Source organism: Stegostoma tigrinum, chromosome 22 (genome assembly GCF_030684315.1).
Source record: "Stegostoma tigrinum isolate sSteTig4 chromosome 22, sSteTig4.hap1, whole genome shotgun sequence".
In the NCBI taxonomy this organism is placed as follows: domain Eukaryota; kingdom Metazoa; phylum Chordata; class Chondrichthyes; order Orectolobiformes; family Stegostomatidae; genus Stegostoma; species Stegostoma tigrinum.
Genome location: NC_081375.1, coordinates 13,017,647 through 13,126,085, shown reverse-complemented (window position 1 = coordinate 13,126,085; position 108,439 = coordinate 13,017,647). Strand labels below are relative to the sequence as shown.

The following is a 108,439-nucleotide window of genomic DNA, read 5'->3' as shown; positions in this document are numbered from 1 at the left end:
TGATGCCAAGGAACGCAATCACAAGAAGCTTTGGTGCCCATTGAAAATCTAAAATAGTCTCTAAACGTCAGTGTCATTTTGAACTGCTTTACAAGCAACTTTACCAAAGATAGAGCAGGAAAAGTCAGCGCTCGAGCCCATATTTAGTCAATTTTGCAAAGGGGCTCTGTTGCCAGTATAGTACAATTAATCCTGCTAAAGCTCTCTCTGTTCAACTACAGTTTCAAGTTTGTTATGATTTGATCACTAACTGTTCGCCAACAATATTTCCTCCCAGTTCCCTGAATTGCAGCAGCTGGGTTCAGTTATTGCTAATGTTCCAGCACTTACTGACAAATGGAGAGATGGTGTTGCTGTGCTGTCAATAATTCTCCTGTCATTGGTGAGCTAGAGTTTGGAGTTATCAACTGTGCTAGCCACTGCATTTTGTGGACAGCTTTCTCTTGAGATCTGATATTTCTCTTGGCACAAGGATTTTCCCTTTCCCCAATCACAGTTTAAATAAAAAAGGATCTGCTAGCGTCTCATAGCAATGATGTCAGCATGCTGATTGACATTCTTACAGACAAGCAAGCAGTAAGTTAAAAGAACTAGATTCCTTCCCTGATTTAAATTTACTGACAGCAAATTAATTGATTTCAACTTCTATCTCAATCCAAACTTCAGAAAGAATATGCAAACTCATTAACTGTTTAACAGTGGAATATTTTGTGAATTCACTGTCTGATTATAAGGTTTCTGAGCAGGAGTCAAAAGCAAACTCTCCCAATATAAGATCACCAACTGTGTTTTCTGGATTGCTGCATAATTCTGCACATGCATAGACAAAGTTTCTGTCAGTTTCAAGGGACCGAAAAAAAAAGGCAAACATTGGCAGATTCACCATCATTATCACAACAAAATCCAGACAATGGACTTCAGTGTCCCTAGGTAACAACTGTTTCCCTAAAACAGCTATAAAAGGAATTTCCCTCCAAACTAGGTCCACATGATCTTATATAGATTATGTACATAAATATCCAAGAGACAGAAGTCTCATCGTGAAATTTACTGGAGGAACAGATGTACTTGTGAACATGCCTTAATACTTATGAAGCACATTTTTACTTGCAACTTGACAAGATCCAAAATTAGAAATGTACGTACACACACAAACAAAACAGCAGCTCAATGGTTAACACTGCTGCCTCACACAGTGGGACTGGGATTTGATTCCAGACTCGGGTGACTGTCTGTGCAGAGTTTGCACATTCTCCCTATGTCTACGTGGGTTTCCTCCGGGTGCTCGGTTTCTTCCTGCAGTCCAAAGACATTCCGGTTACGCAGATTGGCCATGCTAAATTGCCCGGTAGTGTCAAGGGAATGTGATGAAGGTGGGGTGGATTAGCCATGGGAAATGCAGAGTTACAAGGATAGGGTAGGGGTTGGATCTGGGTGTGATGCTCTTTTGATGGTCAGTGCGGCCTCAATGGGCTGAATGGCCTGCTTCCATAGTGTAGGGATTCTATTAAACAGGCCATTCACCCCATTGACCTATGCTCCAGTGAGCTTCCTCTCACTCCTTTTAATCTTACCCTATCAACATAAATTATTCCCTTAATCTCTCATGTCTATTCAACATTCCCTTGCACTAATGGAGCGGTGTACATCTTCAGTCACTGGATTCCTAGAATCATACCACACAGGAGGCCTTTCAATCCATCATATTCAAGGATGAAACATACGCAGCAATCTTCAGCCAGAAGTGCCAAGTGAGAGCCTAGCGAAACTGGAATCAGGTGAGAGACACTCTGTTAGTTGGAATCTTAATGGACACAGAAGGAAGACTGACTGTTGGAGGCCAGTCAGCTCAACTCCAGGGATTGGAGGAATTCCCCTGAATAGATGCCTTCTAAACTATGGTCACAGAAATTTGAGGGTGCATACATGAGGATCAATGGTCGGCACAACATTGTGGGCTGAAGGGCCTGTTCTGTGCTGTACTGTTCTATGTTCTATGTTCTAAACCAACCTGTTCAGAGACATTACGACACATCTCTAGAGCAGGTAGACCTTGAATCTGAGCCTCCAGGCTCAGAGGCAGGGACAATATCCAGGTTTGGGCAGAGAAGTCACAAGTAACATTCTTGTCAGGCAATGAACTCATCAACAAGACAGAATATAACCACCACATCCTTTTTTTGGGGGCGGGGGAGTTTGGGAAGAATAGGGAAGGTGTACCTTTTTATGGAGGTGGGGTTTGGGAAGAAGAGATCAGGTGTACCTTTGGCACCTGGGACGGCCAATAAAATGTTAGTCCAACTGGTGAAGTCCACACCAATTAAGTGAATTTAAAAAAAAAATGCAACCAAGGATATCTCGCAAGTTGGGAAGACTTCACATGAAAAAGCTAAAGAATAAGAAGTCACAAATTTCAGAATCTTCAAATTTATTGATCGGAGTATTCATATCAAAACAAAATAAATCTCTGTACATTCAATGTAGTTCTGCAATATAACATTGTGAGAACACCTGTTTACATGTATACAAGGTACTTTGGAGATATGTAGATTTTTAAAAATTGGTTATTGATGTGTATTGTGTAAAATGTATCCAACAGACATCATTGCTTTAATTGGCCTTAATAGTCAAGGACAACCTCGCTTCTAGTGGTCTCTGCCAAACAAATTCCTGTGCTTTAATTAAAACAGAAATCCTGTGAATAATCCAGTATTAAGTACTTAACTTGTGGCAAATTTTCAGAGACTGTATTTTAAACCAGGTACTTAAATAACAAATTTGGTCCATTTGTGCATTTTAGGTCATGACTTCTGGTGCAGACAGCTGCTCTTCACAGCTCAGACTGGCTAATCCAAATGTGTAACAATTTACACTTGTAACTACATTTGCAGAAATCATTGATGAAACAATAGGCAAACGGTAGACGGGTTACTTAACGCAACACAGTTCAATTTCATTTTCTACATCACGTGAAAAAGGATATTTATCTGTGTGAATAAAGCTGCTGGAGGCTGTCAAATGATGGGAAAATGCAGAAATAAAAAAGGTGAGAATTACTCCTCCCATTTGCTGATGCACACAGGCACGTCAATTCGAAAGAAAGCTTACAGTCATTTTAATCCCAAACTGTTTACTCCAATTTTACATTAGTGTTAATATCGCCGTGTCTAATACAACAGCTTGTGCCAGTAAATGTCCTCACAACACCTTCATTTCCTCCTTAGGAGAAAATTGTCAAATCTTGAGAATATATAGCAATCCCAACTGGGGTATGGATCTTAGCCGAGAAACTGAATTTTTCTCTCTGCTTTGAGGGGCTGCTAACATTTCCTTCTCTTTCACCTCCAACTCCGTTGAACTTGGAATTAACTGGAGGCTGTGACATTTTGGGTAATAAGAATTGACCCTCCCCAATGGAATCCGTGCTGTCAGCAGCAAAATTCAACAGAAACAAAAATAATGATTTGCAAGACCCAGGTTCTGTTGACCAATTTGGCAAATTAATCACGGACAAAATTACCAGCATCATTGAAGAAGGCCAGCATTTGTATCAATAACTGGTGTGTGTTGTGCACTAACAGAGCCCTTCTAAAAAGTAAATTAAGGCACATTAAGGCAAGCTAGTTACAGATTTAAATTTTCACTCATACATGGTACGAGTTGGAAGTGCTGATTGTTGACAACATTCAAAAACGGGAAGCAGCAACGAATACTAATTCATACATCTAATCTGAATGCAAAACATTTTCAAATTGTGACACAGAAATAAAATCCAAAAATAGATTTGTAAAGGAAACGTTCATAACAGACTAGGGTATGATGTAGTGAATTGTTAGTAATCGAGGCTTCTGAAAGGCACCAGAAGCCACTAAAGATGGAACAAAAAAGTTAGGAAACAGTGGGAATAATAACCAATTGTGACTCCATCAACTCAATGGAAATGAGACGGTAGCAGATTTGACACTTTTGCTATGTGAATGCTCCGTCAACATATTTACTGAGGGCTTCCACTAGATGTCCCAGGCATCTGCCTGAATCAGAAGTTACCTTCTGCAAATGGAGGTCTCACAACACAGATACAACAAAGGGATAATTGGACCAAGGTTTGCTTGGTTGCAGTCCAGACAAGCCAGGCTGTGAAGAAGAGAAGAGGAAGAAGTGCATCCTTAAAAGTGCATATAAATAATTATTGCGCAGCCAGAACAAACAGGAGTGTTTGTGGACTCCACAGGAATAGATTTGGCCACAGTCACTCTGGGCTCTCTCTCTGCCCACTGACCACAGCCTGCAACCCCCAAGCCTCCAACTAGTCAATATTGTGCTGGACTGCAATTGAAATCTTGCTTGTCACAGCAAGCTAGCTACCAACTTGTCGTTTCCACACCTGAAGTTAAATCTGAGCTATGAAGCCATTAACAGAATGGCTTTTTTTGGTTCTGATGTTTTGTCAGACAATCACTTAAAATGAGATACATAATTTATGATTTCAACATTAATGTCCATAACCACAATGCTACAACATAATAATCTAAATTACAGCATACGATTCCTCCATGGGTCAAAAGTACTGTAGAACGAGTTGTTTAAATACAGTTATCAGATCCTTTTTTGGCACATTCCAGCAAACATTCAGAACAAGTTTACACTTGAGTAGGTTCCAGGCACTTAAATCATCAATTGGCTTATAAAGTCCCAACGATAAACAGCAAAAAACAGTCTGATGCAGTGGCAAAATTATAGGTATGTAAATCTAAATCTCTAATCCACCATGAAAAAAGGTACAATTCTCCTTAATTTGAGAATGCAGCTCCAAATATACGTCCACCTCCATCGTTCATCGACCACCTTCCACCCTCATCCCTCTCTCCAATGCTTTCCACCCCCAAGCAGAGTGGAACCACAACCTGACAGAGAGAGAAATCAGCACAATTTTGCTTCAGAAAAGAAAATCAGTCAGGGATGATGCTTTCAACCTTGCAATTTCAGGTCAGATTCAACTCCCAAGAGACAGAGGCATAAGGACACCAAATAACCCACTGTAATGTCCCAAGCCTAAGACAGTAATAAGGCCAGATATATAGTCTTGAAAAATCAGATATTCATATCTCAGATTCAAGTTCATCTCTGCGTCTTGCTTGGATCCTCTTCTCTGGTGTAGAGTTTAATTATCCCATAATCGTGCAATTTCTTCCATAACTTCATTTCCAATTTCATGTCATGATTGGAATAAAAGACCAATTTATGGTAGTCTCTATCAAAATAATGATCTGAATATTTTGCATAGTCTTCGGTGATAAATCCGTAAGCACTAACCTGGATGAGAAGACAATAGGAAGCATTTTAAACAAACAAATGAAAGCTGCAAAATGGAAATACACACATTTCAAGCCTAAAACACGAAGTGCAAACTGATTTCACAGCAAAAAGGTAGATCCTAATTGGCCACCTTTGCTCATTTTGTGACGAACGGCTCTATTTACGAGATGAGCAACAACTCATTGAGGATCTTATGGCAGAACCTTCCAATATCTGGCCTTTTGCAGGCCAAGGGCAGTAGCTACATGGGAACACCACTATTATCCGCAGATTAGGCTCCAAGCCACATCCTGACTTGGAAATTAATCACTGTTACTTCATGGCCACTGGATTAAAATCCTGGAAAACTCATTCCATAGAACAGCAGTCAGCCAACACAAAACCGGAACTTCCTGGGGGAGGTGAAGGATCGACCTGTGCCTGGCTAAACTGGCTTATCCACCAGAAATTATTCAGTGGGTTCAATTAAACTATACAAGAGGGACAAATTATTTTTTTGCCAACCATGAAAGAGTTGGCATATTCAAAAGCGAACAAGAAGTTTGGAAAATGCTTGTACGTGGCAGGGTGTTTGTGGGGTTGGAAGTGGCTTGAGACGACTGTAATTATGTTACAACTTTTATATTCAAGGATTAAATGTTGACAATCTTGAAAGTGGAGTTGCAGGTAGACAGGACAGTAATGAAGAGGTTTCATACACTTGCCTTTATTGGTCAGTGCAATGAGTATAGGAGTTGGGAGGTTGTACAGGACATTGGTCAGGCCATTTTTGGAACACCGCATGCAATTCTGGTCTCTCAGCCATAAGAAAGATGTTGTGAAACTTTAAAAGGTTCAGGAGAGATGTTGAAGGATGTTGCCAGGGTTGGAGGGTTTGAGTTATGGGGAGAGGCTGAATAATTTATTTTTCCCAGAGTGTCAGAGGCTGAGAGGTGTCCTTAGATATTTGTAAAATTATGAGGAGCATAGATAGGGTAAATAGGCAAGGTCTTTTTCCTAGGGCTGGGAAGTCTAAAACTAAGGGCGTAGGTTTTGGATGAGAGGGCAAAGATTTAAAAGAGACTTGGGGGCAACTTGTTCACACTGAGGGTAGTGTGTGTACAGAACAAACTGCCAGAGGAAGTGGTTGAAGTAGGTACTACAACAATATTTAAAAGGCATCTAGATGGCTACATGAATAGGAAGGGTTTAGAGGGATATGGGCCAAATACTGGCAAATGAGACTAGATTAATTTAGGATATCTGGTCAGCATGGATGATTTGGACTGAAGGGTCTGTTTCCATGATGTACATTTCTACGTCCCTAACTAAACTGCTACATATTTTTTGATCTATTCAATACGATCTATTGTAAGCTCTCAAGGGCACATCTACTGGAGCCCTTTAGGCGAGAAACGCTCTTCATTGATAATATCACATTCCCATCCCATTAAAAAAGCTTAGAAGTGTCCTCCATCATTTCAACTGCTAACTGTCTTGGAACCAAGCTCCATAAAGGCCTCCAGCCCAACTGGGCAGCTGAAATGCAAGGGCAGGTGGCAACTGTGAATAAAGAAAAAGAAACCTCTCACCTCATCGCAGGAATGTATAGCTGCGAGGAGCATCGTTGCACCCGTGGAAGGGCGATAAATATTACGGTGTGAAGTCTTCAATATATGTGCCCACAAAAACCTGCAGAGATAATATTACATTAAAAGAATGAGCCAATCCTTTAAAATAAAAAGTTTCAAATGAGACAGAGAATAATTATTGTTCCTGCTGATGAGAAGAAGTAGGTTTAATATCATAAAGCTTATTTCAGCCACAATTGAAATAAAGAATATTAAGGCTGTACAGAGATTAACAGCTGCATACTGTTATGAAAATTTTTTTTTACGACTCAGCAGTGTTTGGTCTACAACAATTTACAGTTCTATCAATTATTCGGTGGCTTAATGGAGCTAATTAATGCAAACATTTCTGTTCTTCATATCAGAGAAAAGACACATTAGGGAACTGTACATCTAACAATCTACAAGAATGAAAGCAGATCAGAAGTTTTGGCTATCAGGAAACACCAAACTGAACAGGCTGGGACTCTTCTCTAGCAAAGAGAGAGGGTTGAATAATTCACTAAATTTATGTAATAAAATTAAGAAGTGAAACGGAGGCTCATGGAACATACTCCAATCTGTTCTGCCAATGAAATAGCTCCTGGCTGATCCACATTAGTCCATTTTTAAAGTCATTGAGACATTCAGCACAGAAACAGACCCTCTGGTCCAACTCAATGCCAACCAGCTATCCTAAATTAATCTAGTCCTGTTTGACAGTATTTGCTCCATTTTCCTTTAAACCCTTCCTATTCATGTAGCCATCCAGGTGCCTTTTAAATGTTATTAGACCAGCCTCTGTCGTCTCCTCTGGCAGCTCATTCCATATGCACCACCTTCTACATGAAGAAATTGCCCGTTAGGTCGCTTTTAAATCTTTCCCCTCTCACCTTAAACTTATACCCTCTTGTTATGGGCTCCCTTACTCTGAGAAAAAGATCTTGTCTATTCAACCTATCCATGACCCTCAAGATTTTATAAACCTCTATAAAGGTCACCCCCTCAGCCTCCGACGCTCCAGAGAAAATAGCCCCAGCCCATTCAGCCTCTCCTAATGGCTCAAACCCTTCAACCCTGGCAACATCCTTGTCAATCTTTTCATCCTTTCAAGTTTCATAACAGCCTTCCTTCAGCAGGGAGACCAGAATTGAACACAATATTCCAAAAGTGGCATCAATGTCCTGTTCAGCTGTAACACAACCTCCTAACTCCTATACTCAATGCACTGACCAATAAAAGGCAAGCATGCCAAACACTGCCTTCACTTCACGTCTACTTGCAAATCCACTTGCAACTCTGACTTCCTCAGCCTAACACAACCATGTCCAAGATATACTGGAAATTGATAAAGATTTGAGCCGTGAGCAATCTGTTTTGAACATATTCAACAATGTGAACAGTCACGTTTGCCTGGGAGGGGTAGAGTGCCTCAATCATTTCTCCTCATCCCAGACTGACATCCCAATTCCTTATTCTGATTCTATGATGTATACTTCAAAATAGGAAGGTGGTAGCATGATGGTAATGTTAGCAGATTACTAACCTAGAACTCCAGGCTAATGTTCTGGGGCCGTGGGGTTAAGATTGGAATTTGTTCCATGAGTCTTGCTTCACTTCTTAAAATTTCATTAAATTAATTTAGTGAAATTTGAATATAATGAAAATAAGTCGGCCTAATGGCAACCGAGATAATCACAATTAATTGTTGCAAAACTCCATCTGGTTCACTAGTGTCCTTTAGTGTAGGGAAACTTCATTCTTACATGTGACTCCAGACCTACAATGTAACAGACTCTTACCTGCCCTCTGAAATTGTCTTGCAAGACTCAGGTCAAAAGAATTTCAGGCAGGGCAACAAATGCTGGCCTTGCCAATGATACCCACATCACATTGACAATCAAAATGTAAAAACAAGACTAAAAAAGGGGAGACAGACTCAACATTTGCACTGTCTAATCCTCCACTAGTTTCGTAAGCTTCCATGAGGACAAAGAAAATTACAACACAGGAATAGGCACTTCAGCCCTCCAAGCCTGCACCAACATTCGGCCCATCACAACTAAAACCCCCTACCCTTGCAGGGACCATATCATTCTATTTCCATCCTGTTCAAGTATTGGTCAAGATGCCCTTTAAAAGTCACTCTCGTATCTGCTTCCACTACCTTCCCTAGCAACAGGTTCCAGGCACCCACCACCCTGTTTTTAAAAAAAAACTTGCCTCATTCATCACCTTTAAACCTTGCCTTAACCTTAAACCTATGTCCCCCAATGGGAAAAAGTTTCTGACTGTCCACGCCATTCATAATCTTGTAGGCCTCTATCACCCCTCAACCTCCATCATTCGAGTGAGAACATCCCAGGTTTCTCCACCTGTCCTCATAGCTAATGCCCTCCATACCAGGCAACATCCTGGTAAATCTTCTGTACCCGCTCCAAAGCCACCCCATCCTCTGGGTAGTGTGGTAACCTGATTGAACACAATATTCCAAATGTGGCCTAACTAAGGTCCTGCAACTTTACCGACCAAGTTTTAAACTCAGTGCCCCAGCCTATGCAGGCAAGCATGCCGTATGCCTTATTGACTACCTTCTCCAACTGCGTTGCCACTTTCAGTGACCTGTGTACCTGTACACCCAGATCCCTCTGCCTATCAGTATTCTTAAGGGTTCTGCCATTTACTGTATATTTTCTATCTGGATTAGACATTCTGAAATGCATTACCTCATTTTTCCTAGATTAAACTCCATCTGCCATCTCTCTGCCCAAGTCACCAAGCGATCTATATCTTGCTGTATCCTCATCGCTATCTGCAATTCCACCAACCTTTGTGTCATCCGCAAACTTACTAATCAAACCAGTTACATTTCCCACCAAATCAGTTACATATATTGCAAATAGCAAAAGGTCCCCCCAACACCCATCCCTGAGGAACGCCACTAGTCACAGCCCCCCATTCAGAAACACACCCTTCCACTGCGACCCTCGGTGTTCCATGTCCGAGCCAGTTTTTTTTTAAAATCCATCTTACAAGCTCAACTGTGACCCTGTGTGACTTTACCTTCTGTATCAGCCTGCCATGAGGGACCTTGTCAAAGGCCTTACTAAAATCTATGTAGACAACATCCACTGCCTTACCCTCATTGATCATCTTCATCGGTTCCTAAAAAGACTCAATCAAGTTAGTGAGGCACGACCTCCCCTTCACAAAACCATGTTGCCTCTCACTAATATGCCCCCTCATTTTCAAGTGGGAGTAAATCCTGTCTTGAAGAATCCTCTCCAATAATTTCCCTTCCACTGATGTAAGGCCCACTGGCCCGTAATTAGCTGGATTATCCTGGTCAACACTGGTTATTCTCCAGACCTCTGGGACCTCCCTTGTACTCAGTGAGGATACAAAGCTTCCTCCCTTGCCTCTCTCATTATTCTGAGGTATATGACATCAGGCCCTGGGGACTTGTCTACTTTAATGTTTTTCAAGACCTCCAATACCTCCTCCCTTTTGATTGCAACATAACCCAAACTATCTACACCCCCTTCCCCGGCTCATCACCCACCAAGTCCTTCTCAACGGTGAATACTGACACAAAGTACACATTTAATACCCCACCCATTTCCTCTGGCTCCACACAAATTCCCTTCCCTGTCCTTGAGTGAGCCCAACCCTGTCCCTGGCTACCCTCTCGTTCCTTATGTACGTATAAAAAGCTTTGGGATTCTCCTTAATCTTGCCGACCAATGACTTTACATGACCTCTTTTATCCCTCCAGGCTCCTTGCTTAAGTTTTTGACTTTCCTTGTATTCCACCCTTGCTTCAGGTGTCCTCAGCTTCCTAGCCATGACAAATAATTCCTTGTCCTTTTTGATTAAGCTCACAATGTCTCTCGTTACCCAAGGTCCCTATATTTGCCATTCTTATCCTTCATCCTTACACAAACACTCCGGTCCTGAATTTCTATCAACTTAAACTCAAAAGCCTCCCACATACCACATGTTGATTTAACATCAAAACATTTGCCTTCAATCTACATTCTTCAGTTCCTGCCTAATATTCTTGTAATTAGCCTTACCGCAATTTAGCACCTTCACCTGACAACTACAACTATCATTATCCATCAATATCTTAAAGCTTACTGAATTGTGATCACTGTTCCCAAGCTGCTCCCCTGCTGAGATGTCAACCGTCTGGCCAGGATCATTCTCCAGTACCAGGTCAAGTGCGATCCCTTTCCTACTTGGACTATCTACATACTGTTTCAAGAAGCCCTCCTCGTGCTCCTTACAAACTCTGCCCCTCTGTGCCCCAATCACTATATGGGAGGGTAAAACCCTCCACAACAACAACTGTTACTTTTACATCTTGCCAAAATCTGCCTACATTCTATTCTTCTATCTCCCACTGGCTGTTGGGAGGCCTACAGTAAACTAAGCATTGATCTCATCCTTCCTGTTCCTGAGCTCGACCCATATTGTCTCGCTGGATGAGCCATCCGTGGTGTCCTTCCGCAGTACAGCTGTGATATTCTCCTCAAGGAGTGCAACTCCCCCACCCCTTTTACATCCCCCTCTCTCATCTGAAACATCTGCATTGTGGAACATTAAACTGCCAAACCTGTCCCTCCCTTGACTAAGTCTTGGTAATAGCAAAGATATAGAACATAGAACATTACAGCACAGTACAGGCCCTTCGGCCGTCGATGTTGTGCCGACCTGTCATACCGATCTCAAGCCCATCTTACCTACACTATTCCATGTACGTCCATATGCTTGTCCAATGACGACTTAAATGTACCTAAAGTTGTCGAATCTACTACTGTTGCAGGCAAAGCGTTCCATTCCCTTACTACTCCGAGTAAAGAAACTACCTTTGACATCTGTCCTATATCTTTCAACCCTCAATTTAAAGCTATGCTCCCTCATGCTCGCCGTCACCATCCTAGGAAAAAGGCTCTCCCTATCCACCCTAACCCTCTGATTATTTTATATGTCTCAATTAAGTCACCTCTCAACCTTCTTTTCTCTAATGAAAAAGGCCTCAAGTGTCTCAGCCTTTCCTCGTAAGACCTTCCCTCCATACCAGGCAACATCCTAGTAAATCTCCTCTGCACCCTTTCCAAAGCTTCCACATCCTTCTTATAATGCAGATACCAGAACTGTACGCAATACTCCAATTGCGGCCGCACCAGAGTTTTGTACAGCTTCACCACAGCCTCTTGGTTCCGGAACTCGATCCCTCTGTTAATAAAAGCTAAAACACTGTATGCCTTATTGACAGCCCTGTCAACCTGGGTGGCAACTTTCAAGGATCTGTGTACATGGACACCGAGATCTCTCTGCTCATCTACACTACTAAGAATCTTACCATTAGCCCTGTACTTTGCCTTCTGGTTACTCCTACCAAAGTGCATCACCTCACACTTGTCTGCATTAAACTCCATTTGCCACCTCTCAGCCCAGCTCTGCAGCTTATCTATGTCTCTCTGTGACCTACAGCATCCTTCGTCACTATCCACAACTCCACCGACCTTAGTGTTGTCTGCAAATGTACTAACCCATCCTTCTACGCCCTCATCCAGGTCATTTATAAAAATAACAAACAGCAGTGGACCCAACACCGACCCTTGCGGTACACCACTAGTAACTGGTCTCCAGGATGAACATTTCCCATCAACTACCACCCTCTGTCTTCTTTCAGCAAGCCAATTTCCAATCCAACTGCTATATCTCCCACAATTCCATCCCTCCGCATTTTGTACAACAGTTGTACGCAGTTGTTCCAAGAACTAATACAAGCTCTAAGTTCTTCTGCCTTATCTGTTACACTTCCTGCGTTGAAACAGATGCACTTCAGTCCACCACACCCACTTTGATCAGTGTCCACACCCTGCCTGCTCTTCCTGAGTCTTACTGGCCTATTCTCTAGTTCCCTTTCAGTTCATTCACCTTTGCTTTGGTTCCCACCCCCCCACTAAGCTAGTTTAAATCCTCCCGAGTGACACCAGCAAACCTCCTGGCCAGAATATTTGTGCCCCTCCTGTTTAGATGCAACTTGTCCTTCTTGTATGGGTCCCACCTGCCCCCTAAGAGATCCCAATAGTCCCGATATCAGAAACCCTCCCTCCGATACCATCTGTTTAGCCATGTGTTGAGCTGTACCATCTTTCTATTTCTAGCCTCAGTGGCACGTGGTACAGGGAGTAATCCTGAGATATCAACCTTGGAGGTCATGCTCTTTAATTTTCTACCTAACTCCCTGAACTGCTGTTGCAGAACCTCGTCACTCATCCTACCTATGCTGTTCGTACCAATATGTACCATGACCTCTGGCTGTTCACCCTCTCCCTTCATAATGTTTTCTGCCCGTTCAGAGACATCCTGGAGTCTTTTTTACCATAGAAGCACCTATCTGTACCCCTGACCATAGAGTCCCCTATAACTACTGCTCTTTGTCCTTCCCTTCTCAAGGAGGGAGCCAGCCACGGTGCCACCAGCCTGGCTGCTAATGCCGTTATCCCCCGATAAGTATACTGTTTGGGGGATGACCTATTACAGTGGGGGTCAACTACAGGGGATTCCTGCACTGGCTGCACGCCCCTTCTAGCAGTCACCCATTTCTCTGCCTGCACCTTGGGTGCCACCACATCTCAAACGATTGTCTATGATGCTTTCTGCCATCCTCGTGCTTCTAAGTGCATCCAGTGTCACTCCAACCTATCCATGCAGTCTGTGAGGAGCTGCAATTGGATGCACTTCCTGCAGATGTAGTCATCCAAGAGGGTTTCCGATATCGGGACTATTGGGATCTCTTAGGGGGCAGGTGGGACCCATACAAGAAGGGCAAGTTGCATCTAAACAGGAGGGGCACAAATATTCTGCCAGGAGGTTTGCTGGTGTCACTCGGGAGGATTTAAACTAGCTTAGTGGGGGGCTGGGAACCAAAGCAAGGGTGAATGGACTGAAAGGGAACTAGAGAATAGGCCAGTAAGACTCAGGAAGAGCAGGCGGGGTGTGGACACTGATCAAAGTGGGTGTGGTGGACTGAAGTGCATCTGTTTCAACGCAGGAAGTGTAACAGATAAGGCAGAAGAACTTAGAGCTTGTATTAGTTCTTGGAACTATGATGTCTTTGCTATTACCAAGACTTAGTCAAGGGAGGGACAGGTTTGGCAGTTTAATGTTCCACAATGCAGATGTTTCAGATGAGAGAGGGGGATGTAAAAGGGGTGGGGGAGTTGCACTCCTTGAGGAGAATATCACAGCTGTACTGTGGAAGGACACCACGGATGGCTCATCCAGCGAGACAATATGGGTAGAGCTCAGGAACAGGAAGGATGAGATCAATGCTTAGTTTACTGTAGGCCTCCCAACAGCCAGTGGGAGATAGAAGAATAGAATGTAGGCAGATTTTGGCAAGATGTAAAAGTAACAGTTGTTGTTGTGGAGGGTTTTACCCTCCCATATAGTGATTGGGGCACAGAGGGGCAGAGTTTGTAAGGAGCACGAGGAGGGCTTCTTGAAACAGTATGTAGATAGTCCAAGAAGGAAAGGGACCGCACTTGACCTGGTACTGGGGAATGAGCCTGGCCAGACGGTTGACGTCTCAGTTGGGGAGCAGCTTGGGAACAGTGATCACAATTCAGTAAGCTTTAAGATATTGATGGATAATGATAGTTGTAGTTGTCAGGTGAAGGTGCTAAATTGCGGTAAGGCTAATTACACAATATTAGGCAGGAACTGAAGAATGTAGATTGAAGGCAAATGTTTTGATGTTAAATCAACATGTGGTATGTGGGAGGCTTTTGAGTTTAAGTTGATAGGAATTCAGGACCGGAGTGTTTGTGTAAGGATGAAGGATAAGAATGGCAAATATAGGGACCGTGGGTAACGAGAGATATTGTGAGCTTAATCAAAAAGGACAAGGAAGCATTTGTTGACATTGGTTAGGCCACTTTTGGAACACTGCATGCAATTCTGGTCTCTCTGCTACAGGAAGGATGTTGTGAAACTTGAAAGGGTTTAGAAAAGATTAACAAGGATATTGCCAGGGTTGGAGGGTTTGAGCTACAGGGAGAGGCTGAATAGGCTGGGGCTATGTTCCATAGAGCAGAGACTGAGGTGTGACCTTATCGAGGTTTATAAGGGTCATGAGCGGCATGGATAGGGTAAATAGACAAGCTCCTGAGATGCTGCTTGGCCTGCTGTGTTCATCCAGCCTCACATTTTATTATCTTGGAATCTCCAGCATCTGCAGTTCCCATTATCTCTAAGGTCTTTTCTGCAGGGTGGAGGGCTCCAAAACTAGAGGGGCATAGGTTTAAGGTGAGAGGGGAACGATTTAAAAGGGACCCAAGGGGCCACTTTTTCCACGCAGAGGATGGTGTATCTATGGAACGAGCTGCCAGAGGAAGTGGAGGTTGGTACAATTACAACTTTTAAAAAGGCATCTGGATGGGTATATGAATAGGAAGGGATTTTAAAGAGGGATATGAACTAAATGCTGGCAAATGGCAGTAGATTAATTTAGGATATGTGGTCAGCATGGACAAGTTGGACTTAAAAGGTCTGTTTCCACATTGTATATCTCTTTAACTCCATACAGCTTAAGGAGAGGCCATCAATCCTCAGCCAGCTCATCATTAACAATGCCTGCACCACCAACCCTTCTCCAACGCCTCACCGCCATCTACACCTGACCCAACTGACGCTAAAGTTGCCAGTCTTCAGGCATATCTTTCGCCACTGGGCCAATTCTCCTCTGCCATCGTCTCACCTCTGCCCAGGCCAGATTCGCCATTGTCAGAGGTGTATCTCTTGACATTGGGCCCACCTTGACATTGCCAAGATGTCCTTCCACCACCGCCTCATCATTATGAGCACCAGACCCAACCACTGCTTAAATTATGGTCATTCCAGAGAGTGGGGATTATCCAATCATGCTGTGTCTAACAAAGATGACATGTTTTGAACCAGACATCTGACTCACCAGGCGGTTTTTGTTATCCAAGTCCCTTTAAGCTTGGTTGGTTGGACAGCTGGTTTGTGGTAAAGTGTGACAACAACAGCGTGGGTTGAATTCCTGCTCCAGCCAAGGTTACCATTAAGGTCCTACCTTCTTGACATTGCCCCACACCTGATACATAGTGGCCTTTAGATCATACTAGTCACCATGTGCTAATGAGTCAACAGGACTATGGCAGCTTTTGCTTTACAAATCCAATCAGTACATTCTCTAGCATTTGACTCATTCTCCCCTTTAATAGTACAATATCAAACCTTCTCTTCTTTTACCTATTTCGAAGGTATCGAATAAAGTCAGGGTGGTACATTTTGAACTTTACAGGTCCAACGTTTTCTCCAAAATATCTCGGTGGCCTAAGACATAAAGAATCAGAAATATTATAGTCAATATTATAGTCAAAATATTATAGTCAGTCATTCTCTTTAGATCTCCTTCCATTACTACAAATGCATCCGGCTTTCAACTCCCTGAAACCTCCAAAAGGCACATGCAATTCTCATCCACCACATCTGAAGGCAGTGAATTGTGGCTCCACAGGGACTGTCATTAATACCTTCCTAAATAGTTATTCCTCACATGTGACCAGAGACAAGGAATGTAGTGGGCTGTTCAACTGTCAAAGGATGGGAAACACTTACAGACTGCACTACCAAACACAAAATGATAAAAACCATCAGCAACTGAAGTTCCAGTTTGGCTTTTCTCCCCATCCTTCTTCCAAGCATGGCCAATTGGACTCAATTGTCCAGACATTGTATAAGGTTATACCATACAGTTTGGCATCAGCCGAGCATTTTGAAGCAAAGTAAGGTGCCCGAAGGGAAATAACCGGTCGCCTCGGTCATTGCAGTATCCATGTTAAAGACCTACTTTCTCACAGGTCTGTACAGGGATTAGACTGTGGTTAGGCAAATCCATATCTTGTGTGACATTTCCCATTCACCACCTTTGTCGGGTGGCGCAATGCTGAATACATCCAGCACGGCAGACAAGTCACTTTGTTTTGCACAGTGTGTGCACTTGAAGCTAGGAAAGCAATCTTTCCTCTGCTGCAGAGTGAGCAGATGGTTTAATTTGTAAAAATGTAAGGTAGTGCATTTTGGCCAAACAAAGGCAAGATTTATAAAATTAAGAAGTAGGGCCTTGGGCAGTTTGCGACCTAAGCATTCAAATACATAATTCTTTGATGTTTGCATCACAGACTGGGTGGTTAAGAAGGTGTTTAGCATGCTTGTCTTGATTGCTCAGATCTTTGTATATAGGATATGGGACATCATGTGGAGGTTGTACAGGATGTTGGTGAAGCCTCTTGTGGAATACTATGGGAATGATTTAAAAGGGACCCAAGGGGCCACTTTTTCCACGCAGAGGACGGAACGAGCTGCCAGAGGAAGTGGAGGTTGGTACAATTACAACATTTAAAAAGGCATCTGGATGGGTACATGAATAGGAAGGGTTTTTAAAGAGGGATATGAACTAAATGCTGGCATATGGTCGCCCTGTCATAGGAAGGATTTTATTAAGCTGGAGAGGGCTCAAAAGGGATTTATCAGGAATTTGCCAGGAATGGAGGGTGAGGGTTATAAGGAGAAGATGGGGCTTTTCTCATTGGAGCACAGGGAGTAGAGAGGGGGCCTCAGAGTTTTATAAAATCATGAGGGTATAGGTATGGTGAATGGCAAGTGAATAGAAATCCCTAGAGTAGGGGACTTCGAGTCTAGGGGGCATATTTTTAAAGGTGAGAGGAGAAAGATTATAGAAAAAAAAGAGACATGAGGGGGAAGTCTTTTTTTTTAAAACCAGAGTGGTTCGTCTGTGGAATGAATTTCCAGGGGAAGTGGTGGATGCAAGATTACAGAGTTTGAGACATTTAGATAAGCACATGAATAAGAAATATTTGGAGGGATATTGGCCAAGCACAGGCAGGTGGAGCTAGTTCAGTTTGGGATTGTAGTCGGACCAAAGGGTCTGTTTCCATGCTGTATAACTCTACTAATCACACAGTGTGACTGGCTCTCCTCATTAGAGAATGATGCATCAGCATGCAAATGAAAATAAGCCATAGCAACCTACTTTTGGGATTTGTCATGTCCTTTGTCTATGGGTGCATTCAGTATGGCAGCTTTTACCAGGTAGTAATCTCGGTTGTGGTCTGGAAGAAAAATGTATCTTGTCTCCTTCAAACAGAAGAAAAAAAAGGAATCACACGGAGAATGAAACAAGTGGCTCAATTACAAAGGGATATGAAGTTGTACAGACTAATAATGACATTTCTCATCTACAAGTAGTGAGTAGTGTTACCAAGGACAGAAATCATAACCAAATTTTAAACTAGCTGTAACAAGGTTTATTTTCCTGCATTATTTACCACAACAATATAAAGTGTTTACTCAAATCTTTTCCCCACATTAATACAAGTATCCTGGGATACTGTTCAAATTAGCCTCAAGAACAAACTACTTTGCTGACTCAACTAATTCTCATTTCCCTCTAATATTACCATGCATTACATCATAGCTATTACAGAGGCAAAGTAATTCAGATGTTGTAAAGTCTTCTCCTTTGAGCAATCTGATAATGCCAGTGCCATCTATTTTAAAAAGAGAAAGTATTCAAACTATTTGGTTCTCCATTTTCTCCTCCCCACCTCAGTTCCAGTTACATTACATCCAGAATCCAGATCATAGAGTGCCGTCTCTCTCCACCACTCCAGTTATTATGTTGTTTGTTTTACTCCAGAAGACTGATCTATTACTAGTCCATACATAATGAGGATGAAAGCTTCCTTAATTAACCCAACCTACAGCTCACTTCTCAACTTTTTAAATAATGTCCTGATGCTTAATTATTTCTACGGACTGACTATACTATGGTGTCAGCCATGCCTCTGTCACATGTTTGCTTTCTAGTCAGAAAATTTGCATTCAAGCTCCACTTTGGAACTAGAGGATAAAAACCTAACACCACTTCAGTATAGTATAGAGAGAAAAGACAAAGATCGATCCTTGAATGACCGAACATTTCTGAATGCAACCTTGTCCCTCACAATTCCAACATCTACCCAGACTCATGTGGTACACCATTCCCAGGTGAGCTGTAGTGATAGAACATAGAACATAGAACATAGAACATAGAACAGTACAGCACAGAACAGGCCCTTCAGCCCACAATGTTGTGCCGACAAATGTCTGAACATTAACTGGTACACTGTGCATTGCTGGGGGAGCTGCCTTTCAGATGGACAATCACACCAAAGGCCTTTTCTGTTCTTCATGTCACCACTTCATACAGCACAGAAACAGGCCCTTCGGCCCACCAGGTCTAGGCAAGCCAACAAACACCAAACTACACTAATCCCATTTACCTGTACTCGGCTGCCCACTATGCCCTGGCATTTTATGTTCTCATCCTGATGCTTCTTCAACGTTGAGAGAGCACCGGCCTTCATCACCTTCACAGGCAGTACATTTCACATATCTATCATCTTCTAGGTAAAAAACATTTTTTCTCAAGTCTCTAAACCATTTACTCCTCACCTTAAACTTGTGCCCTCAGGGTTTTAGATATTTCCTCCATGGGGAAAAACGATTCTTGCAATTTAGCTTGTCTATACCTGTCAGTTTTGCATGCTTCAATACCACCTCAGCCTTCTGCTTCCAGGAATATAAACCCAGCCCATCCAGTCTCTCCTCTTAACAGAGCTTCATCCCAGGCAACATCCTAATGAATCTTCTCTTGCAGGTAGATGTAAAACATTCTATGGTACAATTCTGAACAGGAGGCAGGAGTTTGCCTGGTGTCCTGGCCAATTCATTTTCAACCTGCTTTTACTAAAACAGATCATTTGGGAGTTCACGTTTCCTTTTTGTGGACAATTGGGAGTCAGTCACAAACAGCATTGAAACAGATGCTTCGGTCCAATTTGTCCACGGTAACCAGATACATTAATCTAGTCCCATTTGTCTGTATTTGGCCCATATTCCTCAAGACATTTGTTATTCATATACCCACCCAGATGACTTTTAAATGTTGTACTTGTACCAGCATTCATCACCTCCTCTGGCAGCTCTTTCCAACCACACCACCCTGTGTGAAAAAGTTGCCTCTTACGTCCCTTTCAAATCCTTCATCTCTCACCTTAAACCTATGTCCTCTACTTTTGGACTCCCCTACCCCAGGGAAAAGACCTTGGTTATTCACCCTATGCATGCCTCTCATGATTTTATAAACCTCTACAAGGCCACCCTTTAGCCTCTAACACTCCAGGGAAAATAGCCCCAGCTTATTCAGACTCTACCCACAGCTCAAGCCCTATAAACTTGCTGGGCACAAATTTGCTTCCTTTATTACAAGGGCATCTAAACTGCAAAAGAAAACACCTCTGATTCAGAAACTGAGACATGCCACAATCATGAAACATGTACTATAAATGTAGGGTTTTTTCCTACGTCATATGGACATGATATTTATCAGGATATGAAAGGTATGGTTTTGCTAAGTCTCTTTTAAAGCCATGGTGGTGAATAGTAAAACCAAAACCTTTAATTTTCATTGATATATTGCAAAAAGACAAAAGATCGATCCTGGAGTGACCGAATATTTCTGAATGCAACCTCGTCCCTCACAATTCCAGCATCTACCCAAATCCATGCTGCATATCATTCCCAGGCGAGCTGTAGCGATGTCGGAACATTACTTGTTACACTGTCCAGCTCACATAATAGCTAGGTAGAAGTAATTTCTTCTAACCAAACCGGATGAGATGTTTCTCTTGCTGTTACACAATGTATCAGACGTGGGATCTCAGCGTTTCAGTATTGAGCACCTGATAAAAGCTGAAAGTGAGGGATTTCCAAGCTACCAAAGACAAGGGATAGCTGGAACTAGGGAAGGGAGAGACGACTGCAGGAGAATTTGAAAGCAGGGATGAGAATTTTAAAACCCCAGACTTTGTTTTGCCAGCAGCTAGTATAAAAGTCAGCTTTGCACATGGACAATGGGTGAACAGGACTTGGCACAAAGCAACAAAGGTTTGAATAAGCTTAAGTGCAGAGGGAAACAGGAGATGAAACAGTGCAATTGTCAAGTAAGTAGTAACTAAGGCACAGAGGAGTGGCTGACGGAGTGTGGAATAAGCCTGAAAATATAAACTGTTGAAGTGGATGTGTGGTCACAGCTTATCTCAGAGTCAAAAGATTTGCGAACTGTGCAGTTCGGCCTCAGCCAGCTGATGTGGGAAAACACTTTACCTCCGATTGTGGCAGGGCAGTATATCCCAAACGGTGATACGCATACAGAGAATTTTTCATTGTATTTGTGGAAAATGTATAAAATGATGTTCTGGTCCCTACATCTTTCTCAAATCCTTCAATGATGGCACCATTTGCTCTACACAAGAAAAACAGCAGAAACAAATAAATCAGACCAAACAGAAAACTGGACATTTTAACTCTAATGTTTCTCCCAGCCGCCTTTACAGTTTACAATCTACAGATTTTTAAAAATTTGCTCCTCTTAATTACTACTTCTGCATTTATCTAATCTTCCTTTTACTCTTCTAGTGAGCAGCATTCCACTATGTAGACCTCTAAATTAATACAGAAATATGCACGCTACATGTTGACAAGACTTTATGAATTTTAATTATTCTATTTCCAAGAATCATCAAGTTGGAATGGAGTTATAAATGAGAGCAATAAACAAAATGCTAAGCCCCTTTTACAAAGCCAAATATTCATGTGAATCTCTGGGACCAAAATACAAAGTTTTGACAGGAATATTGATTCCAAAACAATTAAAAACTAGTTGTTTCAGTGGAAACAGCACTAAAATCTGAAGGTTGTAAACAACACAAATTTCTTACTGCACCACAATAAAAATAGCATGTGCTGAATATTCGTGGAGGCTGCCAATATATGCCACAATTGTTAGGTATTTTCTGCTCATGTTCAGAGATGTTGTTCCACACCTCTGGAGCAGATGGGACTTGAACCCAGGCCTCCTGGCTCAGAGATATGGACATTACAACAGAACCCTGTAGAATTGGAATAGTGTTGGAAGCAGAAGCTGAAGCTGGATTCCATGCCCAGGCTCATTTTATTTAAAATCCCTCAATTCAGAAACAAGATTTTTCTTGACCTGGTTTGGATTGGCCTTCTACAGCCAAGAGATAGAATGGATAGGATTTTTGCTTTTCCTTTCATCTTGGTACACAGGGATTCCAGGCTCATTTGTCAATATCCCACATTGAGGTACAAATAGAAACATACCGGAATACATAGTCATGTTGATCAATTTCTTCGCCCTTCCGAGAGCCATTCAGAATTCCACCGTTTCCAACGACCGCGCAACGAATGCAGGAAGATTTATTTGGTCTTTTCTCCCAGTCGTCAAACATGAAAGTGTTTGCGGAAGTGTTAAGATAGCTTAAGGCATCTTTCAGGTCTGAAACAAAGCATTAAGGTCATCTTACTAATAAAGTTTACTGCTTAATTTCAAAAAAAATAGTTGAAATAAAAGGAGGATATTTAAAATATTGGATTTGCAATTTGGCATTTTGCCAAAACAGTTTCTCTAACACTGCTTCAAGTATAGGAACAACACAAATGCATTTAGACTAACATTTTCAAATTTATTATCTCCATTTGCCCTGACGTGACTAAGAATTCCAATACTGAGCCAGACGACAGAAATTAAATAACTTACCCCTGGCTGATTATGCACTTTATAAGCTTCAAGATGTAACGCCACTTGCAAACAGCTTTTTGTGATATCAGCCCATGTTTTATTTAACTTCTTGAGTAATAGTGCTGATCCTTTGTAAACACAGTCTCACTCAGACTTTTTGAAAGCGTATTAATAATGAGTTCTGATTAGGATACGAAGTATGGTATAAAACACATTCATCTACATAACCTATCAAATGGGTTTACAAGTTTTGGATCATATAGGGCCCGATCATTACATTTTGCAATTTGATTATCAATTTGAACCATTAAGGCTTCCATTTTATTAAATCATTGTATTGATTTTCTTGAAAGAAAAGAGGCTTGACAAAACCATTCTTAACATGTGGATGCACTGGCATATGTCAAACCAAATGAACTTAGCGAGGTGGATACAGCTTGCATTAATAGAAACATTTCATGATCTTGGGATGCCCTGCAATATTAAAGCAAAAGCCAAAACCCTGTCATTGAATCAAAGACTCACTAAGCATGAAAACAGACTACTCCATGCTGACCATGTTCCTGCTTTTGGCCCATATCCCACCAAACCATTCCTATTCATGTACTTATCCAAATGTGTTTTGAACATTGTAAATATACCTGCATCCACCACTTCCTCAGGCAGTTCATTCCACACACAAGCCAGTGTAAAAATGTTGCTCATGTCTTTTTTAAAAAAAGACCCTTTCTCCACTCACCTTAAAAATATGCCCTCTAGTTTTGGACTCCCCCCACCCAGGGAAAAGAACCCCTTGCTATTCATCTTATCTATGCACCTCATGATTTTATAAATTCTATAAAAGGTCACCCTCAACCTCCTCTGAAAAAAGCCTCAGCCTATCCAGCCTTTCCTTAGAAGTTAAACCCTCCATTCCCAGCAACATCCTGGTAAAACTTCCCTGAACTCTCTCCAATTTAATAATATCCTTCTTATGGCAGGGCAATCAGAACTGGACACTTCTCTAGAAGAGATCTCACCGTTGTCCTGATCAATCATAACATGACTTTCCAATTCCAATACTCAAGTCTCAGCAATGAAGGCAAGCATGCTAAATGCCTTCCTAACCACCCTGTCCACCTGTGTTGCAAATTTCAGAGAATCGTGTGTCTGAACCCCTCTGTTTTACAACGCTTCCCAGGACCCTACTGTTAATTGTGTAAATCCTGCTTGTTTGTTTTACCAAAATGCAATGCCTCACATGTATCCAAATGAAACTCCATCTGCCACTCCTCAGTCCACTGACCCAATTGACCAAGATCTCTTTGTAATCTTAGATAACTTTCTTCATATCGTCTATAGCACCAATTTTGGTGTCATCTGCAAACTTACTGACCATGCCTCCTATATCCTCATCCAAACTGTTTTATATAAAACAACAAACGTGGACCTGGTAGCAATCCCTGTGGAACACCGCTGGTCGTAGGCCTCCAGTCTAAAAGACAATCTATTCAATCTCTTGGTTCAAAAGATCCTAATCAGCAAAGATTAATTAAGAAACTGTCCTCTTGTCACTGAATTTAAAAAAATTACCTCGGATTCCATGCCCTGAATGGGGCCAATGAGTACCAGTGAAGCACTATTTTCCAAAGGGTTTTCATCCACAGGATGTTGGAAATTAGAATCCTTAATAAGTTAGTTATTTTCTGTGTAGTAGTATAGAACCCAAGAAACTGCAGCAATGTCACTGAATTTCTCTCTCTCACTCTGCAAAGACTAATTCTAAACCGCCAGGAACCAAGACAAGATAGAGATAAAGTTTGTACTCAGTGCCAAGGCTGCTAAATTGATATCAGTGGGTTGTGGGGTATCCTGTGCACCCATTATGTATGAACACGTTTAGAAAGAATGCCAGCTGGAGGGTGGACAGGAAGGCAGCCAGTCATCCTGACATCTTGGGTGACTGTTGTTCAAACTGTGCTTGACAGATGGTAAACTACCCCCTGCTGGGAATGAAATTCATGGTCATCATTTGGGAGTAGCTGCCTTCGTTAGAAGGCAGAGGGATTAGGGATGCTGGGACCTTGCGTGCTTTGTTGTGCCATTGCTGGGTCAATATCATGGCACTCCCTGATAACACTGTGGGACTCCTACACTGCACGGCAGCTCAAGAGGGCAGCTTACCATCACCATCTCAAGGGCAACAAATGCTGGCCCAGCCAATGACATCCACGTGTCCTGTTAAACTAAAATTAGCTAAATAGACAGGAAGCGCACATACAGTTGAAGGTCATTCACTGCTAACCAGAGGACAAAAAGAGGAAGGAGTCACAAGTGGTGCTAACATTACTGCTTGCGCAAACATCCCCATTTTTGACTTTATGGTGAGGAGTAGGTAAACTGATGAAACAGCTTAAGATGGTTAGGCCTAGGACTCAACCCTGAGGAATGAGGGCTCTGGTGGTGTAGTGGGAGCAGCGCTATCAGGCCCAGATACAATACCCACCTATTCCAGAGGTGTGTAATAACATGTCTGAACAGGTTGATGATGAACATCTGCCGGGGAACTCTTGCAGGTTTGTGATTCCACACTATGTCCAATGAGGTCATGATGTTAAGCATAGTCACTCACATTACCTTTGGAATTTGTCTCATTTGTTTTAAGCCAAGGCCATAATGAGCTGGAGGACACCAAATGGAGTGTCTGAGAGCAAGTTATTGTATAACAAATGCTGTTTGATAGCACTGTTGACAAGCTCTTCCATCTTTTCACTCATGATCCAGAACAGACTGACTGATCAATGTTATAAGTGTATTGGAGCAGTTTAATAGGGGTGCAGCAAACTGAGAAGCACAAGTGTACAGTACTATTGCTGGAATATTGGCAGGGCCTATAGCCCTTGCAGCATTCAGTGCCTTCAGCCCATTCCCAACATCACGTGGGGTGAATTGAATTGGCAGAAGATTAGCTTCTGTGATGATGGAGACCCTTGGAGGAGGCAGAGATGGATCATTCATTTGGCATGTCTGTCTAGATGATAAGATTGTTGGAAACGCTCCAGACTTAGAGGTGGCACGGTGGCTCAGTGGTTAGCACTGCTGCCTCACAGCATCACAAACCCAATTTTCGATTCCACCCTTGGGCGACAGTCTGTGTAGAGTTTGCTTGTTCTCCCAGTGTCTATATGGGTTACCTCCCACAGTCCAAGATGTGCAGGTTAGATGGATTGGCAATGCTACAATGCCTGTAGTGTTCAGGGATGTGTAGATTAGGTGGGTTTTAGGGGGATGGTTCTGGGTGGGATGCTCTGAGGGTCAGCAGGTATTTGTTGGGCCAAAGGGCCTGTTTCCACACTGTGGAGATTCTATGACTTGTAATCCGCATCGAAGTGTTGGATTCCCCCATTATTCCAGATCGGGGAATTTGTGGAACCTGATCCTCCTCCTCCAGTGATAGCAAGATCTGCAGATGCTGAAAATAACAAGTTGCAGAGCTGGATGAACACAGCAGGCCAAGCAGCATCAGAGGAGGAGGAAAGCTGATGTTGTGAGCCTAGACCTTCTTCAGAAACGGCAGCTTTCCTGCTCGGCCTGGTGTATTCATCCAGCTCTACAGCTTGTAATCCCTTCCCCCTCCAGTCTGTTGTTTAATGTATCTGAACTGCTGCTTCTTAATAAACTACATTAAAATTACTTCCAAATAGCCAACTGCTTTTCTTGGGTGCCTATAGACCTCAAATCCAAAATCTTCATTCATAAGGACAATGAACAAACAGAAAAATGTATCAGAACCTGTGTTTGTGAAGCAGAGGGTGATACAACTACTGCTTCATTAACTATTTGGCAATTTCACGGTTCTGTAATTGGTAACAAAAACACAAAGACGGCATTTACCTTCGTAGCTGATTACTTCCCAACCATGGGCTCCATTATATCTGCTCAGTCTTTGATATTCCTCTTCAGTAGCATGTTTATCCCATTGCAGGAGTGGGACTGTTCCCAAAAACACATCTTTAAACTCGGGTATTTTTGTGATTCGTGCCCTCAAGTTTTCAGGGCATTCCTAAGATTGGAAAGGCAATTCAGTGTTAAGGCAAAGCAAGCAATTTCATACTTCAATGTAGAACATCTATAGAGTCATAGAGCACTGAAAGAGATCCTTTGGTCCAACTTCTGTGCCGACCAGATGTCCCAAACTGATTTAGTCCAATTTGCCAGCATTTGGCCCATATCCCTCTAAGTCCTTCCTATTCACGTACCCATCTAGATGCCTGTTAAATGTTATTGTACCAGCCTCCACCACTTCCTCTGGCAGCTTGTTCGATCAAAATAATTCTCTCAATTCCACCAGCCAAAGGCTGAGACGCAGTGGGTAAATTTTGCTTTTCCTGGGGCTATCTTTTGGTTTTCAGTGGTTCTTCAAAATTTTCATCAATTCCTTTGTTCAGCTATTTAGTCCTATTATCATCTGCATTTACGTTAATGCATGGGGCATGTTTATTCTCAAACCGTAATGAAAGAATTCAACAAGATCCTCAATTATCATCACTTCTCTCAAATTTAAAGCTGTAACAAAGGTTTTACTTTCAAGGCATTACAATATTTAAATTGGAGGAGATAACCAGCATAACAAATTCTGCTTTAAAAATTAACTGAGGCACATGCACACTCAAACACTTTCCACACAGACTGGGGCAGACACAGCAAAATAGTTGCATGTTTATTTTTAACAAGAGTCACTGCACCTCAACTAATTCACACCATGAGACACTTTGAGATGTAATAACTCAAGTCGCTTTATTCATTCGAGGGACAAGGGCGTTGCTGGCCAGGCAGCATTTATTGCCCGTCCCTCGAACCACAGAATTCCTACAGTGCGGAAAACAGACCCTTCGGCCCAACAAGTCCACACCGACCCTTGGAGCATCCCACCCAGTCCCACTCCCACCACACCCCATAACCCACCTAAATCTACAGACCCCTGAACACTATGGTTAATTCAGCACAGTCAATCCACCTAACCTGCACATCTTCAGACTGTGGGAGGAAACTGGAACACCCGGAGGAAGCCCACGCAGACACGGGGAGAATGTGCAAACTCCACACAGACAGTTGCCAGAGGGTCGAATTGAACCCAGGCCCCTGGCGCTGAGAGACAGGAGTGCTAACCACTGAGCCACCGTGCCACCCTGTAGCTGTTTATGAAATAAAACTGATCAAAAATTTAATCTAATTGAATGTGTTCATTGCAATGGCGATGGCACATGTTATTCTGGATAACCCAGGATAGAGATCAGGAAAATGTGGCTGTAAGAGCTGGTCCTTTCAGGTATTTTCAGTATTGGAGCGGATTTCCTTGAATTGTAGAAGCAGTAATTACTGTTTTAAGCTGTTGCATTGTTTCGGAACTTTGGAAAGAAAGAGATCTAAACAACAGCACTTCAAAACAAAAGGAGCAAGAGAGGCAACATTTAAAAGGCATCTGGACAGGTACATGAATAGGATAGGCTTAGAGGGATATGGGCCAAATGGGACTGGTCGGCATGGACGAGTTGGACCTAAGGGTCTGTTTTTCCATGGTGTACAGCTGTGACTCTAAGTATTCGTTTGTTGAGAGGTTTAAAAGTGCTCTTCTCCCACTCATCTTTTGCGACCCTTTTCCTTAAATAAATGCAGAAAAAAAATGGGAGCGATAAGTAGGTGAACAAAAAAGAGAACGGAGGTCAGCAATGAAAGTAGGGAATCTTTGAGAGATAAGCATTCTTGAACAAACATCACTAAACAAAAAATTACGTACTGTGAAGGTTTGCTGTGCACAAATCAGCTTTCACATTTACAAAGTGACTAGATTGGCTGCAAAGTGCTTTGGGAAAATACACAGATTGTGTAAGGTGCGATAGAAATAGAGTAAGAACCAAAAGAACTGCGGACGCTGTAAATTTCAGGAACAAAAACAAAGCTGCTGCAAAAGCTCAGCAGGTCTGGCAGCATCTGTGGAGGAGAAAACAGAGTTAACGTTTCGGGTCCAGTTCTGAGGAAGGGTCACCAGACCCGAAACATCAACTCTGTTTTCTCCTCATATAGAAATAGAATGATAGCCTGGAAATAGACCCAACAGCTCAACTCATCCATGCAGGCCAGGTTTCCCCACACTGAATAAACCCTGTTTGTCTGCATTTAGCCTTTATCCCTCTAAATCTTTCCTATTCATGTACCTGTCCAAATGCCTTTTTAATTGTTGTAATTATACACGCCTCAACCACTTTCTCTGGCAATTTGTTCCACAAGCCCAAACATGGCTCATCTTACCAAAATGCAACATCTTACATTTATCAGAATGAAAAACCCAATCTGCCATTCCTCAGCTCACTGGCCCAGTTGATCAAGATCCCACTGTATTCTTAGAATACCTTCTTCACTGTCCACTACACACCAATTCTGGTATCAGCTGCAAACTTCCTAACCATGCCTCCAATATTCACATCCAAAACACTTCTATAAAAATGATAAGCAACAGTGGACACAACACTGATCCTTGTGGTTCACTGCTGGTCACAGGCCTCCTATCTGAACAGCAGCCCTCCGTCTCCTATTGTCAAACCAATTTTGTGTCCAGTTGGCTAGATCTCCCTGAATCCCAGGTGATCTAACCTTACTAACCAGACTGCATACAGAAACATGTCAAAGGGCTTTCTAAAGTCCAAATGGGCAAAGTCTACCTCTGCGCCTTCATCTATCTTCTAGGTCACCTCTTTAAGAACTTAATCATATGAGAGACATGATTTCCCACACACTAAGCCATGCTGACTATCCCTAATCAGGCCTCGCCTTTCCAAATACATGTAAACCCTGTCCCTCAAAATCTCTCCCAACAACTTACCCACCACTGACGTCAGGCTCACCTGTAGTTCCCTGGCTTTTCCTCACCAACTTTCCTTAAATAATGGCACATTAGCCACCTTCCAGTCTTTCAGCACCTCACCTTGATGATACAAATATCTCTGCTGGGCGGCCTGCAATTTCTTCCCTCGCTGCCTACGGTGTCCCAAATGCAAGTCAGCGTTTTTGTTTCACCATCAAATCGCAGCAGATTCACAGACGATAAACCCCGACAGAGAACTTCCCCTGCTGGTGTACGTTTACAAGGTACAGGCAGAGAAATTAATTGAGCGAATAAATTGGACAACACGTGCCCTTAACAGGTACCACTTGCTGGAGCATGAATATCATGCATTAAAATGGCATTTTGCACCAGACTTTGATTCTGGCAAGAGTTAAAGTGATCCAATAAAATAATTTTAATGGATGTATACAGTCCTGTTCTAATATCAGAAAGCTCTGCTTAATATTAAAAAACACCAAACTATTCCCACAGTAACAGCTGTCAAGGCTGTTGTGAAATTAAAATTGGCGTTCAATAAATATTTGTTCATAAGGAATATTAAAAGCTAACAGTTAAAATATGGATCAGCCAGCTGAATACAGATCTCGGAGGACAAGTTCATGGATCCTGGAAAGTTGAGTCACAGGTAGATAGGGTAGCAAAGGTGGTGTTTGGTACACGCCTTTATTGGTCAATGCATTGAGCATAGGAGTCGGGAGGTCATGTCGCAGCTGGACAAGACATTGCATGCAGTTTGTCAGAAGTGGCCGAACCACTTCTGGTCTCCCTACCATGGAAAGGATGGCGTGAAACTTGAAAGGGTTCAGAAAAGATTTACAAGAACGTTGCCAGAGTTGAAGGGTTTGAGCTACAGGGAGAGGCTGAGTTAGGCTGGGGCTATTTTTCCTGGAGCATCAGAGGCTGAGGGGGTGATCTCAAAGGTTTATAAATTATGAGGGACATGGATAGAGTAAATAGGCAAGGATTTTCTTCCCTGGGGCAGGGGAGTCCAAAACTAAAGAGTATAGGTTTAAGGTGAGAGGGGAAAGATATAAAAAAGGGAGCCTAAAGGGCAACTTTATCCACAGACTGTGATGTGTGTATGGAATGAGTTGCTAGAGGCCTTGGTGGAGACTGGTATAATTACAACATTTAAAAGGCATCTGGATGGGTAAGTGAATAGGAAAGGTTGAGGTATAAAGAAGGCCGAATGTCGGCAAATGGGGCTAGATTTAAACAGAATATCTGGCTGGCATGAACAAGTTGAACTTAAGGTCTGTTTCAATGCTGTACAGCAGTATGACTATGACTATGAATCATCTTGTATTATGTGTAGGCTCGTGTGTGTGATTTCCTTCAAGCCCGAAGTGGGTGTACAGGGTTAGCCACTTTCAAGATGAACTAGAAGATCCTGCTAAGTAAATAACAGGCAGCGTGTTCCATAAACACAGCTCTTTTCAGGTTACGGGAATATGACCGACATTACTGGAGAGAGTGAAAATCCAGAAGAATTGTAGATGCTGGAAAATCAGAAACAAAAACTGAAATTTCTGGAAAGTGGTCAGAAAGAAAGGCAGCATCCGCGGAGAGAAATCAAGGTTAACGTCTTGGGTTCAGTGACTCTTCTTCAGGATTTCTGAAGGGCTGCTGGAAGTGAAATGTTAAGTCTGATTTCTCTCCACAGATGCTACCTGGCCCGTTGGGTTTATCCAGCAATGTCCGATTTAGTTAATTACAGGAGTGTGTGTTTTTAGGACAGGAGCCTCCATCACACACACACACACACACACACACACACACACACACACACACACGGAAGACCTTCCTTTCATTTCACAACAAAATTGTGAAAATACATACCAATTTTATGGGAGACATTACTTGGAAATCTAATGCCAATCTGCACTAAAAAACAAAAACTGCGTTGTCACCTCCACCACCACACTAGCTTCATAATCCAAATGCCAAAGCAGATTGTGCAAGGGCTCAAAAAAAATTGCAAGGCAAGATTGACTCTTTATGAGAAGCATGTTTAAACAAGGTCAACTTAAAGTACAATACACAGTTACCCACTGTCAAACTAGGCCATGTTGAATATACCACGCCTGACACAACAGACCAGATGGGTCCTCTGTACGTATGAACGGATATCATACACAGCTTGGTCAAAAGAATGAAGTCCACATTATGGACAGCTACCTAGAAGCAAATTGGAAAACAACTCTCATTAAGAGCAGATGCAAGAAGGAGCCAGAGGCACCTCAGAGATGGACAAATTCTTTCAAAATTTGATTGCTTGAGAAAGAGCTAGTTTCAGAAGCTAAGCAGTGCCTTACAGAAGGCAAAAGAAAAACTATGCTAACCAATTGTACACAAAGTTTGTCTAGTGTGAGTTTCACCTGGTTATTCTCATGATTTGGTAATCATTCAGAAATCTCTGAATTCAAATGGCACTTAAAAACAGACGAAAAGAACACTGAAAAGGCATCTGGATGGGTATGTAAATAGAAAGGGTTTAAGAGGGATATGAGCCACATGTTGGCAAATAGGATTCAATTAATTTAAAGATATCTGGTTGGCATTGAGGAGTTGGACCGAAGGGACTGTTTAGCGCATAGAACAGAGAACAGTACAGCATAGTACAGGTCCTTCAGCCCACGATGTTGTGCCGAACGTTTACCCTAAAACTAAGGTCTATCTAACCTCCAGCCCTACCTTATACTATCATCCATATGCCTATCTAATAGCCACTTAAATGTCCCTAATGAGGTTGACTCCACTACCATCTCTGGCAATGCATTCCACACCCCAACCACACTGAGTAAAGAACCTGCCTCTGACATCTCCCCTGTATCTACCTCCACCTCAGGAAAATGTCTAGCTGTCCACTATCTATACTCTGATCAGTTTATACACTTCTATCAAGTCACCTCTCATCCTTTGTCCTTCTAAAGAGAAAAGCCTTAGTTCTCTTAACCTTTCGTCATAAGGCCTTCCCTCCATTCCAGGCAACATCCTGGTAAATCTCCTGTGCACTTTTTCCTATGTTTCCACATCTTTGGTGTAAATGAGGTGACCAGAACTGGACACAATACTCCAGATGTGGCCAAACCAGGCTTTTGTATAGCTAGAGCATAACTTCACGGCTCTTGAACTCAATCCCTCTATTAATGAAAGCTAACACACCATACACCTTCTTAACAACTCTATCCACCTGGGTGGCAGCTTTCAGAAAACTGTGAACATGAACCCCAAGATCCCTCTGCTCCTCCACACTGCCAAGAATCTTTCCGTTAATCCTGTATTCTGCTTTCCAAGTTTGTCCTTCCAGGGGGAAAACTCCATCTGCCACTTCTCAGCCCAGCTCTGCATCCTATCAATGTTCATTTGTAACCTAGAACAGCCTTCCACACTGTCCACAATGTGACCCACCTTTGTATCATCTGTGAGCTTGCTAATCCACCCTTCCACTCCCACATCCAAAGCATTGACAAAAATCCCAAATAGAAAAGAGACCCAGAACAGATCCTTGTGGTACACCACTTGTAACTGAGCACCATGTTGAATATTTTCCATCCACTGCCACCCATTGTCTAAGGGTCAGCCAATTCTGAATCCAGTCTGCCACATTTCCCCCCATCCTATGCTTCCTTACTTTCTGCACGAGTTTCCATGCTGTACATCTGGCTCTAGGCACTACATATTTCACAGGAAATACATTTCTTGAAATAAAAAATTAAAAGAAGGTATGAGATTGCTGGGACTGACACTCCACTGCAGTGCTGAGGGGTGCTGCACTGTTACAGGTGCTAACTGTCAAACAAGATGTTAAATCAAAGTCCTTTCTCCCTCTGCAGTGGATCTAAAAAACCCAATAGCATTATTCTAAGAGCACTAGGGCCCTCCCTGGCATCTTATACAATATTTTCATTCAAATCAATGCTGCAAAAGAAGATTATCTAGCCACGGTCACATTGACAGGTGTTGAAGCTTGCAGTGCCTACAGGGAGCTGCACAGGTTTTACACCTTCAGAAGCTTAGTCACTGTTGAAGTACAATTGGCTGTGAAGCAGTCTGAGTCCTCCCATAAAAGCAAGGATTTACTAAAGAGTCTGAGAAATGGGAGGAGCTGGACACGAGACCCTCAAACCTGTTCTGCCAATCAAAAAAACCATGGCGGATCCAAACATTGCCAAAATTCAAATCTCTTGCCTCTTCCCTGAAAACCATCAACTGTCTGAAAGTTCAACTCCCTCTGCTTTTAATATACTCAGAACTGTGGATGCTATGCAATGGTAGACAATTTTGGATATTAAAAAAATCCACCACACCTCAGTATTACATTAAAATTCTGAAAGTATATCCTCCAATTCTAGATTTCTACCCAAAAAAGGAGAAATATCATTTCAACAGCAACCCCACCAAACCCGCTCAGAATCTTTTATGTTTAAATACAAAACACCTCCTCATTGAGCTCCAATGAACATTCACTAATATTTCCTCAACTGGCAAGGTCTTCTTTATAGGATTCAACTTTATGAACCTTCCGTGAACTGCTTTGAATGCTAGTATTTTTATTCAACATTTTTGATAGTTTGCTGTTAGCAGATTTAAGGATCAGGTTTTTTTAAAATCCTGTCATCGTTAAATCCAACTCAACATAAAAAAAGTGGTAGCACTGTCATTTATTAAAATTTAATCCCAAGAGTTCGACAAATTTACTGACGCCAGTGCTGTAAGTAGAGTCATACAGAAATGTTGGTATGCCAGAATTAAACCCCAAAAGTAATTGCTAGCTTACAACAGGAAACCAATGTGCACAGAGTAACAAAAATGGACTACAGCTTTCGGAACAATTCTGTTCTGATTTTCCACTACTAAAAATGTTAGTGACTAAATAAGCAGAAGATTTACAAAAATGATTCACAACTAGAATCACCTCCTCGATACCGAGAGCCCAAAGCAGCTACAGAAAGTATTTGTGGTTCTGTAATATTAATGGCGTCTGAGACGAGGACTCAGAAGTTTCTATATAGTGTGTTTAAAAAAAAACAAACATGAATTACAATTAAGCAAAAATTTACCAATGTGGCAATTCTAATTTGGGTTCAACAAAATCTCCAGAACCAGACGTGACTGTTTAAAAATACAGGGTAAACCATTTTGGACGGGGTTGTGGAGAAATGTCTTCGCCCTGAGGGTGGGGAGCCTGTGGAATCCTCTGCCACAGAAAGTAGCTGAGGGCAAAACACTGAAAGTTCTCAAGGTGTTAGATAGTTAGAGTCACAAAGCTGTACTGCATGGAATCATCATCATAGAACCCCACAGTGTGGAAACAGGCCATTTGGCCCAACAAGTCTTCACTGGCAACTTTTTCCACACAGAGGGTGGTACAGCATCCCACCCAGACCCATTCCTGTAAATCTGCATTTCCCATGGCTAACGCACCTAACCTACACATCCCTGAACAATATGGATAATTTAGCATGGCCAGTCCACCTACTTTGCACATCTTCAGATGGAGAGAGGAAACCAGATACACCCAGCAGAAACCCACACAGACATGTGTGAGCTCCAAAAAGATCGAAGACTGTGGCCGGAATCAAACCCGGGTCCCTGGTGCTGAGAGTCAGCAGTGTCAACCACTGTACCACCCCTTACCACTAAGTCACCGTGCCGCCCCTAAAACTCTTGGTCCAACTCATCCACACCAAAATCAGATATCCTGAGTTAATCTAGTCCCATTTGGCCCATATCCTCTAAACTGTTCCTAATCATGTACCAAGCCAGATGTCTTTTAAATAATGTAACTGTACCAGCCTCCACCACGTTTCTAGCAACTCATTCCATACGCACACCACCATCTGCATGAAATAAATTACCCCTTAGGTCCCTTTTAATCTTTCCCCATTCACCTTAAACATGCTCTCTAGTTTTGGACTCCCCTACTCTGGGGAAAAGGCCTCGGCTACTGACCCTATCTATACCCCCTCATGATTTTATAAACCTCTACAAAAAGGTCACCTTCAGCTCTGGCACCCCAGCGAAAACAGCGCGAACCTATACACCCTCTCCCTGTAGCTCAAACCCTCCAACCCTGGAAACTTCCCTGTAAATCTTTTCTGACCCCTTTCAAGTTTCACAACATCCTTCTTACGCCAGCAAGAATTGCATGCAGTATTCCTACAAGTATTAGGGGTAAAGGGTTAAAAGGCTATAGCGAGAAGGTAGGAACAGAAGACTGAATTGCATGATGAGTCATGATTATATTGACTAAGACAGCAGATTCAAAAAGTGCCAAATAGCCTTTTCCTGCTCCTATTTCTAAAAAAAAAAATTGCTGAAATATGTTGGTATAGTTTACAAAATTTCTAAAACCATTCTGCTCACAATGTGTGATGTAAGTTTTTCTTGCCTATTTCCCTAGATGGAATGGCCAAGATTTACAAGTCAACTCCAGCTTCCTGAAGATAGTAACATGACCACTTTGAACAGTTGTAGTCACCTTGGCAGCGATGCCCATTTCCTTATTGGAAATCAATTTATAAATGACTTGTCCACAGGTAGGACATCAATAACACACACTAGGATTTTACAATGGCCTAACCTTTCTGGTACTACCTCACCAACGACCTGACTCACGCAACTCAGTTTCATAGTATGTCATGTTGACACTTTAACACTCAAGCGCTAGGCTTATTTGGGGAACTAAACATGGGCCATCTCCAAGGAAACAGGCAGCAGCACACTAAATAATCAAAGACAATACATCACTTAGTTACAATGGGATAGAGCAGAAAGCAACAATGCCAGCTAGCAGATGCAAAGTCATTTGTACAGTCTGTACAATTTATTGATTTCAAAGAATACAGAGTAACTACATATGCAACAATTGAAACTATGATCTTTAGCCCACAAGTTATCATTGCAAATAACCTTGAATCATGTTTCCAATACTCCTAAAGGATTCATTTATCTTGTTTAAAGTCATTGGGTCTTTGTTTCATTGTAGTCCCCTCAAAAAGCTAAAAGTTAGCACCTCGGGAAGTTTTATTACATTAAAAAGTGTTGTATAGATACAAGTGGTTGTCCTTTGTTCAACTGTTATCAGAGGAAGTTCTTGATTCAGAGACATTACAATCAATGGATTATTTTGTGACATGATACAAAAAAATCCTGTAAATAAACTGTGAGAACCTTTCATTTAGGTGTCAAGCCATTAAGAACAAAAAATCGTAATGGCAATGCTTCAGTGAAGAGTTTCTTTTAAACTCTCAATTTATTTCACATTTTCCACATTTTAAAGTCAGTGAGAAAATAAAATTCTCCAAAAGTTCATTCACCAAAGTGAACACAGAACAGAACTTTCCCAGGTCTGGTGGTCAATCTGTACAGAGGGAGCAAATCAAAGACAGATTTATGAATCTGAACTGCAATAAACTGGCTCTATTAAATAAAAGCCGAAAGAACTGCAGATGCTGTAAATCAGGAACAAAAACAGAAACAGCCGGGAAAGCTCAGCATCTGTGAAGTTAAAAAAAAGTTAACATTTCAGGTCTGGCAACCCTTCCTGTTCGGAGGAAGCATCACTGGGCCCCAGATGTTAACTGATTTTATTTTCCCCCACAGATGCTGACGGACCTGCTGAGCTGTTAGTTTGGCTTGAGGATTGGATGGATGAAAATGAAAATGTGAGCCTTCTAGTCCTGGTCATTATTCCCAGCCAGCCCTCTTTGAAAGTATTCTCTTCAGATATCAGACTTGATGTCAAACACATCTGGGGATTACCTACTCCAACAAAAACACGCTGCCTAAACACAAGGCATTATGAGTAATAACAAGGACTGCTGCCACCCGTGGTACAATATACCTTCAGGAATCACTGCTTTCTGAAAAAGGTAGTGGATTAATAGACTAAGGACTTGTCACTGATAATCGTGATGTTATTGTACAGAAATGATATACATGTGTCAGTTAAGCCAGTTAAAACAGACAAGTTACGATCCTTGCATAGAACAGTTTTAATAGATACTCTACAGACTACCTCCACAAGCAAGGCAGTTATTCAATGCTAATTCCCATTGTAATAAATCTGCTTAAACCCAACAGAATTTGACTGGGACCACAGTGTTAACTTCAGTACCTAAGATTAAAAAGATACCAAAAAGAGTATGTGGGTCGTTCAACATATACGCAGTTGCAGCACCATGCTGGAATTTTAGTTCAAATGCCGCTTGTGAATGCTCAAGATTTTTGGCATGCTCTCAGACTATTCCATATCGAGCTTAAAAGTTAAAATGCAACATTTGTTAATGGCATCAAAAAACTTGCAGTCATATCTAGCTACTCTGTCACACAAGTGGGGCATGTAATTTTAGCAAATAGTTACACCAGAGTTAGGTTGAAACCAACATCTGACTGTGATAATGGGAACTGCAGATGCTGGAGAATCCAAGATAATAAAATGTGAGGCTGGATGAACACAGCAGGCCCAGCAGCATCTCAGGAGCACAAAAGCTGACGTTTCGGGCCTAGACCCTTCATCAGAGAGGGGGATGGGGTGAGGGTTCTGGAATAAATAGGGAGAGAGGGGGAGGCGGACCCAAGACGGAGAGAAAAGAAGATAGGTGGAGAGGAGAGTACAGGTGGGGAGATAGGGAGGGGATAGGTCAGTCCAGGGAAGACGGGCGGGTCAAGGAGGTGGGATGAGGTTAGTAGGTAGGAGATGGAGGTGCAGCTTGGGGTGGGAGGAAGGGATGGGTGAGAGGAAGAACAGGTTAGGGAGGCAGACACAGGTTGGACTGGTTTTGGGATGCAGTGGGTGGAGGGGAAGAGTTGGGCTGGTTTTGGGATGCGGTGGGGGAAGGGGAGATTTTGAAGCTGGTCAAGTCCACATTGATACCATTGGGCTGCAGGGTTCCCAAGCAGAATATGAGTTGCTGTTCCTGCAACCTTCGGGTGGCACTGCAGGAGGCCCATGATGGACATGTCACCTAAAGAATGGGAGGGGGGAGTGGAAATGGTTTGCGACTGGGAGGTGCAGTTGTTTATTGCGAACCGAGTGGAGGTGTTCTGCAAAGCGGTCCCCAAGCCTCCGCTTAGTTTCCCCAATGTAGAGGGAGCCACACCAGGTACAATGGATGCAGTATACCACATTGGCAGATGTGCAGGTGAACCTCTGCTTAATATGGTAAGTCATCTTGGGGCCTGGGATAGCGGTGAGGGAGGAGGTGTGGGGACAAGTGTAGCATTTCCTGCGGTTGCAGGGGAAGGTGCCGGGTGTGGTGGAGTTGGAGGGCAGTGTGGAGCGAACAAGAGAGTCACGGAGAGAGTGGTCTCTCCGGAAAGCAGACAAGGTTGGGGATGGAAAAATGTCTTGGGTGGTGGGGTCGGATTGTAGATGGTGGAACATCTTCGGTCCGCCTTCCCCTCTCTCCCTATTTATTCCAGAACCCTCTCCCCATTCCCCTCTCTGATGAAGGGTCCAGGCCCGAAACGTCAGCTTTTGTGCTCCCAAGATGCTGCTGGGCCTGCTGTGTTCATCCAGCCTCACATTTTATTATCTGACAGCGATGGTTTCCTTTATACAGCAGGCTCCATATCTCTCTCCATCCACACATGGCCCGAAAGAATCCCATGATGCTGTATTGGTGTCCAGCTGACAGTGTCCTGGCCAATACATACATATCTTAGCCAACATTACTAAAACAGCAGATTAACTCATCGCTATCACACTGTTACTGGAGAGTGTTTGCTGTGTTCAAGTAAGCAGTGATATTTCCCACATTACGACAATAACTACAAATCAAGAAGTACCTCATTGACTACGAAACACATTGGGATATCCAGAGCTGATAAAGGGTACAGCATGAAATGCAAGTTTCTTTTACTTGTCACACAGCTAAAAATGGCCAAATTTCAACCAATCTTGTGAACAATTGCATGCAAGACCAAAAAAGTTTCCTGCTTGCCCATTATGGGAAAGCACCGCTGGCTATTTTGAGCAGCCAAATTCTACTTCTTGATCTGATTTTCACCCAAACACTATATTCAGTCCGTTTCAGACACTGCTTCCTCTATATTATGACCTCAGAATTATCTATTTAGGGGCTTCAAAATCCAACCCCCACAAATCAATACTTAACTGTTTGTTCAAAAAAAAAACAAGCAGAAATAGATGAGCACATCGTTTGCATTAATATAACAGATCCAAAATCATAATGCAGGGTAATAACAGGAAGAACAAACTTTGGAAAGAAAACATTAGCTAAAAGGAACCAAACAATATCAAACACCAGAATTAAGTATTATTTTGCTTTGTACTTCAGAGGCACTAACTCTTAGATCATTCCTTCCCTACCCTTTAAACAGCTTAGTATATCTGGAGACACCAGATATACAGCACCTTCTGTGTAATTAAGTGTATCAAGACACTTCAGAGTAAGACAAAAAACGTGACCCTGAACTGTGTTAGATGATATTTGGTGAGATAGCTAAAAAGCTTAGTCAAAGCATTTTTTAAAAAAAGGTGTTTTCAAAGCAGGAAGCTTGGGGGGGGGGGGGGGGGGGGGGGTGGCGGTGGAAAGGCAGACAATATTCCAGAGCTTCAAGCTTTGGCAATTGAAGACAGACTCCAGTGAAACAGTTAAAAACAGGGAAGCTCAAGAAGCTGGAATTAGACATGCATGGGTATCTCAGAGGGATGTTGGGCTGGAGAAGATTACAAGGCCTTGGAAAGATTTGAAAAGGCAAAATGCAAATTTTAAAATCAATGCATTGTCAGACTAGGAGCCAAATGGAGATGAGCCTGTGGATGGGTGATAGGCAAAAAGAGACTGCCCATAGGTATAGAGAAGGGCAGTAGAGATTCGGATGAAGTTAAGTTTATAGAGGGTACAAAGTACAAACTAGTGACAAGTGGGTTGGACTAGTCAATTCTGGAAGCACAAAAAACCTCTTGAACAAGAGGTGACCAGAAAGGAATGGGTATGCTCCATGCCCATTGTGCAGGATACTTGACTACTCAATTTATTATTGGCAAAATGCTCATCTTAAAACCTTGAAACAACATGCAAAGTAATGTGGGTCAACTTAAATCCAAAAGAAAAACCTACTGTGAACAGATTTGGTGAGAAACTGCGGAGATGTTTTGTCTCCCAACAGCTTTTCTTTCCCATCGGTCACTCATTTCTTCGAGTTACGGTTTATGCTTCACTATCTGCAGGGTGCAGCCCTTGGAGTCATGCTTTATCACTGAGCCATTAGTCCCTACAGCTTATAGACCAGAGACTGTATTCATAACTTTTTAAAACCTTACTACTTACATATTGCCCCACTTGTATAAACAATCATCTGCTACATAGCACCTCCTACTGTGATAAATGCCTGTGTTTTCAATGCTTTCCTTCTGAGGAGCAATTTTGAGAATGATAAAAGGAAAGACTTCTTTTTTAAAGAAAATCAAATGCTGTTACACTTCTATCCCCTTCAAACCAAAGCTGTAGAATTATTTAGAATTGGCTTCATGTGTTTCATACAATAAATCTTTCCCATACTTAAATGTAGAAATGTTCAGTCACACAATGCCAATGCTACCTTATAAGCTGCCAAATGCCTATGTTTTCGTCCAGATGACAAGAGGAAAAAAAATTAATTTCACCTCCAGGCATCTGTTGTGGACAACAGCATCTTTTAACTGCAGTGGATAGACCAAAAGGGAAAACCATTAGCCCTGCGAGAGAGGTCAAACAATTTTAACACCTATCTTTTGGCATCAGTTGCGAGCATGTTGGGTTAGGGTGGGGGGGGGGGGTGACACACAGATGATCCTTTTCTCTATTTGCATAAGCTCAAATATGAAGGCATTCAGGGCTGAAAAAGCAAATTTCATTCATCAATTGCTAAAATTTGCTTACAGATAGCAAGCACCCTGAACTAGAAACAGAACCTGGTTTCCTTCCATACTGCAGATCTCGGAGGACGTTGCAGCTAGTTGGAGGTGATGGGATCAGGATTTAAACAGCATTTAATAAGAATAATTTAAATAGCAACATTTTACAACATAATACAACACGTATAAAATGCTGCTCAAATAGAATTGTGTCCTTCAAAGGACATGGCTCTAACAGCTACAACAGGACCATAACAAGCTAATTCCTCGGGTTACATTTCAATGTTAGCGTTCCTCTAAAAGACGGGCAGTTGATTATTAACAGAATCTACTGTATCTCAAAGTTCAGAAGAATGGGATATGCTCTGTTTTCAATATTGACTTGCAAGATACCCATGAAGGATGGTAATCTCTCACGCTGTGACTCAGCTCACAGACGTGGCATCATATAGCAGCTGCAGTGCTGTCCCATGTTTCAGGGTCAGGAAATGAACAAGTCAAATTTCATTTATATTATACAGTAGTCTGGAATTTTAACCAGTGCTTCTGAGGGTGGAAGTGCACAACTCAGTGAGAACTGACTAATAACTGAAGACAATAGAATGATCTCAATAGGAGGGGGTAGAACTATAAAAAGGTGAAGGGCGGGAGGTTTCAAGGGCACTTGAGGAAAATTGTTTTCATCCATAGGGTGGCGGAATTTTGAATGGAATCCTGTGGCCACAGATAGAGGTGGGAAACCTCACAATCTTTGAAAAGTACTTGGATGAGCACTTGAAATGTCATAACATTGAAGGTCATGGGCCAAGCGCAGGAAAGTGGGATGAGTGGAGGTAGGTCAGTGCAGACTCAATGGGCTGAAGGATCTCCTCTGTGCTGTATGACACTATAATTCATGATTCCAAGAGAGGCAATTGTCCAAGGATTTTCAGCCATTCATTTCAATCTGTTTCTAGTTATATCTCAATTGTATTTACTCACATTGGTTCATTGTCCCTCAATATCAGCACCCTTGCCAAACACTCAGTGTAAAACAGCCTTTTTGATGAAAAGGTGTGTTCCAGGCTCCCATCATCCTTCTAACACTGCTTCCCCAACATCACCACAATTTGTCTCACCCCACCTTTGACGTAGTATCTCCTTTTCTATGTTTTTCATCAGATGGAATAACTTATCTTCATCATCCCTATTGAATCCTTTAGTCATCTTTAAAAATATCTAGTTATACTGTTCCTTAACTTTCCTTATTCAGAGAAGAACAGCCCTTGTAACTTGTCCTCAGATTAATCCAATACCTATCACGTCGCATATACATAGATTGGCAAAAGCGTGGCTATTTTCCCTTGGAGAAGATAAGGGGGAGGGAAAAGCAATTGAGCTGGACAGAGGTGGCAGGGAAAACATTCCTACCTGTAAGATCATGGGATGTGAGGCCTCAAAAGGTATAAAGGTAATTGGCATAAGAAACAACAGCAACATAAAGTATTTTCACACGAGTGTCTGAAGTCTGCGATGGACTGTCCAAGTATGTGTTTGGAGCAGGTGCTATTGAGGCAGGCAATTCCCTTATGAATAATGGCCCAAAAAAAAAGGAAAACATTGCAGCATTACAGTGGGGAATGACAGAAACGCTCAGAGTCAGAGCAGGCATGGTGGGCCCAATACCCTCCTTCTGTAACTACAACAATTCAGTGCTCATTCTGGCGAATGTACAGGCTACCCCCTTCTGAGTGCAAGTATCTTTCCCCGTGGTCCACAGACATTGCAGTGATCTGTACACGCTCTGGTCCACATTATATCACTTGTTGTAATGTGTGTCCCAGCTCAATTGAGAAAAAAAAACCAACAATGCAACAAATGTTCTGCTTTTCCTTGCACTGATCCATTAACCTGTGCCTTTTGTTCACAAAGATCCAAGTCTCACTACTGCTCCACAGTGAGAGTCAGAGAGCTGTACAGCATGGAAACAAGTCCTTCAGTCCACCTTGTCCATGCTGACCGGATAACCTAAGTTAATCTAGTCCATTTTGCCAATTTCTCTCCAAAGCCTTCTTATTCATATACCCATCCAGATGCCTTTTAAATGTTATGATTGTACCAGCCACTGCCACTTCCTCAGGCAGCTCATTCCACATGCACACTACCCTGTGCGAAAAAGTTCCCCTTTGGGTCCTTTCTAAAATTCCCCCCCCCCACCCCCCACCCCTCACCTTAAACCTATGCCCTCTAGTTTTGGACTCCCACCGCCCCCCCACCCCGCCACCCCGGTAAAGCCCTTGTCTATTCACTCTATCCATCATGATTTTATAAACCCTCAAAAGATCACTTCAATGAAAATAGTCCCAGCCTATTCAGCCTCTCCCCTTAGCTCTAACCCTCCAACCACGGCAGCATCCTTCCAAATTCTTTTGAGTTTCATCACATCATTCCTACAGCAGGGAGACCTGAACTGCACACAGTATTCCAACAGTGGCCTAAGCAATGTCCTGTACAGCTGCAACATGACCTCCCAACTCTTATACTCAACGCACTGACTAATAAAGGCAAGCATACTAAACGCCTTCTTCACTATGTAAAAAAAACGAAAGAACTAAGAATGCCGTAAATCAGAAACAAACAACAGAACAATAAAATGTGAGGCTGGATGAACACAGCAGGCCAAGCAGCATCTCAGGAGCACAAAAGCTGACGTTTCGGGCCTAGACCCTTCATCAGAGGGACCCTTCTGATGAAGGGTCTAGGCCCGAAACGTCAGCTTTTGTGCTCCTGAGATGCTGCTTGGCCTGCTGTGTTCATCCAGCCTCACATTTTATTATCTTGGAATTCTCCAGCATCTGCAGTTCCCATTATCTCTGATTCTATTTTAACAAACAACAGAACTTGTTCGAAAAGCTCAGCAGGTCCGGCAGCATCTGTGAAGAGAAATCAAAGTTAATGTTTCAGGTCTGGAGACACTTCCGCAGAACAGTTCTGACGAAGGGTCACCAGACCCAAAACGATAACGCTGATTTCTCTTCACATATGCTGCCAGACCTGTTGAACTTTTCTGAAAAGTTGTTTTTGTGCCTTCTTCACTATCCCATCTATCTTTCAAGGAAAGATGAACCTGCACTCCAAGGTCTCTTGGTTCAGCAACACTTTCTCTGGACCTTACCATTAAGTGTATAAGTCTTGCTCTGATTTGCCTTTCCAAAATGCTTCCCAACTTTTCAGAAAGCACCTCATATCTTTTCTTGGTTTGAACAAAAAAAGGGGAAGATAACAGTGAACTCTCATGTGCCATAGAGTGGGTGGGCAAAACTGCCAAATGTCACTGTGCATGGTGGGCGTGTGGAATGCGCTGCCGGCAGTGGTAGTGGAGTCAGATACATTAGAGACATTTAAGTGACTCTTGGATAGGCATATGATAGTATAATGTAGGGTATGCAGGGCAGTTTGATCTTAGTAGGATAATAGGTTGGAACAACATTGAGGGCAGAAGGGCCTGTACTGCTCTTTGCTCAATGTTTTAAGCCTCTATTAAATGCCTTAAAACAATAGCTTATTTAAAGCATTTCACAGTTTAAAGAAGTCCTCTCGGCTTTGCTCTTGGCACTTTTTCTAAGTCAGATGCTTGAGGGCTAAAACCTTTCAAGCAGATCATCTAGGCTCTTAGAATGCAAATTGGCTGCCACATTTGGCTACTTTACAATGATATCTACGCTTCAAAAGGTCATCAGTTGACTGTAAGGCAATTTGAGATGTCCCAAAATGTATACAAGTTCAAGATAACAAAGTGTGGAGCTGGATGAACACAGCAGGCCCAGCAGCATCTCAGGAGCACAAAAGCTGACGTTTCAGGCCTAGACCCTTCATCAGATCCAGCCTCACATTTTATTATCTTGGATTCTCCAGCATCTGCAGTTCCCATTATCACGTATACAAGTTCAAGTTCTTTTTTCTCTAAGAAACTAAGGAGAAGCATTCGAGCAGCTCAGAGTCTACAACCCAAGGTTCTACAGCTCTGGACACAGCTCTTTAAAATGTCTTATTTTCTTACATGCAACTTTTTCCAGTTAGCATCATGTTACTTTGAAGAAAGCTTGAAAACATTAAACTCAAGAAAAGCAAGTTATCTTCTAAACGAAGAAGTTAAATGATGAATTACATTGTATTTTATAGATTCAGAAACTTCAGTGCTCAAAATAAACTAGTTGGAGCCATACTATGCTTATATCTAGAGAACAGGTTCGAATGGTTGGACTGTCAGGTTGCAAACAAAGCTTAAAAAATGATCTTGTATTAATTCCACGCAAGGAGCATGCTTTAAAAAAAGTTGGTACACTCTCCTGACAGTTCTTTCAGGAGAGCTTTTGGGAAAAATAAAACTTTGGTTTTTTTTTTAAAAATGAGTCCTTTGCAGTTTCTCCTTGGCTATTTTTTTTTGACAAATACTTCTCATTTATCAATTCCCTTCCACTTTTTTGAATGTTACTGACGATTCAGTTTGAGTCCATGTGAGATCAGTAAGTGTGAACTGGATGGCAGACTTGGAAACTAAACTGTACGGTTGGAGGCCATTTTATATGGGTGAGGTGATGGCCTAATGGTATTATCGCTGGACAATTAATCCTGAAACTCCGATAATATTTTGGGACCTGGATTTGAATCCCGCCACAGCAGATGATCAAATGTGAATTCAATTAAAATAAAATCTGGAATTAAAAAAGTCCAATGACTGTAAAACCATTGCTGATTGCCAGGAAAAACCCATCTGGTTCGCTAATGTCCTTCAGGGGAAGAAATTTGCTATCGTCACCTGATCTGGTAACACTAGGCATGACTCTCAACAGCCCACTGAAAATGGCCGGGCAAGCCATTCGGCTGTATTTATCGGGACTTAGGCTCAAAGAAAATAAACCATCTGTGCCAACCAGCATTGACTTCAGGTGCCAGAAATGACAGAAACAGCCCTATTGACCCTGAAAAGTCCTTCCTCCTAACATCTGGGGGCTAGTGCCAAAATTGGAAGACCAGAATTAATGTTGGGCTGTTGCTTGACCAATCAGCAAGATATGATTCTGTGAATATAGCTATGTCCCAGACAGCATCACCATCCCTGGATAGGTCCTGTCCCACTAGCAGAACAAGCCTGGCAGAGGACAGAATTTGCTCTTGGAGTCCTCAACATTGACTTCAGACCCCGTGAAGTCTCATGGTTTCAGGTTAAAACATGGATAAGGAAACATCCTGCTGATTATCACGTACTGTCCCTGCCCTCAGCTGATGAATCAGTATTCCTCTATGTTGAGCAATACTTGATGGAAACATGGAAGGTGGCAAGGACACAAAATGCAATCTGGTTAGGGGATTTCAACAAAGAATGGGTCAGCAGCTGATCAAGTCAGTCAGGTCCTAAATTAGCTAATTGCCAGACTGGGTCGGCAGCAGTTGGCGGGGGAACCAACAGGAGGAAAAAAAACCATACTTGACTTCATCCTCAGCAATCTGCAGATATACCTGCGCGTGACAGAATCAGAAAGAGTGACCACCACACAGTCACTGTGGAGACAAAGTCCTGCCTTCACATTGAGGATACACGTCACAGTGCCACACTACACAATCTCCATGCTAAATGGGATAGACTTTGAACAGATCTAGCCACACATCCCACAGTGCCTCATGGAGGCCCAGTCTTCTCAACAGCAGCAGAATTGTACTCCAGCACAATCTGTAAACTCATGGCTGGCATATCCCAAACTCAACCATTCCATTGAACCAGAGTAAATCCCCTGGCCTAATGGCAGAGTGCAGGAGGGCATGTCAGGAGCAGCACCAGGCATACCTCGAAATGAAGAGTCAACCTGATGAAGCCACCAAACAGGACTACCTGTGTGTCAAATAGCACAAGCAGGAAGTGACAGACAGAGCTAAGCAATCTCATAAACCAATGGATCAGATCTAAGGTCTGTAGTCCTGCTACATCCAGTCTTGAATGACAATAGACAATTAAACAATTCACCAGAGGAGGCTCCACAATTAGCCCCATCTTCAACGATGGAAAAGCCTAACAACAACAGTGCAAAAGAGGAGGCTGAGCATTTATAATGACGTAGCCAAAAGTCATGGACGGATGATCCATCTCAGCCACCTGCAGTCCCTAACATTACACAGATACCAGTCTTCAGTCAATTTGATTCACTCCACGTGATATAAATAAACCTTTGGGAGGTACTGGATACTGCAAAGGCTATAGGTCCTGCCAATATTCCAGCAATAGTACTGAAGACATGTGGTCCATAATTTGCTGATCCCACAGCCAAGCTCTTCCTGTACAGTTACAACATTAGCTTCTAACAATGTGAAATATTGCTGAGGTATGTCCTGTACATAGAAAGCAGGATAAATCTAATCCGGCCAATTATCATTCCTCAGTCTACCCTTGTTCATCAGTAAAGTGATGGAAGGTGTTATCCAGTACTATCAAGTAGCACCTGTTCAGCAATAACCTGCTCAGTGATGCCCAGATTGGATTCCGCTGACATGGAAATATATCACTCTTTGTTCACAGATGCTGGGTCAAAATGTTGGAATTCCCACCCCAAGGGCATCAAGAGTCAACCCACAGCATGTAGACTGTAGCATTTCAAGAAAGCAGCTCCCCACCACGTTCTAATAGGGCAACTTGGGATGGGCAAGAAATGATGGCTCAGCCAACAACGCTAATGAAGGGATATAAAAAAAATTATAGCAAGTAAAAAAGCCAATGGGGACCAGTGATGCAAACCACCATCCTGTCTGAAAAACCCAGACCTTCCTCATGTAAATGACTATACTACTTCAGAAAGCATCAAGATTGTTCTTCTTGGTGCCTTGGGCCAGTCAGACAGACCACAGAAATCGGTGAGCCTCCAGTGACCCGACTGAAGTCTACAAGATTGCGAAGAGTCATGATAAGGTTTACACAGGAAAAAGGTGTTTCCTATTGTGGCTAAGTCCAGACCTAGGGGCACTGTTTGAAAATTAAGGGCCACCCTTTTGGAATGAGGAATACACATTTTCTTGGAGGGTTGTGCAACTATGAAACGCTGCCTCAGAAGGTGCTGGAGGCAGTGTTAAATGTTTCTTTCAAGATGGAGGTAGACTGAATCCATTACCTAAGGAGTGTCTAAGGCTACTGGAAGTAGACAGCAAAATAAACTTCCGCTCCTAATGATACATTTGTGTCATCCATCAATGAACCTCATTACAACAGATAATGATCTAGTCAGAAGCACATTGCTAGCTGCAGTTCATCGTTGGCATCTAAATGATAAGGTTGGGGTCAATATCCTACAGGGCTCAAGTCCAAACCAGCAAAAGTTTACCTTCCAGTGAGACAGTACTGTACTGTCAGAGGTCCCAAACCAAGGTCCTCTCAGTTCTTAGATAAATGGGAAAGAATAACACACTTTTAAAGAGCAGGAGAGTTCTTGCCTGTAACAAACAAAAAACAAGTCGCTGGAGAAACTCAGCAGATCTAATAACATTAGTAGAGAGAGAAGAAACAGTTAATGTTTCAAGTCCTGTGACCTTTCTTCTTGTCTGCTTTGCTGGTTGAAAACAACCTCTACAGCATTGCAAAGTGAAGATGTTGGACAGTTGTGAAAAGGCACTCTACATATGTGAATCATTACCATTGTATGCAAGTTGGGTTTTCCCTGTCCTACAATATAGGAAATAATAAATTCCAAAAAAAATGCACTTTGGATTTTAGCAAATTCATCCTGAAATAGTCAAACAAAATGTACAATCAAGTCCTTCCATTTTATGAATACACCCAGTAGTTCCAAGTAAATTATCTAGTCTCGAGAGACATTTGTTCCCTTAACTGCAAGAAAAGCAGCACGAAGGCCAGCTGAATGAAACGGCAAAGGACTCCACAGAACAGCACTTAAGAACTGGCAAAAGGATAAAAAAGATACGCCTTTGAAGAGGGAAAATGGTCAGAGGGGAAAATATGGCACAAGTGAAAACCAAACCAAGTGTTATAGCTTCAGAGATAATGGGAACTGCAGATGCTGGAGAATCCAAGATAATAAAATGTGAGGCTGGATGAACACAGCAGGTGGTATACTGCATCCACTGTACCCGGTGTGGCTTTCTCTACATTGGGGAAACCAAGCGGAGGCTTGGAGACCGCTTTGCAGAACACCTCCGCTCAGTTCGCAACAAACAACTGCATCTCCCAGTCGCAAACCATTTCCACTCCCCCTCCCATTCTTTAGATGACATGTCCATCATGGGTCTCCTGCAGTGCCACAATGATGCCACCCGAAGGTTGCAGGAACAGCAACTCATATTCCACCTGGGAATCCTGCAGCCATATGGTATCAATGTGGACTTCACCAGTTTCAAAATCTCCCCTTCCCCAACTGCATCCCTAAACCAGCCCAGTTCGTCCCCTCCCCCCACTGCACCACACAACCAGCCCAGCTCTTCCCCTCCACCCACTGCATCCCAAAACCAGTCCAACCGGTCTCTGCCTTCCTAACCTGTTCTTCCTCTCACCCATCCCTTCCTCCCACCCCAAGCCGCACCCCCATCTACCTACTAACCTCATCCCACCTCCTTGACCTGTCAGTCTTCCCTGGACTGACCTATCCCCTCCCTACCTATACTCTCTCCACCTATCTTCTTTTCTCTCCACCTTCGGTCCGCCTCCCCCTCTCTCCCTATTTATTCCAGAACCCTCACCCCATCCCCCTCTCTGAAGAAGGGTCTAGGCCCAAAACGTCAGCTTTTGTGCTCCTGAGATGCTGCTCAGCCTGCTGTGTTCATCCAGCCTCACATTTTATTATCAAGTGTTATAGCTTATGTTTAGAATGATGTCATAGGATATGGGAACATTGTCTAATTAATTAGGCTACAGTGGGGTCACCCATTTATAAGTGGCTGACTTAGAAACACATGCTTACAAGCGAGATCCAAAACAGGGATGAACGATTGTTAATTTCAAAGATCCAACACATGAACACTTCCTCATACTTACAAATAATTATTTTATATTGTCCCACATTGTCTTCTGACTGGTGTACAGACTAACTTGTGAATGGACTCTAGAATCAAACTCATTCACAACCTGGGGGCTACTTGGAATTACCTTTCCCTTCAGCTCATCTGTCTCAAAATAGCAGTGGTCTCAGCTCATCTGTACAGAATGATGTTCAGTAGATGAAATGGTTATACATACCAGCTGACAAAAAAGCCTATTACTGCAGAATGAATTAATTCATTAATGCCAGCCAAAACCTCAAAAAAGGTAATTTAGAAACATCCAGCAACTGTTTTTGAACCATTTCCAAGCAATATCTTCAATTTAGCGTTCAACAAATCCTATTCAAAAGTTCCAATCAAAAATGTTAATAATTAATTCAGTGTTTTAAAAGGGCAGGTGAAACATGTTTAGCAGCAACAGCAACTTCAAAAAGGCAATGCGTTAAAGTAATGTATTGTAGCAACATGTTGCATCTGCGCAACTATTGTGTCACTCCTTAACACGACACAACTTTCAGTAACTTCAGATGTTTTGACAAGATAGCCCTTAAATATAGAAATAAGTATTCCTAACACGACATGAAAAACTGAAATATATAAGTGGTTCGAAGCTTTCTGGATTAAAAAGGGGATTTATCAAGAAAAGAGATTAACAGTTTGATGTGGCCTAGAAACCAACAGTTGTTTGCAAGAATATGAAATGACTTGAGGAAGCGTTCAACGAGATTAGAAATGGAATTTTTTGCATTAATGATGGGAAACCTGATATTGAAACAACTAAGTGGCCTCTATGTTAACCGTCGCCTAGCAATCCATTCTGCACTCTATGAAACAATAAACAGACTTAGCAAGTCAGTAAGAAATACATTCCAGGAGCACTTTAGGTATGCTTTTCTCAGTTGAGGTTCCCAGGAATCTGATAAAGTTTCCAAGTACCAGTATCTCTAACTATCTAGTAACCATCTAGTAATACCTCAAAAGCCGGTCTGTAATCATTTTCATCGCGCTCCTCAGATCCAAGTTGATTGCAATCAGAGCATACACTTTTGTACCAGCCCGTGGCTGTCAACAATTCAATTTCGTTGACAAGAAACCTGACATATGAGAAGTCGTAACATTTTATCCTACTTTCAGAGCCTTGGCCCACAGAGGCTTTGTTATCTGTTTGTATTGTGAGAGTGGTATCTGTCTTTGGAATTCACAGGATACTGTTCTAATTCTGGATTGTAACTTGAATCTTAACCAGTTTTTAAATGGCTGGTTTTAAGAAGGAGCATCCACACTTTGTTATCTCTGATTAAAATAATCTGTTTGTTGAAGTAGCCAGGCAGAAGTTTATTTTATTCCGAATAATGGCACGCAAACGCACACGCACACTTAGCCCTATCGGTAATTGAATTGGCATGGGGTCACAGGGTTTGATTATCAGCATATTCCTCCCATCAAACTTGCTGAAAATAGGGGTTGCACCCTGACAAATGGACTTTGTCCTTTTTCCTAATATCCAACTAAACTGTTGCAAGGAAGTCTTTGCTGAGGTACGGTTCCCATTAATAAAATCTTCTTGCTGAAGGTTATAAAAGCACGGCAGTAGGGTTTGTCAAAGAAAATAACTTGGATATACAAGACCCAAAACTTTGTACCTCTGTGCTTCTAACCCTGCAGTGGCAACTACAGTCCCTATTTTCATGCTCATCAACAGTGACCAAGCTATCTGAAGGGCGTTCAACAGCTGTAACCGATCCTGAGATCGCATGACACCCCTTATACAAAGTAACAGTGCTGCACATTTTACAGAATGTCTTTCTCCTCCCAAGAGGGAAAGAACTGAATTTATTTCACAGTTAAGTAGATTTTATCAGTTTATGCATTCCTTCCAATTTGGGGAAAAAAAAAGACCAAAACAATTTTCAGCATGCAATCAAGAAGAAGAAACCTATCAAAGTGCTGTTCTCTCTCAGGACAAGGAGATCAGTCATAGCAATTACATTTTTCCTAAAACATGAAATTTGAGGAATGATTTGCTCCAACTTCCAAAAACAGGCATATGTCCTAGACTTGACCAAGCTAGGATCTGTCCTCCTGCCTCTTATTAGTGAAGGAAAGGCTGGTAGACACACAGCATCAGACAATACAGGGGGCTAGATGCCAAACTACAGGAATACATGTAAATTAATGGGATGGGGGATAAAGCAAATTTTTGATGGCATAGAGACTCTAGGCCATCAGGAATATTTGAAGAGTTGGTCAATGGACATCATTAATGGCTCAAATGCAGAGGGAAGAAAATCCAAAAAATAGTTCAACTTGCTTATTAACAGCTTGAATGGATATAGTAACTCATCTTAAACAGATTTTATAGTAGCATTAACCAAACAGCAGTCTGGCCCACAGATGACGATATTAGGACTGCTGGCCAAATTGCTGAAGAAATAGGTTTAAAGGGCAGAGGTTTGGAGAAACTTGTAACAACACTGGCCTACAAAGATTTGAACCTTTTTCCTCATTGTTTCAGAGAGATAAAGTTTCAGAATTTGGACTCAGAAGTTGCAAATGCATCAAGATATTTATCACACAGTTGGACAAATTATTTCACATAGCATTTGTTGTGCCTTCTTGATTTGAGTAACGCACTCAGGAGTGTTTGAAGCAAAGGGCTAGTGGTAAGGACAGGTCTTGCCAAAAAAAAAGTTATTCTATTGCTTTACATTACCAATATTCCTCATATTAATTTAACAGAGACTGATGTTCACTTCAGGATACAGGATGTCTGTAATATTTTTACAGAGACTCAACAGAATCAAATGTCACATTAAAATGCTATTGACCAATCAGGCTGCATTAAAAGTGGGAAGACTAGGAGGGATCATTGATGTCATAAGTCAGGAAAATACAAGACAGGAAATATTTAGAAAGTCGAGTGATAATGCTCCTTTACAGTGCTTCCCACATCTCAGAGCCCTCTGAAGCGCTATTTTTATTATGAATTACATAACAATTGCAGAATTTTCTAATTATTGAAATTTGCATAAAGTGCAATAAAATTCAACATATCTCCACACAGCATCTTCCACTCTGCAGTGCCTTGAATTATGAGCTCCTGACTTACAAATACTTGTACTTATGAATACAAATCCATACAAGACTGCTTTTAACAGGTCCAACATATGGACAGTTCCTGTACTTACAAATTACTACTCTACATTGCCTGGCATAGAGGTCTAACCTGCAGACAAATCAACTTGCATATGGACTCTAGAACCCATCCCATTTGCAGCGAGGGAATTGCCTGTATCCCATCTCATACATACAGCCCAAGGGCAAACAACATACCACAAGATATAGAAGCAGAGGTACACCATTTGGCCCATTGAGTCTGTTCTACCTTTCAATTATGGCTGACATGCTTCTCAATTCCATTTTCCTGCCTTTTCCCTATAACCTTTGATCACCTAACTAATCAAGAACTTATCTATCCATCTCTGAGCATTATTTAAGACAATGACTTGGACTTCACAGTGGCAGTGACTTTCAAAAATTCACCACCCTCCTTACCTCAGTTCTGAAGGGTTATCCCTTCTGAGGCTGTGCTCTCAGGCCCTGTCTCTCCTACCATTGGAGACTTCTCATCGCGCTCCTCCACTCCTCACAGGCCTAATAGTAAATTTCAGTCAGACTCCCCTCAGCCTTCTAAACTTTGCCAAATACAGATTCAGAGTCCTCAACCATTCCTCATATGACAAACCTTTCATACCCAATATCATTCTTGTGAACCTCCTTTGGACACCCTCCAACTCCAGCACATCTTTCCTTAGATATGGGGCACAAAAACAGCTCCCAATATTTTAAATACAGTCTGAGCAGGGCCTCAGCAGTACACCTCTGCTCTTAGTATTTATTTCAAGAGGGTATGATACAACATCATATTTGCCTTCCTAACTGCCAACTGAACCTGCATGTTAACTTTGAGAGAAAGTCAGAAGTTAGCACAACACCAGGTTGCAGTCCAACAGGATTATCTGAAATCACAAGCCTACGGACCAGCACTTGAAAGCTTGTGCTTTCAAATAAACCCGTTAGGCTGGTGGCATGTGACTTTTGACTTTGTCCACCCCAATCCAACATCAGCACCTGTGCATCATAACTTGAAGAGAATCACCAAGTATTAAAATGTTCAAATTCAACAAACAGCTCAGCATTTTCATTCCAGAAATACAGGGACATAAACACTGCCTTTTCCTCCAACATGCCTTTTGTTTGCTGTCTGTAACAGCTTTGTATCCTTTTACAATCACCAGGCCAGGCCAGTGATTAAAACAGAAATCTACACAGCTAAATTGAGTAGCAATGTAACCAAATTACAACTTACCGAATAAAGGTAGGTATCGTCTATGGCGTACTTGTCTCCTGGGAATGGTGGCTCCTTGGAGACTGGTACTCGGGTTCCATTTGTAGCATTTCGAAGCAAACTTTCGATTCTTCTAATTTTTGTATTAGCACCCCAAAAATTCATGGCAATTATTGTTTTGGCCACTTCAGGAGTAACATTATGCTTCACGTTAGTGGATTCTGAATTTATCTCCCTTAATTTACTGAGAGAGACAGGAAAAGAATACACATTCAGTGACTATAAAAGCAAAGTGCATGGAATAGGCTAAACACTCAAATCTATTGCCCCACACCCACATTCTATCACGCTAGCATACCTCCTCCTTTTTAAAGAGGGACTAATGGAAAAAGGCATAAATTCCAAGTCAAATAAGTTTAAATGTTTTGATTGCTCAAACACACACATTTTCAACGCGAGATCTAGGTTGCACTCTGCAACTTGAATGCGCACACAAATTCATATCCATTGCTCCAGTAAAGGGAGAATCAGCCTGTAATGCCAGCTTGACTTTGCTCCCAGTTATAAAAATAATCGTAAAGTAGTATGAAGAATAAAGATGACAACACACCCACAAAAATAATGAATTAAGATCAAAGTGTAGAGCTGGATGAACACAGCAGGCCAAGCAGCAGAGGAGCAGCAGTATCTATCCATATTGCCAAATATTGAGGCTGACTTCTAATGTCAAGGACAGGGTGCTGTCACAGAACTGCTGGCAGTTCCTTGAATACCGCGTATAAACTAAATTTTGAAACCAAAGAATTGGATCTCCTTATATGCCCAGTCAATTACACACCACAATTTATGCTACACAATTATTTCAAAGGAAAAACATTTTCAGAGCAATGGAAAAGGGCAGGGAAGTTTAATGAGGTGGGCAGTTTTTGTGAATAAGCCTGCTAGTTTTCCACAGGATACAAATTCACTACTCCAGTTCCATACCTAACACGGCAAATCAAATATCATATTGTTGGAATGCACACAGTGCCTCAATCTGTATCTACCTTTGATAGACTTGACATGGGAATGCTCAACTCTGACCCTGGATGCCAAACACAGAGGAGGTTTACATTAAACATTGATGGGAAGACAGATGAGAAGCTAGCTTAGTAACAGCATCAGATGATCCAGAACAAAAGGGTGGAGATAACTAATTGGACTGGAGAAGTCTTTCTTGACTGCGGAAGACAGGGTATCTAAAAGCACCTTGGAAGGGGCTAGGAGCTTAAATACTCTTCCCAAAGAACCCAAGCACTTCTCAAACAACACAGTAGTCTCATAAGGCCAAGTGTCATGGCAAGGCTGAAACAAGCAGCCCATTTGTCTTTTACTTTGCCTTGTTCCTCAAAGTTCCTTTTCATTTCCCTACAAATGCAGCAGCACACTTCCTTCCAATATTCTCACTTTCCCCTGCCACTGCAACCCTTACAACCCTAACACTGATATTTTAAGAGACAGCACACAAAGTATTGCATCTTCCTCCTTTCTTGCAGGAGAATATCACCACAGAATTTGGAGACTGTCCGAGGAGGATGAACTCTTCTGCAGTCCCCAACCACGGAAGAAACCAAGAAAGCATTTAGTTGCTCCTCCAGTTTATGCATCTAGATCCTTCATCGGTTTTATTTTCTAAAACAACTGAATTGTGACTATGTTGCTTTCTTTTCTGTTGCTGCGGCAAAACGTAATAAAGGCACCAAATTGCAGGAAGAATGTATTACCGTTAGTAAATCCCAGTTATTGCCATGGATACAATAAAGTCATAGAGATCTACAGCACCTTTCGGTCCATCAAATCTGCTCCACCCAAAACAACAGCACTTATTTTTCTATGTCTCGGCATTGCAAGTCAACATTTAAATTATTCCTTAAAATGTTATGAGGGTTTCTGCCTCTAAAATCACCCTTTCTGGAGGTGAAGTTCCAGGTTCCCAGCCTCCTTGGAATGAAAGGATTTTTCCTCATATCCCCCTATATCTCCTGGCTTAACTTAAATCTATGTCTCTTCAAAGAGAAAGTTTCTTCCTGTTGATAAGCCTCAATTTTATGTACCACAATCATCGCCTCCCTAAGTCTCCCCTGCTTCAAGGAAAACAATGTCAGGTCATTCAACCTTTCTTCATAAATAACCTTATTGAACCAGTATAGATTTCAACTCTTCAGTCCCTCTTCTTTACAAACCTGCATGCAAAGGACCCAACTGTAAGATACACCATCTTTGTGAATTTTATTATGTTGTTAATTCCTACAGAAGCTGCTACACCAGCTTCAAAAGTAATCAACATCTTGCCTGAGGCTATTAATCAATTAATTTGTTATATCATCCCGAAACAACTCAGGATTTGCATGTAACAGATGACTCCAATTTCAACAGAACAAAACATTTTGGCCATTCTGAACTTTCAAAAGAAGTGTACTATTGAAATGCAGAGGGACAAAACGTTTATTTAGTTTTGAAACTCCATCCAAACACTCGCTGATCATTTGGAAGATTCAAACAATAAAGTTAAAGTTACTGTACAAAATCAAATCTAGCTGGATATACAGGCACCACTTCCATCTGCCAGAATGTGACAATAATCCAAAAACTGTCTTCCTCTCAAGTGACTCCAGACCCACAGTAATGTGGTTGACTCTTAACTGCCCTCTGGGCAATTAGGGATGGACAATAAAATGTGCCTAGCCAGCGATTCCCTCATCTCATGAATGAATAAAAGCATTGCACCTTGGAAATTTGCTTTATGCATGGGGAGGACATGTCTCCAGTTAAATCGTGGGGAGGCTAGGCTTTAGCGCCAGCCCAACAGTGTGGGTAACGAAGATTTCAAATGTTGCAACAATCTTCTCTCTCTGAAGGGTGTTTTACTGGCATTGCAATGGGCAAAGGATCACGAGGATAATGACCAACCCCAGAACCAGAAGCTGCCACAGGACAGGCAAAATGCTAATGTTTGTTCATAAGAGGGTATAAAGATAAGCCAAGGGACACCAGATCAGTTATTTTTAAGTAAACCATAAGAAAAAAAATCTGACGCAAAATTAATAGCATTATGGAGGCTGCAGGGTCCCCAACTGGAAAATAAGATGATGTTCTTCCAGCTTGCGCTGAGAATTCTTTTCTACATACGGCAGTCAAGGCTGGGCCAATAAGCATATCCAGTGCTGAGGCAGACGGATTTTCAATCAGTAAGGGGATGGGGGAAGAAGGGAAAAAAACAGGAAAATGGAGTGGAGGACGATCAGATCAGGCAGGGTCAGGTTGAATGGAGGAGCGAGTCTCCATGGGCTGAATGGCCGACGTTCACTCCCACCCCCAGCAGTGTTGAGCTACGGGAGAGCTTACAAGATACGCAGGTTTACACAGCAACTTTTATGGAGGCAATTCGGAACTAACATAAACAAGAACCCACCAACAGGCTGATTGGGACACGTTTGGAAACAATTAGCAACATTTGTTTTAGAGGAATACATTCAACAATAAGTATATTCCCAGCAGGGTGTTTTCCTCTATACATGTAAAATGTTTCATCTTCTCCCTGCTCCAATAGAGAACTTTACAAACACATCTAACTCAGCAGCTGAGAGCTCGGACCTCCCGCACCCTGCAAATGTTGCTGATGTATCCTTTGAAAGAGAACGGGGAGAGTCGGCTTTAGAGGCAGCACAACGCCGCGGCAAACCGGGATTTATAAGCAAACAACCTTCGCCTCTCTCTAAAGATGGTACTTTACTGGTATTGCAATGAGCAAAAGAATCACGTGGAATAATGACCAACCCTAAACTCGGAAGCTGTCTCTGAGCTCTTGCGAAAATAATCTACTTTTAAACATTAAATCATGGTGAACCAACAAAAAACAGATCGAACCGATATTGGAGGGGAGGTGGGAAATAAGTCAGTAACATTTTTTGGAAGAGGCGGTGTTGAGGAGAAGAAATATTTATTCACGAACTACAATAAAAAAAAGGTTAATGCTCGTTAGGATCTACGAATAATAATCCCGTTAATCTGGTTTTTCAGCGTATTTTATCTGGTTGAAATAAATGGACAGAACAGGGAACCAGGGGCTAATAGAAAGAACAGTTTCACTTTAATAACGGCAGTTCGGAGGAAGTCAAACCGCGAGCGAACAGACTGAGTAAAAGGTACCAGCGTCAGAGAGCGGGGCTCGGTGACACCTCGAGAATAGCTTTTGTACCTGTTTGAAGATCCATTCAGAAAGAAACAGTACACGAGAACGGGTATTAGCGAAACGATAACCAGAATCAAATATCTTTGAACAGACGTAGACATCCTCATTTCAAACTCATCGATCAACTTTAGAGAGAAGGAGAGAAAAAAAATCCAAATGTGAAATTGGAGAAACCAAAAACACGATTTTGCAACTCCCACCACCACACGTTTCTTTCTGCCCTTAATTCCTTGTTAAATCTGAGAGTTCCAGTTCACATGTTAAACTCTACACCTACTTTATATCCTTACCTCTGAGCCAGGGGGCCAGGCAGCAAGCGTTAGTGTTGGGACCTGGTACAGGGAAAGTGTGATGATAAGATGGAGGGAACATGCTGTACTTATAGAAATCGGGCGGAAAGTTTCCTGGCCAGTCATGTGATAGAAAGCAATTGCAACCTTAGTGCAGGCAATGAGCCGATATTATTAGTCACTACACTAATCATTCATTCAAAGACCCAGATAATCTTATGGCAGCCCAGGTTCAAATCCTGCCACAACACAGGTAAGAATCCAATCAAACCCATAAAAAGATTGTTCATTGTTGATTGTCGGAAAAACCCATCTGGTTCACCAATGTCCCGCTGTCTTCACTTGGTCTGACCAACACGAGACTCCAGAGTCACAGCAACGTCTCAACAAAGAAACAAAACTGGATGGACTACATGGCATCAACCAAGCACCGGGAATGACAATGGCAAACACAACCTTGCAAAGTTCTCCTTACTAATAACTGGGGACTCGTGCCAAAATTGAAACAGCTGTCTCATTGACTGGTCAAACAAAAGCCTGACATAGTCAGTCAGTCATACTCGTGGAATCATACCTTACAGACAATGTTCCAGATACCACCATCCCTGGATACCCAGAAAGGTGGCAGCACAGTGGCATACAGTCAGGAGGAGCTGCCCTGGGAGTGCTCAACATCAACTCCAGACCCTATGAAGTCTCGGGGTTTCAGGTTAAACATGGGCAAGGAAATCGCTTGACAACCACGTACTGTCCTCACGCGGCTGATGAATCAGTACTCCTCCATGTTGAGCAACACTTGGAGGAAGCAACGAAGAACAAAAAATGTACTCTGAGTGTACCAAGACTGTCTGATCGAGCTGGCCAGGTCCTACAGGGCATCGTGGCTAAACTGGGTCTGCAGCAGGTGGTGAGGGAACCAATAAGAGGGGAAAACATGTGACCTCATCCTTACCAATCTACCTGCTGCAGCTGCATCTGTCCACAACAGTACTGGTAAGAGAGTGACCACTGCACAGTGCTTGTGGGGACAAAATAAAAATAACCTCCAGCACGTTGTGTGGCACTATCACCATGCTAAATGGGACAGACTTGGCAGTGATCTACCAACTCAACACTGGGCATCTGTGAGGCACTGTGGGTCATCAGCAGTAACAGAACTGTACTCCAGCACAATCTGTAACCTCATGGCCCAGCATATCCCCCACTCAACCATTACCATCAGGCCAGGGGGTCAACCCAGGTTCAATGGAGAGTGCAAGAGGGCATGCCAGGAGCAGCACCAGGCATACCTAAAGATTAAGTGTCAACCAGAGAAGCCACCAAACATGACTACCTGTGTGCCAAAAAGTATAAGCAGCTAATTAATAGAGTTAAATTATTCTATAACCAACAGATCAGATCTAAGCTCTGCAATCTCGCCACAGAGTCATGAATAGTGGTGGACAATTAAACAACTCACTGGAGGAGGAGGCTCCATAATTATCTCATCCTCAATGATGAAGAGCCCAGTACATTGTTGCAAAAGATAAGGCTGAAGCATTTGCAACAAACTTCAGTCAGAAGATGATCCATCTCTGCCTCCTCCAGTGGTATCCAGCATCACCAATACCAGCCTTCAGCCACTTTGGTTCACTCCATGTGGAAAGAAGAAATGGTTGGAGGCACTAGACACCACAAGGGCTTTAGGACCTGATAACATCCCATCAATAGTACTGAAGACTTGTGCTTCAGAACATCAGCAGTGGGGATGTTTGCCAATGATTGTACAATGCTCATTACCATTTGCAACTGCCCAGATCCTGAAGCAGTACATGTTCAAATGCAACAAGATCTGGACAATATCCAGGCTCAGGTTGACATGTGGCAAGTAACATTCATGTCATACAAATGCCAAGCAATAACTATCTTCAATAAGAGACAATCTAACCACTGCCCTTTGACATTCAATAGCATTGCCATCAGTAGATCCCTACTGCCAACATCCAGGGGGTTATCATTGACCAGAAATTCAAATGGACTCAACATAGACAAAAAATGTTGTTGGTTGCAAGTGCAGGTCAGAGGCTAGGAATATTGTCATGAAAATGCAGTGTTATTTTACCAAGACTGCGACATTGCCATCATGCATCATCTGTCCCCTGCCCCCTTCATTACAATTATATCCAATTTGAAAAGACAGCCAAACAGAATAAATAGAAGAGAAATTTATGTTGTTTTGCAAATTTCCAATAAAAATGAAGCATGAGCAGCTATCGAAGCAAGATGAACATGTACCTTGTCACTTGAAGTCCAAAGTTTGAAGGCACGAAAACATGGACATGGCTAAACAGCTGGAGCACTTTTTCTTAATAAAATGTTCGCATTATAAATTTTCTTTGATTAAGAACTAATTGGAAAGAAGCAGCCAAAGGTTGGGTAATGATCCAGGGTTGTAAGTTAGTTGCAGAAGTTAAAATTAGTTACTGTATGCCTGCATGGGTCATGACACCAATTCTGAACTCCTCAGGTCTTGAAATGTGGCTTCTTTAAAAGCCACTAGTGGAAATAATTTCTCCCCCACGTAAACACGTGCTACAAGACTGAGCAAGCACAAACAGCCAGGGTATCACTTTTATTTGATGTCGCGATTCTTAAAGTTTGAAGATATTTCCCTATTCAGATATGCTGAAAGAATTACATCCTGCAGGGTTCTATCACACAGCCTGCAAAAGCATAGGGAAAATATTGGATCATGACAGTGAGGCAGACAGTCTGGTGTGTTTACAGTGGTCAGATTGTTGAGGAGGTTACAAGATAGGCTGGGGTTGGGGGTAAAGTTGATAACAGCTCACTGACAGGAAATACCACCTCTGAGCTGAACCTTACCAGAGATTGTGAAGCTCAATGAAATTGACATTTTACCAAAGGGTTTCTCTGCATGAGGCCAGCTGAAGCAGTAGTCCATCAGGTATTTTAATGAAATTTTATGTTTGGCTCACAAAAGTTCTATAAAAACTGACATTTCCCACAACTCTGGAGAGACTAATAGGTGCAGATCATAATCCAAGCACTTTCCTGGAATATTTCCATAAGAATTTGATTAATCAGACTTTAATGCAACCAAATAAATGCAAAAATTATTCATGCCTTGGGAAAGGATTATATTATAATCAGATGCTCAGTCAAAAACAAATATTTAAGAAAAATGACATGATAAATTGGACCGGTCTAAAATGATTTTCTTGCAAGTACCTGTGCATTTAGTATAAACATATTATCAGTCATCACAGATATAATGAGAATAAATATGATAGAAAATGTATCTTAAGGATACTTTTTCATGGGAGGAAATGGTATGAAAATTTGCAATATGATATCATCAACTGGGAATTTTGTTTCTAAAGTGGCGCAAAATGGGATTTTCATTTTCAGACAAGGTTCGGAAAGTCATTTACCACAGTCCACTAAAGAGAACCTTTCCAAGAAATCACATGACTTAAGCTAATTATCTCAAACAACTATCCAGTGAAATAATTAATGTCGATTTTTTGATTTGCATTTTTAAAATGAACCACAGAAGGCAGATGGCCAGGAGCTACATTTAGGTTTCAGTTTAGCAGATTAGATTTATACCAGAAAAGGGGCAATCTCGTTTGTGCCAGTTTCCAAGCTTTAGGGCCAGAAAGAATTCCCAACGCTTTTGGATATAGAAAGACGTCTTGAAAATTTTTAACAGTTCAAGTAGGTGGAGCTTTTTAAGAAGTTTGGTTAGGAAAGTCATGGTATTAGGTGACGTCTGTGTATCACAGACAGACGGCAGTAGGAAGATATCCAGGTGAATATCAGCTGTGTAAGAAATTTAGAGTGAATGGAGAAGTGATACATCATTGGGGTTATATGGCTATACAGGACATTGCTGGGAAAAAAAAAATCACTGAAATTTTCTTTTTGCTGTTTATGATGAGACATTTTCCCAAAATATTCTTACTTACATAGTTTTGTCCTTTTCTGTTTATGTAATAAACTTGTTTTTTTTCAGTTAAAAGCATATTGACAGCTGCATGTTAATAGGTTTATGATAAATCAGAATGGGACCCAAACTCTAAAACTTATGGTCAAACAAACCAGGTTTCACTCTATAATCAAACTTTATTAAAATCAACTGCGATTGTGGAATATTTCTCTTGAAAGAATAACAACGAACACCACAAGAAATAATTGGAAGTAATTTAATGTCCAGTAAATACAGGCAGCATTTCAATTTGGAAAACGCTCCTTCCATCTTGGTGCAGCTTTTGTTAATGGTAATGGAGTTGGATGAGAAAGTTATGGCTGTGACCACTCAACCACAAAGTGCCTTCGTAGCTGAAAGTACAGCAAGGATGGGTGGGCTAACAGCAGGTTTCAAGGATGTGAAGCTGCCCTGCCACATAATCACACCGTGTCTCTCGTGCCCACTTTCAGTTTTAATTGGGATCCCGTAGAACCGACTCCTGACACAAGCAGAAGTGCTACCCGCTTCCAGGCCCATTGTCAGCAACAAAATGCCACAGACAAAATACCAAGGCAGTCCCCAAAAAATCCCATTGGCAAATCAAGATAAACATTTTTACCTTGGTAAAAATGTGAAACTTACTACCGTGGAGAGTGACAAGTGATTGGTAATGATGCATTTGATAGAAAACTAGGCTCACATTGAGGGAGAAAGAAATAGAGGGTTACAATAATAGATTTAAGTGAGAAAATTGGGTGACACGGTAGCTCAGTGGTTAGCATTGCTGTCTCACAGAACCAGGGACCAGAGTTTGGTTCCAGCCTTGGATGACAGGCTGTGCGGAGTTTGCAACTTCTCCCTGTCTCTACGTGGATTTCCTCCAGGTGCTCCGGTTTCGTCCCCCAGTCCAAAAGATGCGCTGGTTAGTTGGCCAAGCAGCATCTTTGCTGTGTTCATTTAGCTCTACACTTTGCTATCTTGGATTCTCCAGCATCTGCAGTTCCCATTAACTTGGATACAGGTTGGTTGGATTGACCAGGCTAAATTGCCCACAGCATACAGTGATGTGCAGGCTAGATGAGTTAGCCATGGGAAATACAGGGTTACAAAGATGGGGTGGATCTGAGTGGGATGCTGTTTGTAAGATCTGTGTGGACTCAACGGGCTGAATGGCCTGCTTCTACACTGTAGGAAAAGAAGGAAGGAAGCTCAACTGTTGTATAAAAACCAACATGAAGAGGTTGGATGAAATGACACGTCTTTGTACCATACACCTTACATAATCTTAAGAACTCAGTGTTATTAGACAGTCAAGCTTTCTTGCAAGGCCACACAACTTTCAACTCAACAGTGAAAGATGTCACATTTCACACAGGGGTAAAGACTTAGCTGCATCTTGAAATTTTGTTAATCAGTTATCACAATGTACTGGAATAAAGCAAACTATGTGAACATCCTGAAACTAAAGCAATATTTTTCTGTCTCCAGTCTAATTGCTGCTACACTCAGTAAAGCAAAGTTGTAATTAACTGATGAGGTTAAAGTCATTCAGGATAAATAACAAAATCAATTGAGGAAAGGTGCTGCAATCAATGGAATAGTGATGCAGAAATCCCAAGTTAATTCCCAGGGGACACGGGGTCAAATTCAACCACAGCAGTTGGAGGAATTTAAATTCAATCCATGAGTCTGGAATTGCCAGTTAGCGCAAGTCAATAACCATGACATTTTTGTTAAAAGCCCATCTGCTTCATACATCTATCTCAGGGGAGGAAAGCAGCCACTCTTACCTACATCTGACTCACAGCAATGTGAATGACTCTTAAATAGCCTCCAACAGCTCAGTAGGGCACTCTGTTGTATTGAATATGTAAACATATTTTAAATCTAGTCAACACAGTGTGGAGCTGGAGGAACACAGCAGGTCAAGTAGCATTTTGTCAACATTTCAGGCCTGGATCCTTCATCAGGACAGCTAGATTGTTTGTTTACATCTTCAATATTAAAGTCTCCTTCTTTTCATAAGAATTTCTATCTGACAAGAAATTTACTACATCCGGTGTTAAGAAGCTGAATGTGATCTTGTGAAAATCCCATGTCACAAAAATAAGATCACAACAGCAAGAGATTTTAACCTTAAAGGTGTAACCAAACAATTTGGCTACTCTTGTTAACTTGATTGCATAAATTTATTGATGTAAAAATTGTGATCCAACAAGCCAGGTTTGGCATGCACTACGTGGACTGATTAAATATAGGTGGAATGGAACAAGAATGAATCAGAATTAATGTTTCAACAGGTTGGGTAAAATGGCATGCCTTGGCACTGTATATCCTATGTGTTCTTATGAAGCACTGCATTTTACTCAAAATTCAGACAGTTTTCCACTAAGGCCACCTAACTTTCAACTCCAAATGGTGAAAGAAATCACATTTCACACATGGGTAAGCTTTTAGCTGTATCGTGAAATCCAGTGACCCTCTCTTTCCATAGATGCTGCCAGACTTGTTGAGTTTCTCAAGCAATTTCTTGTTTTTGTTCCAAATGCCTGGGGACATGGCTTCAAACTTCATCACAGCAACTGGTAGAATTTAAATTTATTGAAACAAATCTAGAATTAAAAGCTAGTCTCTGTAATGGTTACCTTGAAACTTGTTAATTAGTGTAAAAACCTATCTGGTTAACAATGTCCTTTAGGCATGGGATTAGAAAATCAAAATATGGAAAACAGGAGGCCATTTGGCACTTCAAGCTCACTCTGCCATATCCTTACTTTCTCCCCATACCCTTTGGTGCCTTTAAAAAAGAACAAACAACAAAATTTCTTGAATATATTTAGTGGCTTGGCCTTCAGAGCCTTCTGTAGTAGAGAATTCCACATGTTCACTATCCTTTGAATGAAGAAATACTTCCTACTTTCAGTCATAAATGGTCTGCCCAATATTCTGAAAATGTGTCCCTTGATTCTAGATTCCCCAACCAGGGAAAGCTTCCTCCCTGCACCAAATCCAATCAGTCTTGTTAGATTTTGCTATCTTTCAATCAGATCCTCTCTCATCCTTTAAACTCTAGTGAATATATGACCAATGAAATAAATCTCTCCTCACAGGACGGTCTTGTCATCTCTAGTATCAGCCTTCTGAACCCTTGGGGCACTCCCTCTCTGGCACGTATATCCAAGTTGTTGTTAGTGAGATCAAGTCTGCACACAATACTCCAGGTGTGGTCTCACTAAAGGTCCTATATAACTGCAGTAAGATATCCTTATGTCTGAACTTAAATTCTCTTGCAATAAAAGGTCAATAAGCCATTTTCTTTCTAATTGCTTGCTACACCTGCCTGTCAAGACACACAAATCCCTTTGTTCATCCTCATTTCCAATCTATCACCATTTAAATAACACCATGCGTTTCTGCTTTTCACACCGATGTGAATGATTTTACATTTCGACACATTAGATGGGCAGCTCCAGTAAACTGCATTCTGAGAAATGGTTCACCAGACACAGATGCTGCCGGACCTGCTGAGCTTTTCCAGCAACTTCTGTGTTTGTGCCCACCCACTGTGTTGCCCATTCAATTAATTTGTCTAAAATACCTGGAAGCCTCCTTGTAAAATGTCAAAGGGTTAATATTTGTTCTGCTGACATGTAAGAAATTAGGTGCTAAGCTGCGCCATGGACGTCTCTGTCTCACAGACAAACTGTGGTAATCTAATTAATTATACTCTGCTTTCTGTAAATGTTGAACTGAGGCTAAAAAGATAAGGAACTATCCAGTCATACACATTGTTTTTGGGCGGCTGACCTTTGCTTCTACTGTTAGGTGATTAAGTCACGTACTATCACTGTTGCTAGGCATGTGACTATGAGGGAGTAAAAAAATGTATCCTGCATATGTGACTGGCTGTGATGTAAAATCCTATATAAAGGGAGAACGGTTCCCTTATTGAGGAGCATCTCTTGACACAGCTCTGCAAGCCCTGCGAAGATTATTAAGTGATCCCTCAAAAGCTTGTACTTACTTAAATAAACTGTGGCTATTCACAGAAGGTGGTGTATTGCATTTGTACCAAGTGCATAGGAATCTCCTAAAAGGGAACATCACGCCTGCATCCTTCTTAACTCACAATCCCACCCAGTTCTGTTTTGTCAGTAACCCTGGAGATATTGTCCTAACCTAGTATGGCTTGCAAGCTTCTCAGGCACAGCAAACTGGTACCAGGTCTAAAAGGAATGGAACCAGGTATACCACCCAGATGTGTGCACGCGCGCGCGTGTGTGTGTGTGTGCACGTGTGCGTGTGCATTTTCATGCATTAACATTGCACATGGGACACCTCTCCCAAAGTCAAGCAATAGCCTGATGTAGTCACATTCACCCAATGACACCTGACAGACAATGTCACAGACACTATCCTCACATTCCCTGGGTATGTCCTGTCCCACAGAGGTGGTGGCACACAGTGTTATACAATTGCAGGGTAGAGGTTGTCCTGGGGAGTATTCAACCTTGACTCTGGACCCCAGGATGTCTCGTGGTTCAGTTTAAACATGGGCAAGGAAATCTCCAGCATATTACCACCTGTTATCAAATCAAGGCACCAAACTAATTCAATGAGAAGTGCATGACAGCACATCAGGAGCAGCACCAGGCATATCCAACAATGCCACTGTGCCAAACTGATGAAGCTGCATAAAAGAGGATTACTTGCATTTCAATCTGCCATCCTTTCCTGGTCTGGTCTACATGTGACTGCAGAACAATACCGAGTGGTTGACCCTTAACTCAATTAGGGATAGTCAACAAATGTTGGCCGGGCCAGCAGTGCCCACATCCTTTGAATGAATAATAATTTAAGAAAAAGCATAAGCAGCAGTGCTGGGCAAAGCTAAGCAATCCCCAGACAACAGGTCATATCTCAGTTCCACAGCGTGCACCACCAAATCAGGAAAGGAGGTGGACAATTAGACAGCTAATGGAAGGAGGATAATCCATAAATATCTCCAACCTCACTGATACATAAACTCAGCACATCAGTGTAACGGAGAGTCTGTAGCATTTGCATTCACCTTCAGCCAGAATTACTGCGTGGATAATCCAGCTTGGCTTTGCATGGAGGTCCCTAGCATCACAGGCCACGCTTTGGCCAATTTGATTCACACCATGCTTCTTCAAGAAATGGCTGACAGCACACCGAACACCACAAAAGCTGTGGGTCCCACCAACATTTCTGCGACAGCACTGAAGACTTGTACTACAGAACTTGTCACAACCGTAACTGAGATGTTCGAGTACAGCTACAACACTGACACCTACCCGACAATGTGGAAAATTGCTCCAATGTTTTCTGTCTACAAGATTCAAGTTAAATCCACCCCAGCCAATTACCACACCATTAGTCTACTCTCAATCACCAGTAAAGGGATGGAAGGTGTCATCAACAGTGCTACAGAGTGGCACTTACTCAGTAATTGTCTACTTATTGATACCCAGTTTGGTTTTCACCAGGGTCACTCAGCTGTAATTAGGTCAGGAGCTTCGGTCTAAACATGGACAATAAGATTAAAAAGGTGACAGAGACTGTCCTTAACATAGTGCGACATTTGACTCGGTGAGGTATCAGAGTTCCCTAGCAAAACCGGCTTCAATGGGAATCTGAAACATTACACAATGTTCAGGACCATTCATGACTCCTCAGATACTGAAGCAGTCCATGTTTAAATGCAACAAGACCTGGGCGATATTCAGGCTTAGGCTGATTAGTAGTAAGTTACATTTGTACCAGACAAGTATCAATGAACACTTTCACAAGAGGATATCTAATCATTTCCTCTTGACATGCAATGGCATCATCATGGAATCCCTCACTGTCAACATCCTGGGGGTTGCCATTGTCCAGAAACTGAACTGGATTATCCAATAGTAACAGCGGATCAGAGACTAGGAATTCTGCAGCAAGTAACTCACCTGCTAACTTCCAATCTCTATTCACCCATGGTAAAGAATAATTCCGGAGTACAATGGAACACTCTCCATTTCACTGGATGGATCTGACAGTAGTCTAAGAAAGATCAATGCCATCCAAAATAAAAATCAGCCCACTCGACTGGCACCCCAGTCACTACCTTCAGTAGTAACTCCCTTCACCAACATTTAGACACTTGTCTGTGTACTGTCTACAAGAGGCACTGCAGCAATTCTCCTTTAGCAGGAGCTTCAAAACCTATGATCTCTACTACCAAAAAGGAAAAAGGCAGAAGATATATAGGAATATCACCATCTAAAACTTCCCCCCAAGCCATGCACCAGTTATAAGAAGGATACTATTATGCTAGCGTGGGTTGAGAAGAGATTTAATAGGATGTTACCAGGTATGCAGTGTTTGAGTAACAAGGAAAGGTTGGGGCTGTTATATCCACTGGAGTGTAGCATGTTAAGAGGTGACGTTATAGAAGTTTATAAAATCATGAGGGATATAGACAGGCTTAAAGGATAGGTGTCTTTTTCCCTAGGATGGAGAATTTCAATTGGAGGATTATATTTCCAAGGTGAGAGAAAAGAGATTTAAAAAAGATATGAAAGGCAAATATTTTTCACCCAAACACGGAAGTTGGTTCGCTTACGGAATGAACATTTAGAGGAATTGATAGATGTGGGCACAATTACGATGTTTAAAAAATATTTGGATAGGTTCATTAACAGGAAAGGTTTGAGGGGGGATACAGACCATGAGCAGGCAGGTGGGATTAGTTTGGGATTATTTTCTGCATGGATTGGTTGAACCAAACCATCTGTTTCCATGCTGTATGACCCCATGACTGTATTAATGTCACATGTAATGAGATACTGTGAAAATATTGTTGTGTGTGCTCTACAGGCAGATTGTACCATACAAAGTACATCAGGATTGCAGAACACAGTGTTACAACCACAGAGGAGGGGAAGAGGGGAGGGGAGGCGAGGGGAGGCGAGGGGAGGCGAGGGGAGGCGAGGGGAGGCGAGGGGAGGCGAGGGGAGGCGAGGGGAGGCGAGGGGAGGCGAGGGGAGGCGAGGGGAGGCGAGGGGAGGCGAGGGGAGGCGAGGGGAGGCGAGGGGAGGCGAGGGGAGGAGCGGGAGAGGGCAGCGCAGTGGGTCAGTAGTTAGCACTGCTACCTCACAACAGAACTCAGGTTCGATTCCACCTCGGTAGGGTAACTGTCTGTGTGGAGTTTGCACATTCTCCCCGTGTCTGCGTGGGTTTCCTCCAGGTGCTCCGGTTTCCTCCCACAGTCCAAAGGTGTGCAGCTTAGGTGGATTGGCCATGCTAAATTGTCCATACTGTCCAGGGATGTGCAGGCTAGGTTGATTAGACAGGGGAAAGGCAGGGCGGCTCTGGGTGTGATGCTCTTCAGAGGGGCAGTGTGGACCAAACGGCCTGTTGCCACACTGTAGGGATTCTACAGGTGTGCGTTTTTTCTGTATACATCACAACATGTTTATTTCAATCTTAACACTAGCGTTCAAACAGATGAGGTTAATACAAAATCAAAACAGAAAGAACTGCAGATGCTGTAAATCAGGAACAAAAACAAAGTTGCTGGAAAAGCTCAGCAGGTCCGGCAGCATCTGTGAAGGAAAAAACAGAGTTAACGTTTCGGATCTGGCGGCCCTTCCTCAGAACTGGTTTGAGGTTAACACAAATACTGAGCAGGAGGAATTACTTCACCTGATAAGGTGACTGTATTAATATAGCTCTCTTACATAGCTCTCATATTTAGTGGATGTACACCTTTTGTGCACCCTCTGCTTTGATCATTTCGACCAAGGAGAGAAAATGGTCAAAGACAGAAGTCGTTCGATTATTTATGCAATATAAAAAGGATGCTGCTTCCTGCTTTTAAATTCAACATATTCTCATTGAAATCCTATAAATGACACATCAGAAGAAACTGTTCCAATAATGGTCCTCCCTGACCCTCCCAAGATACTGTCTCACTCAAATTTCTTTTACCAAAGCATCTGTTAGAATTCCTGTATTGCCCTTCTCTGCTCCGTGAGTGATTTTTACAATGTATTCTTACAACGCGAATGAAGTAATCTCAGGTTTTTATTATGGAACTGTTCCAAAGAAATGGACAGGTTTGTGGATTGTGGTTCCCATCATTAAGTCTCAGCAGCATTGTGGGATGTGTAAATGTCACGTAGTTGTACTGCATTGAATATTTCTGTCGACACATATTTAGTTTTCTTTGCAAATATAAATCGACAGTTTATTCAATGCCCAACTCAGCCTACCATAAGAATACTGCACCAACATCAACGCCACTGGCATTAGCCAGTTTAGTTTTTGTTTAACTCTTTCATAGGAAATGGGCATTGGAGTAAGGTTGGCATTTATTACCCTCAAACAGAATGGCTTGCTGGGCCATTTCAGAAGGCAGTTAAGAGTTAAACATGTTCCTGCAGGTCTGCCCTAACATACAGACCAAAATAGCTAAGGATAGCCAGTTTCCTTCCCTAAAGTACATGAGTGAAGCAGACAGGCTTTTTTTTAAAATAAAGAATATCAACACTGGTTATACGGTCACAGAAACAGGGATAGGCCACTCAGCCCCACAAGCCTGTTCCGCCCTTCAATAAGATCATGATTGATCCGCGGCCTAATTCTACATAACTGCCTTTAGCCCATATCCTTTAATATTAGGCTAGCTTTTAATTCCAGATTTATGAAATGAATTTAAATTCAACCAGCAGCCTTGGTACTTTGGAGACCCAAGACACCAAAGTATTAGCCTGCATCGCTGGATCTCATTGCATTACCCACAATACCACTGCCCTCTATTAATTAGGATTAGGAACGGCTAAAATTGGTGCAGTGTAAAAGTAGTCAGTAAACTTTTAAATTATCAAAACAACACAATGACACTCTTTTGTTCATTCAAATTTCTCTCGTTTCTTTTAGAAACTTGCCAGAAGAGACACTACAGCTCTAACATTCAGAATTAACTTCAAATAGTAAAAAAAAGACAAAACCACAATGCATGGAGGTAGGAAGGACTGCCGATGTCGGAGTCAGAAATAGCACAGTGTGGAGCTAGGGGAATACAGCGGGCCAGGCAGCATCAGAGGAGCTGGAAAGCTGACGTTTCAGGTCAGGACCCTTGTTTAGAAAATGCATGAGTAGATTTTAAATACAACCTGGCCTTATCCCATTGGGTGACCTATTAAATTACGGTTGTTCTGACAAATTCACATTTAACCAAAGTCATAACCAAACCAGATTGTTGTGACCAGCAAATATTTCATTCAAGTGGTGCATGTGGTAATGATGCTCTGACTCGAAACGTTACTTGCTCCCTCTCCATGGATGCTGCCTCACTCGTGGTGATTTCCAGAAATTTTGTTTTCAGCGTACGTGGTTTCCTTAGGTTTGGGTAAACAGGAACCAATCATCAGCATACACACCCAGTTGCATAATTCATCAATGATGTTGTTGGTTAATCAAAGTAATGATGCGTTTTTTATTCAAAATGACATGACTTTACATTGATAAAATCTGCTTGTGTTACAAAAAGCTGATGTTTCTTTGGCTGCATCAGTCAATGGAACTGACAAATATCCTTTCAACAAGTCAATTTTTGTAACAAATTATATTTGTCCAATTCTCTTGTGACAGTACTATGGCTTTCAGAGGTGCATTTGGTCCTTTTTTAAGGGTTGACCCAGGGTTCTGAGCCCTCTGCTTCAAAACAAACAGGGCCTCGGTTTTCTTTTCTATGTTTAGAACAATATACAATCAGAAGTCACACAACATCCAACAGGTTTATTTGAAATCACAAGCTTTCGGAGTGCTGTTATTTCATCAGGTGAAGCTTTGGGCTACGGCTTGGGGTTGTGTGACTTCTGCCCATGCCAGTCCAACACTGGCATCTCCACACCATTGCTACCATCAAAACAATAGAAGCAGCCTGAATGGACTACCGGGATTTCTAGGTGTGCTTTCTCAGTAGCAGTTACTGCTGGGGTCATGAAGCTGGGCTTGGAGGCTACAGTACATCACACAGACACAGACACAGACACAGACACAGACACAGACACAGACACAGACACAGACACAGACACAGACACAGACACAGACACAGACACAGACACAGACACAGACACAGACACAGACAGACTTCTCTCGATGTGTTTTCAATTGCATGTGAGACAATCTATTTTACTTAATTTGCCCTTACTAAAATGAGAGGAGGAAAGTGTATGGGAGATATACGTGGAAAGTTCTTTACGCAGAGGGTGGTGTGTGCCTGGAACGCGTTGCCAGCGGAGGTGGCAGACGCAGACACGATAGTGTCTTTTAGGATGTATCTGGACAGGAACATGGATGGGCAGGGAGCAAAGGGATACAGAACCTTAGAAAATAGGTGACAGGTTTAGACAGAGGATCTCGAACGGCACAGGCTTGAAGGGCCGAAGGCCTGGTTCCTGTGCTGTAATTTTCTTTGTTCTTTGTTCGGGCACGTTTATGGGATGTTACTATATTGGAACAGTTACTGCTTCATAGTTAAATAATTCTGTTAAGATTTCCAATAGAGGTCAAAGTTATTCTAATTTCACCTTTATTATGTTGTATTTTAACTATAGTGTATGATTAGAGAGTGTTTTGCTTCAAGACTGGTAGTTTGACCAATAAAATTGCATTCAGTATGTAATGCCTGATGCTTGCCTCTAAAATAAGGAAAATGATAGGGTCTAGACTATCTTCTTAATATATTCTGTGAAGGTTTGGTCTGGTCCGTAACACTCTCAATACAACCCACCCTCCATGAAGTCAGATACGAATCAGCCTTTGCTCATAAGTTGATTTGGGAAAATCATCACATGGTCTTTGAGATTCATCTGGTTTTGGTACTATCACAACAGGTGATCTTCATCTACTATAAATTGTTTCATAAATGTCATTATACATCTTTAAATTTAATATTCTCCCTCACATGGGCAACTTTCTCTGAGCTGAGTCGGGAAATATGTTGATTTATGAGTAATTAATTCCCTACATTATGGACAGCCAAAGACAATTTTACAGGTGTATTTATAATTTGATTTGGGAGTCTGTAAACATTTTTAAAATATTTTAATAGTTTTCTGGTAGATAGCATAATTTTCTATGTGTTTTTAAAACGCACCTCTGTTACCCAATTTTCTTAATTAGAATCAACTTTTGAAATTTTAATTTCTGATTAGTTCTTGAACTTTTTTATAATTCACTATTTCTTTCTCCAATGTAAATATAATTCTATTCTGACTATCATTAACATATTAGAGTGAGACACTTAATACTCCCTGCATAAATTTAAATCGTGTTTCTCATTGATTTGATAACGTCCAGTGAAGCTTGCTTTTAAAAGATTCCCCAGTGACAGGTAACAATATTAACACTGTCTCCAGCAACAAAATGGCACACCTTTGGTCATTTTGTCTGCGTCGGTATTCAATGCTTGTTGAGCACTGGTCAAATACTTTTTGGCCAACTCATGCATTTTGATTAGCTTTTCCTGGAAATTTGACAAAGGTTGGAAATGTAGCCTCCAAGCTTTAGTTTGTAAATGTTTCGAATTTAATTTAATGGGTCCTATGACCTCATGTCCATATATCACTTCCAAGATTCTGAATCCTGTGGATTTGTTTCAGGCATCTCTAATGGCAAACAATAAGAAAGGAATTCCTTTATTTCATTGGACTCTCTTAAGAAGACACCTGATCATTGTTTTCCTAAAGTTTGATGCTCATCCTTCCAATTCTCCTTGAGTTTGGCTTTGTGAACGATAAGCTGAAGATGGAATTGTTTTATTCCAAGACTATTATGCCTTTGAATGTCAGTGACTCAGAATATGAACCTTGATCTGACTATTTCTTTGGGTAATCCTATTTTGTGAAAAATTGAACTAACATCTGCACTATCATAGCTTTTTCCAAAGGCACTAACTCACAAAAGCTTGAGAAAACATCCATAATTGTTCAAAGATACTGATTCCCTGCTATTGGTTTTAGTTAGTGACCCTTCACAATTTGTTATGGTCCTATTAAAAAGTTCTTCAAAAGCTCATATTGGAATTAAAGGTGCTGGCTTAATCGACAGTTGGGATTCCCCTACTACCTGCTGTTTTTGGGATGTCTGGCAAAATTTCACCCTGTTTTTATATAACCTTGGTTAATAAGACTGACTTAGTATGTTGGCTTGTGTCTTCCTAGGATCTAATTGACCTGCCGTTGGAATTTTATGAGCCATGCATTGAATTTTGCTACCATACTCAGATGGCATTCCTACTATCCAGTCCACATCAGCTGGTCACAGAGTCCTACAGCTTGGAAACAGACCCTTCAGCTAACCAGTCTATGCTGAACATAATCTCAAACTGAACTAGTCCCATCTGCATCATTGATAATGGGATATCTCTCTGACCCTTTCCTATTCACGTACCTACCCAAATGTCTTTTAACTGTTGTAACTGTATCCAGCACGTTCTCGGGAAGTTGATTCCACACATGAACCGCCCTCTGTGTAAAAAATTTGCCCCTCATGTCTTTTTAAAATCTCTCTCCTCTCACCTAAACAATGTTCCCCTTAGTCTTCAGCTCCCCCATGCTAGGGGAAAAAAAACGACTACCATCAACTCTATCTATACCCCTCATTATTTTATAAACTGCTATAAGGTCACCCCTCAACCTCCTCAGCTCCAGTGAAAAAAGCCCCAGCCTATCTATATAACTCAGAACTTCCATACCTAGCGGCATCCTGGTAAATCTCTTCTGAACCCTCTGCAGAGGAATAATATCCTCCCTATAACTGGAAAACTTGAACTGGACTGTATTCCAGAAGAGGCCTCACCAATATCCTGTCTCACCTAAACATGGCTTCTCAACTCCTTTACTCACAGGACCGGTATTAGAGGTGGCCTCCATTTCCTTTTTAGTATTTTATCTTTCAAATGACAATGATTGGTTCTGATTCAATTTCTGATTCAGTTATTTGATACAACTCCTTGAATTCAGGATCTGTCTGTTGCCTTTAAAGAAAATGGGTAAAATACATCGACTTTAATCTCTTCTGTCCTTTTTCCTTAGGTTTTCAAAAATAATATCAGATAAATGAATTAACCCACCACCTCCCTTTTCATGGCCTTCTCTGGTTGCTTAATCTATGGACCTGACATCCAGTTACAACAGAGTCAGGAAAAATACAGATATTCCTCCTGCAGCATCTTCTTTTAATTCTCCTGGTTGGTCCACCATCTTTGGTGATATTTTCAAACTAGCAAGGTCATTGCACAAGACAGAGTCAATTCCTTCTATCGGGATTCGTTGAACTGCTACAATTACAACCTTGTCATTTACAAAGTCACTCTTTATTCCAACTCTCTAATGGCAATCTCCATGCGTAACTTCAATTAATATCGTCACTGAAATTAACTACTGGAGAAAACAAATTGTAACTTTAGCCAGTGTGAGTGACTGACATGCTCCAGTATCTTTCAATGCCTTTACTGGTTTACTTCCTTGTTTGGAAGTGTAAAGAAATACTTTTCCCTTTGAAGTAAAATAATTACAAATTCCAGTCCCCTGATTATCTGATTACCAATAATCAAAGTAGAACGATCTTGATTGTTCTCTTCCTCCCAGGTTCTGATGAAACATGCTCCACCATCATTACTACCACAGTTTTAATACCCATTTCCTTTCCTGATCCACCCCTTTTCTGGAGGATTCCATAGGCATTCCTACCACAGTAACTCTTATAGAGTCACACAGCACAGACACAAACAGTTTGGTCTAACTCATCCATGCTAACCAAGTATCTCTGACTAAGCTATTCCCTTTTGCCTGTTTGGACCATATCACTCTAAACCTTTCCTATTCATGTACCTGTCCAAATGTCTTTTACATGTTGTAACCATACCTGCATCTACCACTTTAGCAGTTCATTCCATATATATACTACCCTCTGTAAAAATAAAGTTGCCCTCAGGGTGACTTTAATACACCAGCCTTATTACAATGTAAGTATATTATTTTCATTAAAAATCACTTTTATACCCTTGCCAAACTCCTATAATTATCTGGCATCTTTATGATTGTTTCTTAAACTGAAAGCTTTGCTGTTTCTGGGGGGGTTTTTTCCCTTCAATTTCCTTGTTGTTTCCCACCGAACCATTTCGCTACATGCCGCTGCCTGGGTGAGATATCAAAGGCATCTTCCGGAACTGCTGCTTCTCCAATCGTGCATAATTGATGCTCATCAAACAAAAATGTCTTAAGACATGTTGGAAAACTAGCTTGGAATTCCTCCAAAAATATGTCACTTCCCTCACATTCCAAATATTTCTTCTAACTTCAGGTGATTAAAACCACAGCTCCCATAGAATTTGCTAGAGGAAAATAAATTCTACAAAAGACAATAGTCTTGAATTTTAATTGATAAGCTTCAGGGACAACCTCATTAACATTGAGTTCTGCTGTTTTAACAGCTTCATAGCCTGCACCTTGCTCTTCTGACAAACAGCAGGGCATATTCCCAACTGTACCTTTCATGACATTCTATCATAGTCATACAGCATGGAAACAGGCTCTTCAATCCAACTAGTCCATGCCTACAATGTTCCCAAACTAAACTAGTCCCACCTGTCTATGTTTGGCCCGTATCCCTTCAAACCTTTCCTATTCATGAACTTACCCAAATGTCTTTTAAAACAGTGTAACAGTACCTACAGCCACCATTTTCTCTGGAAGTTCATTCCACACACTAACCTCTCTGTGCAAAAAAGGATGCTCCTCATGGCCTTTTCAAATCTTTCTTGTCTCACCTTAAAAGTATACCCCCAGCTTTGGACCCCCCCCATCCTAGGAAAAAAGACCCTTGCTATTCCCCTTATCTATACCCCGCATGACTTTATAAACCTCTAAAAGATCACCCCTCAACCTGCTCTCCCCGTACCTCTTTATCCTTCATTTCTTCTTCAAGATGCAGCTTAAAATCCACCTCTTTGATCAAGCTAATGGTCATCTAGCAGACCATTGACTTCTTGTTTAATATCAAATTTTGCCCTAGAACTCAATATATACTGCCTTGGGACTGATTTGTTACATGGAAGGTGCTAAATAAACACAAGCTTGCTTGTTGGATTTGAAAACAAAGTTGGAAATTTCAAAATCAGGTGCTGTTTAACCAGTGAACAATGTGGGCCAGTGATAATAAGGGTGTGTTATGAATAGTTCTTGATTCAAGGACTCCAATAGCGAAGTTCTGGATGTTGTGGTTGGTTGGCTGGCCGGGCTGGTTCATTGTCCAGCGAGCCAACCAACCACAACATCCACAACCCGAGCTACAAATCTACTCAAAAAAATGTTAGAAATCTACAGGCGAAGTAAGCTCAAATTGGCACGAAAATGGGAAAACTATGCCAAACGACAGTGCGCTACCCACAAACAACTCTACTTGCTACACTGGTGCCTCAGGAACCAGGTATTATCACGCAGTATTAGATACAAACCCCCCATCAATACGCAGGACAACGAATCAGCTCGGACAGCCAACTAACAACAACATCCACAAACCGAGCTACAAATCTACTCAAAACACCTTATTGTTCTGAATGACCTCACGTTTACCAAAGGGTCCAACTGTGCAGTCAGCCAGAAGTTTTTTTCTAATAGTCAAAGGCCTGACTGAGGACTCCAACAGCAAATGAGTAGGTTTGGCGATATTATGACAATAGAAATAGGCTTAAACCCGTTAACAGTACCAATGTACAATTTGCTTGTACCATATGTATTGTAATGGACTAGGCCAGATCCCTGTCAAAATATTTTCAGAAGGTAGCTTAGACTCTAACTTTTTCTTATTTTAGAGGTAGATGTGAAGTGCGCACTCCAAATGCAATTTAACTGGTCAAACAACTCAACATTAAGCAAACTTGACATTATATATAGATAGAGTTGATGGTAGTTGTTTTTCTTCCCCTAAGATGGGGGATTTCAAGACTATGGGGCACATTTTTAAGGCGAGACAGATTTTTAAAAAAAGACCGCAGGCAATTTTTTTTCTAAACGCAGAGAGTGGTTTGCGAACGGAATGAACTTCCTGAGGAAGTAGTGGATGTGGGTACAATGACAACATTTAAAAGACATCTGGATGGATACAGGAATAGGAAACGATTGGAAGGACATGGCCAGGAGCAGGTAGGTGGAACTAGTTTAGTTTGGGATTATGTTCAGCATGGACTGTTTCTGTGCTGTACGACTGTGACTCTAAAACGCAATATATTTTTAACACTATAGTTAAAATACAAACAAAAGAAAAAAGTAACTTACAATAACTTAAACAATTGGAAACTTAACAGGATAATAGATACCGAAACAATTACTAATAAACTATTCCAATATAGTAACATCCCATAAACACACCTCTTTGCCAAAAGGAAAATTCAAACGCAGATTCTCACATGCAGTTCTCCAATCCCGGAGAACAAAAATATCAAGAGAAAATTCAGAGAGCGTGGCAGCCAAGAGACATTCACCGAAACTTCCATTTGTTTTCAGGCACCAATAGCTTCTGCTTAAAGCCAAAACTAAAACCTAGAAAAAAGCGCCAAGGAAGTCTGGTCTGAGGGAGTTGGCCACACTCCGGCGGCTTCCATTCTTCCAACTTGGGGGAAAAACCCAAGGCACCTTAAGTTGTTTAGTTTCTTGCCAGCAGCTCAACACCTTTGCCTTACAATCGGTCTCCAAAGCAAAAAAAAAGGACAAAATAATCTCTTGAAAGCCATATCATTGTCACAGTATGGATGACCATCCAGTGATTTTCCAGATGGAAAGGCCTCAGAGCACCATGTAAAAACTTAAAAAAAGCTGAAATAATTGCAAATGCTGTAAATCAAAACCAAAACCTGCTAAAGCTCAGCAGGTTCCGAGAAGGGTGACTCGAACCAAAACGTTAAAGTTGAGAATTAACTCTCAAATTCTCTCCACAGATGCTGACAGACCTGCTGAGCGTTAACAACAATTTCAGTTTTGGTGCCACGTAAACATTTTGACTGTACAATTTTACTTCTAAACTCTCCCCTCTCCCTTCACAGGCTGATTCAGCCATATTCAAATATTCCACCCATTGTTAGTTTTGTTCATTATTTAGCATTTCTATGGAGGAGTGGCAGCAGAAAACATCAAAGAGTGCACATGAATGTATGCATTACGTGGGCTCTAAGGCCCAGTGTATGTACATTATTAATAAACTGCAAAATCACATAGAAAAGTCTCTCTCATTTTAATACAAAGCTGGGTTAATATAGTTCTGAAAGAACTACGGCCATCTAGGAATAAATCTTTACGGAAGATGATGACTGGAGTAATACTGTGAGCTTATAGTGAGCTTGCAGCATTGAGCAGAGACATTTTCAAGCCAGCTTGATGATACGAAAAGCTAATGTATCATACATTGTCAACTGGACACACGCCTGTGATTCCTCACATTGTTACGATGGAAAGCATTTTTGATCATCCCCGTTGGCTTTTTTTGTCATGATATATACAGAGGAAGTAGCCTCTGTTTGTTTGGAAACACAATAAACTGAGCAAATGCCAGATCCAAATTGAAATTCAGAGAAAGGGGTATATAGGAAATGAAGAAATAGTCACAGACTTCTAGAATGCTAGAATCATCAAGAGCTTTCTTATAACATCTTTTAATTGTTGGCTCTGTTTAAGGTCAAGTGGCAGTTTCAAGTTACTTTTCTCCCAATCAATTTCTGAAAGCGCGTTGAAGTATTCTGTATAAAGCTATGACAATGAAACTACAGCAGGTTAGTATTCAAGTGTTTCGTGTCAGGATAACTAGTTTTTAAGTACAGTATAACAGGCAGGACTGTGCTATTTTCTACCCATTCTGGGTAGAATAGTTTAATACCTTAAATCTTCAGCTTTGTCATTATGGCTGTTTACTTGTCCACTCACTCTGGTCATTTTACAACTAGCCTAATGGCTTTCCGTACAGCCCTTTAAAATCAAAGGTGATCAGACAGAGCATTAATAATATTTTAAGAATTTTTCTATCATTAAGTAGTAAATAGCAAAGAGGTTTTATTTTGCACTTTCAGTGAAACCATGCTGCTCTTACAAAGTTACGGTGAAAGTTAGTTCAGCTGTTTTGTTAATGAGCAACTAGCATTTCATGAGCATCTTCAGTAAGCTGATCATTTACACTGCAGATGGAGGTCGTTTGGCCCACTGTGCAGGCACCAGCTGAACAAGAGCTTTCAGCCTAATCCACTTTCCGGCTCTTGGTCTCTAAGGTTCCAGCACTCCCAAAAGAAAAGGTAAAGTTGCCATCACCCTACGGGACCATCAGTCGCTCTCGCATTAAATAGTGTCATCACACCTCAGGAAAATGGTTAAGAGTGAGGGTCCTTCAGGACAACCCCAGATGGTGTGGGGATTGAAGCAACCCTGTTGGCTTCACTCTGCATCACAAACCAGCCACTCAGCTAACCAAGTCCCGATCTCCAATTGTAATGAGGGCATGTATCACTGCTACTCAAAGGAACGCCACATTACTCTGTTCTAATATTTCTGTATTTTCCCTGGAGCGTCAGAGGCAGAGGGTTACGTTACAAAAGTTTACAAATTCACGAGGGGCATGGATAGCCAGGGTAGCAGAGTCTGAAACTTGAGAGCTCATAGGTTTAAGGTGAGAGGGGAAAGATTTAGAAGGGGCCCAAGAGGAAACTTTATCACACAAAGGATGGTGCATGTATGGAAAGAGCTGCCGGAGCAAGTGGTGGAGGCTGGTCGAATTACAACATTCGAAAGGCATTTGGATGGCCTTATGAATGGGATATGGGCCAAATGCTGGCAAATGGGATTAGCTGCCTTGGGATATCTGGTCAACATGGACGGGTTGGAGCGAATGGGCTGATTCCATGCTGTACAGCTCTATGCCTCTACATTCAGTCAACATCTTTTAAAATGCATTATCTTGTTCCCCACTTCAAACTCAACTTACAGCATATCAGCTTCAAAGGTAATTATTTTGAACATGTTTTCATAATCTGCGAGAATATATTGGAATTGGAATTGGTTCTTTGAAAAGTCCAGTCTCACAGCCTCCATATGTATTTTCAGAGTCTACTCTGTGAATATTTATGCATGCTGAGTTCTAAGTTAGTGACAAAACAAGGAATTGAGATGGTGAACATAAATGAATAACTTAGCAGAGTCACACCAATCCCTGATCTATCTAATTGTCTTGGAATATGTACAAATGTGACTATTTTATCCAAACTCTGCACCGTTCAACAACATTCACCAGGATGGTTGATTTGCAGTAAGGTAGCCATGCAATATGACTAGAACTGGTAGCAGGATTCCAGGAGTGATAAAATTCTCCACAATCTATCTCTCTGTGCTGATGGTCATTATGGACCCCAGGCTTCAGTTGGACAGCAACAGGAAGAAAATACAGTTTGAAACAAAAACAGAAATTACTGGAGAAACTCAGCAAGTACGACAGCATCTGTGTAGAGTGTTTCGAGTTCAATGACCCTTCCTCAGAACTCTGAGTTTTGACATTTTCAGCATTTGCAGCTCTTTATTTCATAAAAAAGTGCACGGTTTGCCAAGGAGTTAAACTCAGCAAATATTTTCAAAGTGTGAAGCAGCAGACTACTCGAGGGCATTGCAGTCTGCCAACTTCATCCACCATTCTTGACAGAGTGCCTTCGCTTAATGTGTAATAAAATAGATTTTTGTTGGCCTGGGAAATTCCAAAACGTGATTCTTAAGTAATAACTTTGTTGGTATCAACAAATTGTCCAGTCTATTGCTTCACACTTGAAAATACATAATCTTTAAAAAAATACATCGATGAACACAATCAAATTGTTTATAAATGCATTAAGGTGCTTTATATATAGATACGCTACAATGCGGAGCAGTTCTTACATAGAAGAAGAACAGCAAAGTGAGATTGTAGACTTGCTCACCAAGCTGGTGTGTTTGATTTTGTCACCCTGCGAGGTAACATTGTCAGTGCGTCTCCGCTGAAGCGGTAGTGTTCTGTCCCGCTTGTTATTTATATGCCTCGGTTTGCTGGGGTGGTTGGTATCACTTCCGGTTCTGTTTTTCAGTGGTTTGTATCTTGGGTCCAGTTCAATGTGTTTGTTGATGGAGTTCCAGTGGGAATGCCAGGCCTCCAGCAATTCCCTGGCATGTCTCTGTCTGGCTTGTGTTATTATGGATGTGTTGTCCCAGTTGAATTTGCGTCCCTTGTTGTCCGTGTGTACTGGTCATGTTCATGTATCCTTACTGTCAGTTTTCTTCCAGTTTTGTCTACGCAATGTTTCTCACAGCACTTGCAAGGTATTTTGTATATTACATTAGTTTTATTGGTTATGGATATGGGGCTCTTGACATTCGTCAGTATCTGTCACAGGGTACTTGTTGTTTTGTAGGCTAGCACGATACCTAGGGGTCTGAGTAGTCTAGTGGCCATCTCTGATATATCCCTGATGTACTGTAGGGTGTCTGGCCGTGTTGTGTCTTCTTGCTGTGGTCTGTTGAGGTTTATATTTTAAGCTTTATGGTAGTACGCATTTTCTGAGGCACTTGCACAGGAAGTATAGTTGTTCGTGGATCGTGCTCAGATAGATGGGAGACAAATGCCATCCACAGGCCAGTTTGATGGTGTTGCACCCACAGGTGCCTAAAGTTTTTGAGAAGATTTGTAGCTCGGCTTGCGGATGAGGTTGTAGCCTTGCTCGCCGAGCCAGTGGGTTCAATTGCAGACCTCATCCACAACCCAAGCTATAAATCTTCTTAAAAACTGTGACCAGAAGAGTACCAGACCTAAACTTCTTTTGGGCTACACCTTTTTAAACGAGGGGAAATTTCATGCCACTAAATCCTTGTAAATATAGGCACTAAATGCAGATTTCTATTCAACTGAAATCCTTCAATAGAATCAGAATCATCCTCTAAGCTACTTCCTCCTTTCTTCATTTTCTCTAAGCTTTTGTCTCACTAGGTCATGTTTTTGGAGTTCCTGCTCTCTTTGAGGATCAAGTCTTTCCCATTTTCCATGTTTTCCTTCCCCTTAGTCTCAAATTCAAACTGTCTATTTCCAGTTCGGTTTTCCTCTCTTTCTCTTCCTTTTCTATTTCTTTTTGTCATCCCAACTTTCAGCCCCTTTTCCTATATTTTTCTCTCCATACAAGTTCCCTCATTTTGCTTTCTCTCACTTTTTCCACTATGTCAAGTTCTTTCTCATTTCTAGCTGAATCCTAACTAATTCTGCCTGTAACACATCAATTTCAGGTCTCCCTCTTTATAACTGACTTTTAAATATTTCATCTTTGTCTGAGACATTGCTTTAATTTCCACCTGCAATATATCTCTCAGTATAGCCTTAGCCAAGATTTCAATAATTCACTGCTGCATTGGCTCCTCTTAGAAGTGTCTTCACACTACCCAAAGCCATTTTATTTCTACTGCAGTCCATGTAATAAATACAGGAGGGTTATCGTGAAGTGTACGTCCAGTATTTTCAAATATTTGTTTCTTTAAAGAATCAATGCTCCTTCTTAAATTCAATAGATTTCTATCCCCATAATAGCCCCAATTTGTTATGATCTCTGCTGATGGTACGCTGGACAAGTCAGGTCCCAAAGTGAAACCTGGCATGTTCGCCAGAAGTTCTATTCCTGTAATTTGCTTAAAAGAAGCCACCAATGTACCTTTAACTGAAGAACAGATGTTACGACATGAAAGGAAAAAAAAATCAAATGTTTTCATATTTTAACATAGTTTACCATCACCATGAGAAAAATTTCAACACTTTCTCCCAGCAAAATCCTTTATAGGTACTCAACCCCAATGAAGTATCATGGCTGATTTCATTTCACAATTTCTTGAACAACTGGCAGGGTCACAGGTTTTTCCCTCAGCAACCTTCTGTACAAACACAAAGTGTGATTCTCTCCATCTCTCTGAGACTGAAAGACACAGGCTAATTCACTGAGTTTTCTGACTGATTACTTTATGATAGTTACACACCACATCTGCCTCTACTGATCTCTTCTGAAGTGAACCCTGCTTCAGGCTCCGTTTTCCATAGGTCATAAAACTCAACTTAGTAAACACTTTAGCAACGAACTTCCCAGTAAGCTTACCATTTAGTGCAAACCATGTGCTTTACTGAAAATGACATTTTGACTCACTGTTCGAAACTAACTTCCTGATCTGTTTTAAGAAAGTCACCCCCACCAAACAAAAACTAAAAAAAACCTCTATTTTAGAATCTTAAGTTTCCTTAAACAGTAACAGTATACTTTTACATCACCATTCCATTAGGCTGAAAAATTGCAGATGTAACTCTTTTATTCAAAAAGGGAGGCAGAAAGTAAGGGTGTTAGAACCATAGAATCCCTACAGTGTAGAAACAGGCCATTTGGCCCACTAAATCCACACTGATCCTCTGAAGAGCTTCCCAACCAGATCCATCCCTCTATCATAGTAACCCTGCATTTCCCATGGCTATTCCAGCTAGCCCTCACATCCCTGAACACTATGGGCAATTTTGCACGGCCAATTCACCTAACTTGCACATCTTAGGACTATGAGAGGAAACCGAGCGCCCAGAGGAAACCCACAGAGACATGGGGAGAATGTGTAAACTCCACACAGACAGACAGTCGCCCAGGGCTGGGATCGAACCCAAGTTCCTGGCGCTGTGAGGCAACAGTGCTAACCACTGAGCCACCGTGCTGCCCCATAAATATTAGAAATTTCCCTCAAAAGGTTGTAGAACACCAACAATCTTGATTTTGCTTTTCCCTATCAACCTCAAGCAGCAGTGCTTTTACACATCACTGGAGCAGGCGGTCCTGGCCTGGAGGGAAGAGCACTACTACTGTGCCTCAGGAACTCTGAGCAAGGTTCAGGAACAGGAACCATTTTGTGAACATGATACATTTAACATGCAGTTGTCTACAGAACTATAGATAACCACTACTGTCAAAAACTGGGCTTCCTTCATGATCTCCAACCATCAACAATAAGAAGCATATTCCAAGCTATTTTGAAAGCAACAATTATTGCGCTGGAGAATTCTTGAAGATTTAACCTTGCTTCCTGCTGTGGAGAGAGTTAAGAATTGATTGAACTAAAAATACAAATGCCTCTAATTTTCTGTTTGGAACAATTTTTACTTAAGTCAGTCAATGCATGTATTTTGTACCGAATTTTCTTCAAACTCAAAGATGTTAACTGTCTTCTACAACAAACTTCTTTGTGCATATCGTAACTTTGGATAATGAACTCAGTTTAAAGCTGCAAATGTTCAGAAATGTTTATAGTGTGATAACACGGCTGTTCATTCTCTTGTAGCAATAATTAGACTTCAGATTTCAACTGTTTAAGAAGATTATAGTATTCTAAAAACAATCCAATGCCATAGGAGCCAGCAATGTACATAGCTGTTTAGTGGAATAATTTGTGCATTTTTAAGTAACTGCAACATTTGATGGCTAACTTGTTTCGGTTGCTGTAGTGTGATTATAATTGTAAAACTAAATTATTGTTGAAGCCATTTGTTCTGCACACTGTTGAGATTTATGGAAGAATGTAGTAATGTTACTAAGTCTACTTTTTAGTTAAACAGTATGCATCTACTTTGGCTATGAAGATACTTAGGATTGCTTTACTGATTATTAAGACGCTCTTTAATTTGGCAAGAGTTTTCCAACCGACGTAACATCATTTAATTGCAGGTTGTTTCTATTCATGAACATCATAAACACTGACACAATGCCTGAAATCAGCATTTTAAATTTCTACAAATTTTGTTAATATCAAATAAACATCATCCTGTCAAATGGCCTAAAACTCGTATCAATTGTGGTAAACAATGCCAACAGTTTTAACTAGGATCACTTCAACTATGGTTTAAAGGCACTACTAAAAACTTGAAGCAAATCCCCTTCCCTGTAGTGCTTGTCTTGCTGTGTTTACAACCATTACTATGTCTATTAATCCAATGTAACACATGCAAAACAACATAACTGGATAACTATCTGACATGAGATCTTGTCCCTTCCCTAGGAGTGGCATCAATGCTATTATTCTATTCTTACCTATCCCTTCACATCTAATCCTTGCACAACAGCATTGGGTTTTATAATCCATTAACGTGCACCAGTACCAGAAAATGCACTAGTACATATAACATCTCCATTTATTATAAACCTTGGGTAATGACAATTCCTTTGTAGGACATTCAAATTATTTTCTGTTAACATATGTCCAGGTCACATCCTGTTTATTTCGCATTTGTGGTTTCTAAAATTATAGCTGGTGCACTACACCTGAAATACTGAAGACGATGTTCATGTTAATAACACTTTTTGTTGCAAAGTTATTTTGCTGTGATTCAATTTTTGGCAAATTATATTGCCCAGTGACATTGTATCGTGTTGGTACCGACCGTATGTAAAGTTATTCCAGGCATGATTGTAGGGTCTGCAGTAATTCAGTCTGCCCAGTTGCTCTGATGCGAAAGATTGTACAACTGAAAGGAACTGCCACTGTGCTTTTTCAAGATTGTTTGTATATAGCTTTTTAAAAATGTGGTACTATCTTCATTAGACCTTGAAAATATTTCAGTCACAAATACAATGCTTTAAATATAGTACATGTAAGATCAAAACAGATGTGCGTTAAAGACATGCATCATTTACGCTCCAAAAAGGAGCTAACGTTGGCCACATACTTGAATATTTTTCATCCATTTCAAAGGGAGACTGAGGTGATAAGAGGATAATTGGAGGTATGGCTTTCTCTGTGTCATTCTTCCGTTAGCTGAACATCTGCACAGAGAAAATATTAGAAGGCATTTTTAGAGATGGTATTCCTGAGCGCCTGGAAACATTCAAAGTAATAAGGCAGGGTCAACATGGTTTCATGAAAGGGAAGCATCGTTTAGCCAACTCATTAGAATTTTTTGATCAAAAACTGCACTGTGAATTAATGAGAATCTTTGGATGTACTGTACTTAGATTTTCAGAAGGCATTATAATGGTACTACATCAAAAGGTTATTGCTGAAAATAAAAGCATATGGTGTAGAAGGTAATACTGACACGAATAGAAGATCGACTGGATAATAGGAAACAGAGAGTAGGCATTAATATAGCTTTCCCTTGTTGACAACATATAACAAATAATGTGCGACAGGGATCAGTTCTGGGACATCAAGTTTTACAATTTACCTAAATGGCTGAAATGTAGGGCCTGGAGGTATGGCTGCTTAAACTTGCTGATGACACAAAGTTAGGTAGAAAGGTAGGTGTAAAGAGGACAAAAGTGAGTGTGTAAAGAGTTGACAAATTTGGCATAAAAGGCAAAATGTGAAACTGTCCATTTCAGCAGGAAGAATTTTTTTAAATTATCAAAACATTGAGGGATTACAGAGCTCTGACATGCAGTTGGATCTGGGTGTCCTAGTGCATGAACCATAAGACGTTCATATGCATATGCTGCAAATAATTAGGAAATGAAATGTTCTTGTTTATTGCAAGGAAAATAAAAAATAAAGCAGGAAGGTTGTTCCTCACTTGTACAAGGCATTGGTGAGACTTTTCTTTTTATTCATTCATGGGATAAGATTGTCACTGACTAGACCAGCATTTACTGCCCAGGTCAGCATTCACTACCCTTCCCCAATTGCCAAGAAGGCTGCTAACTGTCATTCAATCACATCACTGTGAGTCTGCAGTCGCACATTGGCCAGACGAGGTAAGGATGGCAGTTTCCTTCCCTAAGGATATTAGTGCGCCAGATGGGTTTTTCCTGACAATCAACCTTAGTCTCTTAATTCCAGATTTTTAATTCCACCATCTGTGATAGCAGGATTCAAACCAATCCCCCCAGAACATTACCTGGGTCTCTGGATTAACAGTGCAGTGATAAATACCACTAGGCCATCACAGAGCAGCTGGGTAACTCTAGACAGATATCTGGATATTGTGTGTGGTACTAGTTTCCTTATATAAAGAAGGATGCAATTGCTTTGGAAATACTTCAGGGAGTGGGCAGGTTGCCTTTTGAAGAATGTTTTGACAGCCTGGGCTTACTCTTCCAAACCCCAGCAGGTACAAGAGACAACATGATTAAAACATGCAAAAGATCCTGAATAGTCTTGACAAGGTGCAGGTGGAAAGGAGGCTTCCTCTTGGAGGAGAATCTTGGTATCACTGTTTACAAATTAGCTGTTGCCCATTAAAGACAGGCTCAGGAGATGCTTCTTCCTCACAGAGCTTTTGGAAATCTCTTTCTCAAAAGTTGGCAAAAGTAGAGTCTTTTAAGGAAGAGTAATAAGCAAGGGTTTAAAAGGTTATTGGGAGTCAGCAGGATTATGGTCTCAGAATCTTTCAAAGAGTTGAGCGATCTAGTCCAGTTCCAAATTTGTATATTCACATGAAGAAAATGAAAATGACTGCAGCAACAGCAACTGTTTGCATTTTATATTGCATGTTTAACAGCATAACTGTGGCAGACCCTTTTGGGACCACTCCAGACTCAGAGGATTCCTCTTAATTTTGGATTGAGAAAGACAGATCCTGAAGAGACTAATTTGGGGTATAAATGACTGACCCATCGCTCTCCAAAGGAATGTGTTAACAGTCTTTAAACAGCCCATTTAACAAGTTTAAGACAAATTAGAATATCTCTGATATTATCAGTCTGGGCTGCTGCTCTAATACACCGTCCACCATAAACAGTATGGGATCAAATCCTCAAGTTAGTTACACCAGAAGGAAACTTCAGTATAACTTGTTAACAACATAGGATTGTGAGGGTGGCTCAGTGGTTAGCTGTCGCACACTGCCAGGGGCCCAGGTTCAAATCCGCCCTCTCTAGAGGTTGTATATGTTGGTGCTGGTTTCCTCCGGGTGCTTCAGTCACCTTCCACGATCCAAAGGTGTCCGGGTTAAGTGGATTGGTGATGCTAAATTGCTCACAGTTTCCAGACAGGTGTGCAGGCTTAGGTGGGTTAGCCATGGGAAATGCAAGGTTATGGGAACAGGGTAGGGGGCTAGGTGGGAGGCACTTCAGAGGGTTTGTGCGTAGACTTGATGGGCCATATGGCTTGCTGTATGAATTATATGATGCATAACTGTTTTGTGGACCTCAGCAAGGTGCTCCAGTACAACTAACACTTTCCATTTTAAAATACTATTGTGTTTTCCCCCTCTGGGATTTGTGATATGTTTTAAAATGTATCAACATTTATTAAGGAAACAGATAGAGATTGCAGGAAATAGGGTAAAAATATAATCTTTGACAATCCAGTTTTATTTCAACTATCATCACAAAAATTTTGTATCTTGTGACAGATGCCTAGACAAATCTGAAATGTTCACAACTGGTTCTCAAAACCTCTGGCATTCCCTACATTCTGAATGTATCTACACTAAAAAAAAATGAAGTTCAGGAAGGGAGCTCAAGGATGAAAGGAATGAATGAAAAAAGTTGTCAGTTTTAAGAACCTTAAGAACATAGAAAGTGAGGTAGAAGGAAACAGGGGGAGGGATTGAGAGCTGAGAGTAAAGGCAGTGACAGGCACGACCAGGAGTACATTAAGGAGGGTCATACATCCGAGATGGCGGAATTGAAACAGCACAGAGATCTTAGAGGATGTTAATGGGATAGAAGATTTATGAGAATGGTTGCAGTGATGAGATACTTTGAAGTTACATGGTAGATTGGTGAATTTGAGACTGTTCTTTTCAGAAAGGAGAAAAGAAAGGATTTGACAGTGTTCAAGATGATAATGCAGACTGTTCTTGTTTGTAGAAGGGTTAGAAAGCAGAGGACACCAAGATATTTTCCCCCTTTATCCATTCACGGGATGAGGACATCTCAAACTTGGCCATTCCTAATTGCGCAGAGGGTAGTTAAGAGTCAAGCACATTGCTTTGGGTCTGGAGTCACATGTAGGCCCAGACCGGCAGTTTCTTTCCCTAAGAGACATGAGTGAACCGATTTAAGAGGATTCACAAAGAAAGAATTGGCGCTGTTGTAGGTTTTAATTTAGTTTGTTGTAGAGTTGTTAGAATTTAGTTGTCATTTAAGTATACTGGTTAAAATTGTTTTCTACACATAAAACACAAACACAAAAGCACAATAGATAAGCTCAGCTGGTGGTAGTTATAGTTGTTTACAAGTTATGACATGTCACATGAAATGATCGCATCCAAAAAATATCCTTTATTCAAAAAAACTTGCAAAAGGACATTACAAGAGGTTTCAACTTAAAATCAGGTAGAATGAAATTGAACTCTTAGACATCATAAATGTCTTAATGTGAACATTATACATTCCATACACATCAGATAACCCGAGGATCAAACAGTTCAAATTCGATATTGCAGAAAATGCAAGAGATATGATCTTTTCTACACGCACTATGTTCTGCTCCAAGGTGCCCCAATATCATATCATTATGCCTAATGTTGACATGGTGCAATCCTTGTAAGCCACAGACTATCAGGAATTCCTGAATGGCTGAAAAGTCTCAGACAGTATCCCTTCCCCACTGGGTCTCTGCAGCGGTTACCAAAGCTTTCAAACAGCTCTCAGCATCCATTCCTGCATCTTGGAATGCAGTCTATAACACTCAGACACAGTCAACTCTTTGCACTGGAATACCAGCAAGTCACAGAGCAAGAGGTGACATTCAGCCAACGTGTCCGTACTCGCACACCAAAGAGCACCCTTCCAGCTACATTTGATGTTTATCTCCAAGTCTGCCTCTGGGTACAGCCCTGTATATCAAGAATCAATGAAAAAAAACTGAATTCAGACTGTGTAAAAGATCCTTTGCTTATTAATTCTTAGAATGTGGATAACCCCATGGAAAATTTTAACTAGTAATGACTGGAAACATGTCTAACCAAATGATTATGAAATAGGACAAGTGTATATTAATCTCCTTAATAGATGATGTTGATGAGTAAGTAGCAAGGAAGCAGGAATCACGATGCCCCTCTTTTGTCATCAATTGATGACAAAAGTGACCCAAACCTCCAGCATCTGCTGTTCCCATTATCTCTGACCCAAACCAGGCTCTTTTCACTATCACGAAAGGGTTATTAGGCAATAACTGACCCATCAGATGGCACAGGGCCAAGCTGAAACATGTACATTAAATAGGATTTATCAGACAGTAAGTGTGCACAGTCATAGAATCCCTACAGTGTGGAAGCAAGCCATTCAGCCCATCAGATCCACACCAACCCGTCCCAACCCTGCATTTCCCAACTAGCGGCACATCCCTGGACACTATATGGGCAATTTAGCACAGCTAATCCTCCTAACCTGCACATCTTTGAGCTGTTGGAGGAAACCGGTGCAGACTCAGGGAGAATATAGAAATTCTCCGAGGGCAGAATCAGACTCAGGTCCCTGACAATGGTGAGGCAGCAGTGCTAACCACTGAGCCATAATGACTCATCTGGAAGAGGGAAAGACAGAAGATCAACTGTAATCAAAAGACAAGAACCACTGTCAATGCAAGTTGAAATGTATCAGAGATAATGGGAACTGCAGATGCTGGAGATTCCAAGATAATAAAATGTGAGGCTGGATGAACACAGCAGGCCAAGCAGCATCTCAGTGCTCCTGAGATGCTGCTTGGCCTGCTGTGTTCATCCAGCCTCACATTTTATTATCAAGTTGAAATGTGTTCCTTTGACGTTTGTCCTTTGCTAAGTGTCAGTATTAGCCGTTTACTTTTATACCTCTGTGGTTTGTAACTACTCTGGCTGGAAATCCCTTTCTGATTAGCTCTCCAAACCTAGTCATTTAATTACAAAACCAGGGACAGTTGCAATTAATTAAAACAAATACAAGGTCTTATCAAAATACAGCAGATGCTGGAAATCTTAAAAACAGAATGCCAGAGAAACTCAGCAGGTCTGGCAGCATGGAGAGAGAAACACAGTTAACGTTCCGAAGCCAGTAGGACTCTAAAAACGAACAGTCATATCAGGCTTGAAATGTCAGCTCTGTTTCTCTCTCTTCGGATGCTGCCAGAGCTGCTGAGTTTCTCCAGCATTTTCTGTTTCTATATTAGATCTTACAACATGAAGAAAAGCTTCCTACAAAGACCTCAAAGTTACAAGTGTGGCTTTTAAAAAAGAACTGGATAAGGAGCTGAAGAGAAAACATTCGCAGGACTAGGGAAATGGCAGTCCACTGGAAACAGTAGATTTGCTCTTTCAGAGAACCGCAAAGAACACAATAGACAGAATGACACTTGTCTGTGCTGTGACCATTTTTTTAGTCTTGTGTATCAAGACTGACGTCCACTTACTGAGCTACCCTCCTTACTAAAGCAGATTTATTTCTGCATATCAGCATGCAGCCACTTCCAAAACAGAAAATTTACATGAATCTACAGAATTTCTGAAGTCATTTAAATGGTTCTTCATATGTCGGTTGAGACCCTACTTCTGAGCCACAGGCACACAGTCAAGTCCCATTTGTATTAGAAGTGTGTTGTAAGTGGTCCAGAATATGGTGATTAAAAGAACTAAAACACTGATCTTACTAACATAACCTTAGAAACTATTTCCATTACTAGGGCAGCACAGTGGCTCAGTGGTTAGCACTGCTGCCTCACAGAGCCAGGGACCCAGGTTTGACTCCATCCTCAGGCACCTGTCTATATGGAGTTTGCATGTTCTCCCCGTATCTGTGTGGTTTTCCTTCTGGTGCTACTGTTTCCTCCCACAATCCAAAGATGAGCAGTTTGCGTGGCTGGGCCATGTTAAATTGCCCTGTGCTGTCCAGGGATGTGCAGGCAAGGTGGATTAAATGCTGGTTAAGGGATAGGGTAGGGATTGTGGGTCTGGGTGAGGTGCTCTTCAGCAGGTGTGTGGACTCAAATAGGCTAAATGGCCTGCTATCATGGGAAGATGTTTCCATTGGTCAGAGAGTCTAACACCCAAGGGCACAGCCTTAGAGTAAAGGGAAGATGTTTTTGAATGCAGATAATGAGAAACTTCTTCAGCCAGAGAGTGGTGAATCTATGGAATTCAGTGCCATGGAAGGCTGTGGAGGCCAGGTCATTGAATATATTTAAGACTGAGATCAATAGGTTCTTGATTATCAAGGGTTAAGAGGAGAAAGTGGGAGAATGGGGTTGAGGAACTTATCAGCCATGATTGAATGGCACAGCAGACTCGATGGGCCGAATGGCCTCGTTTCTGCTCCTATGTCTTATGGAAGTGCAAAAATATACTGTAATTGGATCAGAGATATACTAGCAGGGTTCTTGGAGAATGGCATATGCCAGATGGTGTGTACGGTAGTCTGCCTGCAGATGCTGTTGCTGTAAATAAATGCAGACTCTTTGTAGCCAGGCGTGAGCTGAAGTCACTGGGTATTTTCTTTTTAAGCCCATTTTTCTAATCAATATGTTCAGAGATGTTACTGCACACCTCCAGAGCAAGTGAGGCTTGAACATGGGCCTCTCAGTCCAGGGGCAGGGGCACTAACACTGAGCTATAAGAGGGTCCTATGAGGTCACTGGGTTCCTGCTCTGACTTAAATGCCAAAAAACAATTGTGGCATCCAGTTAGCTTGCAGTGGGTAGTTAAGATAGAAAACTGCCTGCTGATGGGGTGAGATTAGCTGTTGACAGACAATAATCCCCTTAATAGCCAACACACAACTGTTTCCCTATTTGACATAAGGGACTGGCCAAAATTTTACAGAGATAGTGTCTCTGCCTCTGCCTCTGGCCAGGAGGCTTGAGTTAAAGTCCCATCTGATCCAGAGGTGTGTGTATAATATTGAAAAACCAGCTCAATCCCAAGTGCACATCATTATTCAACCACATAATGGACTTGGCTAAATTTCTTTCCTGGGCTTATTAAACAAGAAACTTCCAGGCACCTCTAAATAAGAGGCATAAAGAGGAGAATTATATCATAGCAGTGGTAGTAGCCCTCCGTGAGCATGAGGCCCAGGTTCAACTCCTACCTGTTTCAGAGATGTAATAACATGCTTAGTGAAAACACCTCCAACATATAAAGGGGCTGCTGTTTCAGTCCACCAGAAGAAATGGACTTCACTCTGAGGATTGTGAACCTTTGGAGTTCTCTACCAGAGAGAGTTGTGGAAGCTCAGTCCTTCACTGTGTTTATGGTAGAGATTGATAAGTTTCTGATTCCCAGCACAGACTTACAGATAGGGTGGGTAAAAGGTTCTGACGTGTTTGCTCAGCTATGATCATACTGAATGGCGGGGTCGGCTTGACGGGCTGAAAGGCCCACTCCTGTTCCTATGAATTATTAACCTATTCCACAGTGTTGCCAACACTGCTACAGCAAATGGTAATGTCCCTGTTTTGTCAACAACAGGGAAAGGTTTCTGACCTTGAAGCCTATGTTAGATTTCTGCCCACTCCAGCACATTCTCTCTCTCTCCCCCCGCCCCCCAACCCGAGGCTGGTCTTCTGACTAGAGCGGAGAAATGTTTTGCAAAAGATCCTCCCATCGCCTCTTTACCAGTCCTTCCTCCTAGAAACAAATCCACTAGCTTTGTCTCCAGTTTTGTACTGACTGAAAGGAAAGTGGGTGGGGGAAACACGATGGGGATGTGGCTCGACAACATTTGTACTATGTAGCAATGGCCTCCCGCGGGCTGTAGACCATTGCTAACAGCCCTGATACATTCGAATCACGTTATCTTCCTGCAAAATGTTACGCAAGATACACAACTGATCCAATTTGCTAACTTGTGTTAAACAGCGACGGAATATCTAGAGCGCCGGACAGGCGTTACGGAAATGTTTATTCTAAAATCCGCAGCCTAATTTTCTTCTGAGTGGATGAAGAAGTGAGGTTTTTTTTGTTCACACGCTGTGTACACCAGACACTGGGGTTTTCAAACGGTAACAAGTTTCAACGTGTAACTGTTCAGTGCTCTCGTCAGTAATTGTAGCAAATCGTTACACCACAGCAAAAAGTGCAGCAAACTTTACCATGTTACCCTAGAAGCTGATATTCACATACTCCAATCTGCACAGACATTTCTCAGCAACAGGGGGACGAGGTGAAAAAAAAATGATTACTCACAGTTACCAGTAAATTATTCTAATGCAGAAAGCCTACAGTCACATAGCGCAATGCCTGACCTCGTCACTCTTGTCAGTTTTGGGCTTTAATTTAACATTCCTGGAGATCCCGCCCCTGAAAATGTTGGCAACGCCTCTTCACAGGATATTCGAACTGTTCAGAGAAAGGAGAACACGACCGGACGCAGACTTTAAAGCGTGCTGCTTCTTCATTCCCAATTGTGAGAGCACTTGTTGCTGGGAAAACAACTGGAGGCAGGAGGTGAGGCTTTGTGCTCTCTGGAGAGAATAGCTATTTAAAGAAATAGTTGCTTATTAGCGGGGAGCCAGCTACAGTCATGTTCCAAAGTTGAACTGTTACAAAGCTCCCCACACCACCCATCCCCCAAACGGAACATCACTGCTCAACTGTTGAAAGTTTCCTGTACAAGTTTTCATTTTTACCCTGTTTCTGTCAAATTGAAAGACTATTCGAAATGTAATTTCTTAATAAAAAAAATGCGTTTTACTCAATGTTATTTTCGTTTTCTCTAAGCCTGAAAGGCATAAAAGGATTTCGATTTAGAAATGCGTTTGTAACTCAAAACCCACAACACAGGTATGTAATCACATTAGAAGCGTCCGTTGGCACAGAGTAACCTCCCGCAAGTGAAAAGGAAATATTTGTCTCAGATAGTAGGAACTGCCGATGCTGGAGAATCTGAGATAACATGGTGTAGAGCTGGATGAACACAGCAAGCAGCATCTGAGGAGCACAAAAGCTGATGTTTCAGGCCTAGACCCTTCTTCAGAAATGGGGGAGGGGAGGGGGTAGAAGATCGATAGAGGAGAAAATAGGTGGAGAGGAGACAGACAGGTCAAGCGGGCGGGGGGGGGGGGGAATGGAGCCTATAAAGGTGAGTGTAGGTGGGGAGGTAGGGAGGGGATAGGTCAGTCCAGGGAGGATGGACAGGTCAAGGGAGCGGAATGAGGTTAGTAGGTAGGAAATGGGAGTGGGGCTTGAGGTGGGAGGAGGGGATAGGTGGGAGGAAGAACCGGTTAGGGAGTTGGGGACAAGCTGGACTGGTTTTGGGATGCAGTCGGTGGAGGGGAGATTTTGAAGCTTGCGAAATCCACATTCTTACCATTGGGCTGCAGGGTTCCCAAGCGGAATATGAGTTCTGTTCCTGCAATCTTCGGGTGGCATCGTTGTGGCACTGCAGGAGGCCCAGGATGGACATGTCATCTGAGGAATGGGAGGGGGAGTGGAAATGGTTCGCGACTAAGAGGTGCAGTTGTTTGTTGCGAACCGAGTGTAGGTGTTCTGCAAAGCGGTCCCCAAGCCTCTGTTTGGTTTCCCCGTTGTAGAGGAGGCCACAATGGGTACAGCGGATGCAGTATACCACATTAGCAGATGTGCAGGTGAACATCTGCTTGATGTGGAAAATCTTCTTGGGGTCTGGGACGGGGGTGAGGCGGGAAGGTGTAGCACTTCCTGCGGTTGCGGGGAAAAGAGCCGGGCGTGGTGAAGTTGGAGGGGAATGTGGAGCGGACAAGGGAGTCACAGACAGAGTGGTCCTTCCGGAAAGCAGATAATGGTGGGGACGGAAAAATGTCTTTGGTGTTGGGGTCGGATTGCAGATGGCGGAAGTGTCGGAACATGATGCATTGGATCCGAAGGTTGGTGGGGTGGTATGTGAGGACGAGGGGGATCATGTTTTGGTTGCTATTGCTGGGATGGGGTGTGAGGGATGAGTTGTGGGAAATGCGAGAGACACGTTTGAGGGCGTTCTTGACCACAGACGGGGGGAAGTTGCGGTCCTTGAAAAACGAGGACATCTGAGATGTACGGGAGTGGAGTGCCTCATCCTGGGAGCAGATGTGGCAGAGGCAAAGGAATTGGAGAAATGAAATGGGATGTGTTTGATTGAGGGTAAATCTACACCTTATACGTGGTAGTCTTTTAATTGTTGATCAGAGTTCAGGACCAGCAAGTTCCTCTGAGGATGAAAGGTAAGGGTGACAAGTTTTGGGAACCGTGGATGACAAGAGATATTGAAAGTTTAGTAAAAAGTTAAAGGAAACACATGTAAGGTTTAGGAAACTGAAATTACCTCAATGTGAACTTTACTACAGCATTTGACAAGGTCCCTCATGGTAGGCTGATCTAGAAGATTAACTCACATTGGATCCATGGTGAGTGGGATGCAAAATTGGCATAGTCATAGCAGACAGAGGGTAATTGTGGCGGTGTGTTTTCTGACTGGAGGTCTGTGACCTGTGGTGTTCTGCAATTATCACTGCTGGGACTTCTGTTGCTTTTAATGTATTAATGATTTCATGAAAACATAGTCGGTCTGATATTTTAAGTTTGCAGACAACATGCAAATTGGTGGAGTTGTGGATACTGAGGAAGGTTGTCATTGCAAACAGCAGGTTATAGATCAGTTACAAAGTTGGGTGGAGCAGTAGCAGATGCAGTTTAATCCAGACAAGTTCGAGGTGATGCATTTTGGGAGGTGAGGTCAAATGCAAGAGGGAAGTATACAGTAAATGGCACGACCCTTAGGATCGTTGATACATAGAGGGATTTTGGAGTCCAAGTCCATAGCTCCCTGGAAGTGGCAACACAAGTGGATAAGGACGTAGAGCAGGCATGCGGCATGTTTGCCTTCATCAGTCGGGATAATCAGCATATAACTTGACAAGTCATGTTGCATTGTATAAAACTTTAGTTGGGCCACATTTGGAGTACTGTGTGTAGTACTGGTCGTCACACTGTAGGAAGGAAGTGGATGCTTTGGAGAGGGTGAAGATGTTTACCAGGCCATTGTTTGGACTGCACCAGGGAGGTGGTAGAAGCACATATGATGGCAACATTTAAGAGGCATTTAGATAGACACATGAACAGGCAGGGAATAAATGGGCCATGTGAAGGCAGATGACCCCATTTAGTTTAGAATGGCATCATGGTCAGCACAGCACAAGATGAGTAAAAGGGCCTGTTTTGTGCTGTACTGTTCAATGTTCTATGTTGGAAAAGAATCCCAGCCTATCCAATCTTTCAGCAAAGCTCAAATTCACTGATCCTTGCAACATTTTCACAAAATGATATCCTTCCCGCAACGCAGTCACCAAAACTGTCTACAGTAATTTAAACTACTAGTTCCTGTAACTGTTTATTTCTGAGATAGAAGCATCGCAGTGAGGCTGTATTTAGTGTTCTCCACCATGAAGACCAACTTAAGCATTGGTTTAAATTATCTGCCAGGTCCTTGTTAGCAGTTCCCTTGTTGCAACCAATGTTGCCATGGCTCTTTAGCTACTCTCTTTCTATATTCATGAAGAAGCTCTTGCTGTTTGATTTTATATTGCTTGTGAATTTCTTTTCATAATCAATTTTCTCTCCTTCATTAACTTTTTAGTCATCCACTCCTGGCTCTTAAAAATTTTCCCAATCCTTGGCCCTATCCATCCTAGGACAAGCCAAACAGAGACACGCACAAAAATTCCTAGAGGCATGGCATTCCAACTAGAACTCCATCAACAAACACATTGGCTCCAAATCAATCTACCATCCCCTGAGAAAAAGAGCAGGAAACGATGTCACCAACCCAAGGAAACCTAACCAGATAAATAGAAAGCGGGACATAACACCAGCGCTTTGTCGGAGGCTCACTGATGATGTTACCTAGAATGGTGACGAAACGTCTGAAAACTAACCTTCCAGCTCAGCGAGCAAACTCACATCCTATCACTAGTCTTCAGCACTTAGTATGCTTTATCTTTTGTTTCTCTTTGACTGTGTTTGTCATTCCTCCTTCTCGTACAGTCCTTCACTGTGACCAGAATTAATTTTTGCTAAGTTTTATAAAATCTGTGTTTAACTGTCTGACGCTGATTTTCCCCTTACGCTTTTTGTCTTGCTCACTTTAGACAACACTTTCTTCGTACCTTTGCAAGCGCCTTTATTTAAGTAGAGAGCACTTGTTTGAGACCTAAGTTGCTCTCCCTCAAACTGAATTTGAAATTCCACCATGTTGTGTTCGCTACCACCTAGAGAATCCTTAACGACAAGATCTGTACTTGACTCAAAACAGAAAATGCCACAGATCACAGTGGGTCAGGCAGCATCCACGGCGAGAAAGCCCCTAATATGCTCCGAGATCTCATCTTGATCCCACCTTATTACACATTACTAGATCTAAAATAGCCTGATACCAGTTAGTTTACACATTGTTTCTTAGAGCAATCTCTGATGCACTCTAAAAAATGATCTTTCACATCACCTTTGCCCATCTGATTTGTCCAGTCAATATGCAGATTAAAATCATCTATGGCATTTGTAGTTCCCTTTGTACATGCCCTCATTATTTGCAGATTTATAATTTGCAAACAGCAACTCTTTGGGGGCCTATAGACAACACACCAATCACTTCTTTCCCTCACCATTCCTTATTTCTATCCAATTTGATTTCACATCATGACCTATTGAATCTTTATTAGTACTCACCACTGCACATAATTTTTTTTTAACAAAGCTACCCGACCTTATTTTGCCTTCTCTTCTGGAAACATTGAATACCCTTGAATATTGAGTTGCCCATATGTCTCTGTAATAGCTATCACATTATATTCATTTATTACCATTCGGTTATCATGGGTCATCTGACCTCAGTCATTCATGCCAGTGTTTCTCATCTGTACAATCCCCCTTCCAATCTATCGTGACCAACCTTCTCAATGTATACCTCTGTTCTTTTTTCCCTCATGTTTTTATCTAAACTTCCCCTTCTCCTTAAATGTACTCATTCAACTGTTCCTTGCAGTAGTCAGTTCCATCTTCTACCCACTCTTTGGGTAAAGCAGTTTCTCCTGAAATTCCTAGTAGATTTGTTAGTGACTGTCCAAAATTTCAGACCCCTGGTTTTGTTCTATCATATCAAACTAGTGCATCACATTAAAGACTCGTCTCATGTCACTCCACAGTAAATGGTGCTAAATTCCAAAATGCACTTGGCATCACCAATCACTATCGTGCCAGTGAGTGATTCACATTCAGGCAAAATCATCCTTATGTACATGCTGGGAAAGGCGGGCCATCTGGAAGTGGAGGACGGGGTGTTGATTGGTTGGTCTGTTAATTCTAATGTCCTTTGGGCTGGGAGGATTTTTTGGTGGTGAGGGAGGAAATTGAGGGGTAGGGTGGAGTTAAATCCAAGGGCTGGGGGAAGGTTTAGAGGGCACTGGCAGCGTAGGGGTCGTTTAAACTGGCAAACTGAAAATTTGATTTATTACTGTCACATGTACCTAAGTACAGTGAAAAATTTTGTGTGCAGTACAGGGAGATCACACCACACAAAGTTCATAGGGTGATGGAGCAGAGCAATGAATGCAAATTTACAGCTGCAAAGGTGCACAAAAAGCAAGATCAACATGCGATTTGAAATTTAAGAGGTTCATTCAGAAGTTAAATAACAGCAGGGATGAAGCTGTTCTTGAATCTGTTTGTACATGTGTTTAAGCTTCTGTATGTTCTGCTTGACAGAAGAGGTTGGAAGAGTTTATAACCATGGTGCGAGGGATCTTTGATTGTGCTGGTTACCGTTATATGGCAGCAAGAAGCGCAGATGGAGTCAGGTTGAGCTGCTTGATGGACTGAGCTGTGGTCACAGTACTCTGGAGTTTTTTTATGGTCCTGGGCAGAGTAGTTGCCATAGTAAGTCGTAATTCATCCTGATAGAATGCTTTCAATGGAGATGATGCTTGGTGCCCAGGTGTGGGGGTAAGGGATTAAAAGGCCTCAGGGGTTGGGGGATGAAATTGGAGCTGAATGAGTCGGGAGAGGGCAGATGGCTTCGGAATGAATGACATGAGTAGGTGGTAATAGAAATGAAAGGTTCAACGTGTTTGGATTCCTCATTGGCAAGTCTGAGGGCAGTGCCAACAGATAGAATCCAGGAATAGGTACAAAAGCTCTCAACTCCCTGAAATGCCCACCTTTGGAGTGAGCAGACTTTTCAAGGTATAGGAAACTTAGGCAAGCAAAATTAAAGTTGAATAACAATGACACTCACAGCCCTGTCCTTACATTTTAAAATGTCAATGCACTTCCCTGGAACTGCTTGACCAAGAAACCAGATATTTGCCTCAGTTAAAGCAGAAAGTGAGGGGATTGTGGAGAATTCTTAAGAATTTAACCCCCTTGTGAAACCAACATCATTTTTTATTTCAACTAAAATTAACTCCAAACTTTTATTCGCTCAAGAAAGTAACCACAATACACCTGTAGAACAATAATCCATAATGTTATTATTTAAACAAGAGCTAAATAAAAGTCTGAACAGAGTGTTAGCAATACTTTGTATCGGTTAATATGTATCAGTTACTACATATAACTGATCAGGCTGGTAAAACATATTTCTGTTGGGGTTTTTGTTTTAATTCACTGGTGGGATATGGACGTCGCTGGCTGGCCAGCATTTATTGCCCATCCCTAGTTGCCCTTGGGAAAGTGGTGATGATCTGCCTTCTTGAACTGCTGCAGTCCATGAGATGTAGGTTGTCCCACAATGCCCCGAGGGAGAGAGCTCCAGGCTTTTGACCCAATGACCGTGAAGGAACTGCAAAATATTTCCAATTCAGGATGGTAGTGGCTTGGAGGGGAGTTTTCAGGGGTGGTGTTCCCATTGTATCTGCTGCCTTTTTCCTTCTTAGATGGAAATGGTTGTAGATTTGGAAGGTGCTGACTAATGATATTTGGTGAATTTCTGCAGTGCACCTTGTAGATAGTACACACTGCTGCTCAGGAGTGTTGGTGGTGACAGAGTGGATGCTTGTGGATGTGGCAATACATTTTGAGTCCAGTCCTGAGGATAAGTCACTGGACCCGAAGCGTTAAGTCTGTTTTGTGTCCACAGATACTGCCAGACCTGCCACGTTTCTCCTGAAATGTCTGTTTTGGAATTTATTTTGTTTGCCTCATGGTTAGAAAGTGAGTCAGGCAGCTGACCATTAGAACTGATGAAGTTGAAGCTTCAAACCACATTGGCTCACACTGCTCATCAATTCACACTGCTGCTGTGTGAGTTTGCAAAACTATGCAAAACATTGTGGGTGGTGAAAGCCATGTGGTATTATCACTGTTAATCAAGAGACCCAGATAATGTTCTGGGGACCTAGGTTTGAATCTGGAACTAAGAATCTAACAATGACCATGAAGTTATTGTCAATTGTTGGAAAAACCCATCTGGGTCACTAATGTCCTTCAGCAGGGGAGGGCGGGGACTGACATTATTACCTAGTCTGGTCTACATGTGATGCCAAACCCACAGCAGTGTTTGACTCTTAACTGCCCTCTTGGCAATTAGGGATGGGCAATAAATGCTGACCTAGGCATTGATGCCTGCATCCTGTGAATGAATAAATAAAACGTGATGATTTTGCTCAATGAAAGTCCTGAACTCTCTAATTAACAGCATTATGAGTATAATTACATTGCATGGATATCAGTGATTCAAGGAGGGGACTCAACACCAAATTTTCAAGGGCAATTAGGAAATATTTATTTGTCTGTGAAGTGCTCTGGTATGGTCCTGGGATTAGGAAAGTTGCAACCTAATTGAAAAGTAATTTTCTCTAGTGAAGTCACAACTTCAAAATAATGAATTGTATGTTAACACATTGAATGATACAATGAACATTCTTTCACAAGTTTCTCCTTGGATGATATTGTTTGAACAAAATTAAATGCTAATTTGCTGCTCGTGACCCAGTTACTAATATCTGTGGATCAACACTTAATGCTCCCAGCTTCCCTTGCTCTGTGGCACCCAGCAACAATATGAGCAACACCCTGGTCCCACGACCACATCAGCCAAGGGTCCACCTGACCTCTGCTTAAAGCATGACCCCAAATCCTACAATTTGGACACAGAGCGATCTCTCACTATTCTTGAATTATGTGAGTTCTATCCTCCTACCTGTTTTGCATTATTCGTTGTCATGGGTTATGCTATGAGTCCCTTCTCTGAGGATGGCTCTGGATGTGGAGTATCCCCTTCCCCAATTGTCCATTCAGACTCTCAATCAGATGAATACCAAATGTCTCCATCCCAACAGTTGGGGTCCCATTGTGAGGCTAACAACCCATGCACTTTGACTGGGTCGACTTTCTAATTGCACCGTTTTGCTCTCTTTTTCTATTGTGCTGTCGCCAGACAGCACACTGTCTGATTCTATTTCTCCACTGCATTCTCAGCTCTCTCCTGTGCTGTCGTAACTGCTTCTGTCAGGGTGATGTTACGCTGTTCTACCACCATCAATGTGGCCTGTTTTTTGGCCTGTCACTCTTCCAATTCTCCACACAGAGCGCAAAGCTGCAAACAATATCCATCCTGTTTGTGGTACATTGTCCTTGCTTCTGTGGAAGCGTGTTTCCCACAAGTACTAGTGTACGGCAAACTGTATGACTAAGCCTCCTTTCTCTCTTTTTCTGGTTATAACCACCGTCCATTCTTGTAGGGGTTCTAATTGTGCTAACAAGTTAGCTACAGACCCGAATCCAGAGTCTGCCGCACCCGACCCAAGAATGCGGAAAGTCTCCGGAGAATCAGGTTGCCTTTCCCTTCTCTTGAATATTTTCCCAAATCCCATCCTCATCACCAAATGTATCTTGGATCAAGGGTGTATCTAAGCGGTGCTTTTGGGTTCGGTTAAGTATAATTAAGAGAAGACTCAACAATAGCAAATTGCTTAAATGTGGGTATTTATTAAGTATTAATAATGATAATAATAATGAGTAAAACAAAAGGAAAATAGAAGAATCTCACGTCCTTCTGCCTGTCGGGGACCCTTCAGTCGATGACTGGGCTGGAGGCTTAGTTTCGTTCCTGGCAGTATTCCAGTCCAAAGTCCAAGGTGAAGCCCAACTCCCGGAACGAAACTCTCTCTCTCCCACTTATACAGTGTAACTGACAGGACTGAGAAAGCAGATACAGAAGACAAAACTCCTGGCTAGTACAGAAAATAGCCAGAGACAAACAAGCTGCTGGTGTCATCTTCGACCTACAAAAAGACTCATTCAAGGTCACGCAGCTGTCAAATATCATTATTAAATTTCCCAGCCTATTTTCCCATTCTATTTAACCTGTTTTCCCATCCTATACACCAGGCCAACTAATGACCCCAGTCACAGTCTGCAGATCCAGTTTGGGCTCATCAACTGCAGCAAGAAATACCTAACAGCTGAAGCCTTTGGCTTCAAAATCAATGCCTCAGCCACCACCGTGAAGTAGATCTGGGCTCTGGGGCAAAATGGTAAGGACTCCAACATGGTCCATACAGGCTTTGCAGAAAATACAGTGGAATTTTGAAATTCCTCACTACAGCTTCAGTCCAGTCACAACAGAACAGGCAATTTCTAAACATGAAAGATCACGATTTACATTGCCATCAAGGCAACAAACAGACTGGCACATTCCAAGGTCCATGACCATGTGTTGACAGACACACTAAAGCTTGGGGTAGCTGACACCAAGGCTCAGTGAGGAAAGATCACCGTCTAGGGTCTTTTTGCCAAAGCGTAACAAGCATGTTGTAAGTTTCAAGATGCCCTCATTGCCTTAATGGTACCAATTGGAAAGCCCTTCCAAAGAATCATTCATGGGTTAATGGACTTATCCTGTGTTGTGTCATTCTATGATTCAATGATGCACGTGGCACCTTTCTTGTGCATGGGCTATCGCAAAGCATTTCATTGACAATTATGTCATACAGCCATACAGCACAGAATCTCAGCCTGACCTGAGCAATAGAGCACTGGTCATAGATAGTCCAACTCCAAATGATTCCTTTGGCAACTCTCAATAGCCTACATATAAATAATAATCAGCAGCCTTAATGAATATCTACCAAAATCAGTCAGGGTTTTACAGTTACTTACACCTTGTGGTGAACACCTACTATGCAAGTACAGATAAATATCTTTGCACCATTTGTTTGTGTCACCATACAGCTACCTCACATACATACACACACACAGAGCCACTAACAATTACTGGTGGGCCCCCTTTGGGTGGAGGGGTAGTGTGGGGGAATTTATAAGAATAAAAATGAAAGAGAAAATGTCTACTATGTACTTGCGGGATTCCGACAGCAAGCCATTGTAAAATTATCTTTCAGTGTCTCAAATTTCTCACTTACTTGCTGAAAAAGTTAACAAAACGTAAACAAAATTCTTCCATTCATTTCCTGGCCTGCTGAATACTTGGGTCATGAGTGTAGGATAAAATGACTTGGTCAGTTGTGCTTGGCCACTGTTACAACACAGAGGCAGACACTGAAATCAAGTCAGCTTCCCTATCCCTGAATTCACAACATAGTAAAATTAAAACACTCAATGACCCTCAACATTGATCCCAAACCTTCCTAACCAGAGTTTTTGAATATCCACCTTGTGGGTTAATATTTCGTCTCAATCCCAGGGAGACTAACTTGTGGCTTTCGCTGATATTTCAGTGCAGTACTATACATGAGATGTTAAAAGGGTTTCTGTATTACAATTTGATGAATAGTACGGGTATTCTCTAAACAATATTTATGTTTCAACCAATGGGTCAGCATAGTAATTCTATTTCAAAATGAATGAACTGATGCATGATAAAATCCATTAGTGCCAAAAACAAAATATATAAAATTGTTGCAATTCAATTTTACATTTAAAATATGATTTAAATAAGTTATTACAGTACAAGAAATAGATCTTGAGTTATTTTTAAATGTGTAACACAGCAGCAGTCACCCGACTCTGTCCGTTATTTTGCTCTGTGCTTACAAGTCCTGTTGCAGGAGGATATAACTGTCAGTTAAAAATGTAGCTCCCATGTCACACGTACTAAACTGGCATGATTGCACAGCATTGTGTCTGAAAAGAGATCAAAGTGGATTCTGATGATGTCTAGCATTGAAGAGAAATTAATTCCAGCTTAAAAACTCCACTTGTCTTGTCACTAGGTCCAGCTGTCTCCCTGGCAACTGAAGCCCAGCTGGATTGTCTTGCACTCTTGGTTCCATTTATAAATGCGTGGTTCATGGTTCACGGGAGGAATCAGTTCTGATTCATGGGTCACTGGCACCAATACTGGAGAAAGCGAGAAATGTTTCGTTGGGATGGGCATCATTTGAACTAAACTGGGAGCAGAATGCTGCAGAATCATACAACTAATGTTGTAAATAGAGCTTTAAATTAATAAGTAGGTGGGAGTGTTCAATTGAAGGGAAGTTTTAAAAATCAAACAGAAATAAGACAGCAAAAGTGTACGGGATTGTAAAGTATGACAGGAGGGGTAGAAATTATGCACAGAAGAGCTCAGCAGAAATTAGAATCAGAGTAAATAATAATGATTAAAAAAGTAGGGCTTAAGGATCTGACAGAATACATACATCATTTGTGACAAGACAGTTGAGTTCATGACACAATTAGAAATAAATAAACATGATTTGATAGCCATTACAGAGACAGGAAAGGATCGAGACCAGGACTGTGGACTCAATATTTAAGGGTGCCCAATGTTTTGGAAGAAAGGAAGAAAAAGGAGACAGAGGTAAGATAATATTGTTAATAAAGGATGGCATCAGTGCAGTGGTGAGAAGTGATCTAGATGTAATAAATTGTGATGCGGAATCATTTTGGTGGAAATAGGGAATAGCAAGGGAAAACCATCGTGGGTGGGAAGTGTCCATCAGCCCTCACTGTAGGATAAAGTATAAATCCAGAAATAATGAAGGCATGTAAGAAGGGTTCTAGATTCAATTTAATTTGCATGTTAACATGACTAAACCTGATGGACAAAGGTAACATGGAAGATGAATTTCTCAAGTGCATCAGGGATTGCTTCTTAGAGCAGTATGTTGTAGAACGTATCCTGGAACATGCTATTTTAGATCTAGTGATACGCAATAAGGTAGGATTAATAAAAGATCTTGTAGTTAAGGATCCTGTGGTGATTGCAATGAGGTCAACCAGGTTGATCTCATGGAATATAATTTACCTGATTGGACCAGA

General features: G+C 41.7%; 1 protein-coding gene across 2 annotated transcripts; it reads right to left on the bottom strand.

Moving 5' to 3' along the window:
* Positions 1-2,439: 2,439 nt before the first annotated feature.
* LOC125463779 (alpha-N-acetylgalactosaminide alpha-2,6-sialyltransferase 2-like) lies at positions 2,440-96,674 on the bottom strand. 2 transcript variants are annotated; one of them, XM_048555458.2, is made up of 11 exons: positions 96,398-96,674; positions 88,022-88,118; positions 58,970-59,088; positions 54,754-54,976; positions 26,491-26,659; positions 22,200-22,374; positions 21,180-21,318; positions 18,004-18,107; positions 16,200-16,283; positions 6,888-6,987; positions 2,440-5,313 (listed from the first exon to the last, which is right to left on the bottom strand). In XM_048555458.2, exons 2-11 carry the CDS (start codon positions 88,097-88,099, stop codon positions 5,119-5,121), a joined length of 1,386 nt encoding a protein of 461 aa, XP_048411415.1. In that variant the 5' UTR covers positions 88,100-88,118; positions 96,398-96,674; the 3' UTR covers positions 2,440-5,118. The 2 variants fall into 2 exon arrangements, with proteins under 2 accessions (XP_048411415.1, XP_048411416.1); XM_048555459.2 differs by having other exon boundaries at positions 96,457-96,674.
* Between the last annotated feature and the right edge of the window lie 11,765 nt (positions 96,675-108,439).

Bases quoted from the DNA above. Each gene is read 5' to 3' on its own strand.
- LOC125463779 (XM_048555458.2), bottom strand. From the start codon at position 88,099: ATGACACAGAGAAAGCCATACCTCCAATTATCCTCTTATCACCTCAGT. The intron at 21,319-22,199 runs GTATGTTTCTAT...TTTCTTGTGTAG, and splicing joins CAACATGACTATGTATTCCG to AGCAAATGGTGCCATCATTG. The intron at 5,314-6,887 runs GTGAGAGGTTTC...CTTCTCATCCAG, and splicing joins CTATACATTCCTGCGATGAG to GTTAGTGCTTACGGATTTAT.